General features: G+C 44.5%; 3 protein-coding genes across 3 annotated transcripts; all 3 read right to left on the bottom strand.

Annotated features, from left to right (window-relative positions):
• Window positions 1-4672: 4672 nt before the first annotated feature.
• On the bottom strand, window positions 4673-20907 carry DRGX (dorsal root ganglia homeobox; the record flags this gene model as incomplete). Its single annotated transcript, XM_084209891.1, has 6 exons — window positions 4673-4938; window positions 14662-14774; window positions 15085-15257; window positions 17760-17861; window positions 18126-18223; window positions 20874-20907. The coding sequence occupies 6 exons, from the start codon at window positions 20905-20907 to the stop codon at window positions 4673-4675; spliced, it is 786 nt and encodes a 261-aa protein (XP_084066017.1).
• Window positions 20908-30591: 9684 nt separating this feature from the next.
• On the bottom strand, window positions 30592-34991 carry LOC311156460 (bone morphogenetic protein 2-like; the record flags this gene model as incomplete). The annotated part of the gene is made up of 5 exons (XM_084210385.1): window positions 34691-34991; window positions 34450-34589; window positions 33605-33721; window positions 32657-32858; window positions 30592-31037 (listed from the first exon to the last, which is right to left on the bottom strand). The coding sequence occupies exons 1-5, from the start codon at window positions 34977-34979 to the stop codon at window positions 30592-30594; spliced, it is 1194 nt and encodes a 397-aa protein (XP_084066511.1). The 5' UTR covers window positions 34980-34991.
• Window positions 34992-39743: 4752 nt separating this feature from the next.
• ERCC6 (ERCC excision repair 6, chromatin remodeling factor) lies at window positions 39744-83125 on the bottom strand (the record flags this gene model as incomplete). Its single annotated transcript, XM_084210774.1, has 20 exons — window positions 39744-42129; window positions 42549-42627; window positions 42949-43150; window positions 43756-44454; window positions 44540-44685; window positions 46253-46347; window positions 47358-47477; window positions 47906-48016; window positions 48737-48955; window positions 50725-50820; window positions 52279-52395; window positions 53781-53957; window positions 54402-54572; window positions 61088-61216; window positions 65141-65303; window positions 68981-69106; window positions 76157-76883; window positions 78535-78643; window positions 80116-80236; window positions 82656-83125. 20 exons carry the CDS (start codon window positions 83123-83125, stop codon window positions 41701-41703), a joined length of 4506 nt encoding a protein of 1501 aa, XP_084066900.1. The 3' UTR covers window positions 39744-41700.
• Between the last annotated feature and the right edge of the window lie 61054 nt (window positions 83126-144179).

A 144179-nucleotide genomic window follows, 5' to 3' on the forward strand; every position in this document is an offset into this window, starting at 1 on the left:
GAGTTATGTGCTCAAGGCTCGGGTATCAATCCAGGGCATCTCACTTCCCCTGCTTCACACGCTGCTTCCACCGCACCGCCAGCCAAGCACAGCAGGATCTTTATCGAGCAGAGCTCTTCTAGAGGGAGAATGTGCCACAGCAGCACACCACAAGCATTTCATCTCCATCCCCTGTTCCCCTGTGGTCCACCCAGCAGCAAATGACTTCCTCCCACACTGCGCTGGCTCCTTTCTGCTGCAGGGAAGCAGAAAGCTTGAGTGCACAGCAGAAGTGCAGACTTCGAGACATAGCCCTGCCAGCAGGCTTTTATCCCTGGCCATGACCTGGGATGGGGTTCTCCTCTGGGAAGTGGAGAGGTCATCCCAAATTCACCAAGGGCAACAGTCTGTGGGGAACAGAGAGGAGGGCACTGACTGCAAGAGAGAAGAGTTTAATGGTAAACCAAGATCTGCATGCACATGGCCTTCAGCATTGTTGTAAATAATATTCCTAATAAAGAGCCAATTAGACCAACAATCTCATTACTATCCAGCATGCAGTGCAGGAAGCCTAAAGCACAAGTGAAAACGCATCTCCACATTTCCTGTTGTAATGTACATAGGCACAAGGAGACTTAATTAGATGCATAAGAGGTAACAAGCCTGGAGAGCTGAGAATGGCAGGCAGCTCTAAAAGAAGCCCCACGGTGTGGCACTTTGCAGCAAGCCCCATGAACGACACCCAGCCCAGCGTGTTGTGGTCACCCCACACACGTCCTGAGCACGGGCTCCTGGATGGCCCTGCCAAAGCCTGCCCAGTGCCTGCACCTCCTGGAGCAGGAACTGCAGCGTGGTGATGGCACAAGTGGAGAGTCAGCACCAGGGCTGGAGGCAGGACCATGGGCTTTCCACAGAGCCATGAATGAGGATGCAAGGAAGGTAGGGGATGAGGGGGAGCCTGAGCATTGTGGGTGTTTGTGATTTCTTGAGAAAGGAGCTCAAAATGGGAGAACCTTTGCCAAACTCAAGGAAGAAACCTTGTCACAGTAACCATCCATGCTATGCATGGCTCATACTAGTACAGAAATTCAGAGAAAATTATTTCATAGGATCCAGTGACAATGCAATGAGCTGTCAAAGAAAACGTATTTATCTTACATCCATCCCTTAAACCTTGGGCTTCCAATTTTCCTTCACATAACCAAAAAAATACCATGCAGGCTAGCTTTGGAATAGCTCTCGTGTAAATCATCCCCTTGGGCTTGGGCCTCTCAAGCTGGGGTTCAGCCTGAGTGACTTTTTATAGCTGAGTTATAAACTTTTAAATGCCAGACTTAATCAGAGCTACTGAAATAGCCATTAGAGTGGTTTAAGTGGCATAGCCCTGATATATGACAGCAGAGAAAGTAGGCAGGTGGCTCAGCTGCAGTGGGCAGTCCATCTGGAAGGGAGCAGGGTCTGGTGGGCAGTCCATCTGGAAGAGAGCAGGCTAGAAACAAGCATGACTGAGACACAGGTCTCTGGAGTTTTGCTCTTGCCCTTGTGCTATTGCTGAGTGTCTTCAAGCAAACTCTCTTGGGATGCACTGCCCTCAGCAGCCAGGTCTCAGATCAAAGGCTTAGAGGAAGAGGTGGCTCACCATGCCCTGGTTGCTCCAATATGCTGAGAAGAACATGAATATTCATCTGCCTCCCCTGGCAAACTGCAAGAATTGTAAGAGAATTGGCCTAGGGTTTTACAAGGCATTGTGTACACTCAAAATGCACAAATCAGCCTCATTTTTGGCTAACTTAGAGCAATCACCCACAAAATCTTACTGAATAATTATAATCACAGACACATCAGACTCTGAAGAGCTCAGGCTTAAGGGGGTCTAATGCTGCTTTGCTCCTTACCAGGAGGCTTTGTAAAGCTTTGAGGTCCCTAATTTTGCAAGTTTTGAGACACACAGCAGGTTCCAGCTGTGCATGGGAGAGCCTCCCTCACTCTGCACCATTACTGTGGTCTGAGCAGAACTGGGCAGTCATCAGTGTGAAAGGTGCTTTCACAGAGAAATTGATCCAAATGAAAACAGTACAGGAGCTTTTCAGGGTCTTCTTTCTAAATTTATTCAAGTATTAAACAAACAGAAACTACAGCATGCATCAGATACTTTCCTTTATTGTACAACAAAACTGTGGACTTGTTTGTATTTGCAGCATTTCCAGCAACATCAGGCAGACTTGTCGATGTTATCCAGTTTTGCACAGTCACTAGAGTGTCGCATCATGAATTATTAAATCAGTGCTTCGTGGTAATACATAATTTCTTATCAATTATTCATGCTAATGTGCGTGTAGTTTACTTAATTGTGTTATTGACGATCAAAAGTAATTTCCTGAAAATCCTCAAGGACAGAAAATTTAATCAGCGTAACTACTTTTCAGATGCAATGCTGTTAAGTATTCTTAATTTGCTCAACAATTCACTTATTTATGTACCTTTCTGGAGGAAATACGAGTTTAATCAAACAATTAGATTGAAGAGTTAGTGTACAGAAGGGCTGAAGTTCAACTGAATGCAAGGTAATTATGTTGAAATAAAGTTGGGCCTGCCTCTTTGGACTGGAATATTTTTTTTAGTCTTTTTTTAGGAAGGAGAGAAAAAAAAATTATGATTGGGAATATCACTACGAAACCAGTGATTCTCTCTCCTCCAACCACACCCCACAACAAAGCACAGAGTGATCTCTTTTATTTTGGTGGAAGCACTGTTGCTGTTGTGAAACTAAGCCATAACTTGCAGCCAGAGAAGCCAGCTCCACCCGCAGTTCAGCAGAGCAGCTCCTGGAGATGAAGTACAAAGGCTGCTGTATGTTCCCCTCCCTGCATTAGGACAGTTAAGAATCCCCAGAATAAACACACCGTGTGGCAGAAGTAAAATAAAATTACTCCATTTGATGCATGTGGGCCCTGCCTGACTTTTTGTTGTTCTCTGACAGAAGGACAGACCCAGCAATGCCCTCTCTGCTGGTTCGTGCCCAGAAGACACAAACTCCCTGGTACCCTTGGCTCCTCCACAGTGGTGGTGCTGGGTGCTGCCGAGCGACCCCACGAACCCCAGGGCTCCCACCCTTTGAGTGGGTGCTGACATCAAGCCATGCCTCATGGAAATGAAGGTGTGCACCAGGCAGTATGAAAGGGTCCTGTGAGCCCCACAGAGATCCCAGGTTCTGTGAAATTCATGGGCTGAAATCACTTACATGGAGGAGACAAAATTCTGCTGCCAACCTGACTCAGGAATGCACATCCCCAAACCTGGACCCTGTGAACAGCCAAACAAACCCTGTGCTCAGCACATTTCTGGAGGTCCGCAGGACAATGTGCAGGATCAGAGGTGAAAGGAATCCTTCCACTAGCCTCCATGTTACTTGATCAAAATCTCAGAAAAGTGGTTTCAGCCTGTTCTCCAGGGAGACACCTGTGGACAAGCCTAAGGAATCTGCAAATGGCACCTGGAAAATTCAAGTCCATGTCACTAAGTTTAAATCCTCACTTACAGTTCCCATGGAAAAAACAGTGAGATTAAAACAACTGCTCTTCAGATCTATGTCTGCTTTGCTTTGGGGCGGTTTGGGTGAGAGATGAGACTAAATTTACTAAGGCATCAATTTCTCCTTTGCACTGTTCCCAATCTATAATAATTAGTATCTTTTCATATCTAGATTCATTACAACAAGCTTTCAGTAAATGGAATAGTGTAAATTTGGATGGCATAAAGGAATATCCTTCCAAGCTTTATTTCCTCCTTACTAAAAATAATACATGGAAAAACATATTTGCCGTCTTGCAATGAGGGATTATTTTTGTTTTCCAGTCTCTTTTTCCAAGACAGTGATGTCAAAATACCCCAAGCTTTGTGCAGATCTAGAGACAATTCACTTTCCATTAAATACCAGCATTACTGTTTGAAGCTGTGAATGCCACTCTGAAGTCATGTGTTTTTCATATCTAATGCAGCGAATGGCAAGAGTAATTCATTAATGTTCACACTGAGGCTAGTGCAAGAATTTTAGTCACAAGTAAACTCATTTCAGCAATTTTCCAGTAATCTATGCATGAGAAGTTTCGCTTTCAGAGAAAAGAAAAAAAGAAGAAAAAATTATGAAGATTTTTGTTCTATTTTCTGCTTCTCTTACACCTGGATTGCCTGGGATAGGGTTGGTTGAAGTCAAATGCTTTCAGAAAATAGCAGGCCAAACTGGGATATACCTGGATATTCCTTGCCCTCTGTTGTGAGCGGTGGAGTAAGTGGGTGTGCCTGGGTACATCTCTTTCCCCCAGAACTCACATCTGGAAGTGATATGCTGCTTCCAACCATCCATTTCACACAGGATGGGAAGTTGAGATGCGCAGGAGCAAGCCAGGATCTTTTCGGTGTCCCTGGGATGTATGGGGCAAGGGGGGAATGAAAACAGTTTCACCAAAGTTTCCAAACACAGATAGTGCTGATAAATCAGGGAAATGAACCTACAGTGACACAAGAAAAGCAAGGGTGCATGAAATGCAGCCAAAGAGGCCACTCAGCCGTGCGGGTCCCTGGTGGCCCCATGACGTCCCACTGGGCACGGCCACGCTGCAGTTCACCCCGTGGCAGGGCAGGGCAGGGCGCCGGCGGCAGGGCACTGAGCCGAGGGGCCAGCACCACCCCGCTCTCATACGCTCTTCTCGCCTTCCATGTGCTCCTTGGCGGCAGGGGGCTGCTTGTCCTGGCTGGCCTCGGGGCCGGGCTTGGCGGGAGGCGTGGGGCTGCTGCTGGCGGCGGGCAGCAGGTTGGCAGACTGCAGCACGGCCTCCGAGTGCTCGCGCGCCTTCATGCGCAGCGCGGCCACGCTGGCCGTGCGGTTGCTTTGGCAGCCGTAGGTGGGCAGGAAGGAGAGGCCCATGGGGTCTGGGACGCAGCACGAGCACAGCGGGCTCCCTGGGGAGGAAGGAGAGAAGGCACCGTCACTGCTGGGGAAGGTCACGGAACACATCTGTTCCCTCCATGGTCAGTCTGAAGAGGACAGAGATGGGGTTGATCTTTAGCGGGTACATTGACCTTTAGTGAGTGCACAGGTGTCCTCTGGATCACCAGGGCCAGAAAACCAATTTCCTGTTCTGCTGATCTTTCTGTGAGAAGGATCTTACACTGTGAGTCATCCAGGGTGACTGAGTGCAAGAGGGAAGTAGAGACAGAAGTGAGCAGCAGATCAGATCACACAGTGAAGTTCAGATCACGCATGAGATTTCCTCATAAGCAAGGCTCAGCTCGGTCCCTCCTCTCATATCGAGCTGCTGTTCTGTGGCTGCCATCAGCCCCATGCTGGAGGTGTCCCCTGCCCTCCACCTGCACACTGAGCCTGATCAATGTAGGTGAGTGAGTGTAGGGGTTCTGTCACTGATCTTTGCCTGAAAGATTACAGCAGAGAGAAAGGTGAAAATATTCCACTCGTTATGATGACCTTCTCCTATCGCAATGCAAAATGAGATACTTTCCCTTGGCCAGGCCCCTGCCAACTACTGGCACCATGTCTACCTCCAAGAGTCCATTCTAGCTTTACCCATTCAGTGTCTGTGCTGCTTCAGAGTGACACCTCAAAGAGAACGGCCTCAGAAGTGAGCCAAAGCTACCTGAAGTTGCTGCTGTGATACAGCTTTGGAGTCCCAACAGGAGAGATGGGCCAGAGCATCTCTACCCTATCATTTGAGACATGTGAGGGCTCCAAGCAGGCAGGGGAACACTGCAACACAGATGAAGTGATTACTCTCTCTTGAAGCCAAAACCTTCCCTGCAACCCACTGACAGAGGCAGTCCTCACTCTACCAGCTGCTTTCCAGAGGTTCCTCCTCTGGTTTCTCTTTGATAATGCTCTTGAATTTACTCTTTGGTTAAAAAACCAGACACCATTAATCAGCGTGTTTCCAGGAGGCTACACCAACTCCACATCCTCATGTACACCCCTGCCAAAAGCCCTGTCTTTTGCTGATATGCTACCTTTCAACAAGAAACAGCCCAGCCAACTACTGGCACCCACACATCCTGACACGATGCAGTATCTTCCCCTGATCTTTCCAAGCCAAGGACTTGCTTTAATTTCTGCAGTTAATATTTGAGTTAAATGGCTCATGACTAAGTGATGGAACTAATAACCTACAGAGTTTTACACTTCTGTTCTTGGTAGCAATGGGTCAGCCCCAATCTGCTAGGAATGAAGGCAGACAGTTGTTTGTTTTTAAGATGTTGGCAAGACTTCTCCATAGCAATTGTCAGAGGTTTGTGGTTGCCAGCAACATTCATGAAAAAGTATTCCTTGCATTTCAAAAAAAGGCGTCTACAAAGGACAGCTTATTAATATAAATGGAAAGAACCCTTTTCTCTGGTAATACTTCTGTGATAAAGCATATGATCAGCAGACCAACATTTTCATAGGTCCAGGCATTTAAGCACAAGCAAGCTTCAGCACTTGACTAAAATCCTCTGCTTCTTTTGCTTTTAGCTCTAGGAAGCTCAGTCTTGAATTCTGTGGCTGTTTTGAGCAGGTCAGAAGGAGGGTTTATAATAGAATCTACTCAGTAACACAACTTACTGTTTTTGCCACCAACAGCCACACCCATAAAGTAATTTTTTACCCTGTTGAATCACAGCCACTGCTTTAACAAGAGGGAGGAGAAGCCCTTCAGAGTCCCTGTAGTGTGCAGCGGGTCTTTTGCACCATGTCCCACTATCTTCAGAGGGAAGCTGGGAGGCTGCAGGAGCATCAGCTGCCTTTGCACTGCTGCTTTCTATCACAAACTGAATGAGGCTTTCAAACAGAGCTGTTCAGCTCCCAGGCTGAGGGGAGGGCTGGCCTGCAGAGCCTAATGCAGGACTGGGCACAGGCATTGCTTAGTGAGAGGTGGGGAGAAGTGGAAAGCAGTCTTCCCCTTTTCAAAAAAGCAGGAATCGGCTCCATTCCCTAAGAATAATTTTCATTCCATTGTTAGAGGAATAAAATATTTATCAGTATTCAGTACCAGCCTAAGATCTTTACTTAATAATTTGCCCTGATATTACCTAGTGGCTCTGCAACCTGGGGGTGCAGTTACCTGTGGTGGAAACAAAGCTATCTCTAGCAATAATTCACCCATAAACCATTCCTTTCATTTCCACTGATGTTAAAATACTTGCAAACAGCTCACACATGAAAAAAAGTAAAGTAAAAAACATCATTTGCTCCAGGGTCCAGCTAGAATAGAGGAGAAAAGGATTTAGCCCTGTTCCTTTTTAATGCATGTTGTAAAGAAGATTGACTCTACCTTACAATCATCTGAATCTGCAGATAATAAGTCCAGTGAAATGTACTGGACTTTGTCAGCACAAAGCCAAGGCAAACAATGGGACACTCAGGAGTCCAAGGTCTCCACCTTCCCATCAGTCAGCCCACAATCTCCAGAAAAGTGACAATGACCAAGACACAGGCATCCATATATAGCAGGCAGCAGTAGTTTTTAATATCCTATTTGAGTAGCCCTGAGCCCACAGAAAGGAAGGAACGTTTCCTACTTATTTCAAATCTTCAGAGGACGTCAGGCATCCAGCTCCTACCAAAATAAGTGAGGGTTCAGCCATCAGCCCTAGATCTTGATGCAACCCCCACCAACATCTATGGCAATCTGAGATTAGTTTGTCAGGATTTGTATCAAGATGCTGCAATACAGACAGGGTACTGTTTGCTTTCTTTCAGAAACTTACTGCCTTCTGTACACAAAATTAAAATACACAATTAGATTTCCATTAACTTACAGCAAATTCTGCTGGATTGATCTGAACCTCCTTCTATTCCTATATGAGATCATACTTTAAATGCCCAGCCTGAACATAAATACTTAATGTAATAAATACAGTCTGAAATATTTGATCCACTTGGCAGTTTAATTGATCTACTACAGAGACTGACAGGAAAAATTAAATTAGTTTTGTCTTGTCTCTGCCAACATCACATTTAAATTGTAACAATATTTGATCTACACTTTTCGTTGTGGACTCTTTTGTGCAGTTCTGTGGTTCAGTTTAAGGTGGGAAGAGAGGGATAGGAGTGGAGCACATGCTGATACATAAACATCAATATAAATTTTTAAATATGCATTTTGTGTTTCAAGTCAAGGGCTTAAAGAATTTAATAGGTAGTCTTTCCAAAAGGCAAACTCCACATTCCTTTCCTCTTTCATTATTTTTGCATATCAGCATTTGATATGGACAGATGAATTACAATCTGACATGGAGGGAAGGAGAGAAAAAAATTCCATTTAAAACCCTCATATATCAATGCATGATATATAATTTTCAGAGAAAATATTATGTTTGATTTAATTATTGTTATCTTCTCATGATAGTCACATTGGTTTTCTTCAGCTCTAATCCCTTTCATGAGGATTGGAAAGTCAACAACAATCTCAAGCTCGTAGTGTTGATTACCAGTGGGAGCTCATTTAGTGGGACCTCCCTCTTGCACTTCACAGATGACACCAACATTCTGTCAATTAAAGCCTAAGCCAAAAGTAGGAAACATAGAAGTGGCTTTATCCAAATCTTCTGGAGCTCTGAATCAGGAAGTTCAGAACAAGAAAAGCATGAATTCAATCCTGAAATGGAGAAGCATCACATGGTTCCAGTTAAATTTGGGGTAGCCTCAAGGCTGCTGGAATTATACTAGATGGTTTCTCCTTCTGTTGAGAATCTGGTTAAATGTGGAATGTGCCCTGCGCTGCCCAGAGGCTGGAAGAACACTTCAGAGGTCACAGCAGAATCCAAATATTATAATTTCACATCTCCTTGGCTGTGACCCCTCTATGCCCACTGGAAACAACAAAGAGCTGATGATCTGGCTCAGATGTTCCATCATCAGGAGCCTTTTTGTTGAAATAACTCAACACTGGAACTGGAGGATTCCATCCTCCTTTATTTGTGCCAATAGTATTCAACAACAACAACAACAAAAAATTCAGAAGCCAGGACTTGCCTGTTAGGGCAGGAAGGCTGGCAGCAAAGCCCACAAAAAAGCTGGGAGAACAGAACCTGTCCTTTGAATACCGTCAGCTTGGCAACCTCATCAATGGGAACCCCTGCCCAGCCAAGGTCCACTTACCTAATCAAGATTTGTCCTGGAGGAACAAGACTGCATCTATTTCCTACCCCCATGCTCTTAGGGCTCCAAGTACCTGTGTATTTCCTAGTGAAAAAGCCCAAAAATCTCTACCTGTGAGGTAGGGCAGTGCCAGAGCTGGGGACCTGTGATATGGGAATCAAAATAATTTTCTCAATGTGCATGCATCTGCAGCAAACTAAAGAAATGTTTTAGATTCTCTGAAGTCAAGAGTGGCAGATAAACTAAGAAAAATGCCAATCAAACCCACTTTATATATTGGCTGTGTTACATCAGAAAAGTCAGTAAATCCATAATCAAGAATGACACTGAAAATAAAAGACCCTAAGAGTTTTATTCCCATTCCCCAGTCTTACAGGAAACAGTGGAGCTTCAGTTCAGTAAACAACCAGTTCAAGGGTGAATCAGGTCCTTGAACACTTCTTTCATAGCCTTGGCAATGGGAATTGCCCAACGGAACTGAACAAATTCCCTCCATCTTTCCATAACAGAAATTGAAATGTAATGGACGGGCAGTTCTAGTTATGTTTTAGGGGTTTTTTTTCCTGGATACTGCAATTAAGCCTCCCTAATATGAACAGCAACCACAGCAGCAGCAAACCATAAAAGAGCCTAATCAACAGTGGCCTGCAATACCCATTTGGATGTGCATAATACAATCGTGCTTCTCTCTCAGCGGTGCGGGGGTGCCGTGAAAACCAACTGAGCTATAACTTGCACAGAGAAGAGCTGTGGGTGAATTATGAAAGTAATTCCCTGGCAAGTGTAATTATTTCTCTCCTCATACACTTCACTCATCACGGGTCTGGGGAAATTTCAGCGGAACGCAGCAGACACACTCTTGGCCTCAGCCACCAGAATGGTAGAACACATCCGCTGAAAAACGGAGATTCTTGTTTACACCCATTAATAACATCTTCTGCATTAATGAATTGCATTCATGCTGTCATCCATTAAGAAGGTACTTTGAGGTCTCTCTCTGCACAGAACACTAGCTTCTCCAGATGACTCTATAGTTACACAGCCCATAAATAAAACAAGTATTTTCCCTTCATCTTTGAGGTCTGCAATTAAATCTACTAAATGGACTGCAGATGCCTGGCTTACAGTAAGTGTTTCATCTTAGAAGATCATGGAACTGTCGAAGTCACCACAATGAAGTAGCATAGTTGTCAAATCAGGGCAATTTCAGAGAGTAATGAACATCAGAAATTTCATCTCTGTGAGTCAACCTTTTTCCTCATTATGGCTAGTGGTGAAGTACTAAACCCCTGAAGTAGGAAACAGTGTATACCCTAGAAATCATGACATTGTGCTAATTTTTCAAATGAGGAATTGTATTTCCTGACAGAATAGTACATAGGGAGATGATACAGTAGCTAACAGATGTTTGCTATTGAGTACAGCCTCCAATGTGCTAAACTTCAGAGAGACAGGAGAAGGAAAAGGTCTGTTGTATAATTGAACAGAGAATATTCAATAGAAACAGAAAAACTGTCCAGTGATAATATACTCTTCTCTGGAAAAGTCTATATTCTGAATAACAGTTTTCTTTGCATAGTATAGCCATCCCATTTTATTAAGAGAACATCCTGTGGTGCCAATATCCTCACCTTGATGGAAAAAAAAAATCTCAGTTTCAGAGACAGCAGAGTTCATGGGACATAGTGCTTAGGGAAAATAGCTTTCTTCTCATTCATCAGAGCACCTGGTCTCACACTCCAACAATATCCCCATATCCTAGAAATGGCACATGGGGGGTCCAGAGCCACAAGAGGCAAGCCTAGCAAGCACTTCACATTCTATCCAAAAGCAAAATTGCAGTCTTAGTCCCTGCCCCAGACTAAACTGTCTTAAGATTTCCTATATCTTGTAGACCAGCTTCACCCTCAGCTATTACATCCTTATACTACAAATTAGATCCCAGAACCTTGTGGCTTAAGCACTTTATGTAGCTTTGGAGACCTGGGTCTGGAGCCAAGCAGTCAGAGAAAGAGAAAGAGAGGTATTGGGGTTTTTTACTGAAGATGAAGAACTCTCAGATGACAGAATGAAAATGGTCCCTGAGAGCATAAAATAATTATTAATTACTTACATCACCATCATCACTTGTTTTTCACTGTATTGATTTTGTCTCCTTCTAAAGCATCAGTCAAATATTATTCACCAACAGCAGCAAAGTGTTGTCCCACAAGTCCAAACAAACACATCTTGTCTCCTCAAAAGAATAAGAAAACAACCTACACTTCCTAGTAGAACCTGATGTGCTGAGAGCGCTCATTTTTTTGCAGGCAGTTCTTATGGCTGTACTGAAGAGTGTGATTCCCTTTACTGGCCAGGATTGTTCTCCCAATGGTGGGAATATTTATCTGTTTACAAGATCCCCATAGAGGAGCTGAATTTGGTTTGACACTTGCATAGAAGAAAGCAGGGCCGTGCATCCTCTCATAGTGAAATAATGCTTTGATTCTGGAGCAACTATTTTGCTTTCAAAAGCACAGAGAATTCCTGGTAATTTCAAAGCATGGCTGGCACAAGAAAATACTGGGAAGACCCCTCAGTCATTTCACTCTTCAATAAAACTTGCAAAATTTTGGAAAACCTTTCTACTTGCTGGGTTTTCCCTTATCCAAACAATCCAAAAAATAAGCAGCTCATCACTTTATGCCCTGAGCTGAGTTTTATGGGATTTGTGTGACATAAAGTCCTATGTCTCCAGACCAACTGTGGCAGGGTTCTGGCATAATTTCTGCAGCAAAATGCAACTGGATTTTCAAGGGAGGGGCTTAAGTTCCTTAATCAAGATGTGTAAGGACATATACTATTGCTCACATGCACACAGCTCCTGTCTCAAACGGAAATGAAAAGAGAGTCAAACAAACTGAACCGAGCATGTGACAGTCACATTAAGGTTTTGTGAACACTGTGTCTCTCCCTGTCCTTTCCTTCCTTCTCACAACCATTATCTTTTCCTCCAGACTGACACAAGTTTGGTTGTGCTCTCAAATACACTGGTTTAGATGAAACATCATTTACCTGGGGTTTCCTTACCAAAGAAAAGCAAACTATGCATTAGGCCTGTGATATCTTTGGTCCACTCAGAAGATCTAGAGATTGCCCTGGTCACCAGTTAACAGGACCAAACCCAGTGACTGCTCTGCACAGCCCTACCCCAGCCCAAGTGAATTACTCTGAAGAAATGGGGAAAGAGAAACTTGTGGAGATGAGCCAAGGAAGGAGGACACAATACTCCATATATCAATGCCACAAGAGAGATGGTACAATTAATCTCTTCTTGTATATATCAGATTTGGTCCCTCATATAATGAATGATAAGTTCTTCCCCCTCAACTCCAAAGCCAGAATTTGACATTACTAAGACCTAGCAGCAGAGCTGGCAGCAGGAGAAGAGCTCTCCTCAAAGCAGCAGCTCAGACTACCAGTCCCTTGCCAGGAGAACAATACCCTGACAGGCACACACAGCTCCTGGTAGGTGCATACACAGATGCACAAATCTGTAACTGCATTTCATAAAATCAAAATATACTACTTTATCCCAGTTCCCTTGCATGACCTAGAGATTTCTAGTGCCAGGCAAGAAATATAAAGCAGACATTTCAGGAATGAACTGCATGTCTAACTGACAACATTCACCAAGGCAGTATGCAGGCATCTGATACATGACTATTCCTATACAAATTGTATAAATAAAAAAATCTCTATTTACATTTGGGCCAGTTTTTCAGGGACACTGTCTCTTAGTCTGGGCAACTGACTATTTAATATCTATGAAAAATTCAGGAATAGAACTTTATCTGCCCCTAGGCTGTAAATCTTCAATCAAGCAAAAAAAGAGCAGATTATTCATTTCTCAATTTATTGGCTAAGCTGTAAAATCAAAGAAAAAAGTAACAGGAAGTTTTCTAAATAAATAAAACTAAAAGCAAACAAACACCACCACCACCAACAACAACAACAAAAATCCAACCCCAAACAAAAAAAACCCAACCAGCTAAAAATACCAACCCCTCACAGCAATATTTTAATTTTTTTTTTATTTCATTTTGCTTGTCTTTGTTTATTTAGGTAATTTTTTCTTAAAAATTTAACTACATTTAAACATTAAAATAGTGAGAACACATATTGATGCATTTAATTTAAAAATGTTTGAACATTAACTTTAAGGATAAAGCTCCCTTTACTGTCATCAAAATTATTCACTGAACACAACCCTATTTCCACACTTTTCAACCTGTCTGGGATTACAGTTATTAATGAACAATTTTTTGCCTGAAAAACTTCAGCTTATCTACTCCAGAGAGGCTTCCCAATGGAAAAAGTCAAAAATTGCTACCCCAAGACTTCAGTAGCAGAGATCAAGAGGACTCAGGCACTCTAAACAGCTGCTGCCCACCTACAGGTGACAATAAGCCTTTAAGTTTTAGGGTTCAAGTCACACCCATGTGTCCTTTCTTGATTCAGAATTCCAGGTCCCACACCTACCAAAAGAGCAGAAACTTTGTGGTGTGTCTGGCTTCAGCTTTTTTTGAAATACAGGAGGGAAGGGGGTGCAGGGGGCAGGACACTGGACTTAACTCGGGAGTTCCAGACGTTTGCTCCAGGAATATCCCTTGGCAATGCTGATTTAACTGGGAATGCAGGGAGCAGGAGGTATGCTAGAGAATACACTGAGATGTTTTAGAGACATTTTTCTTTATAGTGAGGGGTCTTTAACTGAGAAACTTTCCTCACAAGTTCTTGCAGCACATTGGGACACAGTAAATGTATGTGCCTCTTTGTGCTTGGCACTGCTATGAGGCTTTGCATCCTATAAATCTATAAATTGAATTCATCCTGCTTACACTCTTAGTCTTATAAATTGTTAGACTAAGAACAGCTAATGGATGAGTAGGTGATTTATTTTTAAAAGTTGCATACTGCTGCTGGAAACTGAAAGTATATAGACACGGGATGTACCCTTCCTGAAGCCGGGGTCCCAGGTAATGAGGAATTACTTTGTATCCTCCCCTGTCCCCAGGAACATGCTTTATTCAAGTTCTCAAAGGGGACCTACTGTCCAAGAAGAGAAAGGTCTGGATTGTGCAGAGTTGCACTGCAAAGGAAACCACATGCAAAGAGCGGATGAGGCATCAGTAATGGTGCCAGGTACTACATAATGCAAAAGGATGTATATAACTAATTTAGTAGAATAAATTTTAAAAAAAGCATATGCAACAAAAACTCTAAAGGAGCAAACTCTACCTGTCTTACTCCTTCAGAGAAAACCTGACCTCACAAACGTAGCTGTCAGAGTAAAATGAAGGAGTTTTGCCACAAATGATGCTGCTACAGGAGACTCACTTCGGTATGTGCAGCACCGGTCAGTGCAAATACTGCCAATCTACACAGACACAGGGATCTGCCATTTCCCAAAGGTTTCCTCACAGAGGGCAGTGGGACCATGCCACTTAGCTTGAAAGGGATGCTCTTTGAGCTTGCTCCCAAGTAAAGTCATTTACCTTTTAGAGAGGCGACATGGGATAAAGCTTGTGCATAGGTGGCTGTGTTGAGAAGAGTCCCCGGCAGGCAGGAAGGGAAGAAAGGTCCTGTAGGACCCACTGCTCGGCTCAGGCTGATGGAGAAAAGTAGACAAATTCCTTACAAAACCAGAACCAGCTGATTCCATTTGTGCATGCACTCAAACACATTGGTGTCTCAGCACACAACTAGATGTGACTGAGGCTGGACAACATCAGTCTCCCACAGCCACCAGCTCCTCAGCTTCTCCACAGGGAACAGTGGATTGCACAGAAAACACCTCATTTTCTAAAGATGATGCCTCTAGGTCAAGGCATAGCAGCAAGTCTGTATGCACATACACACATATGAGGCATTCTGGCCCCACAGACAGGCAGGCAAATGATATCATGCATTACTCTTACCTCTGCTGGATCTCCAGACCCTCTTTTTTATTCCTGGTTTGATCTGTTGGAGAAGGGGAATTTAAATTCCTCGCAGGAGGTGCCACCTCAGCTATGGTTTCCTTAGAGCCCTCTTGGTCAGAAGCACCCCTCTCTGTTTTTCTCCATTTAGCCCTTCGATTCTGGAACCAGACCTGGAGCGGGAGAGCAATCCTAGGTGAAAACCATGTTTAGCCAAATGTGAAGCAAGGAGATTTCACTGTTACTCCAGTGAAATCTGTCATTTAGTAGCTTGGCTGAATCTTCCTCTTATTTTATATCCCCATTGCTATTCTAGTTGAGTCATAGGATGGAATTTGTATCTGTAATATTTCTCCATCTGGTAAATAAGCCACAAATGTCTAAAGACAATCAAAAGGCACATCACAACAAAAATTTAGGGTTAAATACATATCTAAGCACACTGATGAAAACATATATAAGTCTTTAAATCAGCTTCTGCTAGAATCAGAGAGGTCAGAAGTGAAAAAGTGTGGATCTAGCCATCTTATCTAGCCCATTTTCTGGAGAGGGCTGATACTGGCTGTTCTTCCTCTCATAGCCAGTCTGCTTTCAGAGGACTCAAAAGCAGATAGGTACTAATTTTGGAACATCATTCTGCAGTTTAATAATGCTGTCATGCAACTGCCCCACCTCAGGCCACATTATGAATTCAGAATAGAACACCAATTTCCAAACCATTTTTTTTCCTCCCCATATGCAAAACAAATATTCATATTCTTGATTTTTTCAGATGGCTATTAGTCTAAAAACTTTTTTTTCCTATTAACCTTGGAGCTGATATGCTGAAAGGAGGATGTTTAGGGTGGGAAATTCCAAGCCTCTCTTGAGGTCAGGAAATCCACATTTTAATACTGAATTCAAGTATAGGCGAGATTGTTGTTATTATTATTCTTCTCCTTCTCCAATTCCATTTTAGTTAGCTGCCTTTTAATTGCATGTATCAGCAAACATTGAATAATGATTTTATCTATATTCTAAATTTAGAGCAGTTAAATGCAAAGCAAAATGCAGACACTTTCTTGTGTCTTAATTGAATGAAGGTCACAGCTATAACAATATTTAATTGAGCTATTTTTCATTATCATATTTTAATGACTTTGCACTGACAGTTCGCCTGCTTCTGAGGAAAGAGCATGATGAAGTCGTTTATTTCCCTATTTAGTTATTGTTTGACAACATCATCTTCGATTAAGACTCTGCTTTATAGCACATTAATCATATTTGAATGAGCAAGGGGTATAATGTAAACATATCTCCCATCCTCTGTGTTTCCCCATGTCCCTGCATGAAAGCAGGCTAAACAAATGCTTGCATCTATTGTCTGTTTGCATAATAGCCAACAACAAGGCTAAACACCAGTCCTCAGCAATCTAATTGTCACCACCCCTATCTCACCCTTGCACCTTTCAGGAAGAAGTTATGATCTTCCACTTCTGAATGCTCAATAATTGTCCCATTTATCTCAATTTGCAGTTCAGTCTTTAGGCACCAATAGCCAAAATGGCATTTTTTATTATTTTTTTAAGCCAGTACCTACAATGCAGTGGTAAAAGGAGATTTTCATTTCCAAATAATAATCAGTTTAATTTGCCCGCATATGACCAATGATTCATGTTCAGATTTAATAATCAGGATCACATAATCTGATTATAGGAGAAATAATTTGTTTACAATCCCCAATTTACTGTGGTGAATTCCATTATCTCTCTTCAGCCATTGGGTTTTAAGAGATACTAACATGACCCTAGGGAACAAAAGGCAAGCTATTATATTTCCTACAATTAGATCTTTGCATAGTCTTAACCCCAAGCACCTAAATTAAAAAAAAATAGAAGAACACCGTGCAGAAAAAGCCCCGTAAATAAAAATGAATGCATAATTATGTTCAAAAAATGGTTTGCAACTCTGTTGTGGATGCCTGAAGAGTTACAGGGATCCATCCCTGATGACTACAGGACTGCTTCTCTTAGCAGAGCATGTACACATACATATACACTGGATATGGAAAAACAAACATATGGAAAAAGAAAAGAAAAAAAAAAAACAAGGAAAAAGGTGAAGAGAGGAAGGGCTAGAAAAGTGTGGCTGTGGAAAGAGTAATCATGGCCAATGGTATTTATTGGATCATATTAAAGATGTGGGAATTGCTCTGCAGGCTCTTTATCTGCCTAAATTAAGTGTTTAGAAAGAAGGCAAAAGGGAGAAAAGTTGAAGGGGTGCAGAAGCTTTCTTCCTGGCAGCTGGGCTCCCTGCAGTTGACTAACCCCACTGCTCAACAGTGGTCATAGTTGCTTTGGAGAATCACGTCTCAGCTCTTTTCTCTGCACCACGCCCCCCCTCCAAAAGCAAGGAAATGGATGTGCATTGATGTAATTTAGTACCTTGGAGACGCGGACAAATTAGTGTAGAACATTATCACTAGTTAATTATGAATGACCGATTAATCAACCTAATCTAATATTCCACATTATGTTGATGTTATTAAAGTGCATCATGAAAATGACAGATCGTCTTCATTTGCGTTCTTTGGCCAAATGTGCACTCTGCAGTCATGATGTCAAATAAAAAAAAAAAAATTAAAAAAAGTTTGCCAGTTTGAATATCCGAGTTAAGTAATTCCCCAGGATGTTTACCTGCACCCTGGCCTCCGTGAGGTTGATTTTCAGAGCCAGCTCTTCCCGAGTGAACACATCGGGGTAGTGGGTTTGAGCAAAAACAGCTTCCAGGGCCTCGAGCTGATGGAGGGAAGGAGAGCAGAGATCTGTGAGAGACCCGTGAGGATCCGGCCACCCCACGGGGTGTCTGCCAGGCACGGATGAGGAAAACGGGGCCACTGAGGCAGCGGGGCAGGCGGGATGGGCTGGCACGGCACAGGGCGAGCAGGAAGGAGGCTGGGAGCTGGCAGGGAGCAGGCATGGGGGAGGCAGGGAGCAAGTGTGGTGCAGGCAAGCAGGGGGAGTGGGTGCCGAGGCCAGGGACAGAGAGAAGCAGGCTCCTACCTGCTGCAAGGTGAAGGTGGTGCGGTTGCGGCGCTGCTTCCTTCGCAGGAACCCGTCGTCGAAGTCGCCGGCGGAGTGACCTCCGAAGGGGGCAGCGCCTGCGGGGAGAGCCGCGTTAGGGGCCGCTGTGCCCCGGGGACACCGGGCCGAGCACGGAGCCGCTCGGGCGGGCAGCGCTGCCCCTGCTCCGCGGGCCGGGGGCTGCTGCGGGCGCCGGGGGATTCTGCCGCCCGGAGCTCACCCCGGCCCGGGAAAGAGCATTTTTCGGGCCATTTGTGTTTTAAAAGAACGAAGAGACGAAGCTTTGGCATAGGCGTGTGGACAGCAGCCGGCAAAGGCCCTGTCCGTCTGCCGGGGGAGCCCAAGGAAGCCCCTGCCCGGCCGAGGGGGTAGCGCGGCCGCTGGCAGGCTCCTCTGCACGCACCCGCGGGAGCGGCCGAACCGGCCCCGTCCGCTCGCCCTGGCTTCTGGAGGAGAACTTGGGCACGGCGCTCGGTGCAGCCCAGCACCGGCGGCTCGGCCACGGCTGAACCGCCGGGAGTCGGTAGCAGGGCTGGGGGAGGCCGCCCTGCCCTTCCGCGACCGGCGTTCGAGGGCCCGACTGGAGCACCGGGGGTTTGTCCCCAGACGGAGGTCGGGAGAGGGCAGATGGGCCACCGGGATGCGAACCACGTCCCATGGAGCGGACCCCGGCCTTGCGGCTCCCCCCACCATCCATGCGAGCCCGCGTTGAAATGGGTCACTCCCTTTCTGTTGGCTGACAAAACAGGCTAAAAAAACACAAACAAAACAAAACAGACCAAAAAACCACTCAAAGCTTAAACCAAAGCAAAAAATAAGGCCAAAGAAATCAACCCCAAACAAAAAAAAAAAAAAAAAAAAAAAAAGAAAACAAAAAGAACTCCAAACCAAAACCCACAAACTAGCAAACAAAACCTAACCAAAATAAACCCTCACAGAAAAGAAAAATACCTGAAACCCCAGAAGTGTTTCTGAGTGTCCCCGTGACCCCACTCGCAGACCTGCCCCTGGAGCACCCTGAGGTACGTGGGCTGGAGGTCACCGTTCATCTTGCAGCATCATTTGGAAGATAAACACGGCCCCGAGCCCTCTCCTCGCACAGACCTCACACCGTGTGGGCCTGGGAGAAGCTCATCAGAGAACAAAATCCCCCCAGAAAGCAGCCTCTTCCCTGCGGCACCGGCCCCCCCCGGCTGCCCAGAGCTTTTCTGTTCCCCCTTCTTTGGTTTGGTGGTGGGTGGGTGGGGGGGTTTGGACGGAGTTACATCTTTTTTTTTTTTACTTGTGATGCCCAACGCTGTTTGCACCCTTTGGCAGGACAGATCGCCCCTTCCCTCCTCCCCGCTGCTGCCCCAGCCGGGAGAGCGAGGGGCCGGCCCGGACAGCGCCGGGAGAGGCTGCAGCCTGCGGGGCCGCTCCCCGTCTCGGGCGGCCAAACACAGGCACCGGCCCCACGCTGCCCGTGGAGAAACAAACGTAAAGCAAACAAATAAACAAACAAACAAGCAAACAAAAACAAGAGCAGGTTTCCAAAGCCGTCTGCCAAAACCAAACAAACAAAGCCGCCCCAGAGTTCGGTAACACTGGCAGAGGGACCCTCTCACTGTTCTGCCCAGTCCAGCTCCCCTGTCCCGCCCGGAGAAAACTTTGGGGAGTGAATATTCCAGCCGAGATGCACAGACCGGCTTGGGTTCGCCGACCCTGGGAAGCCGTGCTAAAAGAGGGGCTGACCCTCTCCGAAGTGGGATGAAACCGCTGGACCACTTGTCCCGCCAGCGCCGCCGCAGGGAAAGCCCCTTCCCGCCGGGTGATGCCCGTGCAAGGAGCGGGGTGGCCGGGCCAGGGGATTTTACGGGGCCAGGTCTCTTTCCCCGCTGTGCAGCCGCGGGGCACCGGCAGCGCTCGGACACGGCGGGACAGCCCGCCGGGGGCCGGTGCTGCGCGGCCGCGGCTCCGGGGATGCTCCGCGCACTACGAGCAGCAGCCGGAGAGAGCGGGGCAGAGGGCCCTGGGCATCTGCGAGGGTGACACGGGGAAATCCTGAAGGCTGCCAAATTTTAGAAAGGAGATCAACTACAACAACAACAATAATAATAAAAAGTCTAACCAATAATACAAAGAAAAATCATCCTCCCAAATATTTATTTTCCCCCGTTGTTTTTTTTTTTTCTTCTGTTGTACCTCATTTTTCCCCATCCTCCCACAGAATGTTTGCAAAATAGCATTAAAGATTTATGTGGTCCCTTTGGCTGGAGGGAGGAGGCGTGACCACGTCCTGAAAGTGTCCCGATTACAGCCATGACACCAACATCTGTGCTGGGAGGGGAGAAAAGCATCTCTCTCTTAGCCTGAGGCTCAACTGCGGGATCGCTATCCACAGAGGGGAGGCAGGTGGCAAAATGACGGGGGTGGGGGGGTAAAACCAAGCCCTTTCCAGCAGAAATCAAATTAAAAAAAAAAAAAGTCATGCAATCCTTCTTTCCTTCCTGTGACAAGAGGGGAAAGCTAGGAGGGGGGAGGGGGATAGGGTTGTGTTTTCTTAAGGAAAAGGATGCTATTTACTTGTCTCTCTATAAATTTGCATCTTATCCCAGCGCGCATTTGTACGCGACAGTCGCGGCGCAAGTTCGGTCACAGTTTCTCCTTCCGTCCCCAGCGCGCCCCCCGCCCACAGACACCTCGAAGTTCAGCGTTTGTACTTGGGCATCTCTGTGCGACAACACTCACCCTCTAGCTGCGGGGGGCAGTGAAAGTAGAACATGGCCCTGCGGCTGGGTGGGCGCCCGCTGCTCACAGCTGCGAGCCCGACGGCGGCCGGCACCGGGGCCAGCCCGCGGGGCGCGGGGCTCCCGCGCACCCCCCGCACCGACGGACCCGCACCAGCTCCCGAGTCGGGCACCGCGACGCACCGCCGAGGTGCCTCCTGCAGATCTGAAGACACAGAGGGAAAGAACAGAATAGGTGAAGAGCCAGAAGAAAACACCTGAAGAAACCCATTGATAACCCTAAAGCCCACCCCAGAGGAAGAAAATAAAGTAGTGTCTGACCCTGTGCAACGAATTAAAAAGCCAAAGGCAGAAAACTCCGTAATAGGCGTACAGTAATCAGAATCAGCAAAACTTTGTTGTGGGTTTTTTTCCCCCTGCCCAGAATAGCAGATTGTGTCTCTCTTGTTTTTCTGTTTATCTATCCATGCATCTCTATATCTATCCATCCATCCACCTCTATATCTGTATATCTATCTATCTATCTATCTATCTATCTATCTATCCTTATCAAATATTCCTTTATGGAGCAAATAGTTACATAAAGAAAAAAATATGTTCATAGGTAAGATTGAACTGGTTAAAAAAAAAATCTAAATTATTCTGCCTAAATGAAACAGCAATAAAGCCTAAAAGCTGCCTTCTTTTTAAAGCATCCAACACACTGGGAGCCAATGTCCTCAGCAAGAAAAAAAGCCCCAAACAATAATTCAAATTTATATGCAGTCATACTAAAAACAAACAAACAAACAAGCAAAAAATCCAGAAGGTAATATAGTAATCCATACCTAAACGAAACAGAAGTAAAAATCACCGGTAAGGTTTGGGGGTGTTTTGCTTTAGAATAAGGCGCTGTGAGTTGTTGGCTGCAGAGACAGAAGGGCTCTGTGGAGTTCTGGAAGTGGCCAGATGTCTTTATATCTGTCTACAGCATGCTCTGCCTCTCAGCACTTGCCTTTATAATCTCACGCATAATTGGCCTTAATCTGATTATTTCCAGCGCTGTCTACAGTGAGTAACTTGGATAGGTCTATTGGGCCCTACAAATGGCCCACGTGGTGTGCAGAGCAGGGGGGGTGGAGAGGATGAAAAGAAAAAACCGTAATTTCTCAGCAAACGCCAGGAATGTGAACGGCAGCAACACAATCCCATTATTTTCTGAGCGCTGGCGCTCCGGGGCTCGCAGCCCCCTGCGTGTCCCCCCCGCCCCGGGGTGCCCCGGGGTGCGGGCCGGGGGGGGCCCCGCCGCACCGAGCGCTGCCGGAGCGCCGGGTAATTGCTGCCGGATGGGTTTTGGGGGGCCGCTCTGCACACGCCTCGCCTTTCCAAGCGATCGTACCACGGCAAAGTTTGATTTTGTTCGCAGCGAGGGGTCTCTGGATTTATGCTCGCTTCCCGTCTGCAAATGATATGCGGCGGGACCCTTCGCAATTACTTTTAAAATGCATCCGAGACATAGGCTCAGCGGAGAGAGATGGCCCTTGCCTCAGCCCGGGTGAAAATTAGACTTTAAAGTACCCAGATGAAATTTTCAAGTCAGGGACGCGGGATTGGATCAAATCACATAAACTGCAAAAAAAGCAAGTATAATGGCGCATAATTGGTTCTGTAATAGCATTACACAAGGATAATAGCCTGTTATGGCCCCCTGCACATTAAGTGCTTCCCTGGCGTAAAGCCTTTATGATATTAAAGGGGGAATATAATGATATTTTGGTTATTAAATGCGTGTAATTAATTTATGCACCACTGAAAATAAAGTTGGTATTATGACCCACTCAAGATGCATCAGAAGATGTAAGTCAGACAACTGTTGATAAGTTCTGGTGTCTATGTTTCGTCTAGACTGCTGATTTTATTTTGGAACAATTGCTTCTCCGGCAGACTACACAAATTTAATATTTTATAAAGATTGTAATGTTCTGTGCAGGAAGGGCGAGCAAATCTACACAGGCTCTCTTAGATCTGATGGGAGTTTAAAGACAGCACATTCATACCAGAGCAAAAGAGATGGATACAGGCAATACAGGTGCAGAAATAGTGATATTGAAGAGATGATGTCTTTGGAAAGTTGATTCTGTACATACGATCTCATTAAATAAACACTAATAAGCCTTAGAAATATCACCTGCTCTGTCTTTTACATTAGGCATAGATGTGGAAATTCCCCTAATGTATATTCAAGTTGGAGTTATGCTTCCATCCTGTGAAGCATTATTTCAGCAAAGCAAGGCAAAAATTAATTTTACTTGAGATACAAATTGATTTGATCTGATCCTATCTAATCCATTCACTTATAATTTTAGCATAGTAGTAACACATGTAGAAGGTTGTCTTCAGGTGTTTTATATATGTTTACATGTCTACACACACTTTTAGGAATATCTTTGTTTGACAACAGACATTCGCTTATCATCCAGCAAGTCTCTGAGCAGTAAAGTATTCTACAAATTGAGATGGTTTTTACAGCCTCATGCAAGATCAAAGACCAATGCTCTGAATCTGACTGCACTCGATAAACTAGCAGCACAAGCTTTAGGTCAAGTAACTTTAAAAAGAAGGCCATAACCTAGAGGTGCTGCCTGTATCTCTCCTGACAGTCTCCCCCTCCTGAGCTTTAAAATCCACACAGGGCCTGTACTGTAGGATCCCTTTGCACAGAGGCAGATGTGCCTTTTCCTTTTTCTCTGATGTTGGGAAGAGATGAGTGAGATAGTGTTTTATCATAAGAACCCCTAATAAAATAATAATAACTTCATTATGGTGCTCTCAGGCCTTGCTCTAGTCAGGGGGCTGCATTGCTGTTTTGGCTCCAAGACTCACTTTCCCCAGCAGTTTGAAGCCTGCAAGTTCAGCGTATTACAGGAGGGGGAGAAGGCGGGATGGAGCACGGGGAAATGCTCCAGGTCGCTGCTTTTTAAATAGAAGCAAAAGAACCCTGAGCCGGTCGAGACTCAACTTTCTCCCAAGGACCAGCAGCTGCAAAATAAGGAGATAACTAAGCAATATATAATCCCCCACCCCTCGCCAGCTCGGCGTCTGTTTAATTTTAATGCTCGAAACGCGGGGCTGACATAATTAAAAGTTAGCGCTGGGGAGTCCTGGGTGCTGTTCTCGGGCGGACGGAGCCCCGGAGCGGCGGCGCTTCAGCACCACGGAGAGCGCCCGCAGCTCCGGCCCCGGCCCCGGCCCCGGCCCGCCCGCCCCTCCCCGGGGAACGGCTGCCGGCAGAGCTGCTCCTGCGTCCCTCCGTGTCCCCCTGCTGCAGACGCTTTCCTGCCAGTCTGGGACTACAGTGGAAAAAATATGCAGTAAATTGTTTGGGATTATGACTAGCATTTCTCGGATAGTTCCTGTAATCTAGCTACCAAGGGCAAGCACTAAAAACAAGAATGAAATGACGTACAGAGCTACAATATTTCAGGAAAAAAAAAAACCTTCTAATGTAAAGTTCTTAAAGTCTCCTTCATAAACCTAATTTTCATTACTATTATTATTATTACTGCTGTTATTACTGTGACTTTTGTGATATCAATATTAATTACTAGGTCTGCCAGAAAAAGTCCAAATAAGTATTATTTAGGGTAGACACTTAGCTGATCGTGGCTGTCTTAGAGCAGAACTGTTCCAGTGCTGCACACAAACAACTTCTTCTTATATTTCACCCATGAAAGCAAAACCTAGGGCTGAACTGCTGAGCAAAATCTCTGAATGGATGTTTTCCTTGGAAACACTGAGCTTTGAGGGGATCATCCGTAAAACTCAAGGAATAGCTCAGTTTGATGAAATGGCTCTCTTGCCTCTCCATGTCCAAGTGCTTTCTTTCCCGTGATTCTCAATACCTGACCACAGAAAAAGGCTAGCAGCTAAAAGGTTATTTTACCCTAATTCATGTGCAGTAAAATGTATTTTCCAATTAACCAAATTTGCCGATTTGTCCCGCTTGGACACTCTTATAATTTATAATGTAAAAGTGTTCTTTCTTTATCTAAAGACCAAGGTGACTGCTTTTAATTTTCTGTAACCTCTTTACACTTGATGTTCACCAGACTCATAATGTTAATTGGCTTCATATACGGATCATCAGTTTAATGAAGGAATAAATCCTATGTTGCTTTATGTCCCTCTGTTTTAACAATGATTGCTTTAATGAAGAATGTGACGTGTTTGAAATCAAAGCTGCAGGAGACATTAGAGGTTTTTTTTTTTTAATGATGACTGAATTGCTTATTTAAAGCTAAAACCATGAGGTTTTCATATTTCAAAAGCTTTTCTTTAAATAATTTTCCATGGAAGATACTGACACATTCCTCATCAGAGAACTCTTTCTTTGCAATTACAGGCAGGGACTGAGAATAGCACAGTCCTGTAATATAAACACCCCAATTAGGTTATGAAATTATCTCTAAGCTTTTATATCACTGCAGTTTTCATTCAGAGTTTAAGTAAAACTCCCAGTGAGTTATAAGTAGTTATGCCAGCCTAAATCAGGAGTATTTGGGGGTAACTAATAAACCTCTTTGCGACCAACTGTATTTCCACTGTTCATGGGTAGATGAAGAAACTTACAGGGCAGAAAGGATTGTCAGTTCATACACAAAAGCTCTAGATTGCTATAGTCTATTTTTCCCCATGAGAATTTTAGGATTTCAGGAGCAAGGGTAAAATGTAATGAAACATGGACTCATAGAGGTAAGGTGACTGCAAATCAGAGCACCAATTAGGTCAAGCTGGAAAGCAGCAATTAGACCCAACTGCATGTACTAGTTACAGTAGCTACAACAGGTTTAACATGCACAAAGAAAATGAATTCTGGTAATTGAACTTCTATATTCCTAGTCCCATTTATAGTAAGCCTTCCTTCTCTCTCTTCCTTCTGCCTTTAATGGAGACTTCATATACTGGTATGCACAAACTGGTGTATATTTTCTTCTCATTTGAGAGCTGTTGTTAACAGAAATTACATGACCATTAGATAAAGGAACATGCAACATCAGAGAGGAAAGTCTCTAATCAGAACCTAGACAAGGACTAAGCAATCAATTGAATTGGATAGAAATTTCATGACAGGGCAGAGGAAGTGCATGAGACAGAAAGGGATATTAGCTTAAATTACATACCAGTGAGAAGTCATTCAGTATGCCAGGCCTGATCCCATGATTTCTTGTCTTGTTTATGTCCTGGCAAGTGTTATACTCATTCAATCCAGGTTGCAAAAAGCTTCATGTAGGTACACACAGACCTTCACCGCTGCCCTCCATATAGTTCTCTTAGCGTTGTATGTTTCCCTTCTGAGCTGGCCAGGACCCTATGAACGGCCCATAATTCACTCTTCTCTTCCCTCTCAATGGAAAACAAGAAGGTACTTCCTAGCACCTCTAGTGGCACACAAGATTAGTCTGCCAGGAGCCTTCCTCAGTATCTGCCACTCTCTGCCTGGAGCTGTGCCTTTACCAAACCTATGCTTAGCACAGGCAGGGTCTGTGCCAGCATGAGGCAAAACAACACAGGTTTTCAGGGGGATTATCTGGGTTTTTAGTGAAGATATCACGCAAAGGTGCTTCTTCTGGAATAAAATAAGTGTTCTAACAAAGAGCTATGAATAAAGACTTCCAAGGGAAGGTCTTTCATTTTATGGCTTTTGAGGACACAGTTGCTTGGCCACAAACACTGGCTCAGCACATTTAGGAGAAAATATGATGCAGATGAAGAGTTGATTATAATGTGGATCACAGTAGAGAGTCTACACAGATTTTTAAATACACACACCAGTTTTGTGCTACCTGACAATATCATATAACCTGATGGTTAATCAAGAAAGATTTCTTTGAGCAGATCTGAAACGGCATACTGGGGTTTATGCCAGAATGCTACTTTGTGTCACAAGGCCTGAATTTACAGCATCACAGAATCGTGGTTTCAGTTAAAGTTTAGTCATCTTCTCAGGGAAAATCTGCAGCTTTTGTTTTCCACGATAAGGCAGGCCATGATCTAGCTCTGAGTAAGGCCAGTTAGTATATGCAAGAATCTAAAGCTGCACAGATTCTGTGACAACAGAAAACTAGCAGTTCCCCCTTATTCTGTGAACGGCTTCTAGCAGTAAACCCAATAGGAAGAAATAAAACATTTTACTAGCTGCTTTAATGCACAGTTGTCTCATTCACTAAAGGTAAGGCAAATTCACACCTACTAACTACTCTCCTTGGAGGTGAGCTGCCCTCCAGGCCAGCAGAGAAGCGGCCTAGGTGTGACATACTTTTGCACAAAGCCATTGAAATGCACCCTCTGGATGTGGTAATGCTCTCACATTAGCGCAAGCACTCCATCTCAGTTCTGGGTAAGTTGCACCATCCTTGGGGCTGAACCAGGAGTGAGGCTGCCTCTGAACATGTGCACGTGGGCGTTCATAAGAATGAACCCACATGCATACACGCATTTGCATGTGCAATCTGAAGGGGACTGGTGATATTACAGAGGGTTTGGTATCTGGAGGGTTTGGTATCTGCGGGAAAGCCCCGGAATTTACCATAGACACTCAGTCACTCCTCTTTCCCGGAGACAAGCTCCAGGACTATGAATAAATACTATCCTCCATAGCTCTTTCAAATAATTGCCCCATTTCCTACACGAAGAACAGGAACCATGTAATTACCCTTGGCAGTCTGGAAGAAACACTGAGCATTCCTAGAAGATTGCCTCATACCAAACAGCATTTTCAAGCCTGCACAGTGGATAGAAGAGAGCTTACAGCACTGTGCTCCAGCTTCCTCAGGGCAGGCACATAGAAGTTTTCTCCTCCTCCCCAGCTCACCCCATCCCCGCACCCACCCCCCCCAAAAAAAAAAGAAACCATCTCAGATCAATTCCCCAAGCCCATCCTTTCTGCCTTACCTGTTCCAGGACACCCCCAGCAGATCCTCTCCCCTGCTTCAGTGCCAAGGAGCACCTGCCCATCATCTATACCTTGTGAAAGGAGCACCACAAAAATCCCTTAAAACAAACATTTCTACAATCAGGAGACCACTCTCGTGGGTTTGTGCTCTTTACAGTTGGCTCTCCCCCACAAGACACTGTGACCCCACTGCCACGTTGGCTTAGTGCTCTCCCCACCTTAAGGAGCAATGTGACTGCACATACCTCACATGCCTGGACCACTTTAGTTCCAAACCTGGACCAAATGCTTTGTCATGGGGCTTCATCTCTACCACGAGTAGGATTTTCTTCTTATTTTGGAATTTATACATGTTTCAGTTAATGAATGAGAAGAAAATTCACCTTTATTTTAAAGCAAAACAAACAAAAAAAGGCAACAAAAAGAGCCTACTTGTACTTAATTGTTATTCTAATTACAAGTTGTGGTGTAGTGTAAATTTTTTCCCTTGGCATTATTATGAACCTCATTTCCTTATAAAGTCCAGGATAAACAATTCCAATATATTTTGTTTTAATTATCAGAGTTTAATGGGGCATAATAAGACTAAGTTGAGTGGTGCAGAAAAAAAATAATTTAATGTGTGCAAAACTACCTAGTGCACCTAGCTTGCCTGTACATATTTCACCTATTGTATGGCAGCACTATGTTAGCTAATATTCAGTGTGCCCATCATTTATTTATTAATCATACTTGCTTTTCAGTAGAATTTTTTTTTTCCTGGCATCTGAAACAAGAAGAAACACATTACAATATCCAAGAAAAATAATGGGCAGTTCTCTGGGTTGAGCAGTGAAGGATGAAGCTGATATACAGCTAATGGTGCTGGAAGCATTTGTCATGCATGGACAGAAGAGGCAATGTTGGACAGATCCTGCCTCTGCCAATCCACTCTAAATGCCAGTAAAAACTTCTGGCTTCAGTTCTTAGGGCCTCTACCACAAGAAGCACAAGAAGCAAAGATAAAACATCAGCTGAAGTCACCATTCAGAAACAACCTGATCCAGACTCCCACTGTAGATGCATTTGCCACTCCCAAGGTGTGGTTCCTACAGTTATAACACTGCAGGTACTTCTGCAGTGAAAAGGAAAAAGTGTGTTAAGAGCAGCCTGGGAAATAAAACATTTCAAGGGAGATCTGTTATGGCTCTCTATGATTCCCAAGGTCCCTTTGGCAATGCCACTGAATCCCATGGCTGGGAGTGGCTGATGCAGCAGTTAGAACCACCCTGCTACCAGATCTACATTCCACTTTACCAGGGCAACCATACACCAAGACCAAAACACTTTCACTTGAGGAATAACTACTGGATCCTCCCTGAAGTGAAACATGTGTATCCTCCTTATCTGTTATACTCCTTGGCACAGAGGACTTGATACAGTACCCACTGAATCCACTGGGAATGTCCTCTCTTCTGGAAAATTATTTGATTCATGACTCTAGGGAAGGTTGAAATACAACATACAAACCATACCAATGTTACATTTATTTTAAAATTAGCATTTTATATTACAGATTAATTTAATATACCCCAAGTTTTTGGGGTTTAAATTAAATAAATTTATTATACACATCAGTATTTACAAAAATAAAAACATTACTTTTTCTTTTTTTTTTTGAAGTCTCATTGGAGTAAAAAAATTCTCCATGAAGATTCTGGGAGACACCACATTCAGTGAGAAGTCAGCCTCCTTCAAGGGTTAATGGAAACAAGAAACCAACTAGGCTTAAGATACACCTCAATGAATTGACTGAGGAATGGCAATGGGCTGGTTACCTGCATGAAATTGTAGCAAGACAAAGATCTCAAGGGGCCCCACCCAAGCCTGTGTCCTCCTATTCTTCAAAGAAGGGGAGGGAATCAGCTGGTAAATTGTACATTCTACCAAAACTGGCCTCAGACACTGGACCAGGCCAGTATCTAGCATCCTCATGGACCTCCAAAGCTCCATGGTTTTCTTTATTCTTGCTAAACCACAAGGATTCTGACCCAAGCTCAGGATCCCACAGTACAGCAAATACACAAAGGCAATCTCTGCCACACACGCTGACACCCATTACAGGGACAGGCACTGCCTCACCATACAGAGTAGCAGTCCTGAGTTAGAAGCCAAGTATGCTGATTCCCAGACAAATACTGACCTATGGGCTCCTTCAGACTGGCTAGCAAGTCCCATGGGGACTTATGAGGAGTTCTCTGCATTTGGTAGAGCTGCATAAAAGTTCAGGGGAAGAAGTCCATTTCCTGGTAATACATGATCTGCAAGTGGTAGAAACCTCTGAAATTAGCTCTGAGCAAAAACCCTGAAAGCTCAAAGTAGGACTGCACATGCCCATTTGGTCATGCATCCAAAACTGATTAGGGCTGTGCTACTGACACCTGCATCTCATCCTGGATTGAGGCAGGATGCCATGCCTGTTAAATCACTAGAAATTCTGAGCCTTGGTATACAGAACAAGACCTTAATTTGAACAGTCAACTAAATGTGTTTCAACTCCTTCACATAGCAAGTTCCTGATTTTAATACTTTCCTTGGCGAACAGGCACTGAAACAGCTCTATATGGAGGTCTTGAAGTCTGCAGCTCTTCACAAGCCAGCCACACTTCCACAGCCATAGTGAGAGGAGAAGGACGACTTGAAGCCAGTTTCTGTCTCTCCTGCCCTGTAAACTGAAATGCCATCTCCTTCGGTATCTTCAGTGGCAAATGGGGAACTGAATCCAGGCGCACACAAAAAAGAAGTCTTGCTAATGACAACCACACCTTGTTGCCACCATGTCTTTATAATTTTTAAGGACAACATTCTGCTTGTCATCAAAGTAGAGAAGATTGAGGGACTTCAATTCATCTGGCACACAGCAGGGCATGCTGACGTCTTGAGACAATTTCAGTGTATAAACAATTGACTGAACTGTAGCATGGTTTGTTGCATTTAGACTTTCCCCCAAAGGGAAGATGCAGGATCCTCTGCAATAAAATGCATTGTATCCACTTGGGTGAATAATCCATCCTGACCAGCCAATAGCATGGAAGTCTACATAGAGCTCCCTTCGGTGGCACGCTGCTAACGGGCTCCTGGCAGCAGTGGCTGCGGCAGCTCGGGGTCTCCTGCTCATGCTGGCACCGCTGCTTTCCATGACAGCAGTGTCGTGAGAAACACCTGAAGATTTGGCAGGGTGGTTTGCTTCTGATTCTGAAAGGAAGCTGTATGTTAATATTTCACAAACAAAGTTCATTTACAAAGTCCAGTATTCTGTGTGAAAGTCTATTAAGACTTCTACATTGAAGTCTTCAGAGCAGATTTTAAAACTGCACCTAACCTGTGAATGTACCAGAAGGGGTGTGTATTCAATTGCCATTTAAGCCATACTTCCAAATCTGTCAAATCTTGTATCCTGGAAAAGCCCCAGTTCAGCAGAAATAGGAAAAAAACCCACAATGATCTACCAAATATTCTGAACTCCACAGTTCCTGGCTGTGTTGCAGGGCTGAATGTAGTCAGAATGGTATTAACTGTCTTCATACAGCTGCTCCTACAACACACATTATTCTGGGCAGTGCTAACAGAGGGTGGAGATCACAGCCTTTTTCTCTCCAGTATTCTCCCAGGAACTATACCCAAACACTTGTAAAGCAGAATGTGCAGAAACCTGGTAATGTGCAAAGTAACATTGTAAAAAATATATTTTTCAAATTTTTGATGCTAAAAAAACCCACCACCAGGTTTAAACAACACTGCTAAGGAATGAAGTGTACTGACTATAGGATGCATTCTTAAAGTCTCTTCTGAGAAGCCCTGGCATCCATGGAGATCCATGTACACAAGCTGGAACTCACTGATATGTAGAACAATCTGTGTGGTCACTGACCACTAACAACGGGCAGAGAGTTTCTAACAGCTAGAGAGTTCCTTCGATAAAAAATTTCTCAATCCTGACACAGTATCACGTGCAGAGCTTGATGCTCAATAAACTAGATCTAGGATTTCACTATTAATTTTTATTTGGAAAACAAAAATAAACAGACCAGCCTAATTTTTAATTTTTAAATTTTATTTCTAATCAATTTCACCACCTACTTCTTAATATTGTCCTACCTAGCTTCTAAGATGCAAGTACAACCGTTTACCGGAAAAGCCTGGAAAGCCAGAACAGCATGATTTTTGCCCCTCCTTCAAGCTCTTTGCATTTATCAGGCCCTAAAATCCAGCCTTAGCTGATTTTACACTAAGGCCAGTGGGAGAAGCAAGACACTGTTTTGTATTTTAAGGCACGAGGGCGTTGTCTTTGATGAAAGCAGCCTTTAGTCACAATGCTAATTAGTCATTGAAGTTAAAAAGGTGCTTAAAAACCAAGGAGAGAGAAGTTCAAATTGCTTGTTTAACAACATCTTTCACTCTTAAAATCACACTTAATGACTCTACTTTACCAGAATTTTGACAAAGCATTCCAGGTCCTTGAGTTTTTTTCAGTATAAACCTAACATACAATTTTCATGCAAATTTCACCACCACAAAAATAATTAAAGCAGTACTTAAAAAAAAGAACTCCCAACCCATTACAAACTAAATAAACCCGATTCTCCTTAGGATTAATGAATATTTCTGGCACACACAGTTTTTGTGAGGGGAGTGGCAGTTTAGGATGTTGGTGACCTACTAGAAAGGACTATCAAATCTAATTTCGATCACTGACAAAGCAAAACATCAAACCTGTTCAATACTGCAAGTACATAACTGAGTTCAGGTCTACGTGAGGTAGCAGGAGGCGACAGAAGATGAACAGGCAATCCATATTCTAAAAGTGCACTTACTTGTAGCAGAGGGTATGAAGCTGTGAGACCTCCGTTTGTGACTGTTGGTGAAGAGGACAAGGAGAGCATTTCTGCTCTCCTGCAAAGTGCTCTGGCTCTTGGCAAATGTAACCACGTCTTGTTCCATTCCACTGTTGGAAACGTGTGTCGCAGTTATCCAAAAGCCATGGTTGGAGCTGCTGTTTCCAACCCACTTGGAAACCTAGTGAAGATAGGGAAAAGAAAAAATATTGTTTCAATATTCTAATTACCGCATTATAATTAGGCAATGTTTATATTAGGAAAAGAGAATAGGCAACAAGCTATGAGAGCATAAGGACATATATTATAACAGAAGTGAGATAACTGTATAGCTGAGACTCCATTGACTTGAATATTTAAACAAGTAATTCAACACTTAAAAATACAAAATAGCATATACAGTCCCCAAAGCTACATTTACATAAAGATAATTAATTTCAGAGAATTTACCAATGAACACTTGAGTGTACACTCAACACTGTTTAATATTAAAATAAGCTCTCTCTGGCTTTCAGCAGAAATTTATTTTTCATAGCAATCTGAACACAGTAATATGAACTCTCCAGACTTTTCATGCCGTTAACACTTATGTAAATCTAAAAAACATGGCATTTGAAGAAATTCACAATCAAGCAAATTTACTTATCTAATTGTTATAATTGCACACTGATCGATTAATCGATCCCTTAATCGACTAGGTTTGGGTTACTCAGTTCTCACTATCCTTGCACTCCTAGCAGCTCATAAACACTTCTTTATTTCAGGTAGCACCAGGTGTACTTTTAAGGGCAGAGAGAAAGCTTCTCCCCCTGCTGCTGTCCTTCTATTTGAATTGACCTCAAAACCCAGCTTAATGGCAATGCTGGAGTTGTAAGGTGTCATCTCAAAAGTTTCAGAAAAAAGATTAAGTCAGACTTCTCTGCTTACTGTCTGTGTGACGTTGAAGACTTCCCAGCCTTCCGTGTAGAGGGACAGTAATCTTGATGCAATGAGATGTTTTTTCTGTGGCTTATTTTCACTCTCCAAGAGCTCATACACTTCTACCTAAATAACAGCAATATACAAGAAAAACAAGAAGAAATTAATTTGATTGTTCTTACAGCAAAGCAGGAGGATGAAGATTATGCAGGTTTCTCCTACATCACAGCTGTAAAACTGTGCCGTCATTCTAAAAGAGGTAAAAGGTAAATTTGGGACAGTTTAACAGAAAAACGGTTATCACTACATACATCTACTTCTAGATGTGTTTAGAGGCAGGATACCTGATACAGATACTATAAAAAATTATCCTAACCATCCCTATCCTCTTTTGAACACCTGATATCGTCAAAGTCTTCAGTTCCTCCACATAGTTGTCTTCAGGTTTGCAAAAAGTCCAATCCTGCCCTTTGCCAGAGGAATATATACACTCAATTTCCTTACCCGCCTTGTTTTTCCATGAATCCCTGGCTGCTATCACTATTTTTCGGAGCAACTCCAGCAGATAAATTTCAATTCGAATATCGAAATATCCCAAATCCCAGAGAAGTACATTTGGGATCGGTCTGACATTGGTATCTTTAGGGAAGGCCCACTGCCATAGCACACAGGTCAGTGTAACGCCAAAGTCAAAACTTTAGATTACTTCTGCATGGTGGAGGCAAAGAAAAAGTAAAGATGACAAAACAAAAAATACAACAACGCAGGTTTGTGTGACACGTAGCTGCACTCCTTATTTTCAGTATTATTAACAAAGATAGCAGAATTAAGTGTTTAACTATTTCCCCACTTACTTTGCAGAAGTGTTGCGTCTCGGACCTTCTGAACCGATGTGCCCTCTTAAGCTTGAAGACCCTGAACTCGGCTTTCAGCATCTGCTCGCTCTTCTCCATCGCGCTGATGTCGAAGTAGAAGTGGTGGTGGTCCACGTGAACTGGAAAAGACCCTTTTTTAGGAACACGGCCAGACCCCGCAGGGCCTGCCCCCGCCCGCCGCGGGGATTCACCGGGGCTCGGCCCCGCCGCCCGGGCCCACCTCGGTCCTCGAAGCTGCGCACCACGTCGCCCTGCAGCAGCCCCGGGGCGCGGGTGATGCCGTTGGCGTCGGCAACCTTGTTGAAGAGATCCACCATGAACTGGGGCGGCTTCTTGCGGGGCAGCACGTCGGGCGGCAGCTCCTCGATGTCGAAGACCTCCCGCAGGCGCTGCAAGGCCGCCGCCAGCACGGCGTCCCGCGGGTCGGGGCGCAGGGGCAGGGCGCCGGCCGCCCGCAGGCTCAGCAGCCCGGCCAGGCACAGCCACAGGCACGGCGGGCGGGTCGCCATGGACGGCGGCGCGGGCTCGGCCGGGCCGCCTCGGGCGCCCCGCGGCCGTGACCGCGCTGCGGGAAGGGGCAGCGGCCCTTCGGCTGGGCGCGGCCAGGCCGGAGAGCCGAGCGCCGGTCAGGGCGCGCAGCCCCGAGGGCCAAAGGCCCGGGGCAGGGGCGGCCGCGGCGCGCCCGGGCCATCAGCGGCGCTTAAGGACTCAGTGGGGCATGGCCGGGCGCTCGATGGCATCGCAGCGGCCGCAGGGCCGCCTCGGGGGTCGGGCTGCCGAGGAAACGGCCAGGTGTCCGCGAAGAGCACCGCGCTTGCGAAACCCCTATCCTTTCAATCGACCGTCTCTTTTTTTAGCCTAAAAAGGCAAGGATTAGGAGATTGTTGAGCCCAGGTAATGTTTCCTGTCGTTGCCGTAGTAATAAAAAGTATAGCGGGACCTGGGCGTGAGCTTCTGTACTTCCCTGCCTGCGGAATGCCCGGGATCCCTGATACCTTCCCGTCCCTGCGGGATCGCCGCTGCTGCGGCCCCGGTGCCGGGGGCTTGGCCGGGCTGCAGGACGGAGTCAACTAGCTTTCAGTAATTTGCCTTTTTTCCCACCCCTTGCTTGATGAAAGGGATTCCACACCCCCAAAGAAATACTAAAACGGAAAACCAACCCAAACGAACCAACCCCAGCCCTAAGGATCCTGCATAGTCGTCCTTTTCAAGGCAGTCTGGCAACTTACAGAGGAGCAAATAGTCCTTCCCGATGGTTCGTGCAGCTGTGCCTGTTCTTCTTGTGCCACATTGCACTGTGTTCTCTTTCCAGGCAGGAGAATATTGGGAGGTATTTTGTAGGGCAGATCAAAATGTCTCCTGGCTCCTCTGCTTAGCCACAGGATGTTAGACAGGAGTATTTGCATTGAGCAACCAGATGGACCTATAGGATAATAAGGTGGGGACAAAGAGGCCACAGGTCCACACAGTCCTGAATTTTTGCCCCATGAAGTGCAAAAGACGAGTGGAGGTAAATGAGAAGCAGTGATGGGTTAATCAGACCAGTGCTAAGAGCACTGTTGCTGCACATAAAGCTTCAGCCAACTTTGATCCTCGAAATTCTCAGGTTGTCTTGAAAGGGCTGCAGGTATCTCAGCTCATAGCTAACAACAGTGCTGGATAAAATACTGCCCATTCAGCTACCTGCCTGAGAGCTTGGACAAAGACTAGTAAGACAGGAGAAATCATCACTACACTGTTTTTCAGTCAACCTAAAAAGCTGTGCTTCCACTCCACTGCTTTTTCACATTCTTATCCTCACAAACCTTACCCTACACTTGGGTCTCTTCATTTACTCCCAGTATCCTCTCTAGGCATATACCTTCATTTTTACTCTCATGGTGCTGCTTCGAGACATTAATGTCTGGGAACACATAGCTAGGGTTCCCAAAGAACCTTAACTCTGCCCCAGAGGCAAAGATTTATGAAAAAAATCCTCTCTGTTTAATATAAGCTGGGACTACAAACAACGAAATGCCTCTATCGTAGTGCAACTGCAGAAATTTCAGCCTACAGTTAGCCAAACGTAACCCACTGAGTGCTGTGTTCTTTTATTTTCATATTTCTGATTAGGCAAACAACATAATGAAAGCCTCTCTCTCTATTCTTCCGTAAGACTGCATGACTCACCACTTATGTAAGCCTTATGCAGGAGTTGGTCATAGCTCCTCTGATGATTCTAAGTCCTGGTTTGCAATTAGTGCAAAGCTTCTACCTCCCTGTTCTGCACAATAAAAATAGGTTCTCTCAACTTAGGTGTTGTGAGCAGTGTGGCTTTGGGAGCCCAGGAAAAGCTGTGAATCTGTAGGGAGCTATGATAGGTAGTTAACTTAAAATTTTAGGTGGATTCTCTAGAGTTTGGCACTGGCATTGCTTTCCCTGTTGTGTCTGGAGACTTCACAATCATCTGGCTCTCAGGAATAGTGCATGGGTAAGAATGGGGGTATTTATTGTATGGCCTGCCACATTCTTTGATGCCATTGTGGTGAATATAGCATAGCAATACTGAAAAAACATGGTTATTGCATGGGTAGAGCAGGCTTAACACAGCTGCATGACACTCCCTATGTTTTCTGTGCTGGTTCTGTAGTTCCTAATTTAATGACTCACAACAGGTCTATTCTTTCTGGGGAAAAGAAGATTACTTTTCTGCTCTGTGAATGAAACAATGATCCTCTGCAGTCTCCGCCGTGTTTTCCAGGCAGGGAGCAAGAACATGAGGTGTTTCACTCAGTTCCATAGCAGCTTAGGCCCATTTAAAAAAAGAAAAAAGGAATGGCTCTTGCATGAAAGATGTCAGGCTCCTCTTTACTTTTAGTGGTAGGAGGGGTAGCAAAACCACACCCACCAAAACAAGTTAAGAATTACTAAGGAAAGCTTCATCTACTAAGTTTCATTTGAAGGCACAGGACTGTACCACATCAGCAATACTGTGTGAAGTAGGAGAGGTGACATCACCCCAGAGCCTAGAATAGCAATCCCATGAGGGCTGGGTAGATGGAGAGCCACTGAGTTAGTGAGCATTTAGTATATTCAGCATTTAGTCTCAATGTTGGAACATGGACATTATAAATGGCCCTAAGTAGCAGAGTGTTTTTACCATGTATCTAATAGATAAATAAGTATCTCTCTCAGAGGAGATAAACTCCCAAGTGCAGACTTGCCAGCACATCCTGACTCCTAGACATGTGCCCTATGCAAGCCCTTCAAAAACTGCACTCTCAGCAATTTTCTATGATAGTTTTGTGTAACTTAGAGCTGCTGGATTAATGATCCAGACAATAAAATACCATATTACCTGTTTTTCCAACCAGGACTTCTTTGTACTTCTTGAAGCATTTTTGAAGGACCTGAAAGATGTATTGTTTCCCTCTAAAGACAGCATCCATCAGAGGGAGAAACCAATGCAGGAATTAGAGTACCTGGAGGTTTATAGCAGAAATTCCAGACATTCCTGTTCCTAAAAAGACCAAGCAGGTAGATTGCTCCACATTTTAAATCAATCTCAGTGACTATGTTACCAAATATAAAACGTGAGGAAAAGTTAGGAAGAAATGTAGTAATTTCTTAGCCCACACATTGGAAATATGCCAAATTTGGATAAAATTGCTGTAGGGTCTCTTAATATGTAAATTTTTCACCATCTTTATATATCTTTTGAGAAGGCACAGCCACCAGCAGCACAAGAGGCATTGCATCATTTTTCCTTGCTGAATCACCGAACTACAGCTATTCCACTGTTCCTTAACACCTCCTCCCTTCATGAGAGAAAACTGCCTAAACTGTGATGACTGGATTTTACATATGAATCACAGCAGTATGAAAAAGGAATTCAAGTTAGATATTATCCCACCAGTCTAATTATTTATGTACCCCGCTCCTTATTTTAAACATCAAATTATTTTAGGAGAAAAGAAAATAAAAATTAAGTTTGTCCCTTCGGTTATAGCCTATTGAAAAGCAGAGAATTGAAGCAGAAGACAGCAACATTTAGCCAAGCTTAGCAATCTTGGAATCAAAAGCAAAGTTGACCTTATGACTTGAGTACAACTGTCTATAGGTGATTCACCTGAAGCCAAAATTTGCAGATGTAAAACCCCAATTTTTAAAAGCTTTATTTGGGAGGATGACATTTATTATCCGCAACAGCCTCAATTCTTCACACGGTGCAGCCCTTTGAGAATAGGCTGAGCCACAGACAGAAGTTAGGCATTTAAAAGTACCATTTTAAATCACCACTTCTAATCAATTTGTCCATTCAGCAACTTAGATTTTTTTGTGGTGGGTCATTATAGTCCAGAGAAGTCAAAGGCCTGCAACCTTTAGCTAAATCTTTTCTCTCTATATCAAAATTTAGTTCTAGATCAGAGATGTGTTGGTTGGCTATACATCTTCAGCAAAAGGGTGAAAGAGTAAGCACTTGGAATAATGTAAAAGGAGCATGGGATAGGAGGACAAGGGAAAACATCTTGATGAGCAAGAAGGTTTTTTTACCTCCCCCTTTACAAGTATGGCTTGAAACCAGAAGGAACAATTATGATGTTTTAACTTCTGCTGTTAAAGTATCAATTCAGCATGTTTTACCTAAGCAGTGTACACAGCTCCCACAACTGCTTACTGAGAAATCAAAGTTTCAGCTATTTAGCTTCATAGATTTTTATTCAACATCTGTATTTTGATTTTTCTTTATCCCCTTTTTTTACTGAGGTAAGAAAACAAAATATAAGAACACACACATTCCACATGAATGATTTTTGGAATCATGCACAAATGAAGTAGCAACTACCAACTACAGCACTGAGTACTTGGAAACTGAGACAGCTAAAATACAAGATCTGTTTGACTATGCAACACTGTAAGTGAGGAACTGCTTCAGATATTCTGTGAAGATGTGAAAGGAATTCACTTTACACAGGTAAAGCTAAACAAACAAAAATAGGATATTTTATAGACTGAAAGTAGAATTTTTCTGAAATAACTCTACTACATTAAAATGTATAGTAGCTATATTATATTCTAGGAAAACTTTTACCTATAAATCAGTAAATCTTTAATCACATATGCTTTTGAGATCAACTACTTACAAATATTTTTTTAGTGTTATGTTATTACTACTTCAGTCCTTAAAGATTTTCAACAAATGCAAGTACTGCAAAAAAGCTAGTTAGGAGGCATAATTTGAAATTGTATGGATAATGGAAATGGGCTGGGAGGCATCTTCTCCCTGCCCACTCTTCCCAGTGCCCAATAACTTCTAGAACACACTTTTGTTTTTCCTTTTTTAATAAGTCAATAAAAGCCAAGAATTTATAAAAAGTACATGCAAGTCTATTTACATTAACAGATCAAGAAGCTGCAAACTCTCCTTAGTATACAGGAATGATGTCTTTAAAACTGGGAGTTTATATGAAACAGGACACCAAAGCTAACAGTTTACAACAGCAGTTTTGCTGACTGTTGAATTCCTGGTCTGCTCCTGGGATAAGTAGAGATGGGGACATGACACCCAAACCAATTCACAGTCTGTATAGATTTGAAGAAAACAGAAAATTGCTTTGTTTTTACTCTTCTTCTGATCCATTTCAAGTCATATCAACAGCAGTTGCAGCCCAAGTTTCTTGTTTCACCTTTTTTTGAAAGAGGGAATGTAAGTGAATATAAATGGGATCAGATAAAGAGATGTTAGGAGAAGTCCCATCTTCAAATGCTATTAGGAAAATAGACATTCTTGAATTGTCTGCCCTGCCTAATTCCGGCCTCTGAAAAGCCAAGAAGTACCACTTCTTGGAAATCTCTACTGACCCTTTATCACTGAGCAAAAACAGAAGGAAAAGCCATTGGAAGTTTCTCTAAAAGGTTTTTTTTTACAAAAAGGAAGTTTGTATTCTTGCTTTACCATTCATCTTTAAATACTTGTACTTCCAATTAAAGTAAACAAGATAATTTAATAGTAAACAAAGAAGCTAAAACTAGCTCAGCTTTCCATAGCTTAGGAACAGGAAGGACATGAGGCATATGTAGACATATGTAACTATTCCTAGTTTAAGCCATACAGTAGTTCAGTGTTGCTGCAACAATGTGGTTTTCTTCTCAAAATCTGTCCACATTTTCCACCTAAAAATTTCCTTGTACAGCACACAAGAACCTTGAAGACAGACCCAATGTTGTACTTGGATTTGCTACAAATAACTGCATTAAACCAACTGTCAAGAAACTTTAAGTTTTCCCTACCCATAGAAGATGAATGACATGTAACTTCTATATATGCTCCAACTATGCCCCAAAATGATTATGGTGAGTAAAATACAGTGACACCCTTCCCCTTCTGACCAGCTAATACCCCAGTCTATATCAAGGTATAAAATTTTAAGTGGTAGGAGGTAACTGGCCATAAATCACAGTGAAACATATGAACATTTAGTAAGATTTCAACTGTAAGTCCACAACCTGTGACAAACATAACAGTTACTGTCACCTCAGTGACAAGAGCAAGCACTTGCTAGTGGTGTATGGGACTGTAACTGGATTGCTGATTGTGGTGTTAATGGGTGCCATGGAATTTAGTAATTTCCATAATTGTCAATTGTCAGTTAACTCAATATTCAGCTACACTTTCCATTTTTTGTGATTAAACCTTCATGGCATTAGAATTATTTCCCAAGTTAGTTAAACATCACAACAAAATTCTCACTACTGATGCAAGTTACAGAAAATTATTCTGATGCACTTGTCAGTACAAGTGAATCTCTCATGCTAACTACAATCATCTCCCCTCTGCCCTTTTTTTTTTTTTTGATGGCACACTGTGTGCCCTATGACCATTCAAGTAATAAACAGGAAATCAAGGAAGTAGTTTTCCAGAATTTCACAGAAATCAAAGTCTTACAATCCATGGCAACATCCATGGATCTTATTGTAATAAAAGGTCAGTATATGTTCTTCACCCCATTTGTATTAAGATTTCTTTTGAAGAAAAGGTGCTGATAGTTTGTATTATTTCATCTATGAGGTAGATGGCACTTTTATATAAATAGTATAAATCAGAAATTAAGTTAGCTTTAAGCCTGCAACAAGTCCTGCACCATTGACTGCATTCAGGAATATAAAATACTTCAAAATTTTCAAAGTCACACAGTGTTCCTCCTTTGAGAGGAGAATGGTGGTCACAGAGGTGCCTTCACTGATCAAGGGTCATCGGAATTCTGGCTTAAGCCTCCAGACCCCTTCCCCATTTGGGCTCCTATGGAAGGTGCAGATATTGCGGAGCAGTTCTCTAAAGACACAGGAGTGCTCTGCAGGCAGTTTGGACTCAAACTCCTGCAGCAGCTCCCGAGTGCTCGCCTCGCCGTCCACGCGGGCCTGGAAGGCCAAGAAGTTCCGCAGATCCACAAGCAGCTCATCGTATTCTGTTGAGCCCTGGACTGGAGCAGGTGCTGGCTGATGATTCTCATCACCCTCATCCCTTGTCTGCTGTGGTAAAACAAGGTGGTTTCTTGCCCTCATACGAGCTAATAGAGATGAAGAGTCCAGAGCACTGGATGATGATTCTCCAGATTTTCCATTGAAGTGCTCGCTGGAACTACACTTCCTTATATTTTGTTTCTTTATTGTATCTCCATCCTGCAAATAAAGACACAGACTATGGGGAAAATTGCATTTTGCGACCCACAGAATTTATTAAACAAAATCTGCCTGTTGTTCAGACTTAAATAACAAACACCACCACTCAGAACTTGGTCATCTGAAATATACCATAAAGAGGTAATGTATTCAGGTCTCAACTTTAGAACTTAAGAAGCAAAAGAAGAGTTTTGCTGGTTTTGAGACACATAAGCAAACCATGGTGCAATTTGTGACTGCTGTATCTAACTGGACTTCATCAAAACAAAAAATCAAAGTTACAGGTAACTAAAAATTCTAGAATTCTACATAATCATACACAAATGTGTATGACACATCTAAGTCGGGTTTATCGCATACATCGTAACAATTCACATACATCAGCTATTAAAACAGAAATGTTAGCTTGTGCTTCTTACCTTGTGCTTCTTTGCAGGTGATGCACAAGTGGAATGAGAAGAAAGCAGCATGGAGTTTCTTTTTTGGCCAAACCGACTCCTAGAAAGCCATGAAAGAATTAACTCCATGAAACATCCTTCTCAAAATGACTATGATAGCTTTTCAAAGACAGACTGGGTTTTTGTTTTAGGGTTTTCAAGAGCCCTTAAGCTCTCTCTTCTACTATGCAACAAAAATGCTTGCTTTGTACTTCAGAATGGACTACCTATGCTTATAATATGCTTTCATGTCTATATTAAATATAAAATATGCACACGACTGATACATGTTCCTGCAAATAATAAGACAAAAAAATGTATCTCTTTAACATCCTAAGCAACTCGTCTGTTTTTGGGAAAGCAGAGTGAGAACGGAACTCACTTTATTGCTGATGGTGCACCTGAAAGACCACTTGTGCCTGTCCAGGTCGGCACACCAGAAGCAGCTCCTAAACATTGCTGACGAGAGAGTCTTAGGGCTCTCAAGGCGTCCTGGGCCACTCTGCTTGCTTCTGCTTCCTCCAGCACATGATCTGCACTGGAAGCATCCATAATGGCATCATGCTTCATAACACTGTGTACCCCTAAAACCAGAGGATAAAAAAGGTGAAGGAGGACATCTCTTAATTTATGTGAAAATCAAATATTCACTTTTCAAGTGAATGCCACAATTTTTCCTTCTTCAGGGTGATTATATTAAGCACATCAGTACAGTAATTTCTAATGAGAGAACCCCCTTCTTTATCAGTTAAGTAATCAATCTGACAGCAAATCACTTCTGGTGTGCTGATGAGGTCATTAGTCACAACAGACCTGGCAATTATGTGGGCAAATTGATCATTTCCATTGTTATGGACAGGACAGACAGAAATGAAACCCTTGTGTAAATGAAGGTTGATTACATCCTGGAAATATCCAGGAGAAACACTGCATATACTTCTATATCCAGAAATGTGGATCTCTCTGAACAGTTTGTGCCAAGGTAATTAGCACATTTGTAACTGGAATTAAAGTCAACTGGCATTAAATTTGAATTAAATTTAAACAATGAACATTTTAAGTTTCACTAAAGTAACAGAATGAACGTGTTCTTTATTGTAGCTCTAACCATCAGAGTAACAGATCTGCTTTTCCCCTCATTTGCATAGGTATTATATACCTGTTTAGTCAGCAGCCAAACAACTGTTACCTGATTTTTTGAAAAGTTTCTGCAAGACATAGTCATCATTTTTCTTTGAGTCTTGCTCTTCACTGTTCTCCCTTCTGTATTGCTTTTGTTTCACTAGATGAGGAATGCGCTTTCCTTCAAATTTGGCATCTTTGTGATGTTTCTTCTTAGACTTATCTCTGTGGCTCTCATGTGACAGTATATCCACCTTGTGCTTTGTTTTTGAGATACACTTAAAATGATTATTATCAAATTGTCCGTCTTCAGTTTTAGCATCCTGCTTTTCCCAAGAGCCGGCTGCATCACAAGTGAGGCTAAAATCTGTCCTGGCATCTGCATTAGCTGCACCACATCCCTCACCAGCCACCAAGGCAGTCAGACCTTCTGCATTCTCTGCAGACCCTGCACTGCATGGCACTGACTGGGACATGCATTTGTCAGCACTTTCCAAGCATTCCTCCTTGCTTTTATTTAATGAATTTGTATCAGTAGCACTTGGTGCATTATCTTTTGTGTAGCTGTTGTGGTCACAGGTTTCCAAAGTTCCCTTGGTTTCCTCACTTGTCTCTATTGCTTTAGAAGAAGAATCTTTCATGTGTGTGGTGGAATGGGAATTGGAGGACTTCTTCTTCTTGTGTGAGCTGCTTTCTGCAAGATGGACATCACATTTAGAAGTGCCATTAGCAGGTGGCTTTGGGACTTGAACATCTGAACCAGTACCTGAGGGAAGAATAAAATTAGTCTCCATTTAACAAACAATTAAGACATTTTTTCTTCCAAACAAACAGAAAAAAACCCCATGTACCTGCAAAAATTGCACTTGTTTCTGTCCCCTGAGACACATCTGGGCTGTTCAGAGTAAATAGTTCATAAAGGTCATTGGATTTGAAGAAGCGATTCTGCTTAGGGTCTTTCAGCACTCTGTTTGTTAAAAATTGTTTGAAGATTTGTCTGTAAAAGAAAACAAATATTTGGTGCATGAAACAATGTCTAGCTATGTTTAAGTACTGAGTACAGTACTTAAACAGAAAACTATAAGCACAAACATTACCCTGCAGAACAATTAAGCAGTGGGAAGACAATGTTAGCTTCCAAAAGACCATCTTGAGTTAGTAACTTTCAAACAACCAAGTAAATTGTTAAACACAGGGATTTATTATTTTGCAACAACCCCATAACACAACAGGTAACCACTATCCTGAGATGTCCTATGAGGCATGCCTTAACTAAGCAATAAATAACTTCACAGCTAGAACTTTTTGTCCATTAAAATTGAAAAGCTTGCATATGTAACAATAAAACAAACAGAAAGCTCCTGAAAGAAAAAAATACAGCTTGTTAAAATGACAACATTTTATGGGTTCAATTGATTGGAGGAATCAAAAGCAGCAGAGTAGCTCCGTCTGATGGTGATGACTGGATGACAGACACTGAAAAGGGGAATCAGACTTGTGGCTGAGAAGAACTCGCCTACAGCAGACCAAAAGGAACAAGTCTGTACAAAGCTGCAAGAAATCTTCTAGTATTAGTAAAACTGCTTCTATGCCATGTCTGTAGTACATGGTGCCTAGAGCAAAAGCTGTTTTATTCTGTACAAAAAGTACATCCCTAGATGGAACTGGAAATAGTTCTCTCGAACAGTTTTATCACACTTTTGGTTCTGCTGAGATTAAGCTGAGAAACTATTTTTAAATTCAGTGGTCAAAAAACTAAGTTTTCATTTCCAGGCAAGAAAACACAGGAAAATAGTAAGCATGGGCATTTCATTATTTAGAGCTTTTTGTTCTTCTGAATTTTCCAAAAGGATATTTCAGTTCTGAAGAATGAAGTCGAGACACAGGATTCCCATGTACATTCATCTGGAATTCATGTGAGTGAAGCTAACTACTGAGAAAGCTGAATGGGAAAGCAAACCAAAAACTTTCATTGATTTTGAAATACAAGCACTTCAAAGGCTTTAGCTACACTTTGGAATAAATAACATGAATATGACTGGTAGTTATTGGGATTTAATTCTTTCACTTTGGAATGAATTGGGAATAAAATCAAATTGGGTTTGCACAGTAGTAAATAGATCTGTGTACCACATACATCTTGATACATCCCAAGGAGAATATAAAGAACTTGATGATTTGAATTCACATTTCAGACTAGTTGAGTCTCATGTTTTGAATAAGGTGCTCCCTGTTTTCTTTCTATGCCTCATACTATGTTTTACAGTGAATTCTGGATGTGCTGGACACAGCTGCTGGAACAGACTGATAAGGTACATTTAGCACATGGGTCTTGCTGCTAGGGATAGAGGAGTACAGCTGGGAGTCCAGTACGAGGAAAAGGTTCTCCATTTCTCAGTAGAAACTTTTAAAAAAGTTTTCCATGATGTGCCCACCATGACCAAGGTGGGGGATTAGAAACAATGTGTGGACATGCACAGTTATGTCCCTGTTACACCACCTTGGATTTGCTAGAAGCGTTTTCCTGAGCATGCAGCTGTATCCAAGAAATCATTCTGACTGACCTGTGGTATATCTTCTCCTCAATAGTCCCTGCTGTGAGCAGCCTATACACAGTCACCTCTTTCTTCTGGCCTATTCTCCAAGCACGTTCCCGAGCCTGGAACACAAAAGGTTTGGTTACCATATATGAGTCTCTCCAATGTGTCTGACAGCTAAAGATAACACTCTTTCAAACTTAGTTTGGACATTTAACAAATACTTCAAGAAGTGGTATTTCTAGAGCATAGGATAATTAACTCAGCAGGAGAGGAAAAAGATCTCCAAATGTACCAAGAAATATATGCAAAAATTATCAATACATAGTTTATGTTAAAATCAGAACTTTTACTTAGAATATGTACTTTACATAGACTTATTCAGAAGGAAATTTCCCAATAGAGTGTTAATACACACCTTTCCTTTGAACTTTTCTTTAACTTAACTGAAATCTTTCCTACAAACATCTTGAACCAACCACTAATACAGAGCACTCTAAGTCAGACACTTGCAGATCTCAGAGCTATATAGAATTTCTATAAAAAAAAGCATTTTCCTCTCAAACTTGTAAGCACCATATAACTGCTACGTGATTTGATAAATCAGAGTCTTACCACACTCTGTGAGATAAGATGAGATAATGAACAACTTCTAAAAGCTTAAAGTAGCTCTCTAAGGTCACAGCTACATATCAGTATCTAGTGAGAAAGCCAGTTTGAGCAGCATCTGCTCTCCTCTTCTCACCCTGCATTATGACCACCAACAGTTCTGCTTGTTCAAGAGCTTGCACAGCTGTACTTTCCCTTCAGAAATATCTGGTTTATTTATTTTAAAAACACAGGCCATTTGAACTGTTTGTTTGACAGCACTGTAACTGACTACATGAATCAACAATACTGAAGAGTCGCAAGGTATAACAGCATATAGGGGATGTGGTGAGAACCACTTAAATTGGCTTTGCCACAAGAGTAATCATAATGTGGAGCTGCACCCTAAGTGACCATTGCTGGGAACCTCAACTTAGGAAAGAGCAACATAGTGCTTTAACAGTATTTGAGGAGATAAATGTAATTTCGTCTTCAGTTTTATTTCAACTCAGCTGGTAAATGGAATGTAATAAATCAAACTCACCTGTGTGTCTACACTGGGATTCCAGTCAGGATCATAAATAATAACCCGGTCAGCACCAACCAAGTTAACACCAATGCCACCAACACGAGTTGTTAGAAGAAAAAGAAATATGGATTTGTCCTGTGACACAAGAGAGAATTTACTAAAGCAAGAATTAGCAAAATGTAACATTAAAAAAAAATTTTTCCTGGATTATTTTATCAGCATTATATGCAAAGATGCAAAGGAAGACAAGAGAAGAAACACATTTCCTTGCTCGTCTAGTATTTCTTTTGACAAATAAAAGTGGTCTGATCTAAATTTAATTTACTGTTATCCAATAAAATTGCTTTTTCCCCTTCTCAAATGTGTTTCTTTCCTTAGCAGAAAACCCACCTTGTGTATGAAATAAGAGATTACTTTTTTCCCCTCTCTCACAAAGACAGGGGTTTCATTTCAGTTTTGTGTCTCCAACCTGAAGTAGCATATTTAAAAACAGAACAGAAAGGAATGGAAGAACTCAATCATACTCATTAATATGTATTCATGTGTGGGATGGAACATCTCACCTCATTGTATTTTGTTACAAGAGGCTGTCTGGAAGCTACTGCTGTGGTGCCATCCATCCTGAGGTAGGAATAGTTCCTGTATCTCACAAAGACTTCAAGTATCTGCATCATCTGTGGTGATGGAAAAGATTTAATGAAATCAGATGTGAAGACTGAGCATCTGTATCATGAACCTGTGAGAATTTCTAGCACTAACTGCACAGTCACTCAAACAAACAATGACAATTAAAAACTTGAAACACTTTCTTAAATGACACAAAAACAACTTATGTAAATGGGGAAAAAAATTTCACAGCTGAATGCAGTGGAAAATTTGAGTTTGGTTTGGAAGTCCTGGGCCATAGCTTCAAGACAATTAAACAGGCTGGTGTGCAGCATCCCAAGGAAATCCATAGAAGGAAGACAAAACTGTGAGTACACAGGGAAAACAAAGGTCACTGCCAGTGCCACTGTCCCAAAGGGAGTGATTCTGAGGATCAGAGGTGCACAGGCGCTACACAGAGCATGCAAAGTGACACCAACTGTGTCCTGGAACTACACAGCAGGGACAGCCTGGTACCACGTGGGCAAAACTGATAAAGCTTTGACCTAGTATATTGAAACCAACCCACTGCCACATGGCTGTGTCATTTCAGTAAAGTGTACTGAGTTTGTGAACTGGTCTCTGATTATTCCAAAGACATCAGTCATTTCAGTAACATTTTCAGTAACATATTGATTTTATGAGAAAGACACTACAAAAGGTGGTTCTACTTACAGGTTTTTTGGAACTCTCACACATGTTTTAAGTAACAGTAATAGCAAAAACTAAAAACAATTAGCTCATCTTACCTGTCTCGACTGAGTAAAAAACAGCACTCTGTGACCCTGCTTGTGCCATATTTTCAGCAAGGATTCTACCACTATCATTTTTCCAGAACGTTTCCAATATCCAAATTGATTTGGATCCTCTACTTCAGCATCTGGTACACTCTTCAAAATTCTAGGACTATCAGCAACAAAGTCAGGGTGATTGCAAATCTTTCTCAAAGTTGACAGTCCTAAGAGAATCTAAAGAATACAAGAGAAAAATATTTCTATTTTAATGACGAATACTTGTCTATATGGCTTGTGGAAAAAAAATAAACAGCAATAGATTAATCCAATCACCATCAATGTTTCTTTTTAATAATGTTTTCATGCTAATACTTCCTTAAGGAAAAGTTTCAGGAAAAATCAGTACAAAAGAAAGTGACTGAAATTTTATGTACATGTGAGCCTATTCTGGTGGTAATGTTAAGGGAATTCTGAAACAATATCTTCACTAGTAAAACCAGTCCCTCCCTAGTGGTAAGGCCATGTTTTTCTCACTCAAAAGGAAAAATGCCACCAATTTGTTTCTTGAAATCATGAAATTATCATGTCTTTCCTTCCAACTTCTATCACATTAGCAGGTAACTTAAGACAGACCTTGAGGATAGTCAGTGTGCCTACCAGAATGCATGATAACAAAGAATAAATGAATTAACATATTTGAACCCACATACAAAACTGAAATTACCACTTTTGATGCTATGTTATGCTATTCAGTTATTCATTCAATAATATTACAAGTGTTATTTATACTTGTGAATATTCTGAAAAATGAACTAGCTTGAAACAGGGAATCCCTCAATGTTTTAGCACTACAAGCAGGATGAGCCTGACCATAACTTACGGTTTGGTTTATACAACGCTGTATTTCAGCTGGGATTTGCTGTTGTCATCACAGAATGTCTAATAAAAGCATTGACATTTACTGTTCAAAATTTTCAGATCCCTAGTAAATATGATAGCCCATTTTGTAACATCTTTGGTAAATTTCTGCAGATAGTCTTGTACAAGCCATCTCTAAAAGAACAAGGTCCTTAAAGAAATTTTCACTGGGATAACTAAAATGGCTATGCACTTGAAAAAATGTGCCCACTACACCTTTTTTGAGATGTGGAAAATTAAAAAAAGTCAAAACAGTAATAAGGTCAATGGGACTGCAATATATATGGCCATGCTGACCATAACCACTGACTGGAGTCACTGGGTATGCAGCAAGAATGGATTTCACAACTCACAAGACAAGAAAATATGGTGAATTACACATTATAGCCAACACATAATACCTCCTACAAACAAGGGCTAAAATGGAAGGGAGACACATCCATTGCATGCATAAACATGTCAAACAAACCAGATGTGTGCAACGTAAGATTCACAGGGAATAGCAGATTCTACACAGGCAGCAGCAGCCAGCAACTGAAAATGTACCCCAATTATGCCTTTCACTTGGTGACAGCAATTTCAACACTTACATTGTGAGGATGGAGGCAGAAGATGTTGAGAAGTGACTAGTAAGACAGTAACAAGGATGTTTGCTTATTTGCTCTGCTTTCTGTTAATACTGTGACATCATCAACTATTGCATAACGAAGTTATCACACCTGAATTGTACTCTCAGGAGTAACTATGCTTTTCCACTGCTTCGCTTGGGCAATTAGTTAAAAGCATGAATACAGCTACCTATAACAGGTCATCCAAAAAGCCAGAATGTGTTCTCAAGATCACAAACATACTGCAAAGCTCATTCCATTCCTACTTTTATGTGGTCACGTCATTACATATGGATCACTAACTCAAATATATTTCATCTAACATTTCTGAGAAAAAAATTTGACAACTAGAAAAACCAAATAGAGATCAGTGTGTTTGCTTCCCTTACTGCTCAGAATTTAGCTAGAAGAGTGCAAGGCACAGTCCATGATTTTATCCATCAAACCCTACCCATCACTATCCTTATTAATGCCCACCTGCATATCTCCATTGAGAATCTGGTAAACTTCTTTAGAGTTGATGTAATTTTGATAGATTTGACGCTGCTCCTCTGTCAAACGGCAAAAGAGGACCTACAAAACAAACCAACCACTCAAGCCCAACCTGTGGGAACTTTAGAATTTCACCATGCGCTACAATGAAAGCTCAGAGATGTGTGACATACAGAAATACTAAGTCAAAATATACTGCATAGAAATCACTAGAAATAAAATAAAAAAAAATAAAATTAGAGAATGAACATGATCATCAAGATGAGTTTCATGAGGTTTTATGTGCTCTTTCCCAGTAGTTAGATCTTCCCCTCAAATCGCTTTAGTTTTGGAAGTGCTGCCATTTTCTAGTTTTAATGAGGTAACTTTGAGAGAACTTTGTTCTCTCAAAGCTGTTTATAGTAAACTCTTTCCACTGTGCATCTGTCACCTCCCTTACAACTTGCAAATTCTTAGAAGTTTAGTAGGCATGGTCTGTCCTGTATTTAGACCTTAAGCTAAGGAGCTTAAGGTCCTGTATTTAGACCTTAAGGTCTAAATAAGATTTCTCAGATGCTCTGATGGGCTAAAATGGAACAAAATCACTTCCTTGCATCCTGCAAGGTACCCAATATTATGCTCTAAATCAAACTGATGTAGTGCCCTGTGACTGTGAACAGCACAAATCAAATTTGTTTAAACTGTCTATGATCACATTCTTTAGATTAAGGAGCCCAGACTCGTTAATATCTAGACATTAAAAAATTGGTTAAAATAGCATAGAGAAATTAAAAAATTGGTTAAAAAAGATCATTAGGCTGCATATACACAGTATGGCCTATTTATTTATTTATTTATTATACCTTTCAGCACCATCTTACAAAGACTAACACATCTACTTCTCTTTTAAAGTGAGCAGACAGGAAAGGAGTCAGGAAAGAACATAAATGCCTGAAGCCCTGAAACCTGAAGAAGAAGCTAATAATTACAAGTGAGTATTTGTAGGAATTTCAGTTAATCAATACTTTCAACATCCTCTACTTTGAATGAAAATGTTTCCTAAAAAACATGCCACCGTGTAGTGAAGCAAACAAGTTTCCCACCACAAGGCTAGTATTTTGAAAATTTATTAAAATGTATAGGCCAGCTAGCTTGCAATATGAACAACTGCCAGCAAGTATTTCTGTATTATTTGCTGCCCAAATTAATCTTTCTAGGACAGGAAGCAATGCTGAATTGTTTCCTGCTGTACAAAAGGAAACAGACAGGCAACTCATTTCAATGCACTTGAGACCCAAGGGGACAGCATTAAGTAGCCCTGACTACACTTCATCTATCCTGTACTTTTTAGATAAGTGAACTCATACAGACCCTGCAAGACAGCAGTAATTTAATACTCAGTACAATGGTGAAAGAATATGAATCTTGAAAGCTCTACACCTTATCTTTAGTTAAACCACCATTTTATCTGCTACTAGCACAAATTATTTCCAAATTTTCATGAAAGACTGAGTTTTGGGGAGGGAAAGGACTCAGATCTAGTAGTGAAAACAGGCAAACCTGTTCATTTTTGTCTGGGAGTGAAAGGCTCATTTTTACATCAGCCTTCATTCTTCGCAGCAAGTAGGGGTTTATGGTGTCCCGTAATACACAGGCACATTTATATGCAGTTTTTACCTGAAAAAAGGAAGAAAAGGCACAAGTTGTATTTTGGTTCTTGATATTAATTCTAGCAACTAGCAAAATTATATAATCAGCAATAGGAAAATCCGAATAAAATTAGATTATAAAAATTTTTAAAATTTAAAAATAAATTAAAATAAAATAAAAAAAGAAAATAAATAAAATCTATAGGTACAGGTTCAACACAACATGAATTGCAATAAAATTCATGTTAGCAACAATAAAACTGAATAAGTAAGACTTCTTCAGATACATCAGATTTCTCTTTAAAAGAGATCAAAAGTAAGATATTTAATTTAGAAACCAAAGAAAGAAGTGAGTATAAATCTGTACAAAACCAAGATCCTCATGAAAAAGTGCTAATGCATATACTAAAGATCAAAAAAGAAGCCTGCAGCAATGATGGTTACCAGACAATAAGTGAAGATTAGTGCACACTTGAGACCTTTAAAAAAATTGGTACAAGAAAATCTCCATGATCACAGAAACTAAAGGTCACTCTGGCCCTAAATGGAGTATATAGTTCTATAAGGGGTAGTGGATGTGTGAGATAGGTATTAACTGTAATAATGGCTAAAAATACCTTAATCTGTCTTAAAACAACACAAACAATATAATAAATTATTGATATACAAAAACAATTGAAAGGCCAACTTAGGAAATTACTAATACTTATACAAGAGAAGTACTTAAACTTGAAAAGAAAATAAAACTTCAACGATGCATGCATGGAAAAACATTACAATCAGCAGTTAAAAGGATACAAACTTAATAGCATTTATATGAAACTTAGTCTGCAGATTATGATGCACACAATTTTTTCGCTATCTAGTTAAAAACAGAAAAATATTTAAGCTCTCATCAATACTGAGAACCACAACTACAAAGATTAATAGCCACTTATTCAAAATAGTTTCTCAGTTAATTTTTTGCTTTCAAAATTAGTTTATCTACTTCTAGACTTCCAACACCTACTTGAGCTTTTTAAAATAAAAACTGTTTCTGGACTGGATTTAAGGATTCCACTTACTGCATAATTTGCCAAAGCTTGATAGCAAACAGGAAAGTTCTATTTAAATACATTAAAATGTGGGATCAGTCACCTTCCATTCCAATCTGTTTATCTTCGTATCAAAGAATACTTTTAACGACCTAAACTTTAGGACCTTTGACAAGAAAACCTTGTATATAAAGTGCACTCCTGCATAAATGAAACTATCTCAGTAGAATGATTTTTTTACACAAGCAGCAGTAAAGCATACACACAGCTTTTTTTCTGGTTAATGTCTAGAACATACAGCATTAAGTACATTTAAAAGTACAACAGTAACAGCTGGAACAGTTTCTTTAAAGCAAAATGATATTTTGGATGCATTTACCTGGACAGGAGAGGCATTGCAATATCCTCCCATGGTTATTGGGACAGAAAACTGCTCCATGAACACAGGGAGGGTTCCCAATTTTCCTGGGAATATGAAGTCAAAGAGGGACCAGAGCTCCTTTAGGTTATTTTGCATAGGGGAGCCAGACAAGATGATTCGATGGGGTGTGCGGAACTATTAATAAAAACCACAAAACCAAAAGAAACTTATTTTCATGGTTCCTGGTGTATCCTGCCTCCTACCTCAGAGGATATTCAACTTCACTATCAATAAATTCTCATGTCAAAATATATGGCCTCACACTCATGAAAAAAACAGATTTCTGCAATACACTGTTCATAAACTGTTAGCAGAAAATTCACACCAGCAATCTGACATTTATCAGTATTGGTAAATTACTATGCAACTTAAAATTTCTAATTTTTTTCCTCTAGAATACTTGTGTAAATTTACCCATGTAAATTCATTAAAAATGTTAAGTAAGTAAAATAATCAAATACAGACCATTGTGATGTATGCTTTTATTCTTTATTAATGATCAAACATATATTTTTATGATAGGCTACTAGACATTGGAACCTCCCTGCAGAGCACTTAAATTTATTTTTTATTAAGTACCTGCTTGCATGCAAGTGTGACTGCAGCATTTGGATTTCGGATTTTGTGACCCTCATCCAGAATGACATAATGCCAATCATACGTGTGGATGTTGTCCTGCATCAGACGAATGTACGAGTAGGATGTAATTAAAATCCCATGGCATGAAGCAATTTCATGAATTAGTTTCACCTAAAAACAAAAGGTGAACGTTGTCAGTGAGACAGAATCTTCAGACCTACACACAGAGATTTGCTATCCAAGATATGTATAAAAAGTATTATAAAAGTAGATCTATAATTTACTTTGCAAAGAAAATAAGTATATGCAAGATTTTGATTATGTTATTCTTAGCTCATCTGTGAAAGAATGAAGCACTTGAATACTGTGTTATAATAAATCAGAATTTACCAAACGCCTGGTCAGAAGGAAAAAGTGATTATTATTTTCAATTTTTTAAAGGCAATGTCTGAAAAAAACCCCATTTGATTTGATTAAGATAATGGTTTCTTCAAGTTCTCCTATCTTCTCTTCACAAACCCAGCTTTGTGTACTCCAAGCAAGAATGTTAGAGGAAAATTAAACAAGTGAAATACTGAAAAACAAATACAAAAATCTATTTGTTTAATCCTAAATTCTGTCTAACCTTTCCCATTATAAGATTAACATAGTTGCCACCAATCTTCAAATTCTGTGCTTCTCTTGTAAGCTTTAACCTTTCCCCAGGTTTTTACTAGCCTTTATAACTGCAAGTTATGTAGGGCAGGGACAGTCTATATCATTTTTGACAGTGTTCAGGACTCATCTTTATTGCAGTTATCGTCCATGTATAAATCTAGAAGACTTAAACAGCAGATGATGAGAAGGGAAAAACAGAAAGTACAACCACCACTAAATTTGCTAAAGTAAAGACAAACCCCTTATTACTAGAAGTGCCTTTTAATTAAAACACAACCCACAAAATACAAATAAAAACCAAACAAAAGGGAAAAACCCATGTCGAAAACTCAGATTATGTCAATATCCTTTTACTGTAAAATTACTTACCCACACACACCCCAAGATTCAAAAAAGTCTTTTAACTGTTCAAGAATATCTGCTTTCTGATTATCATCTCCTGATAAAACCACAACACATTATTTAATGTTGGTATCACGAGTTTCAAGAGAATATGTAATCTTTAGAGTAATTTGTATTACAGAGTAGGATTTCTCTGCAGGTGTGGATATCCAAAGCTCAATTCTACCTGGTACATTATCCATAGTCTGCAACTTTTCTCAGGTCTCAGCAATGGTCTGTCATAGAATATTGTAGACATCACTACACAAACACTTAAGACAAATCATCTCGGGTGATTTAAAATTAAAAGCTTGTAAAATATGTAACCTCTCCTAATTTTTGCAATTAATAGGGTATGTCTGCAATTAGCCTGACTTACAGAATGCTACACTCTTGTCATTAAAAGATGTTTTGTGAAAGTGCTGCTGTTATTATGGAGGCTCAAGAGACCAATCCCTCCTAGAGGGCAAACAGTGGACTCGTAGAAAACAACAGCCATAAATCACGCTGTCAGGTAGCAGAGAGAACAGAAGTGAAACACAGGCACATGAAGGCCATTCATTGTAAACACACCAAGGCAGAATCCTAGTCAGGATTTACTGAACCTGTAATTAATTAAAGTTTCCTTCAAGCTAAATTTTTAATAAACAAGGATTTGTGCTGACAATGAAGAAAGAGAACAACACAAATTTATCAACTCACACTACAACACTTACTAAGTCTCATTTTACTGCATTGGGTACCTTTTCAAGGTTGCCTTCACTTAAAGTGCAGTTCTTGGAATAATTCTAGATATTTTGAAACATGCTAATGGATCGAATATTGGATACAAACCCTTGAGAGTGTGGTATTTTATAATTTAGCTATTTTACAGTATTTTGTATATAAAATATATTAAAATATAGAATACCTATATTATATATATTTTTAATCTATCTATAATTTATTTATATATTTTTTATTTCTTTAATCCACAGTTTTCTTGTCTAGTTAGATTAAGGCATGTCTAAATTTTGTTTTTTCTCTGGAAATACACTTCAATTAAATATTTCAGGCCATAAAGTGTTACACTAAGTTTAAAGAAGTGTGCTTGAAAGAGACAAATCCTACTAATGCCAGATTACACAGCAGTTACCTAATTTTGAAATTCTGCACTCTGGCCTTTATCTGATGCTAATTAATAGAGGAACATGAGAGTACATTGAGCAATTATGAGCATTTTTGCTCAGCACAGTAATTCAGGCCTTTACAGTTCAGGGACAGTATTTTCTCCCAGACTGGGTGGTAAGTTGATGGTGTAGCCTTGTCTTCACTGGAGCACATGAGATGGACAAAGACTGGATGAATTTCGGCAAGCACCATTTTTTACGGCTAAAAGGTTCATGACTTATTTTAAGGACATATCTCTAAGCAAATGCTTTTTTTCCTGTTGGTACCTCAATGTACCTACAAATTTGTTTCTGAAGGTAAAAAAAACAGGACAATTTTTTGGACAGATGTTTACAGAAGTAAGTTTTTTTCCTTTTTTTGATAGTATTTTAAAAATATTTAAGAGGACCTGAAATCGGAACTCTTATGTATTGTTATTAAAACCAGTAATTTTCTTAGACCAAAATGCATATGTTAAAACTGAACCTAAAGACACAGATTATTAATAACTACAACATTCACTAAACATTCAGATATCTTTGAGGCAAGCATGAAGTTAGAGATAGTATCTAGTCACTTATCCAACCATATATCATTTGTGAAACAAAAGTGCATACTTCCGTAGGCTTATCACCATCCCATAACCAACCATCAGGCCTGGGGATCCATAAATTCAACATATAAAACCTCTTTATTATTTCCCTGCCCCAACAAAAAAACCTAAATGGCACCATGAAGAGGCTTCAAAAGAACACATTATAATGTTTAATGATGTAAAAGTTGCAATAAAAAGAGCTAAAACACTTATTACATATTTAACAAGAATGCTACTTCTTGGAGCATGATACTAATTTTATCTGAGTTTGGTCCTTAAGTCAGAAATAGAGCCTTTGGCTAAAACGCAGGTTCCATATGCCATCATGCTAGTAACTGTAACCTCTGAAATTGACTTTTTTACATGTAGATTATGTACTCTACTGTGAGGCTAGAAGGTCTAAAATTTTCCATGTGTAAAGCCATCTTCAAGTAGATGATTTCACAGCTGCAAGCATCATGAACTTGACAATTACTTTATAGGGCTGCATTGTGTGTCCTGCATTTGACCGGAATAAGGGAAAGCAAGGTAACACATTTACAAACAGTATGTGACTAACATCAGAAGGAATTGTTAACCTCGGTGATACCTCTTCTAAAGATTAGGAAATTTAAAGTTCAGTCTTGAACTTAAAAAATACAGCCTCCTTCCATATGTGATATGTTAAAGATGATAACCAAAGTTCATGTTGCCTCTTACATTCTATGATTTACAAATGCTCACGTGCCAACAGAAGTTTTAAAACAACAGGACAAACCACAGTAGGAGCTTAATAGCATAAGATAGCACTTCAGGACATTTAGCCACAAATGCTATACCTTGTTCAAACTGAAAGCTGACTTCACAGGGGAAGACTATTATTACTTAAATCTGGTTCCACCTACTGCTCCAACTTAAGACCATTTATCATCTTAAAAGAGCTAAATAATCTTCTGCAATCACAAATAATAATAATTTTTAAAAAGAGCAAGTTTTACATTTCATCTGAATTCCTTAAGCTCAAAAGTCTTGCAAACCCCTCCAACTTGCTGCTGTGTCTTCCTTCCCTCATCTAAAACACCAATTTGCCTTCCTTTATAGATAGCTGAAGACCTTTAGTCATAGTCCAAGGGGTGAAATGGGAATATACTTCCCTCCTTTACTGTCAAAATTTTCTACCATTGTTATTTTAGAAAAAGAATAACGAGTGTTTCTTTTGAAGCTTTGCATATGTTAAAAACTCCACAAATATAGCAGTGAGATGTCTCAATGACTGAGCTGAAACAGGCTGACAAGATTTGCAGCCAACATGGTCCTCACAATTCAGGCTGTTATTTCATACTATCATTCTGAAAATCCTATAACTGCTTGCAAAGAAAACCAAAACAGACTGGTAAAAAGGTAAAAATCAGAGAGCCTTTCACTTACCACGTTGCTCAAAGTCCATTTCTAACACTAAAGAAGTGTCACTAACTGAACAGCTGTGGGAAGTATTGCCTAGAATCAATTTATGATGAAACAATCAGAACAGATGTCTTCCCTACTCTTCAGTGTCAAGTGAAATACTTCAGTGGGCAACTTTGAAGAGCTGGGAGACAGGCTCTTGCATCAATGCTTGTGCATCTTAGAAGGTACACCAGAAAATGCCTATTCAAAAAACCGTATGATTTCACCAATATTGAAAGATTTAGTATTTGCTAAGATTTCAGGATGCCTGAAAATATTATGTGAAAAATTAAATATATCCATCTCACCTAAAACATCAACTTAAATTTTATCAAATGAAACTTCAGCCGTTGTGTGTTTCTGCTATGAAATACTGTCTTGCCTTATGGGACATCTGTCACTATTTGACCCTTTCTCTCCAAAATTCTCATCCAACAGTTTTACATTGATCTTTGTCCTTAGAAATCACCTATGCCTCTTTCATATACTTGTAGAGAACAAGCTGCAATACTAGGTTTTACCACAACCTGCTGGCCAACCACTACAGGATAAGGTAGTCCTCAAAATCCATTAAGATCTTCACTATTTGATGTCCATTTAGTCTGGAGGACAATAATGTTCCTCCACTGCTTCAGAAAATTGTAGCCTCCTCAGAGGCTGAAATGACCTTTCTCACTCCAAGCTGATAACAAAGTTCAGTTCCCCAGTCCTCTCCTGGAACTGTCCAACATTAAACTCCCCTCATTTACTTTATGATAAACTAGGATACACAATTAGAACAGGTGAATCCTGGAACTGTCTGTTAATTCTAAACAAGCCTGTGCCACACTCAGACTACAGGTGAACAGGGCTTTTAGCTAAGTAAAATTAATCTCAAAGACCTTACGCAGTTTAACCACTCTTTTAATATTTATTTTACTTATTCTTTTATGTCTTATGCCAGAATGGTCCCTGGATGAGTATTACAAAGTTAAGATATGCAAAAGTGTTCTTCTGCAATGCCATAGATTATCAGCAGATGGAATTGCTGTAAGATCAGAACTAAAGTATTCATAATGTATTTTGAAAAGAAATCCTAGGCAGGTGTAAATCATCTGTCATGTATTTTATGTGATAAATTTTCAGTGTACAAGTGTTATTTATGCTAATTTAATAGTAGCAAACTTTTCATTGCAGTTATAAGGGGAAGTAAAACAGGAAAGTTGGTTTTTTCCCTTACTTTAGCTTGCTCTTCTCTGATTAAGAGGCCTCTAGGAAAAAAATGTGCATATGGCTAAGACCTTATCAGTGACACCTGTTTAAAGCACTGTTACAGCTCTTAGAAGATGAGGCATTAGGTTCAGTTCTCTAAATCTGCTCCAAAGTGCTTACATCTTTAATTTTAAGTTGTTGAATATGCATTTGAAGGATGACAGTGGGAAGGTGAAATCTTGAAAACCTTACTAGCCCTGCAGAAGGAAAAATTTGAGTCAGTCTGTCAAGTCCATTAATTAAGAAACAGCCCAAAATAAGCAACCATGATTTAATCTACAAAGACATGTGACCGTGTTATTGAGGTCAACAGACTTTTAGGGCTTGAAAACACACCAAGTTAATTGAACAACAGGAAGCTATTAGCACATTAGAGTGTGCTACTCCTTTTTTTGCTAGGTACTGTAACTGCATCAATTACTTCAGAATACGTTTAATCAAGTGCAATTAAGTACCACATAATCTTAATGTTATTACAAGAAATTCAATAAAATATTTAAAGAGAAATTTAAAAATGCTTTGCTGAATCCTGAAAACTCAATTAGACATCTGAAATATGATGGGGGAAAATAAAAATCTAAGTTTTCTTTGTTTTGTTCCTGCAAGGTACCAAAGTTTCAGACTTCATACAAGTCAGGCTTTCCAACTTAAGAAACAGACTAAGAACATGCATATGAAGAGACCATCAAAGAAAACTGAAAGGCAGAAAGGGCAATGCTTGAAACAATGTAAACTAACAAAGTTACTGTGCCATTAAAGAAAATGAGACTGACACCAACTGACAGCAACCAACTGAAGAGAAATTGTCCATGCATGCAAAACACATTAGATATCAGATCAATGACCAGTGATGCAAAGAAATGCAAGAAGAGAATTCACAAGTGCTACAAGCATTTACCTGGTGTACAAGCAGTCTAGTCAAACTCCTAGCATGGACTACAGCACAAGGAAACCTCAAGCAAGAAACCTGTTACTATGTTTAATTTGTTCAGGCAATACAAGTCTTCATCATAATAAACATGTATTCTATGTCAAAGCCCTTTTAGTCCAGTTTACTATGAAATCTATACAAGACAATGAACTTTCTGTTCTTTTAATACATTCAGAAAAAGCCTTTTCCTACACAGAAGCATTAAGCAATTAAGCAACAGGGGATTTTTTTTTTTGCTAGTGACAAAAAAAAAAAAAAAAAGGCCTCAAGAATTACGAAATGAATGTCAATCATTACCTTACTCTTTGTATAAGAACCAGTTTCATGGAGCACAGCAACTCTAAATGGAGGCCACCAAGTGTGGAATTCTTTTACCCACTGATGCAACACAGTAGCTGGACAGACAATCACTGTTGGACCCAATCCCTGGTACCTAAAACAGAGTATTCAAGGAAAAAAAAACCCTTGATATGAAATAAATAATCTGTATGAAGTGGCTCATTAAAATACACACATATTAAAATGACATACTTTACGTGGAATATGAGAGCTATGGAAATTAATTGGCAATTTGTTTTCCTGGAAGTCTGTTTTTTAAAGGAAGATGAAGAGGGTACTGCTAAAAGAATCCACTCATTGAACAGTTAATGGATGCATCTATCAAGCTAAACAGGAATAGAAAAGCTCCAAACAATAAGGCATAAGGGAACTTCCTCCTGTGATATTACAAATCAGGTTTTAGCGACTGCTGTTTCTATAAGCAAAAAGAAATCATTAACAAGCAATTATTTTATTACTTCTATTATACAGAATGTGTAGCTAGAGTCTCACAAATGAACTTACACACAGGTGTTCTGCTTCATGTTGGTAATATACTGTACTCTCATCACCAAAGTTTATTGATAAGACAAGGACTCTAAAGTGGCAGACCATACCATCCATGGATGTTGAGATGTGAACTTGGCTCAAACTGTCTCATAAGTTTCTTATTCATAACTATATTACTGTTTCTGAGAATTACTAAAGAGGTCTGAAACAAAGTCATTCCGTATATGAAGTTCAGAACTGCTCTTAAAGTTAAGAAGGGAAAAATCCCTTGCCCACCAGCCAAATAAAAAATACTACTCCCACAAATAAATACCAAGAATGCTGTAAGAAATATATTAAGTAGTGGTAACTAGCAGTTATTTTTCAAATATATTTGCTCTTTACAAAATGGAAAAAAATGACTCTGCAAACAAAGGCAATAGCTTCAGTTATCATACACTGATCTGTGTCTATGTACTATCCAAGTGACACTAAAAAAACAATGCAAAAGATCACAGTATACATTCAAGATCACACACTGCTAGCAATAAAGGATTTCTCAGACACCAGCAACACCCTGCTTAAAAAAATCCCAAACTCCTTAACGTCCTCAGAAACTGCTAACATGAAGAAATAATATTCTTTATTAAAAGCTTATACATATGCAGAAAAACAACTTGGACGTTGTTTATTATGAAAAATATGATAACACAACCTTACATGTTCGAATGAAAAAACTCCCTGCAATCCAAAGGCAAGTAAGAACTTGGAGACTTAAAAATAACTTCAACTGTGCTCCGAATCCAAATAATCACTGCTATTGCTCTTAAAAATACCTACAGCAAAAAAGCCAACTTTCCCAGAACATACTAGTTTCTTACTTTTCATGGGTAGTAACAAAATACATCTGTTTATTCCCCTGGTCTATATTCACACAAGCTCACATAAGGTTTATCCAGATTTTCCCCCCTCAGCTTACACAGAGAGTTCACACCTCCTTGGATCAATTTTCAGAAACTCCACTCCCTCTCTGCTTGGCTGTGTGAAAACTCTTCTATGTCTAGTCTGACTCTACCCACTTTCCACTAGCCAACATTTTATTATTCTCCTGAGAGCTTTTATTTATTTATATAAAAGAGTCATCTAGCTTCTTCCAGTCTGAGCTGTTCCACAAAACAAAACAAATCATATACTTTGCTTGCTACACTTAGGAGGCATCCTTCATTCTCCTAATCACTGCAACACTGTAAGATCTGCTCTGCTGCCTATCCAATTTATATTTGTTTTCTGTGAACAAAGGTGACACTTAAAACATTCAAAACCAAAGTCTTACTAGTGCCTTGTACCAAGATAATCATACTGCCCTGTTCTTACTCCAAATATATTGCCATATTGTATTCTGTCCCTTTTTCACAGCTGCATTGTACTAATAGCTTATGGTCAATGTCATATTTGGTCAATATATCCAAATCTCTTTCTTCTTCTGTTGCTTCTGGTTTGTAAAGCCAAAATTCACAAGAATCCTTTACTTATTGTTATTTAATTGGATGCAATTGGAATTGCATGTAAGTTCCAATTCCTGTAACTTACTACCAAGAAAAAGCAAACTGTACTCACGCTATATTTATAATCTTTAAACACTCAAAAAGTTAGCACAAGAAAACACGTTTCATTATAACCAAATGTTGCCAAGGACTGGCAAATCATGTTTTCAAGCTGAAACAATAACTAAACCCTAGTGAAAATAAGAGAACAGGGCAGCAAGAGCACCACACTTTTTCTGGGGCAATGGATTTTTTATTTACCTAAGCACCATGGAAATTAATCTCTGCCACTCAAAGTAGAGATTGAGCTGTTTATGTCTCAGTATCCTGAAGAGCACAGATGGGTAAATAATCACGGTATACACTTTCTGTCAGTTTCTCATCTGATGTTTCAAATAAATGAAGGCAAGTCTGTAGCAAAAGGTTTTTGTTACACACAAAGGTAAGGAAACCCAAGCTAGGCTGGAACACACTGACAGTGCTGATCACACAGCTGTGTCCCCTCTTAGTGCTGGCCTTGCAGAGAGGCTGCCCAGGAAGTCTCCTGCCTATCAGACTACACTCTTTCAAGTAGAAACAAGTTAACCAGTACTACTGGTAACTAGTATTACTGCCTTCTCAGCCCAGGGGAGCTAAACACTTGACTATGAAAGATGAAGTTGTTTAGACTGTCTGCCTTACAGCATCACACACATAAAATCACTGCAAGCTTCACCAACATATTAAGCCTTGTTTCCTCCCATGGAATTCCTGTCATGATTACTCAATGACATGCACCAGCCAAAACTTAAACTCAACACATTATCTTATCTTACATGCAGAAAGAGCACTGCAGCTTAGGTGGGCAAATAGATTTCGGCCTTTTCGAACATTTATTGTAGTTTTGCACTATTTAAGAGTGTCAAGAGATGTCCCTGAAGGATTTCCATCAACTCAGTGGTCTCTCAAGTGGGGTAGGGAATATAAAATAATCTGTCCAATAGCACCCTTAGCCAGGCAGCCATATTAAAGTAACTCAGCTGACCTGAGTGAAGGACCTATGGAGTTTATTTTTATATTAAGACCAGAGGAGGAAGCAACTAAAGAGAATATATGAATATTTTCTCTTTAAAGCATTATTTTACAATTCATGTACAAGCTAAACATAATTTAAACATACCTCAATATAAAGGTAATTATTTGTTTAGTGCAGTACTATGATAGTTGCTAAATTTCATGTAGCTATTTACATCAGATAAACAGGCCAACAGAAGTAGAAAAATCAAGTACTATTCATGTGTGCGTTTGCAAATCTGAGGACACAAGCAAGTATCTTGCCAGTAATTCCACCTATGAATAAGAAATTTTAAAGCATTGTTCAGTAAGAAAAAAAAAGAAATACCTTGTAAGAAAGGCCAGTCATACTAGCATATGTTTTGAAAAGCAGCAACAACAAAAAAGCAAAAGCAGATGAAAATTCCCCTGCATAAGTTACTGGTTTTACTCTTACTACTAATTTTTGGCATGGATAATTCCCTGCCCATCAGAAACTCTAACTTTCATTGCAAATCAGCTTGCTACTTCCTGTAAAACATTTACCTGGTGGCTTGCCAGAACAAATATTTTAATGTAAAATTTAATAAATGGAACTAAAGGTATTACATCTAATTTAAAATTCCATATTGTGTAAACTATTGATATTAATGTAATTGAGTTTGTAAACAATCCATTTGTGGAAGGTAACCTTAGACACTATATTGACCCAAAATATCTAGTGTGGCTCATCTGCAAAATGAAGCATCAATGCCTGGAATTCATTAAAAGTGTTACATGTTTAATTTTTCCTGCCCTACAGCTCCATTGTCTCGTAAAATTTTTCCTTTGATGTCCCCCACTAAAAGAATTAAAGGAATATTGTAATTGAAATGTCATTAATAATTCACAGGACCCTCCTCCACCAGTAATACATCTGATGAAATATTAATTGAGCTCCACAGACTGACAGTCTGCAGAGAAGCACTTGCCTGTAATTTGAACCACGAGTCCTCATATTGCTGTAGCTCAGACCTGCCAAGAAGGCAATTATCTGAATGGTCTTGCCCAATCCCATCTCATCTCCCAGAATTCCTCCTGCCTGCTGGCAGTGCAATTCCCAAAGCCACCTAACACCTGTCTGCTGGTACCTAAAACAAGGAAAAAGAAGATGGCAAATGTTTGATAATACAGATCATAACAGAAAGTACTCATGAATTAATCATTTGGCAAGGTTCTCATACCAGTTACTGTAACATGCTGGATGTGTGTTTTACATGAGTGCTGTATTTACTAGGTCATACATTTTTGATGCACTCAGACATTACATGTGACTTTCGTTCTTTATGCAACACTAAAACATTTCTAATTAAACTGACAGTCATTGTAATTAGAGGGTATTTTATTTCATATATATTTAAAGTGCTAAAAGCAACTTTAAAAGTTACTCTTATGAAGCATTATCTTTTCAGAAAAGACAAGATGAAAGGGTCTAGTAAATGATATTATTTGGAACATACTCCTTGAACTGAAGAAAAAGGTTGAATTTAAGGGGTACAGATTTCATACTCTACTACAAAAACTGATCACATCTGCCAAACCATGCTTTTTTTAAACATAAATTTATTTAATAATATTTAGTCTCTTTTAATGAAGAAAAAACCCAAGACTAAGCAATAGAAACTTAGTCTATGTGTAGGGGATAGAGCAGAGCATTATGTGAGAGCATCAGGGCAGTTTCTACTCCCAGTCCCTTCATTGGAACTAGTAAAAGCAACAATGTAAAATACATTCCACTTAAAAGAAGCAGACTAAAAAGCAAGATTTATGACAGCAAGCTAAAAAAGTGAAGATAAGATGCTGGGCTGAGAATCACTTTAGGACATACCTTTTTATAACAACATGAAATAGTGAGACCAGTAGGAATAACATACCATGTGTGGGGGTTAAATTGAAAGCAAAAGAAATAAATGAAAAACCATACCTTTAAATCACATTAAAAAAAATCAAACATGTTTCAGCACCTCAGTGCCTTGTAACTTACAGGAAAAAAAGGTTACTGATAATTTTCTTGATGGCATGCATTTCTGGAGTGCAGAGCACAGCAAAGAACAAAACACTTTTTTAAAATAGGGGTCATTCATTTGAGGTGATTTCTTACGTGCATTTCAAAATCCTGTTTCCATCCTTGAACAAATAATATTTAGGACTACTGACAGCTAATGACACTAGCGTCTACAAAGTACTATTAAAAATCAATTTGTGATGAGTTTGGTATGGATTTAGAGAATGCTAAATGGAGACAAACAAATGGCTTGAGTAGTTAAAAAAAGATGATCAAAGAACACATCTAATGGTTCAGACATCACACTATCTGCTGGTGTCTCAAAAGCATTATGCCATGAAGCCCTTAAGAAACCCTTTTATTAGAAATTAATTCACCTTAAAATGCAGCAATCTATAAAACAACTATGAAATGGCTTGCAGGATTAGCTATAATTGGATTAAGATGCTATCATTACTACATTTTATGAAGACAAAACATCTTCTGAAAAACATTAAAGTATTGAAAATAACCCTAATTCCAGTCAGAAGGTGCTCCCCCAGACAAATGTTCAGCATGTCTCTTCCGAAGGCAACCATTCAATAACTTCCTAATATAAACTTGTATTATTTTTAGGATTACATACAGAGCTTTAAAAGTAGATGAATTTATAAACATATTTCTCCCTCTCCTTCCTTCTCCTGAGAAAGCTTCACAGTAGATAATTAAGCTTGTGAAAAATTCTACTTCATGGTTAGATAAAAACATGAAAGATGCAGGTGCTGTCTTTGTATGATCATATAAACAAGCAATGTAACTATTCAAAAGTTAAAAGAACACACCTTCCTCCATTTTTGTGGTTATATGGAAAGACAATTAATTCTTTTCAACCTTACACTTTTATAACTTTTATTGCACGAATTTTTTTTTTTAATTCCAAAAATATTCTGGAAGTAAATAAAAGTGCTGCTAGGCTACCAAAATAGTTACATTGTATTGTATTTCACATAAGCAATCATGCCGTGATGCATCCTTCAAAACTCACCACAGCAGATACCAGAGTTCAGCTGCATTGTTGCAGAGACAAAATTATATTTCAGATTTATCAGGGAAATCACACACTGGAAGCAAACAGTGATGAAGGCTAGTTTTTTTTTTCTCATAGAGAAAGCATTCTTGCAGACTTATGCAGATGGGAAAAGGCAATGTTTGCAAGTCTGCTAAGTTTTGTTCCACAGCACCATCCATGTTATTCCTGATCAATATTTAGCAAAGCAGACAAGTGTGCATGGAAGAAACAGACTGTCCACTTTAACAGGCTTACCAAAGAACAAACCTGAGGGTCTCCTATTCCCAGCATGAGCTAACTTTGGAATTTAACTATGCAGGAAGATCACTTAAAGTACATATTATACATGTCCTTGGGCCAATATACTTCCCTGTTTTGTACTAAACTTGCTCAGAACTCCACAGTTTAATGTCTATTGACTATGGGCTTTCCTACGCTGGAGATTTCAGCATTTAAGTTACAAGTCAGACAAATCATTCATTGCAATTGATCTTTCTAACCACTTAAGAAGTTTTGCCAACTGACTCATGATTGCAGGGATACCCTTCATTAGTGAGGCTTACATCTTCAAGATTAATTTTTAGTGACTGCTCTATTTCATTTCCCTTCGGGTTGCTCAGACCACACATCCGTCCTCAAGATGAACACTTGTGCAGTACCTTCACATAAACAACTGGAGACCACAGATTGGCTCTGTATGGTCCCAGCAGCCAAGGCATTAATTCAATCCCATTTCAGAGCTAGTGCTTTCCTTCTGAGGACTACAGGACAACAGTAATAATTTCTCTGAGGTCACAACTAAGTGGTTCTCTTGGAAGGGATACCACACACACCCATTATAAACCAGGGCTTTCTACTACAATAAGATTTCAAGAGAGTTTGCTTTCAAGAGAAGAGAAGATTTTCCTGCTGAGTGAAATGTTGCCAACAGAACTGAATTCAAGCCCATTATGCGTGAAATTTAAGGGAGAGATTATGGATAAAATTAACTGGTTAGCTGCTAACTTGTAGTTTTTGTTTGTTTTTTGAGATGAACTTGAAAGCATCACTGGGCACTATGTTTTAAAAAACTGAAACAGTTTTTTATGTTGAAATCTGTAATTAAGTATTAAATAAATAAAGAATGAGTTGCACAGTGTTTTCCATCCACCAGAGAATGTTCAAGATTATTTTATAATACGAATTACAAACAGTTACTTTGAAAAGACTTTCAGTAGTTACTTAAAGAAAAAGTTCTCCATATTTTCTACTGGCAGAAAATTTCACTCCACTCAATCAGAGAAACACCATATTTCTTGTTTTCTTTTATTACATCTTATCATCATCTTATGTTTCAAAGTAAAATTATTCTGCCACTCCACACCTGAACTAGGAGGAAGCATATATCAATAAAAGAATGCATTTATACAAATAGGCAAGGAGAGCTTCTCAATTCATAGTTTAGCTAATACACATTTACAATATTCACATCAGCTAGTTATGACCTTCACATAATTGCATTTTGTGCTCACAATAAGTTTATTTCTTCAAAGTTTGATCCTGAACTCTTTTTTAAAGAAAGAATCATACTGAAACAATTGAAACAAAAGTTGAGTCATCATTCACTAAAGCAAAAGTGACAGCAAAGGTGATCTGGAACTTACTATGACTATTACTACTAATATTAATAACAGCATACAGTAACATCATATTGAAATAAAGTACACAATACATACTTAAAAAGCTTTTTGAAGAGAAATCCTGGTACTTTGAAACCCTCTTCAAATTCAACGTCACTTTCTTCAGAAAGTTCCTCAGCTGTTTGATGTTCTTTATCCTTCAAACGTTCTTTTTGCCACTTCCTGGAGTAACAAAAGGAATCAACATTCAAGTACAACATGTAAAAGATTCTGCATGAAAATGACACTGAATTTTGATCAAGTAAAAAACCCCAAAAAAACCACATGCTCTGATGTGATGATTTAAAATAGCAATCCTTCAGAGGAGAGAATTATGCAAGTAAATGCTTGAAATGTCTGATATATTAAGGAATATTAGAAAAGGTACATGTTTTATAGCTAGTTAAAATGTTCTGATTTTCTATAGGCAAAAATACTAATATATAATGGAATCAACAGCTAATAGCACCAAAAAGCCTGGCAACTTTAAACTCCTATATCTCCCTTCCCTTAACCCCCCCCTGCCAAAATATTGACAAAGTTTAGGTGTTCCAAAGCTATTTTATTAATTTAATCAAACACTTAAATTTATCTTCCTTCCTGTAGAGAAAAGTGAAGCAGTGTATAATCTTACACAGAAGACTCAGTTGAAAACATCACCATCTTCAGGGTGACATGCTCTAAACCTGTAACACAGTCATTATTAAGAGAATGAGTTTTATGAGGTTTTGGAATTGCAGTGTGATTTGTGGTTTGCAGCCTCAACTTATTTGGACTCCAGGCAGCTTAGAGAATTACCTTCCTGTCCCATCATTCCCCCACTGCTGAGAAAGTACCAAAGGATCTTCAACATTCTGACAAAATGATGAACTTGCGTTTCAGCGACCTAAACCCATCTGCCTCTAAAGGTAAAGTGTACTCTAGCTGGCTATGTACTCAACCAACAGTACTTCACTGACGATTTGGCATTTGCTGGAATTCTCTCCTGGAAGTGCCATTTAATGCAGGCACACTGAATGTGGCTGATAAACTGACAAAATCCCTACAGAAACTGGCAAGGCACACAACAGATTAAAAACACCCATAAGCTACTGTTCTGAATGCGGTGCAAAAGCAAACTTCCACTTAATGGTGTCTGCATATCTGGCAAATTTAAGAATGCTTGTGTTAGGAACAAGAGAGCAGGGAAGAAGTTCAACACTTCACATCCAAGCAATACAATCATAGACTCTTTCTCCTGAAAGAAAGCTGATTGTGTGAGGTTTCTAGATGCACTTTTCAGCAGTACCTTTTGAGAAAATACTTCAAGTCTGTCTTTATGGAACTACTCATGAACTTGATATTGTTCTATTAACTCAAAATAAACCCCACCTTCTCCAAATACACATAAGCTCCAATCACTGCTAAGAATTAAAGCACTGAAAAACTGACAACACAATGCTGGTCAGGTTTAGAGAGCCAGTTTCACTGAAGCATATTTTGATCTCTTAGGTCAAGATGTCTTCAGAAGCAAAAATAATGATGAGGGGAAAAAAGAGCATATCCAGGGAAAAAACCAGATGTACAAAGACAGCCATCAGTTGTTTAAAACTGATGATTTGCTAATGTTTATAAAGGAGTCTTCTTATTTCATTACATGAAATCATGAATCCAGCTAAGTAGTCAAAAATAACTTACTAAAAACACATGAAGTGTCAGTGTTTTCCTCTCTTATAAACCTATCCTAACAGGAATGGAAATCTCTACCTTAGACTAGCAGTCTGCTAAATTGCAAAATTACACTCATGGTCTGCAGTCTAGCATCTATATGATACATTCTAGAGACATAGCATAAGAATGCATTTATGTTTCTTTCAGCACTACAATGTTATGCTATCAGTCACAGAGGGTCTTACTTTTCTGAGTTCCAGAAAAAGAAATTCAAATCGAGAAATGCTGATAGTCATTGCTTCAGACTGCATCACTACTGGAACTGAGACATGCCACAACTTGATTATTTAATCTGACTGGGTTATGACAGGACTCAAACCAAGGAAGGAAACTCCTACTTACCACACTAAAATCAAAACAACTACAGATTACAAAGCTTATAAAGAGACATGTAGGTAAACAATTCATGCTAAACCCAAACAGGGCAATAATTTGCACAAGAATTTGCAATTAATTTTGTACTCCAACACGAATCACCACCAGCCAGCACAGGAGCAGTAGCCTCCCCTGGGAAGGAGCAGATTGCCCTCTAGTGTGCATTGGGAAAAATGATCCAGGAACAACCAAGAGTTAACTCAGAGCTGTCCAGGAATTTAGGCACTTCATCTCCATACAGCTAGTACATTTTCTTCAAGAAGTGCGACTGACATCGGGATTTCTCCTAAAATTATACATGGAAAATATATAGAATTTGAACTAATAAACCCTGTACTTAATTTTCCTAAAAAACATTTCCTTTTTCTATGCTCTGTTACTTCACTGAAGTACTACATCTCTTCCAAATATCTAGAGGTTTTTAGCCATCAATTACCAGTTTAAAGAAATAACAGCAACTTGTTATCACAAATAACTTTCAAAGTTTGAAGAAGCTATTCAGTTTCTGAAAGACTGTGAGCTTAATGTAACACACACCATTAAGGTATACTACAGTGAAATATCATTATTTTATGTAGAAAAGTGTAAATAGCCAAATGGCTGAAGCCAAGGGAGGACAAACACTATTTCCAAGACCAGGTCAGTCTGTTGGCTAATCTGGTCTTGTACCTTTCCCTGGAAGTCAGACTTTGGAGGGAGAAATAGTGGTCATCATCTTTGATTTAAATACATAGTAACTTATTGCTCATTTGGTCAACAAATTCTTTACACATCAGTTAAACATCATTAGTATGCCTAAACAATCAGAAAATACAGGTTTTACTATATTATCCAAGTCTCTTTAAAAAACAGAAGCATGACCTTTGAGAAATCTTATATTGTCCATTGTCATTAACATAAATGTAATTTTATCCCTGAAAGTGAAGTATGAAAGCCATACAATTACATATCATACAATTACATTTCTTCGTAATATGAGAATGTATTCAGATACTAAGCCCATTTCACATTTACTGCAATACCCCAGAAAGAAATTCTGCACCCAAAACAGTAATGAGCACAATTTAACTTTTTTTTTTTTTTTTTTTTAATGCAGTCAGGAACCAAGCTGAGTATTTAATATAGTTTGCATTTGTGAAGCACAATATGTTTTATATTTTATACAGTTAAGAATCCCTTACAGATTATTCTAATTTGCTAAATTGACGCATTCAGTATTGCTTTTTTGATCTAACTTTTTATGGTCTATATGGGTGAATTTAATTGGTATGTCCTAACAGATGAAATACATGCATTTAGTACCACAAGCCTCCATAAGTAAATTAAGACTGATGTGGACAATTACACACTTGAGTTTAGAATGAAAGGTGTACTCAGTGAGTGAGAGAAAATATATCTTCATTTGTGTCCTGGCTTTGTCACTTTAAAGAGCAGTAAGAATGCTTTAAGAAAGTATCTTTCAGGAAAGGTAGTATTTAATCCTTTTTTAACTTAGCACTTTGAAACACAGAGAGTTTTGGGAACTCAGATACATCAAAGAAAGCTAGCACATGAAAACCAATTTAATTTAACACAATTTTTTTCTTTATGAATCAACTGCTTTGTGTACTGACAAGTCAAAACTTCCCGATACTCAACTGCCTCAATATCACTTGAGAGACAAGAAAAGAAGCAGCTTTCCCAGCCTTTCCTCTGTGCACTTGACAGCAATAGAAGTCAAACAACTACTTAACAAACTATACAGAATACACAAGAAAACACTGATCTCCCATAGTATGACTTGGAATTCCTTCCTTGAAGCAGCAGGCAGATACATACTGACAACTGGCATGGGAAGAATGTACTTTGGACTGCTAAGGTTCATTGTAACTCCAAGCTATTACCTTATATTGACACCATCCTGATGTCAATAATGTAACGTATTAACTACATATAAGCAGAAAAAATTACTTTATACTTATGCTTGGCATTTTAATATATGTAAAGGAAAACTTTAATTAATATAAAAAAATTCTTGATACTTTGTCATTTCCATATCCGCAAAGCTTGAGAATAATACCAAAAAAAAGTAGCAGTTTTCTTGTTGAGAAAAAAAACAAAACCGTTTTATTTCCTGAACATTTAACAGACATTCAAGGTTACTATTGTTTTATGTTTCTTGGTAAAAGAAGTTGAAAAACAGGTTCATTTTCATCTTTTCCATAGTCTTCAAATAAACTGATTATGCCATGACCTGATGTGCTGGTTTTGGATAAATTAAGTTAATTTTCTTCACAGTGGCTGGTGCGGGGCTGTGTTTTGGATTTGTGCTGGACAGGGCTGATAACAGAGATGTTGTTGTCATTGCTGAGCAGGGCTCATGCAAAAACAAGGCCTTTTTGTGCTGCCACGCTGGCCAGGAGGCTGGGGGGAGACACAGCCAGGACAGGTGACCCCAACTGACCAAAGGACTGTTCCAGACCAGATGGCATCATGCTCAGTTCATAAAGTGGGGGAACAAGGAGGAAGGGGGGAACATTTGTAGTGATGGAGTTTTGTCTTCCCAAGTTAGTTAGCTGAGATGGTGCCCTGCTCTCCTGGGGATGGCTGAACACCTGCCAGCCCATGGGAAGTAGTGAAATAATTCCTTGGTTTGCTTTGCCTGCACGTGTGGCTTTTGCCTTCCCTATTAAACTGCCTTTCTCTCAGCCCAGGAGTTTTCCAGCTTTTACCCTTCTGATTCTCCCCTGGTGGGGGAGTGAGTGAGTGGCTGTATGGGGCCTGGCTGCTGGCTGGGGTTAAACCATGACATCTGAGCATTCCACTGGGCAGGAGGGAGCAGGTTTTGATCTCACCAGCTCCAATTTTGAACATTTCTAGATGAAGATGGTCACTATTGAGTATGACATAGGCACTAGTAATATACCTGTTGATGGGGATCAAGTCTCTGAGACATTCCAGTACCATCCTAGGGACTGACTACCTAAGCTTCTGGCTTCAGCTGGCAATAGCCAGTATGGATAGCTGGGAATGACAATACACTAATTTTCAGTGAATATCTGAATTACCTATAGGCGCATGACAATATCCTATTAACCTTATTTTCCATAAACCTGATCCTGTACTGTTCACTATTCTAGCAAGCTATGAATTCACCTTAGGCACTGACCTTTCATAACAGAAGATTTTGCTCATCTGCAGGTCTACACAGCAACATGGCTACAGTAACAGTAACTGGAAAAAGGCAAGACCCACCCAAGGGAAAAAATCTGAAATTCCTGATAGCCTAAGCTGATTCTGCATAGCTAAATTTTACTTTTTCATGTTCCATTGCTCACACCTTGCTTTGAGTGACTAGGCAAAGCGCTGGAAGCAGCCTTTAGAAGGACAGGCTGCTCTCCTGCCTGACATTTCCTACAGAAAAGAGCTCATATTCTGACAACAATCTCTTGTTCTAGAGATACTCTACAGTCATGCAGTTAGCTAATTATCCTGTTTTAACAACATCAATGTAGTTTCCCCTTGACACAGACCAATCTCTTGGAAGTCCCATCTCTGAAAAGTTTTAATGTTAAGGAAACTCATTTTCAGTCTCTAAGAGTGTAGGACTGAATTCATTGCCAAGCACAAGACTAGATGTTCAGAAGAATAAAGTAATCCTGAAGGACTTTCCTCTGCCTCTCTCACGGGTAAAATATACCATAATCTCACCCATTCGTTTGCATTCAAAAGTAAAACTGACATGAAACAAGATATAAATGTAAGCAAATGACAGCATTTCTATAGCATTCTTAATATGTTTCTTAATTCACTACATTTTATTTTCTCATGGCATTTCCCATAATGAAGATTACCTGGGGGTGTCAGCATAAAAACATCAATGTGGACAGCTGCAGCTTAACAGCCACAATAACTGTAGCTATGAAATTTTTAAGAGATGTAGTGTTTTGGTAGCAATTACAGTTATTGATATTTCTAAAATTCATTTAGGCTTTTATTGTAACTTCAGTAACCAAAAGAAATGTAGTCTATGACTTTGCTAAGGATAAATTGTCACAATCTTAACGTTATTAAAAAACGTTTTTGAATGAATTTAAACTGTGAGTCATATTAAAACTTTCAATCAAAATAAATTACTCTTGATGAAAACACTGAATTAAAAATGATTTAATATTGGTCTACTTTAAATGTGAAGAATACAGTTTTATTCAAAAAACCAGTAAATATTTAACCGATTAAGAACAATTACATTTGTTAATGCATACCATAGAAAAAATATTGTTTTGACCCTTTGGACATTGTTCAGATTAGCCTCTTGACAAAATTTTTATTCAAGAGCAATAAACTATGCCTTACTTTTGAAAAGCAACATCCTGGGTTTGCCTTACATCAGTTCCCAGTTCCTAAGCTGCCTTTGTAACCTGGCATGTGAAAGTGAAGTTGGGCTCTTCCTACATGAGATTTTCTCCAACTGAGAGCACTTTTGCTACCAGAAGATACCTCTTCGTCCACAGCAACCCAGGCTCTCACCACAGGAGAGATGGTGTTTATACCTCTACTTCTTGATATTCTCTGACACAGCACCATTTAAATCCATAAGATTTTATACTTCCAGAGAAGTGTAAAATTCAAGCTTCCCAAGCATTTTAATCAAGTTCGTATGCTAAGCTTTATCACTACATCAATCACCCTTCACTGACTGTCCTAATACATGTTCCTCCTCTCACTCTAAAGAAGCTGATTTCAAGTTCCATGATTTTCTAGAGGACTATGTAACTACCTGAAGGATGTTCAATAAAGGTACCTAATTAAAAGTACACATGCCATCAACAAGCTGAAGTTAATTATATGAAGCTCAACCCTTATACTAGAAAAGAGACAACATGCCTGTGATCACCAACAAATAGGTTATACAAGTTTCATAAATCACATATTAGCACAGGTGATCCACAAATAAGGACCTATAACAACAAGAAAAGTTCAACAGCAAAGTTGTTGTAATTAAGCTCCATGTTTGAATCCTTCTGGAAGGCTATCTATGATCCTTCTGACTATCTTATTTCCCTTACTTCAACACACTCCCTAGCAGTCTATTATAGCTATTGTCCTTTGCATGTTCAACATACTAATTTATTATTATTATTATTAACAAAAATGTCTAGGACTAACCTTAGTCTCTGTTTATAATAATCCACGTCTCCATCATCTCTCCATCGTCTCACTTTGTGCTTCCCTGGTGTATGCTCCTCTTCCTCAGAGCTTGGAACATAGTCAGCATCATTTTCAGCTTCTTTAAAACCCTTCTTCACCAAATGTTTTCTTTTTCTTGATAAACTCTTAAGTTCATAATCAGAATCATCCTCAGCAAGAGAAGATGCCTGCTCTTCTTCCTCTTCTGCTGCTTCTGGATCAAAGAGCTCCTCATCAGGTACATACTCAGACTCACCACTATCATCCTCTTGCTCATGCCTGCACTTCTTGGCCTCAAGATATTTCTGTTCCTTTGGAATCCTGGCCTTTGAATGAATATGAAGGGCATGCTTCTGAAGCTCTCTCAAGTGTTTTTTTAAACGCTTATCTGTTTTTGAGAGGGCTTTACCACTTTTCTCCTTTGTGGCAGCGGCAGGAGCCACACACTGAACATTTTTAGCTTGTGCTTTCTTCTTTGCTCCTTTGTGACGGGATAACTTCTTTCTTTCAGATGACAATTTAGCCTGGTCTGCTAAGTACTTCTCAAAATCAGATGCTTCATTTAGCCTTAACTGTCGTGCCTTCCTCTCTGGCTTCTGAGGTATTTTAGTTCCAAATGGAGTCATCTGACCGGTTCGGATGAGCTCTGCCCACTCTGTTTCCTGAGCAGGCATAAGCATACTGCCAAGGGATGATGGACCGGGTTCTGCAACAAAAGTCAGAACAAACAGCATGGCTTTAATACCTTCTGTGTAGCTAAAACACAGGAACAAGGGTGTTACACACACTATCAAAATGCAAATACTTCTGAAACAACACACAGCAGCAAGAACTACCATAAAATTACAATTCCCAAAGATACATGAACTCTAATGTACCACCCATGTTGTCAGTTGTAAAGATGTCACCATGTTCAGAATGGGAAACCACTGTGTTCCCATCTGCAGCAACACTGCCCATTTCAATTTTATTATTGATTTTTCAGTCCTACTCAAAAGCTTGAAATTTGACACTTTGATTACCACACCACAACAGACAAAAATCTCACAAAACACAGATTGTCCTACCATATGCTTCAAAAAACCCAACGAGAAAACAACAAACAATAAAACGAAACACAAAAACTCAAAACCTGTCTTCCTAGCCGATAATACTAATATGAAAATAATGACTTTTAAAGTCAGATTGGCTGCACAGCACTCTGCCATAAAAGAGCATTTCTGGGTGCACTTACTATACACAAACTGTAACTGCTGTTTGAAACCAAAGAAAAAGCAAAGCTCTCGAATTCAGGAAGCTGAAGGGGAATTCTGCCCTGAGATCCACTACTAGGACCCAGAATTTCAAAGTAAGTCTATGAGGATTGCCAGCACAGCTTTAAATGTCCCATTTTAAAGCACTATATCTACCATATGTTTAATGAGTAATGACAGTGCACCAGGCATGAAAACCCCTCCATCTCCACCCCTTCCAACTGGAACTGCTCCATTTCTTCTGTTGGGCTCCACTCACTTCTTAGTTACATTTCAATTCACTGGGTGCCTGAGTTTTGCTGCATGAGCCCTCCAAAGAAAATAGGATTTAAGATGGTTTTCTACTGAGAAAAGTTAACTGAGGCTTTGACTCCTTTAAGTGTTGTTGAATCAGGAGAGAAGCATGAGCTGTACAAGATGGAAATCTACTCCAGCCACATGTGCAAGGGTCAAACAGCACAAAGAGTTTTTCCACCTCTGCAAATAACAATATAATCCACAGGTGATGTGCAGACACCAATGGGACCCAAACTTGCCCTGCTAAATACTGCAGGTTATTGACTGTGGCCAAGCTTAGTTTCAGAGAGCAGAGAGAAAGAACACCTAGCAAAACACTGAGGCAACATATATTCTGGAAGAAAACTTACTTTTAATTTTAAAAATAACACTGCAGCCTGAAAAGAAGAGCACTTCCTTCTTCCATTTCTAGTGATACTTCCCAACAGAAAGAAAAACCAATTTTGTTAATGCTGATTGATTGCATCCAGCATATAAAATGTAATTCAATCATGATGTTAGTCATCTTTATCAAATTAGCTGTGAAAAAAAAAGTTAGGATTTCCAATTTATTAAGCCCAATACTCTAATGTGTCTCAGCCATCCCTACACAGCTGAACACAGATTAACATCCCTTTTTTAAAACTTCCCACATGAATATGCCAAGATATGCAAATCTGCAGGTGTACAGAATAAGTGTTCTTAACTCTCTTTGAAAGCCAACCACTTAAATTTATTTCCTTACTGGCAAAAATTTTACAAAGTACGTTCAAACAAAAAAAAAGGCATTACAAAGTAGAAGGAATTTTCAGCCTTTTCCACACATACCTTCATCTTCCTCATATAGAATCTCATTTGCTTCATCAGTAAAGTCCGTTAAACCAAGTATTCCTTGAAGACGTTTTTGTTTTGCTTTTATCTTCTTCAGCTGTTGCTCCTTCAACAAGATTTATGTAAGTACTTTAATTTTTAGTCTGCTTTATAAATTTGCTAACCTTTTAAACAACACTTAAATCAATATCTTTACAGTATTTTCAAGCAGAATCTCATTCAAATATTTACAGTATCACATGTGAGAAAAAAAAGTGCAGAAAAAGCATCACCATAATACTGTAGGGCTCCAACCCACAGGAGACACAATTTTGGGTGTATGAGCATCTTGCCATATGTGTATAGTAAGATTGGGCTGTTTAACACACAGAATTCATGTGCACACTGCTAACTTTCCTTTGTGAAACAAACCATTCCAACCAGTAAAACAAAGACACAGGACACATAACCTTCACATTTGCATGTGAAGGTTACATTCCTCCATGCTTTGGAAGTATTCCCTCACCTAGAAAGGCACATACTTCAGTAAAAATCAAATTCATTGCAAAATTTACGTTATTAGGACAACTTTTATGGCTTAGGATTTTCAAAAGATTTTTTTCTTTTACTTCAAAGATGGCTAACAACAAATTTCCAAGGAGGTCTGAACTTCCCCTGCAATTAACACGTGTACAAATCTCTTCAAGCAGTATGAAAACAGGCAGAATAGTGATCCTTCTTTAACGATAAGTCTGGTTTAATGCATTTCTTCCTACTATTTCCAGCTACTTTTTTCTAGTCCTTTGCCACTGCTCTGTTCTGGCCCATCACTTCCTTAACTGGCTACATTACAAGCACTGTATTATCAGGGTTTCTGACTGCAAGTGAATGAGTCCGTGGCAAATGACCTAAGACTGGCCTTCTGAGGGCAAAGGACAGTAAGTTTCACAGTCAGGTTTATCATTAGAGAAAGTATTAGGGTGAACTTCCAGCAGACAATGAGCTGATCAAGGTGCTACATTCCTAAGTAGCAGAAATTTCTTTCCTATTCACAGCTATAAAGGTCTATTGCCAACATTATCCTGATGCCAGCTGGATTGCTTTACAACTCCCTTAACTCTCTGCTCTGCCAGAAAAAAGCTGCAGCAGTTTCTGACAAAGCAATGAGTTAAAGGGGCTCACAGAGAGAAACTATGTGTACTGACAAGATATAGATAATGAAAGAGGGTTAAGGAAAACAACACAAGGAAGGAATAACCATGAGACCTGATATTAAGTTAAACTACTGAATCATGCCCTAACAAGGCTTGGTCAATTCTCCAAATACTCCTATGAGGGTTTTAATTAAATTAATGCAAATCAATCTTCTGAAGTGGAAGACTGGAACTTCAGTTTTATATCTTGTTCCAAAATTCAGATTGAAAAAAAATTCAGCACTTTAAATTCTTTACATTAGTATGAAACCATCTCAAAGGAAAGGAACAGCAATTCTAGACTGACTCTGAACTTATATAATTAAGAATTATATAACAAAAGCCAAACCTTGAGACAAAGTACAAACTCAGTATTGTTAACAGAAAATTACTGTAATCCAATTACCTTGTTATATTTTTGCCGTTTTACAGAATCTAGTTTTCTGTTAATATTTTTGTTGTCAGCAGCCTGAGGTGAAAGTTCCTCAATAATTTTATTTATATGTCTCAGAGATGTTGTACATGATCTGAAAAAAATAATAAGACTGCAATGAATTGGTAAATTCTAGAAAGAAAAAAAGCACACTCTCGATTCTGACAATTTAAGAATTTAAAGAGATTTAATGTAAGACTTAAAAAGGTCTAAAGGCAAGGTTCTGAATAAGCATAATATATTTAAACAACACTAGAAAGATTAACACTTAAAGTTGTACATCATAAAATATTTTTAAACTAAATTTTGGTAATAGTAAAACTGCAGAAGAATGTGAACTGACAACCACTGTAGTATTTATAACTCAAAAGTTACAAGTTTGATGATGACAAGCAAAGTGGTTGTTTTCATTATTCAAGGTAAACAAAACAACCCAAGAATTGAAACAGTTTTAACGGTTTGATGCCATTTTTTTATATAAGGAAACATGTATTTTTAACCTTTTATGCAAAAAGTAGATTACAAGACAAAAATGCAATTTTATGAGACAGACTAGTTCAAAGAATTAAGAGCACATCAACATTAAACTTCTACCCACGCACTATCACTTTTCATGTTTCCATATAAAATATGAAATTCAAGTAGAACTACATGCTACAACCTAATGTTTCTGCTGTTGAATTCATTTGCAAGGAAGAAGGAAGCATCCCACCATCAAAAGCAAGAAGCCTAGGTTTGTTAATTCATACATCAGAATACTTCATAAGGATACACAAATGAGAATCTCAAGGCATTATGAAAAAAGTCAAAGACAACTGTTCACAAGACCTGCAAAGGTCTTCTGGACATCCCCTGTATGCAAAGAAAAGAAGTAAGGAAGCTTCCTCCATTGCCAGGGAGGAAATTTTTGGGCCCAGTTTACTTCCAGCTCTAATCTGAACTCTACCACTGTTATCCTTCCTAGGAGATATATTCTGCCAGATCCCCAGCAATTACTGCCATCCTCACTTCTCCATTCTCTTTTAACATTTTTGAACCATCCCCTTTCTTTCTCACTCTCCAGTTGCGCTGCTTGCAGTACACTATCCTCCTGCACATCTCCTAATTTTGGCTCTTGCTTCCTTGGCCCTGGAGTCTCTTGACACTCTCTTCTTCCACAAAACTTTAATTAACAGGACTTTGTAATTTACACAGGATTTAACTTCAAACGTTTTTATTCTCCTTTTTCTGCTTAAATCTGTGTGTATATCATGAATAATGCAGCTTCTACCATGAACTCTGTGCCAACTACTCAAAAACCACTTTTTTCCTGATTTTTTCTCTAGTCATGCATTCCTTGTACTACAGGATTTTAAGCAATTATATTACCCTTTACTCATGTCAGTTAGTCCCTCTGCTCAAAGTGAGCTACACCTGTTAATTTTATCAAAATTTAACTTTCAGATTCTCAAATTACATTTTATGCAGACAAGATTCTGCAAATCTGCATAAACCATTTGCATTCCCTCATATAAATCTTGTTTTACGACTTGGAGGGAAAGGTGAAAATAGAGGGATAAGAAAAATCATAGGATGCTTCCGAAAGAAGAATGGGAAAACACAAAGTAATTAACAGTGCTGTGCATCACTCTTTCAATAACCACATGCTCTAATTGTAATGGTTATGCTGCTCCATACTCTCTCTCTCAGTGACACCTTACTCATTATGTTCATCTGCTCTACAACACCTGAAATTAGATTTCAGTGCTGCAAACTTATTTAACTTCACATCTCCACACCCAAGCTGGAAAAGTAATGAAGTACATATAATTGAGACTTAAAGCACTCTGGAGCACTAAAAAAACCACTATTAATGCAATACAGTGAAACATACACAGGTAGAATAATTTACCTGCAATAGTTCACACAGTAACTCTACAATGAGACTGAAACAGAAAGGGAGATGAAAATTTGAAAGATTACTGGCTCCTATTCCTCAAAGTCTTCTACTATCAATAGTATCAGTGTTACTCAAGCATTTGATTCCTTTGAGGTATCATTAAGCACTTCTTACAAACACTTGTGCTAAGGCAGTTTTGGCTCTAGGACATTCATGAGATGGAGTCAGCCAAGTTACAGAGGGAACATAACTCAAAGCAGATGACCCCCACAAAACATACAGAATTGAGGAACTGACACTTTTTCTGACTGTAGCTTTGAATAACAGAGTATAAGGCCATTCTCCACTGCCCAGAAAACAGACGCATCTTGGTGAGGTACGAGACAAAGCAGAAAAAGGAGGTGCACTCCACACTGCTGCCTTGATGCATGACTAGATTAGTCAAATAAGGGCAATGAAGCATTGTCTAACGTGAAAAATATTTTCTTCATTTTTAAAAGGTGACTCCAGAGCGTATGTGTGATCAAGCACTTCCAAAACATCTTTTCCTCTTTAAGATTTTAAAAACAGGAGACACCAAGTCTCATTAGATTGTCAGTAGCAGAAAAAAACAGTAAGAAAAACCACAATTTACCTCAAATCCTCCAGTACTGACTCATACTCTTTTGATGCATTAGCTATTTTTGCTGCTTTAGTCGCTTCATTAATTGCATTATCTACTTGCTGAAGAACTCCTTGCTCCAACACATCCTGGTCATAGACATCAACTCCTAAATCTTTGAGCTCAGCAGCATGTGCACTACATGAGACAGACTGAATCTGCTGCCTATTAATCTGTAAAAGGGGATGTCCTCTTCTGGGCACCTCCAAAGGAACAGCCATGGAAGTGGAAGCCTGGCAGTCAGAGTTGGGAACTCCCATACTATTTTCCACACCACTGTCACAAATGCCATTTTCCTGTTCAGTTCCCAAGTCCTCATCATTATGTAGGCAATCACTGCTTGAAGTAGTGGCAGACTCTGGTTCTTGGATACCGTCTGGGGGGTGACTCTTGTGCGTTGGCATCCTCTGCTCAAAGGCAACAAAGAAGAAGCACATTATCATAAGACTCCTCATAAAGACTGTGCCCCCCCCTGCCCAGTAAGCAAACCATAGCATGTTTATAATATATTCTTGTTTAAAAACACCTGGTTGACTACTTCTCCATCAGTCCTCCCTGCAGAGGCATCTCCACACCAACTTTCCCCATCAAAAGAGTGACCAAAACCTCTCAGAGACAACTATGTTTAACCCTCCTGGAAGACACTGATATGAAGACAAATAAGACAACGTGTAAAAATGACTCTCCTTGCCAGACAGTGAACTCAATCTTGTGTGCAAACGGTGATGCTCCAGAAGACTGTGACGTAACAAACACATATACAACTTAATATACCCCAACCCCAAAAATGCAACTTTTGGAAACAGGTTAAGACTTGCCATTGAAAGCACCAGTGAGAGTAGTAGGCCGTAAGCTTTAGTTTGACAATTCAGCTTTAAAGTGGAGCATAAAGCACCTCATTTCTCAGGAAATCAATGCTGGACTGACTTACTAAGGCAAGGCCGGAGCTGATACGGTTCAGCAACCTCTCCTAGCACGGCAGCCCATGGATCTCAGTCCCACCTCACGGTTTCCTCCCACCCGCTCGGAACACGCTCGCACAGGGCCTGCTCCTGCATTCAGGCAGCAGGTACCGCACCACGCCCGGCCCGCGGAGCCCCGGGGCCTCTGCTCCGCCCGCACCGAGCGGGGCTGGGGCAGCCGCGGTGTTTCACCCACCTCTGTGTGCGAGCGAGCGCTGGACAAAGCGCGCCTGGGACGGGCAGGCGCGGGGCTCCGGCTGCCGCCGGGCTGTGCCCGAGCCGCGCCCCGCAGCGCAGCGGGAGCGGCACCGCCGGGCCGGGCCGGGCCGGGCCGGACGCGCTGCTCCCACCGGCACGGATCCGGCACCGCGCCTGCGCCTGCGCGGCACCGCGCCGCGCGTCACTTCCGCAGCGGCGGGGACGGCCGGTCCCGGTCCCGGTCCCGTCAGGGCCTCCGTGGGGCTGAGCTGGTGACGGCGGCAGAAATGAAATCTGTCCCGCGGGTCCTGCCGCTTCCTCTGCCTGCTTACCCCTTCAGCCTTCTGCCGCCCCATTCAGCGTCCTGAAACTCCCGCATCCAGCTCCCTCCTTCGGGCAGCGGAACTGAGTTTACTTGCTGGCAGCCTTGGTCTAACTGTGAGAGGATAAATGTATAGCAGAACGCATATATATTAATAAATAATTCCTAAAAATGTTGATGGCTTTTCCCCGGCTTTATTCTGAACTACAGTTTCAGGTCCTTGACGTTCCTTCTTGTCCATTGATTTATTACTGCCTTGTAATGTCTGTGAGTGTCGGGAAAACACAGAATGGGTTTTCTAATACCTTTAAGACCTGGACCTGAAAGGTCATCATGCAAATAAAGCAGTGCTACATTGATAAACTCTTCTTTGTTTCCTTTGCTCTAAAATACACTGTTACTGCAAATACCCTGTAGTATGTGGTGACAACAATGAGGAAACTTCTAAGTCTTCATTGGCATGCTCTAAGTAGAAGGGATGATGCTCTGTAACTGCTGAAACAATTTAAAATGTCAAGTGCAAAGCCTTTCAGCAGGTTGAGAAAGGCAGCAACCAGGGACATTTAAGGACAGAGCAATGTCAAGCTGCTGCCAAAACTAAACTATGGCACGAAGGGGTAGACTCAGTTTTCCAGAAACTGATTACTGAAGGTCAAAAGATAAGTTGTCCTGGAAGCAGAAGAAAGGGCTTTGTATATTATTAGCTAGGAGAGAAGTTTTCAAATGACAGGCTGCTTTTTCCCTAAAAGAGGAAATGGAAGGTTTTTCTACATGTTAGCAGATTTCTGTGGGTTAAGAGATCACTAATGTCAGAGATGGTCACTACTAAGATTGGAAGAAGGGCTATAACCCAACATTAAATATTATTGCATCAAAGCAGGTACTTGCAAAGCAAAACACTTGCGCCGTATCCTGACTGTGACTCCAAGGATCCCAGGCAGAGCTTGCTGATAACAATCTGTACTGTGCTCTGAATATAAGGGCATACATGGGACTGAAAATGGTCTTCTTGGGGGTGTTCTGAAACCATGATGTAAAAATGTGGGAGTCCCTTTCGGCAGCTCATCAATGACATCTGTCCGTGAAGCACCACAGGGAATGACGTGTCAGTAAAAAGCAAATTGTACGAGTCTGGGCAGACTGGGTCAGGCCCACAGGCCGTGTGCATGGAGGCTGTTTGACTGGGGTCTGCTGAACCAGACCCTCCAGCAGCTGAAAATCTCTGTGGCTCCATTAAAGTCAGAGCAGGGAGAGATCCTGTAGGCCTGTGGTGGTCCGTGTCGTCCATCCTTGGTGCATTTGCAACGCTATGCCTTTCTTTAACTAGTCAACCTCAACACAGTTTTACCCAAGCTGGGGAGATCTGTCCTTTCCCTCTGTTTTCAGCCTCACCTGTTGCCTGGAACGGTCTGTTATAGGGCTCTAAAAGTACAAAATCTAGATTATATACAGAATGTCTTTGAAGTTATATTTTCAGTGCAATCATTTTCACATAGAAAATTAATTTCTAATGAACCAAAAGTTCGGTTCTGGTTTTGGCTACATACACATATGGCTTCTGATATTTTCACATAGCATGTGTGCATGCATGTTTATCTTTTGCTGAAGTATTTAATTGCATTTATGTTCATTTCGTTCTCCTTTTTTTTATTTTTCTATGTGTAGATGACTGCTTGCTGCAGTGCAGCTACTCTGCTAAACCATTGGCAGTGCGGTTTCATGGGCAGGACAAGTTCTGCTTGTTTGATTAGTTTGTTTTAATGTTGTGACACAGACACAGTCTTCACACCCCCCACCCCGTATGCAAGCATTAGTGATGACAACTGTTGCTGGAGCTGATTTTGGCAAGTTTTGATAGCAGACATTAGGCTCTATTACTTGAACTAGTGAGACTGGGAAGTTAAACTGTGTCTTCCCTTACTATCAGCCTCGTGGGGTTTCTGGGAAGGATCCTGGCACATCATGTGAAACAGCAGCTCAGAGCTCAGCTGTTGGATCTAGAGGGATGTGAAAAAACTCAGACAGACCCCAAGGAAGATCAAGTAGAATAACAACTTGGAAAGGAAGCAATTTGTTTCTGTGACTCTGAATTTGGTAATGAAAAATAAAGTTCTGTAAATTATGGTCAGTGATTAGAGGGGAAGGGGCAGTGATTTGATTTTTAGTCTGTGATTTTTTCAGTTTCGTGCTCTGAAGTTATCCCTATAACTATGATAAACACATCCCAGGGACCCAGTATAACCAGTAGCAACCTACCATGTCTAAGTGCTGGTTCTAAGCAGGAGATGATACTCTCAAGCCCTTTGTGCTGGACAGCCTGGTTGTGCTGTTAAGGGTGTGACCTGCTGGCAGTTGGCCAAATCCTCATTCTTGCTTTTCAAATAGGCCTTTCCTCCACAGATTTTGGTATGTATTTTGCCATACTGGAGGCTAGGAAGGACTTTGTGATAGAATATATTTATGGGTTTTGTTCTGAGGAAATGCTGTATGTGGACTATGACTGATCACAGCGGAGTAAGCACACAGAAAGGCTTGGACTGACTGTCTAAGAAAAAACGAATCCAAATCAGTACATTTTCAGAGTTAAGTGGCCGTGGAATTTGAGCGTCTTTGAGCTCTCATCACACCAGTACTTACATGCATTAAGGTGACCTGAGATGGCTGAGCCTCAGGCATATGACTGCCACTTTTCTTTGTGGAGCAGTCCCAGTGGATGCAGTCTTTGCTAAATATTTAAAGATGTTCCCTTGTCCCAAAGTGCTTAGGCTGAAGATTTTCATTTATTCATAGAGCTTAAGCCCAGACAGGACCATTAGATCATTCTTCTGTCCTCCTGTGTGGCACTCAAAAATACTCAGTAACTTCTACATCAGGCCTGAGTCTTGGAGGCAAGGTGGCACGGATGGCTTGCCAGGATATCACATTTTGATTTAAATTCACTGAACAGTAGAAAACCCACTACATGACTTGGTAGATTGTCCCAGGGGCTGATCCTTCTAGCTATCTTTCATGTAGCCTGAAACACGCTAACTTTAAAAAAAAAAAAAGTCATGTGCTTGAAAGAGAGGCTGATCTGTTAAACACAGAGGAAGGAAAGACTTCAATGCAATTTTAGAATAAGCCACAACTTTGTAAAATCCTGAGGTTGAATTCCAGAAGAATAAACTTTCCCTTACCTGCTTAGACTTCTGAAATGGCATGGACACAAGAGGTTTCACCTTAAACTTCCCTAAGCAGTTATGTGCTTCCCTGTGCTATAGCTGTTCCTACAAATACTGCTTTTGTGGCTGAGCTGATCAGCTGGCTACACTTGTCCTGCCTGAGGCCAGCTTAGAAGCCAAAAATCTCAACACTATTTTGGAGGGGTCAGTTAGTCAGGTATGGAGTGTCCTAGTGCCCACAGGCAGCCGTGTTCTGCTGAAAAAAACAGATGGCAGAACCAGATTTTAATGCATATCAGTTTAGCTTCTCTATTTTTCATCTTTTCCTGATGAAGCATCAACCGTGGGTCTGAGCCAACACCCTAGGAGATTTCTGTGCTGGTGGTGAAAATGCTATTCACTGAGGCACACTGATACTTTTAAAACAAAATGCCAAAACTGTGAAGTTGTGATGAAAATAGATAATAAATGATTTAAAGGCTGCATTACTTCTCAGGAGGGCACAGAATTGCCGGCAGCATTGGCAGAAATGGGAATTCCATCCACAATAATAAAGCATCTGTATCTCTTTGTACCAACGAGTTGAGTGGCAAGTATCTCTCAGAGCCGTGGCAGTCTAATAAAGCTAATATATCAACCTAAGAGAGATGCTAAGCTCTTTGAAAATAATTGTGTAGTTGGCAAGCAATAACTGCTACTCTTTATATTGCAGAGAAATAAAATTGGTTTTTTTTCCCTCCCTCACTCTCCCCGCTGTGGTGCATTTAAGAAATTAAATGCAGAAATCTACTCCTAATGCACTACTAGGTTGGAAAACTAATGATTGCAAATGGGAACAAATTCCAAAAGTGAAGGTTTCTCCCACTGCTTTTCTCTGGTTAGATTGCTCACCTTTTTTATTTCCAACAAATATTGCTAGACAAAAGCTCACATATAAGGAAGTTCTTGATAATACCACTCTTTTAGGAAAGCTTTGTGTTTGTGGTTATTTGGGCTGTATTTTTCTCCAAAGGAATTAAAAAGTGACTTTCTAGGTGAAGGCCTTTTTCTGAGCTTGCAGCCAGATCATTGCTTCTCGTGTGTCTTTGCTACATATCTTTCATAGGAGTGTGAGCAAAATGTTTTTTAAGGCCCTGTATAAAAACGTGGAATAAATTATAGGAGTTTTAAGAACTGAGTAAGCATGTAAGAGTCTGTTGGCATCAATCTTCTGCAGGCAAAGAGGGAAGACAAACCTGGGTGTTTATTGGCCTTTCAAGCCAGCCTTTCACATATTGCATACTGTGTCGTTGTTCACTGAAAAGCTTAGGACAAGGCTCTGGCTCTTGCACCCCAGAGCCAGGATCTTCTACTGCTGTCTTACCCAGTCAGCCAAAGGCTGCTGCTTTCCACCTGCTGTCCACTTGTCTAGGTCTCCTTGCTATGACTACAAGCACCTGTGATGCTCCCCAAAGCTCGCTGGCAGTCCTGCTCAGCCCGTGTTTGAACTGTCGATGGTACCAGGAAGAGAAGCATAATAAATATTTGAGTGCTTGAAAATCTTGCACCTCCTCAAAAACTGGGCTGTTGGAGACCCAGTGGTGGCCACCTGCTGGCTTTAACACTAGAGGGAGGCATCGCCTAAAAGAAATCACAAATGCTTCCAAAATAGCACAATTTAGAATGATTTATATGTCTTGGAAGGGAACAAAACACTGATTTCTTTTTAAAGCCTCTGTTTTTATTGGAATACATTATGGGAGGCCTCATTTGTTGCTGAGAACGCTCTTGGCCAGGGTGAAATCCAACCCTCCTGATGAGGTAGGCAGATTCAGCCTGTGCTGCTGTGCTTTGTCTTAGCTGGGGTCTCCTGGGACAGCACTTTGCTCCAGGCCTGGAGGTAGTGCAGCCTCTATAAATAGCCCATCGCTGAATTGTTGTGTGAGCAGATTTCAAAGAGTAAAGAATTGTACCAAAGGATAAAGAATTGCATTGTTTTACTTCAGGCTGACACACTCAAACTGATTTTGCTGTCTGGCCTCAGTTTGTACTCAGGGCAGAGGTCAGGGAGATGAAATGTTGGTGCTTCACTCTGTATTAATTTCTCCCTAATTTCAAGCCTATAAGCAAAGTAATAGGGATTGACTTAATGGGGGTGGCTATGTAGGAATGGTTTCTGTCCCTGAAGAGGTTTTTCCTCTCTCTCTTTACTCTATTACCTCGTCCTCTTGCAGCATGGATCCTGTGCCATAAAAATGGGAGGTAGGGCACAGCTTCCTCATTCATGATAGACTTCAGTGCCTGTAAACTGCATTTTTGTACGTTGCACAAAAAGACCACAGGAGAATGGGAATAGTTACTTGTGGGCTCCACAGCAGTTGACAGCAACTCAGAGTTGTATAAAGCATATATTATACTGAGCAGAGAGCTAAAAAGAAAAGTAGGGTAAAAGAAAGGGCTCAGGAGCTCTGTGTATGCTCCCCAAATCTTTCAATGAGTCCTGTTCAGTGGAGATGCTTATTTATTCTCCTAGAATTTTATCTGCCTTGACTCAGTTGGTGAGCATAGCTACACCTAACAGGCAAAGGTGGATAAAGTGGTCTGAGGTAGTCTTTCCCAACAGGTAGGAGGGAATGAAACACCGCTGAAGGAGCAAGAGAGGCAGAGCTGAGATGTACAGGTGGGGACAGAAACAAATGTAAAAAGGAGATGTGTAGATGGGGACCAGAGAGGAAGCAACAGATGTGAAGAGCGAGGGAAGGCCTGTTTTGAAATCTGGGGACCGGAATTAATTGCTGAGCAGGAGACTGCACTGAGATATGTAGGTGGCTGCTTTGAGTGAACTTAAATCTTTGCATTTTGAGGTCTGCCACTCCACTGCTGAGGAGTTCAGATGCTCCAAGATCACTGAGATGGAGGTCTTGAGAGATAGGTCTATTGTCAGAAGGTGCTCAGAAGACACTTCAAATGGATAACAGGAATTTAAAAGAATAATAAAATGTGTAAATTACAGCCATAAAGACTCTGTTTAGAGTTACTTAAGCTGTTCCATGAATTTGTCCTTTAACAAGTTCCAGGCAGTGCCTCTTGTCCTTTTTGACAACACTTAGAGTGCCCTGAGTCTCTGTTGGAGTAGGACTTGGTACTTTGTCCTATTGCATCATGCTGCTCCATCTCAGCCCTAGACTGCTTCTAATAAAGGAACTTTCACAGTGTCTGTCTGCAGTTTCATTCTGTTGAATCCCTTGGATACCTCATCATCTGTGTTCCTCGCCAAAGGCCTTGAGATATGGTTTGTTAAACAGCTAAAAGAAAATTGCATTGTGAAAGCTGCTGATGTAGTTCCTTTTGCCTTTCAGAACATAATCCAGCAGATTTGTTCTTATTATAGCAGATCCCTGTTTAGATCGAGGAAGATTTCTCAAGGTGCTGTTTAAAACTTCCTGGTTTGTGCTGCAAATTGTTAATCAGTCCATGACAGCATAAATAAAATTAGAGGGTTTAATTAAAACTAATGAATGAGTGAATGGAGAATACACAGCATGTTTCACTTGTAGTGCACTGGTGCTGTGAATAATTAAAATGTCACAGAGTAGATGTCTTAGTAAAATTGTTAGAGCTGCAAAAATAGAGGCACCCCCACTTTGGTAGTTTGGGAAGGTTTTGCTCTTTAAATTGTTGAAATACATTTATATAATGTTAGGGGAATAAGTTAGGGGAAAATAAAAAGATATATACAGCTGTGGTTTTTATTAGGATGGAGTCAAAGTTGGAAGCTTGGTGCCAAACAAACCCTACTGCATTTTGGATAGGTTTGCATGTCTCCAAAGATCTAACTATGCTCATACCATATTAATCCTACAACCATATCACCCAGGGGATTAGTTTCCTCTTTTGACTCATCTGTGACTCTATTCTTGCAAAGTAAACTTATTATTATAGGCTATTATATTGTTGTTACTTGTTAATGTTCCATCGACTCAAATCACAGACATTCTTTTGATTTAAACCCAAGCCTGAACCACAGGCTGAGCAGGATTTGCCTCTTGCTCAGATTTGGTTTATATGACGTGGTCAGATACCAGGCCAAGAAAATAATTTTAACTGGACTGTTTTAAATAGATCCAGGGGGCACGAGGTGAGAATTAGAAAGGTTGAATCAGAAGAAGCTGATCAGACTGTCATAAAGCTTGGGATCACATACTAGACCCTGATATAAATTCTCAGAATAGGATGAAAACATCTTTCATCTCTCTGCTTTACAGTGGCTTGCTGTTGCCTGTGGTACGATGTGCTTTACCACCCCTCTGTGACTTATTCTGAGGTTGGTGCTCTCCTTCACATCTCTGGACTTTTCCCCAGATCTATTCTGCTGACCCTGTGACATCTTCTGAGGCAAGGAGCCTGTTGGAACATGAAATAAGATCTGGATAAATGTTCTGGCTGCTGACATTGCTGATGAAATAGTAATGCCCCCACAGCCTGCTTTCTGTGTCAGAATGACCCAAGGTGAGCATCAGTGAGGGACCTTACTCAGTGTAAGGCTTCACTGTGTGTGTTGGGAGGTTTAAAAAGTACCATGCTTCCATCAAATGCCTCTAGAGGCTGTGATCTAATAATGGTAGGCAGTACTAGATGCGAGTTAGACTGGTGTGCAAGGATAAAATCATCCTTGAGGTATCTATGCTGTTGTATAATCCTAGCTCTGCATAATGAAATTTCTTATGATGGCTGAATAAATATTGAGAATTTCCATCAATTAAGCCTGGTAGGTCAAGATGATAAGAGCAGTGCAAGCTTCCAAGTGGCACTATGGAAGTGTCTTCCATGTCTGGACTGGGTATGCAAAGCCTCACTACTAACAATATACACAATATTTTCCTTCTCAGTGCTTGGCTGCCTGTTTAGCAGAAGATCAGACCAGATTATGACAATGGTCCCCCTGAGCCCTTAAAATTTATAAAGGAAGAAGTAGACTTTGCCAGGAACTCAAATTATTTCCTAGTGTTATGTGAAGTATCATTTAAAAGTATGGCATGACTCTAACCTGTTCACCATTGCCTTAATGCTTTGGCATTAAGAGTCATATGGAAAAAGGATTCTCAAAATTCAGAAGAAAAGATTTTGAAGAATATGGTGGATTTTTTACTTAATAGATTTTTTTTCCCATATATGTTTTTGGGCTATTTTGGTCCAAAATTCAAATATTTTGGAAGCAGAGCATTGAGTGTCTAAGAAAGGACATTATTCTCCCTGCATATCACTTTGTGTTTGAGTTGAGGGAAATTGCACTAAAGAAAATGTGGGCCTTTCAATAATGCTCTAAATCCCAAATATCTGTACATTGTCAAAACAGACTAGATTTTATTTTATGGCTCTGGCTATAGCATTAAGAGCCTTGGTTACTTGGTTTAAAAAAATAAAAATTAATAACCAACAATTTGAGTTAATTAGGTAGGCTCAATTCCTCTCATAAATTATACTGATTCATGTGAGTTCTTCAACTTTAATGGCTACATTAATAACTCACTTTAAATTAACAATAATCACAAGTGCAATTGAGAAAATATCTTCCCACTGGTTACTTTAAGATTCAGTTTCAATTAAAGTGTTTGGTACTCTTTTTCAATCAACCAGGGCTTGGATCCTGCTCCTAGTGACATCACTGTAAATCTGGGGTGAGGTTTTTATAAAGTTAATGGCATTACTCCAGATTTACATAGGTCTTGCCAAAAGCAAAATGGAGTCCATCAACTAAAGCATTCCCTTATCTTCAAAGGGAATTGGTTTCATCTGTAATAAAATATCTCAGGGCAGCCTAGGCTAAGCCTTGCTATTTGGCTTCACTGAGCTGCTTTGTGTGAATGAACTTTTTTATATTTGAGTCTAAAAGGTTGAAATCCATAAGCAACCTTCCCTAGACTACACCAGAGCAGATCCAGGCTCTATAGAGCCTCTACTAAGATGCTTTTCATTATGACAATACGAAGTTGAGTTTGCAAAAGTTTGTTGGGCTTTTCAGAGGAACGCATGTAAAAACTTGTATTTCCTAAATTCCAGAGGCTGACAAATATGATCAGAATGTAGCTAGAAACAGGCAGACATGAGTTGTTTGGAACTCTGTCCATGCTGGTTTTTTTTACAAGGGATGGTTCTACTTAGCTATATTCTCTTGCTGGTTATATCAAACATTTTTTTTTTCCAAATATAGATCAATCAGTTAGCTTATTGGTTTATTTTCTTAGTTTTCAAGTGCTGAAAAGGCAGAACTTCAGATCAAGATTCCTCAATGAATAGTACTCTGTTTTTAGGTTTGTTGAGTTTAATGCTTGCTATGGTGTAGGGTGTACAGTGTATGCTTTTGGAATGTAGGAGCTCTGGCTTTATTTTTCCACATGGCTGGGCAGCAGTACCCTTGTTTAAGTATCTACAAAAGGTGTTGTTATGCTTTCCTTCAGGACACAGTAGGAACTGTGAGCCAATAAGTCCTGCCTTAAAATATATGTCCTTGCTCAAACTATTCAGTATGTTGGCACACTTCTTCCCCATTCCCATATCTTGCTGCAAGAATAAGACAAAAGTATATAAAGAATTGGTTCACAGACTCCAAATTTTTTTTCTAGTGGAAGCTTTTCCTGCTTTCCATGTATGGGAATGTTGGCAGGGTGCAGCTTTTCCCTCACGGTCAGGTAGGATGTGTGATACTCCTGGAAATGTCTGTCTTGCTGTGCGTCAGTGTCAGTGTCAGTGTAGGGAACATTGGTCCTCCAGAACTGCTGGGTGAGGGTAGATGGCTGCACCATGCAGTGCACTGTCAGGCTGGAGAAAAGATGCTGGGGGTAGGCTGCTGACATAGTACAACCTTTTCAGTGTTCAGTATGCTTTCCAGATGAGCAGAGTCAGCGAGCAGATCTAGGAACTCATAGCTCCTGCATCAGAAGGAAGCTTGCAATAATTTTTTCAACATATACATGAACAACCATGGAAAGAACAGGAGAGAATTCCTTTGGTTGTATGGGACCCACCTATCACTGTTAGGGAAACCTTGTTCTCTGAATATTTTGGTTAAAGATGTGCTGGTTTACAGTCCTTCTCTCTGTAAAGCTGCTGGGACCAACATTCATTTATAACTGGAAGTATTATGACAATGTCAAACCCCAACATTTAGACTAAATATCAAAGACCTTAATGACAGCTAAATTTATTACAGTTACGTCAGCCTAAAGAAACATCAGAAGGCCTATAGCATGGCTTACATACAACCATGATTACCCAAACCTGAGAGAACAACATGTGAGGAATAATCTTTCTGAAAGATAAAGAAAAAAAACAGTAAGGAAAGTAAAACACTGGGGCATAGGTCCATAGGAGTTCAGATATCTCCATCTTTAGTATGTAATTGGAATTGCTCCTGTTGCACCTTGTGTGTTGCTGCTCATAGTATTAATCTGATTTTAGACTGTTTATGCCAGCAGGCCGTGGAGCCATGCAGCTGTGAATCAACTCTAATAACTAGAGTAGGATCAATACCTAATTCTATAAAAAAAAAGGGCACGAGACCAAAGTTGGAATTAATAGAGTCTTCCAGTGTATACCTCCAGTTGCACATGAGAGAGTTGTCAGTATCCCTGATACAATTTACACTGCCTCAAAAACACAAACCTCAGCAAGTACAGAAAGTGAAAGCACTTTTGGAATGATCTGTGTAGAATGATTCCCTCCACAATAGGCCTAAGCTAACCCAAACTGATGCTTTTATACAAATGATTATAAATAGAAGCCAAAATTTTGTAAGACCAATAGTGCAAACTTAACATATTGGCCCCTTGGTGTCATTTGAAGAAAATTAATGCAGGGGGCCAAAGAGACAGAGTCTGCAATATGTAATGCTCCAGAGACATAGCTGAGATTTTGTTCCTAGTGTAGCAGAAATAAATGCTCTTGGCAAGTCATAGGGGAGGAATAAGACATGCATAAGTAAGATTAATCAGTAAAGCCAGCATCTATCTCATGAGTCATATCTGACATCAAAAGGGCCAAGGCTGTTGCATGTAAATTTGTGCTACTACAGGAAAGGAAAATAACAAAGAATCTCTTGTGCAGATTGTGCTGTAGATTTGGATAACTGCGAAGCACTAGAGAGAATGGGGACAGGGGAAGGAGTGGGGGCTTCTCTTTCCTCTTTCAGTAGAAAACTAAGTGTGAAATCATGGCCAAGTAAAATCACTGACAGTGCTGCTGTGGCTTTTACAGAGTCAGGTCCTGCACATGGTTTGTATGTACTGGCTTACAGTGGAAGGGCAGGATTTCTCAGCCTTTTCTTAGGTAAACTCTCAGAAGTAATGATAACAGGCCAAAGAACCTCTGCTGAAAATCTGTTAAGTCACAGGCGAGAGAATTTTTCCTCAGTGAAGGTCAAATAGGCTTTTGTGAGCCACTATTGTGTGACTGAATAATGAGGGGCTGGGGAGAAAGGAACAGAGTGTGCCTGAGTGTGCAGTTGTGGCCCCCAGGCTGCAGATTCCCAGCTCACCACCCCTTCCCCTAGTATGTGCAGAATGACTTGATGCAGAAGTGCCTCTTTTTGTGTGCTGTGTGAGCAGTTTGTGCTGCTTTGCCTCCCCTTGCAGCAAACCACTCTGCTAGCTGTCTGCCCTTTCTGCAAGGACAGGGAGGTGCCAGGGACAGAAAAGGGGATTCTGAAGCATTGTTCTCTGTTTCACTCCTAGATTTCCTGGCACAGTCAAACTTTGTGATGGACTAGACATGTTTGTGTTCTGTATCAAGGACAACTCTCAACCAGGTCCAGAAGAAAGCACAAGGCATTGTGCTTTCCAGCAGAACCAAAAGGCATTCTTTCAGCACATGAGACAGAGATGTCTACTCTTGCTTTTTTAAAAGATTATGTTGAATGGGACAGATACACGGTCTTCATCAGTTTACTGCTTTTTTTCCCAGTGGTTCCTTCCCCTTCAGTTTACTGGGTCTTACTTTCAGAGCTTAGGGAAATTGTCAGGCACAAGCCATCCTCACTGGTAATAGGAAAGGGGGCAATGCTTTCAGCATAGAAGAGATGACTGTCAGTCAGTGGAAGCACTGCACTTCCTCCTGGAGAATCACTTTTCGAGCTTCTGCCCAGATCATGCAGCTCTGTGGTGCTCCCACATGCTCCAGGCCTTCAAGGCACAATCTGGCTCTATTGGTTTTGTGGCAGTGGCTGTCTAGGCAGATTCCCCCAGGACTGAAATGAGAGACCTCCTGTGCTGAAAACACGTGGGTCTGTCCAGATTGAGCTAAAGTGGGCTCTGCCATTAAGGTTTGTAATGGCTTATATCCTTGGGGAAACGATTGCAGGGTTCAGGACAGTTGAAGTGGCCACATGGGCATTGTGTTGGGAATGCTGGGCACCAGGGCAGCCGGGTGGGTGGATAGGGGTCCCCATTTCATTTATAAGATATGTAAAGCACTTTGGAAGAACATTTGTTGCTGCAGTATGAAAAACAAGCTGTTAAGATGGACTTTTGTCTCAGTTATAATACCGATCCGTTCCTCTCTGGCAGAGGGGAGTCTTAACACTTCAGAACATTTTCCCTTTTTGTTCAAACACATTTTTCACTTGCCAGTTTCCCCAGAACAGGAAAACAAAGTGGAACCTTAATACAGTTTAGAGATCGACGACTGCACAGGCAAAATAGTATTCAGTGGAATAAAATCAGAAGAGGAAAGCATACCACCACAAACTTGCACCACAAACTCATCATGTGAAGCATTTCCAAAGGGTTTTGGATACTGATGCCAATAAGGAAGAAACCATCACCCACATGGCCCTACAAGATGGGGAAGAGCTGGAAGGTGCAGCAGGGCTGGCAGATGAGGCAGTGGTAGTGCCAGCAGGCTGAGCAGCCCCAGCCAGCTGGCCAGCCTGAGCCTGGGAGCCTGCTCATGTTTTGGCTGTGGCAGAGTGCCAGGCTTGCTCCCTGCATGTGCATTTACAAGGAACCAGTGCCCAGTTTACTTGGATACAAGGGGATGCTTTGTGAACACTGCGCCCAAACTGGCATGAGATAGAGAGCTTTATAAAAGCAGCAAGCCTTAAGAAGAGCTCTTGTGTGTGTGGGAGCTGTTGGTGTAGGAATGTGCTAGCTGTCTGCTGCTCACTCATTCATATTAAGTATTTTAAATAGAAAATGCAGACAAGAGGGCCTGGCTGCCAAATGCATTGCTAGATAAAAGATGTAAAGATGGAGTTAAGGTGAGGTTGTGTATCAGTCATTTAAAGGTTAAAATCATGCTGTAATTGGCTATGCAGCTCCAGGAACTTCTGAATACACGTTATATTGGCAAGACAACCTGTCATGCTAAGAACATGCAGTTAAAGCTTTTTTGTCTTCTAGTAATGAGGATGAAAACATGATATATACGGTAGGTCTGGATTGAAAAATCACCATGGTCCAGCTCTGCCCTGCCAAGTTGTGAAAAGAAAGTCCCACTCATATGGTTAACACATGGATTCGTGCAGTGAAGGGACCTGTTAGATACCCTGAAGTTTATTTATTAGTCTTTGTAGACCCACTCTGTGATGCATGGAGGAACAAATGGATGAGTTAGTGCTGATAAACTTTCCTGCTCCTGGAGTCCCTGCACAGTGCAAGTGCCTTGGATGGAGTACTTGCCCTGGGTTAGAAAGTTCGGTGACTTTTGCCTCCCTGTTTTCTGGTCTAGCTTTGTGCTGTCTCATAGCAGAGACATCCTCTGCTCTGCAGCTGTCATAACACTTGCAAACCACCCACTCTTCACAGGAGCAATTACATGTAACCCAACCCCTTGCTGTGTGTGCAAGCTGATCTCTCCCACTGCCCCAGCTCCAGAATCCCTTTGTTTTGCAGCTCTGTCACCTCTGTAGCAATCACAGCGGACCAGCTTCATTATTTTCCAATTTGTGCTCTGAGCTCTGAGACCTCAGACCTGCTGGCCTTCTCCTAGTGGAATTCCACTTAGGCAGCTTAGACAGGGTGCCTTTTGCTGCGCATTCCCTTGCCTGCCTCTTTTGGAGTAGCTTACAGGCTGATTTATCTTTCTCCTAATTGCGTCAAGTTATTTGCAGCCATAACTTTTGCTTTTGATTTGTCTCCTCTCTACCCCATAGCAGAAATTTGCCATAGAGTTTACCTTATTTGTGCTGATTTATTTTACCACTTGTTGCAATTTACCATGGTTTGTTTTTCCGTTCCTGCTGTACCACATCCCCTACTGTGCTCTGTGCCAGTTTCAATGGGTATTGTAGGAAGAGCCCTGACAAAAGAGGACCTCTCTCTCCTATGAAATCCAGTTTTGTATTGTTTCCTGTGCTTTTAAATTAGGAAATTTGCTAGGGTGGGCAGGTCTTTGGGGCTGCAGTTGTTGCCACTGTCAGATTTACTTTCTCATCCAGTGTTTGATTTGAGCTGAGATGTTCAGATTGGTTGGTTTTTGGTTGTTCTAAAGTTTGACATTTGTACCCACTCCAAAATTAGCACCCCTCCTGAAAAAAAAAAATTAAAAAACTCCAAACACAGCTATTAACAGATTTCTTTCTAGAAAAAAAATAAATACTAAATATTTATGTTTGACCAAAACAGCTTTTCTGTTTCTCTGGAAAATTCCATTTCAGCTCAAACCAAAACACAGTCTGTACTGGTTATTTAATTCCTTGATATCACAGATCATTAATTAACAATTATGGCTGATAAGTTACATTTTTTCAACTTTGTACAGCTTCTGCACAAAGTCTTTGGAAAACTACTGGAGCTGGAAATGCTCCAGGGACCACATGTGATAGAAGTGGTTCTCCTGTGACTCACAGGAGGAGCTGCTCAGGCAGTTCAGAGCCTTTCTCATGTCCTGTCAGGACCTGACTCACTGGCTTTGCTCTGGGAAACAGATCTTGGTTACCTGCAGCAGTGTCTTTGCTGTGGGGCTGTGTGCCTGTGATGTTTTTACCACAGCCAGGTCCCTCTGTCTTTGCTGGAGGTGGACACTGAGCGAGACCTTTCAACCTATTTGACTTCTAATGAGCTTTTCCAGGAGAGTGCCAGTGCCATGGAGTTTGGTGGTGGCCTGGGTCAGCCTCCCTGGGCAAAAGGACAGCATTAATTTAATTTTTATGAGTTCATGGTGTTTCTAATAAACACAACTGGTCATTAGACAAAAGGTAGTGAAAAGGTACTTACGATTTCTTTCCTGTTTGTGTGGCCAAAAATGCTAGCCAGCTGTAATGAAAGTGCTCCCCAGGGAGATGTGTTTTGCAGTTAAAAGTAGGATTCATAGGCCAGTCCTTGAAATCTAAACAGAGATAGCCTAAAGATAAGACTAGCTTGGAGTAGAAATCTTCAGAAACATAATTCTGCAGTCAAAAATACTTTCTGGATAAACCAGTCATCTATGGGGCTGCTGACAGTGTCACAGAAATAAGGCACAGATGTAAGCCAACCCTCTCCTGCCTGTGCAGTGACACCCAGGACAATGCTGCTGTGTGCATGGGGAGAAAGAGGCTGAAGGGCTGATGAATTTACTCTGTGCCGTGCACAGACAACCACCAGGTGCCAGTTCAACACTGGTTTCACCAGTGTGGATGCTGCTCATTTGTGGGATGGACCTTTGGGTGGGGGGGTCAGTGGTTGTCTAAAGCCAGAATCAGAAAACACTGGTACCTTAGCTGTGCCACGAAATCACCACATCAAGAGGTCACTGGTGGCGGGGAAAATGGCATTGAAATAAAGAACTGGGACTGTTGCACTGGCCTCCCCTCAGCAGTTGGTCCTTGGGTCGCATTAGTTCAAGCTAGAATTTCTGTCGGGCACGTGGAAGAGCTGTCCCCGGGCGGGTCTCTGGGTGTGCCATGGTTGGAGAGTCCCTCTCCCTGCCGGGCTGCGGTGCAGAGCCGGGGCTGCCTTCGGTTTGAGTCTAAAAAGCGAAGGTTGGCAATCCAGCCGTTCTTCTGGGCAATAGATGGTGCTCTCGAGCTGATTTTCTGTCTTGAGCTGGAGTTTGGCAACAGCTTCAAGCAAGTCCTTTCTTATTGTTAACTCCGGTAAATCTTTCCTGGGCTGGGTTGAACTTCCCAATTGTGAAACTCAGAGCAGGCTTTTGGAAACTCTTCAGAACAGGCCTGATTGACTAGGCAGATTTTTTTCCATTTGCAATTAAGATTTATATAAACTTAAACAATGGTGAAACAAAATAAAACGCATCGTGCTGCATGTACAGTGTGCTGCTGGCAGCCTGACAGCTTGTGACTCCTGAATTATACAGTGATGACCCAGAGCCAAATAGGAACAGAGCATGTTCATAAACATGCTATCAACTAGGAACGCAGCATGCTTTGAAACCCTCTGAAGCCTTGAATAATCACATTGTGACAAACTAAGACAACCAGGTGGTGGGTAGATCAGAGCAGGATAGCTCTCTCCTGGCACTTGGGTCCCTTGCATTGGAGACAGAGTTTCACAGCTGAATGAAGCTACCTGGCAGTTGCCCTGTGGGTGAACAGGGTGCTGTTGTGCACCCCTCTGCCGCTGAGTGAGTGTTTGTAGTTGTTATGCAACTGCTTCTCAGTTTTAGCTTATTTTTTAAAGTTTTCTTTGACAGTATTTTGTTTAACACGCTTTTGTTGAGAACTGTTTGTCTCTTGCTCTTGATCCTGGTTGTGTCATCCTCTCTTGTTACTTCTGCTAACTCTGCTGTTTGTTGGGTCCAACTGTGTCCTGATTCAGTTCACTAATGTTGGTTAAAATTATCAGTGGAGGGTGTCAGCAGCATCCTTTCACTCTTTCAGCAACAATGAGCCTGGGAATCAGTTTAGTTTGCTGAGGGAACTGCTGTCAGAACCTTCAGGAATGATGTTCACTCTGAGGTTGACAGCAGAATTCCACCTGACATGGAGGCCATAGGAGCAGTCCCTGGATTCCAGTTTTGCACATGGTTGTGTAACACAGCCCAGGTGTAGGTTTTGTGCCTCCTTGGTGTTAAGCATACCAATGTGTGCTTCGAACAGCTAACTGTTGTCTGTGTGTGTCGTCCTTAGGAAAGGAATATTTTAAAGGACTCACAGCTGCTTATGGGAGGGCAGTATATCACAAGGGAGTGATGCATTGCTTCAAAGACAATGCTCTGCAAATGCTACATCTGAGATTAACTTCCCAGCTGTCTCTTGATTTACTTATAATCAAGGGCATGTGAGCTGCAACTTCCTTCCTTTGCTCTTCCTTGTCAGAAGGACCCGTTTAATGCAAAGCTAGGAAGTATGACAGGACATTTCTTTATGCATTGCTGGTGGTTTACGTGGACAGCACTCACTTGAGTCACCCAGTTGGAGGTGTGGAGCATATCCTCCTGTGGCAGCTCAAGAGAAAGTATCCAATGTGTTCGATCTGGCAGGAGTTTCGTATTAACTCCCCTTCCCCCAAAAGTGTTATCACAACCATCTAATGCGATTTTATGGATATAAAATCTTCCTCTGATTACTGAACTGAAGGGAACATGACAGCAATTTGTTCCAGTTAATAACCAGGAGGCTTAACTTGGAATAAGTTGGAATGAAAACAAGATTAAACCAGATGCAGAGAGAACAGAGTTGCAAATATTGAAGAAGTGCTTGAGGTTTCTTGTGCAGATTTTTCTTAAAAACTAATGTATGTTGAGAGTGCTCTTCAAATCCATGGTGCTTTCTTCTTCCACTGTGAAAGCACAGTTATGTACTGCTGAGAACAGGGAAAAGCCTTGCTTTGAACAGCATGTGTGGGAGCGCATGGAGATGGTTGGATTGCACCACTATATTTCTAGAATGAGCTTTTCAGTGGCTGTTATAAACCAGATAAACACACACTGCTGCTTTCTGCCCCCCTCCCCAGCTCAAGAGTCAATAAGGAAATAGTCAATAAGGAATAGCAATCTTGGGTTTTGCAAGACTGTTTCTGGTTCTTGTAGCCTCTGTTAAATTATGAACTCGGGTGGAGCACGTAGATTTATACCTCAGTTTCCATATGTTTGCTAAAGTAATAGATTACAAGCAAGTCCAGTAGTTATTCTTGATTTTTTTTTCCTCCAGGATGTTGTCTCCTTGTTTTCATGGCCAGAATGTTTGCATCCACCTGATTACTTGGTGATGTCCTAGAAGTAATTTGAATTATTCAAGGACCAAGAATATGAGTTTATTGAGATGAAGAGGGAAAATTTTCAACACTGTCAAGTCTTGTTTGTGTTATGGTTTCCATGTTAGGGAGCATCAGTAACACATCCTGGAAGAATCTAAAACACGGATGCTGCTCTTGCTGCAATTGCACATTAGAGTTTCCATTAACTGCAGCTGTGCATTGGCCTGGGGCACGAGCCTGGTCACTACCTGGAATCAAGAGAATCTGGAGAGGCTCAGATCATCTGTTCAGAGGCAGATGTTAACAGCAGTGTGTAGGTCCAGAAGCCAGAGGGTGTTGACAGCTGCCTTGGGGTTGCATCTAACAGCAGAATTTTTCTAAAGTATTGGATTGATGCCAGAAAGGGAACCCCAGCTCTGGTTGTCCTAGCAGCACATGAGACCAGTGCTTAGCTCTGTGTATATTTGCTGTTACCTCACAAGTTCACTGGTGCTGCTGTTCTGTGTCAGAATGTTTAATACATCCCAGAGCACCCCATCAGTGTCTGGGTACTGGAGGCTGTGTGTCCACTTTGCAGTGTTTATTTCTGTGAAGCTGAGTGGGTGGTAGCCATAAGAAAGAGGATTCATTGAAATCAGGGTGGTTTTATGTTTTTCTGACACACTTCTTTCTCATGTCTAAAAGCTCCTCTCGCTGGAATATGGTTTGGGAGGCATGGGGGCACATCCATCTTCTCATGAACCTTGATCTTGACAGAAATTCACATGATGGCTGACACAGACTGGCCAAGAAGGCTACAGAACGCTGCCTTCCAGAAAGCTGTGCATAAGCAACAGCAATAAATAAGCAATTTTATTTTCTGCCACTGCATCTCCATTGAGGGTAATGTAGCTGCTTGTTTTGCCAGCCCAACCACAATTTGTCCTGGTGGGACCTAGCCAGCATAGAGCATTCCTGGTCTCCATGGATTCTGCTAGCTCAGATCCTGTGTCAGCTCACAAGGTTTTATCACTATCAACAGATTCAGACATTTTGTTTAATCATCAATTTTTTTGCTTGACAGGTAGGAATGGCCAGGATTACTTGGCTGCTATGATCTTCCATTTGCCAATTATTTGGATGAATTATAGATATTAGTAGGCCTGGAAAAACAATTTCTTTCTTCCAGCTCATTAAACCATTTAGCATTGCATTACTCTCCAGTTCACATCCTATATATAATAATATGACCATCTCTATTTGTCAAGAGTAAAACTTTTACTGAAACACAAACCAACTAAGGCTCATTCACCATTAGCAATACAAGCTATTGTATTTATTTAACAGGAGGAACATAAATCTGGGTGGAAAAGCTTTAGGAATGCTGTGGGAAATGAACTTTTACAGTAAGGCCACCTTCTACTGTACATTTGTAGTGGTAGCTCAAGAAATAGGTATCAAACAAAAGGAATTCACTGTCTCTCAGATCATTAGAAGTCCCAGCTGCTCCAGGCAAGGCCATGAGTAGAAGTGTGATCTTTTCAGTCATGTAGTGTCTGTTTCTGCTGCTCCCTGTGCAGCATGGAGTGGAGGCAAAGACAGGGAGGTGGAAAGTGAAAGAGACATGACTTTTATCTGTGGGCATTTTGTATGGGGGAGATGTTTTCTGCAGTGTGTGTGTAATGGCTATTGAGTGATGCATGCTGTGAAAGTGGTTTTCAGAAAGCTTAATGGATTACAGATTCTGCAGTAGTCCTGAAGATTTGTTTCCTGAAATTATATTTTCCCCACTTTGTCCATCCACTCTTTGGGAAAGAAACCAAAAGATTTTTAATATTGCTAAGAATCTGTCCATGCACATAGGGAATTATATTTGTTAGTGGGATTTGCCTGTTGTGATAAGAATGGCCTCATTCAAAGAGGTATGGTAATTCTGTGGCTCATTTGATGAAATTGTTATCTCTTTTCCTTTGGTCTGCCTCAGCTGGGGCACTCTGAGCATCAAAAAACCCAAGCACATTCACTTGGTAGCCTTTGCTGCAGTTGTAGTTCAAAGTTGTTTGGAAATCATTTTGCATGAGAGCTTGTATTTAAGGTAGAGTTGAGAGCAGAAATAAAATGTGAGTGACCTGCAGCTGAGAGCAGACTGAGATGAGAGCTGTGTCCAGGGAAAGGTCTCTGATATGAACATCTGTGACACAAGCAGAGACTGTCCTGAACTGTTCAGGGAGTCTGTGCTCTCCTTCAGTACAGTGACTCAGGTTAGTGCTGGATACAGAAACCATCAGGGAAGTATAAAGAAATGGTCAGTCATATATCCTAGCTATGCTTTAGAGAGGGCATTTAGATAGGGAAGGATGAGGGAAGGTGCAGCTCAGAGTGCCTCTAGCTCAAGACAATGAAGAGACAGCTGGGAGGTTAGTGTGGTCTGTTGGAGAAAAGGGGAGTGTGAGGAACCGAGTAGATGCAGGGAATGTTTTGAAGTGTAATGCTTCTTCTTGATTCCCTCCATGCTTCCCTCCTCTTCCCCAGGGTTAAGTCTACTGGCACTGTTTTCCAACAGAAAATCTAAAGTTCAAGAAAATGACATTTTCCAACAGTTGGATACTGATTAGGTGCCACAGTGGCCCATCTGCCTCTGCAACTTGACCCAAAAACCAGAGTCAGAGTTTCCAGCATCACTGTAAATTTTTTGGCTCAAAATCAACTTTTCTCTTCCTTTTCTAAAAGGGGAAGAGGCCGTTGTTCAAGAGGCAGCAACTAAGTCACCAGCCTTGTCTTTTTAGATTCAGTCCAGCATCCATGGGAAGCATTGCCTGACCCAGCTCCATGGTGGCTGAAAAAATACAGAGGCTTTTTTAAACAGAGAATGTGGTGTCTCATATATTTCAAGCTGCAGTTTTTCTGGTACAACAGAAATACTCCGTGGGGACAAGTAAGCTGTGTAATTTTTAAGTAAGATTAATCAACGTCCTTTGCTCACTGAGCCATTCTTCACCTTCAGAAACACCATGCAGTCGCAATCTGCTCCTCAATCCATCCTGTGGCTGGTTCATGACAAGTCTCCAAACCTGCAGTACATCACTAGCTCTGGCAGTGTGCGGGTAAACATCCTCTGAGAAACTAAAGCATGGGGCTGAAGGAAATGCCCTGAGTTTTTGTTGCTGGGGGAACCAGAGAGCTGTTTAATCTTCCATTTCCTACATGGAGAAGTGGTCAGCTGTGACCCAATGTTACTGTCATCTGGAAGATTTGAGACTGTTTGCTAAGTCTGGTGTCTGAACTGGAAGTTCAGAAAGGGATACTATGCAAACTGGATCTCTGGATCTTTGGCTTTAGCAAGAGCAGAATTAGGACAGCTGAACTGTAGCTCCTAGATCAGAGGATGCCAGATGGGAATGTAGCTCTTCTCTACAGCTGCCTTCGTGGTATCTACAGCCTGACCTCTGGGTAAGGACCTAGACTAGTATGTACAAGGTGTCTGTGAATTCCAAAGATTATCAGAAAGTCCAGGCAGGCCTGGCTGAAGTGTTGCCAGTGTTGGTAGTAGGGTGGCTTCTGTCTCAATCACTCGGAGAGGTGTCCTGCATGGTTTAACTTCACAATGTGATGTTCAGAAAACGAGTTTTAAGTGAGGGGGCTAGACATGCTTTAGAGCTAGGTTTATGAGATCAGTAGTTGTTTCTATTGCACCATGTTTGCACCTGCCTGGCAGGTGGAGTGACCACTCAAGACTTGCTAGAGGTTGCAGAGGCCAGAAGCTGCTGGGAAGGCTCTGAGCTGCCCTGGGTGGTGCTGTGAGAGCCAGGCATGCATGTGCTCACGCACACATGCTGGCCAGCATGCAGCAGAGGTTCCCCAAGGGCTGAGCAAAAAATAACCTGAAAAAGGAAACGGTGTTGTTGAGAATATTTTCAGAGTAAACTCTGATCCAAGAAAAGGTATTGCTTTGGAAGGAAGCCAGAAAGCAAATACAGCCATGACCTGCAATGACCACAGCTTCTCTCTTCTGATCCTGCCTGCCTTCTGGCCTTCTCAGGGAGTGCAGTACTGGTTAAACAGAAGCCCGGACTGTTCTCTTCTTATTTATCCCTAGAATGAGAAGATCAGATGGTCAGGATACTGGGGCTGAGCAGTGTCTTGGCTTGGTGAATAAAAAGCCTGGCAAAAAAATCCCATCCTGCACTTACAAGCTTCCTCTTGTGGGGAGGGAGAAGGAATGCTGTAGAAAAATGTGCTCACTGGACAAGAGCAAAGTATGTAAGATCTGTCACTTCTCCAAGTGCAAATTCACTGTACTCATTCAGGGATATGCTTATTTTAGTAAGAAAGAGCCATTTTTATTTAATGACAAAGAAAATTATCTTTAAGAAATTATCTTGAAGATTCGCAGAAAAGGGGAAATGTTACAGGATTCATTCAGGATTTTTTCCTTGGAGTAAACCAGTCTGTAAATATTATGTAAACAACTTCAATCTGCTCATGCTGCTGCACTCAAAGCAATGATGTGTTCTTGTAAACAGACTGATGCACCATTCTTTGTGGTCAATGGGATTCTTCCTCTTGATTGAACGAGGCTTAGACAATATCTTAGCTCTTTTAATTAGGAGTGAAGGGGAAAAAAGGCATGATAAAAAACACCTCATCGGAAGCAATTAACTTGGTGGAAAACTACAACACTGTAGTAGCACTTCTCAGCCCCTTGAATTGCCTGAAGAGACTCAATCTGAAGTCATAAGCAGTGCTCTTTCTGAAGCAGCAGTATTGCAGGTTCTGTCTGTTCTGTCTGTCTGAGCCACTCCTCTACTGCTCTTCTGAAGAGTGGCCTTCCCTGGAGAACATCCAACTTCCACAAAAGTTAACACTCCTTGGCCTTCAGTTGTGCCCTGTACCGGGTGCTCCATTTTCCAAAGCTTTTGGAGTTGTCTTTCCAGTGCTCCATCACTGGAAGAATGGGAGGTGACTTTTCAGAAAGCCTGGACTTAGGCTTGCATATTTCAGCTTTGACTGGCCTTTGCACCTCCAGACATATCTCAGGAGCAGGACAGGGCTGTACCTAGTGGTCAGAGAGAGACTTGTAGTTAGGAAGGGTGGTGGAAGTATTGCTAGTGAGTATAAGAAACAATTGTTTTGATAAGACACCTTTAAAAAGATAATCTCAACATGAGCAGTTTTGTCTTGATGACAGCCCAGTGGTCAGGCAGAGTGTTTTGTTATCTGTGTTCTGGGAGTTAATGGAGTTAATGACTTCAGAGCCCTGACAAACAGCATACGCCCAATTTTATTGGAACTAATTAGCCACCAATGCAGCAGTGTGTTCAAAATTATGTATTCCTCTCACTCAAAGAGCTGCCCTTGTTTCACATCTGTGTCTGATTATGCCTCTTGAACTCTAAGGCAGCTGTCTTACAGGTTCATTTTCTGTAGGAACTCAGGAAATTACTCAGGAAAGCCACTGACACTACCTACCACTTACTGCCAGATCCCTTTCACTCCTCATGTGAAGGAGCCTATTACTGGGAACTGCTGGCACGCAGCATGGTCCATGGCAGCCTAGCAATTAGAGTGGAATTTGGAAAGAGTGATTGTGAGAGCCTCTAAATGTTACCAATTGATGTGTATTCTTTTGGCTTATGGAGAAGTCCCCAAAGACTCTGGCCCTTCCCTCCTACTGACAAATAACAAGGGATTCTACAAATCACATTGAGATCACAATGGGATTGATTAGGTGTAAGGGAGATAATATATGAAGGAGCATGTAAAGTGATACTTGCTTGCAGATCATTAGTATAGGGAGGGGCTTGATAGCTGTAATATTGACTCAAAATGTTGGCATTGGTTTTTCTGCATGAAGCAGCCTTTGAAATGCTGCAAAAATGACTGCTTCTCTTTTAATTCCATTTTAATATAGGAAAAGATAAGTGACTTGGAACAACTGAAACCTGAAACTCATTCATTGTCTGGTTATTTTCCTGATAAAAATGAACTGAAGGACCAAAAGTGATTTCTAAAGTGCTTTGCAAGAAATATACAGTAATTTCTTCCAAAGGGCATGTAGCCCACCAGAGTTGACTTGAATGAGAATTTAGGGCTTCTGGTGGTGTTGGTTAACTCATCCCTTTAATTCTCAGTATAATGCTTTGGCTATGATTTCATCTCATTTCAATGCTAAGCAAGAGTCAATCATGCCAAAACTTGTAGAGCAAGCAGACAAGAACAGGTGTTTCTTGAAATGGTGTTGGTTTATTCAGATATTTCATTAATTAAATCAGCGTCCCAGCAAAGTTCTACAGTCACTGTGCTACTGAAGTTGCTTGGTGGTGGTTTAAACACCAAAGTCTTGTTTTTCTGGTTAAAGGAAACAATTTTTTTTTAAAGCATATCATTGTTTGTTTGTACATCTTTAGTGCAATACAGTGCTTGCCAAATAAGCTTTGTTAACTTTTCTCATGTGTTTTCTTCTTGATTTTGGCACACTGTAGCTATGACAATGCTCTGTGATTCAGAAGAGGAACAGCACTCTGGCAGTGTAACCCTCCAGGCTGAGAAGGTGTCTGGAGACATGTAATTTCTTACTGCAGTGTGTGATATTTAGCTGCAGAGTATTATATGTGTGTCAGAATAGAATCTGCTTTTCTGGCTCCTTCTACCTCTTTGACTTCCATTCCCTTTTGGCACATTGCAGTACATTTGTCTGTGTTAAAATTGCTACAGTCTCAGGCTGGAAAGAGGTGAGTTAGAGCTGTACCCTCAGGGGCAGCAGAGGAAAGCTGATGTTTGCATGGCTGGCTTTGCAGATTGTCCTTAGCATGACCAGAACTGGGGAGAGATGTCAGGGCATGGGACAATGGCACATACACACACCTCTGCAGAGGGGGACGTGAAGGTTTCAGGCTATGGAAGCCAGGCAAGAAAAGAAAGAGATGTGTCATTGGAAGTGTCTGATCAGAGGCTGTGTAGACCAGAGGAAGGCGAGCCCAAGTGCCCAAAGAAGAGGTCCAGAAGAAAACAGTTGACCTGTGTGTAACAGATTCTAAAAGTAATAATGGCTCTACTGTTTGGGTTGAAAATATGTGTTCAAACCCTTCCTTACTTCTTTAGTGGTGCAGGGGCTCTCCCAGGAATAGCTCCTGCTGCCCTACCTGTGTGGAGTCCTGTTTACCACCCCTTGGCTGTGCGTGTGGTTATGGTCATTTTCTACAGAGACAGGGGACTCCTGCCTCCCTGTCTGATGTGCTGAGCCCTACTGGGGTCAGGTAAAGGGGGAAACATAGCAAAAAAGATTTTGTGGATCCAGTAACAGTTATCTGGCTTTTAAAGCTTTCCAAGATTTCCTGGAAGCTAGAGAGCTGTAATCAACCAAGTCTGAGCACTGGACAAATGCACTGCAGTGTTTGGGTTGGTTTCTTTTTTCTCCCTCTCATTTAATTTAAAAATTATTTGTTGGAGGAACAGACTAAATTAAATCAAATTGCCAAAAGACCACAGGGGAGCTCTACAAGGTCTTTCTTAAACTGAGTACATAAACTTTAGCTCTCATTGGTTGGGCAGCTTTGGAGTCTTTAATCTTTGTTGCTGTTTATTTTCCATAGCTGTCACTCTCTGTAATTCTAATTATTGGTTTTGTTAGTGGAGTCATGAAGTGTCCTGCTGGCTCAGAGGCTGATGCATGGGAACCTTAAATTGACTGACTGAATCGTGACAAGTGCATATCACTCCAGTCTCCACAAACTCCTCTGCAGGAATTGAAACAGCCTTAACAATTATTTGGCCAGCTGAAAAGGAGACAGTACCAAAATTAATAAAATGTGTTTCTGTAAAGCAATTTCCTTTGCCTTTCCCTGTCCTACTTCCCTACTTTGTTTCACCTTTTGTCCCCTCAGAAGTTAATTTTAAAATTAAAGAATGCGTGCTACATGATACAACTTTGGGTTTTTAAGTGAGCCTAGAGCCGAAATCAGAGAGGCAGTGGGAATTCAGTTTGACCTCAGCACTTGCAAAGCACTGAGCAAGAACACAGACACTGTACAGTCACCCAGGTGAGCTGAAGAGGTAGAGTGACATTGCAGGTGGCCAAAGGTTGCTGGGTGGACCTGGATCAACCAGCTCAGTGATATGTGATGTGCCCTCCCCTGCAGGCTGTGCACCTTGCAGTGCACACCAGGAGTGTCCAGAGGGTGCCACTTTTCTGGTAGTTTTTTAAGCTCCATGTAAATAAAAATATTTCAGACTCATTTCAGAGTTCCCTTTAGAGAACTGATCTTGCCTGAAACAGTCTTTTACATTTCCTTGCAGACTTGCAAGGGGAGGTTGAAGACTAAGTGTGGTGCAAGGAGAGTGGGAGTTACATGGCATCTTCTTGGGCTGACAGCCTTTATTGCTGACCAAATACCCAGTAGAGAGGATGAAGACAGGATGGTGTTGACTTCACGTGTGAGGGTTCAGCAAAACTGCATTGGATGATGGTGACAAAGGGTAAGGGGGTTTGTAACTCAGAGGATCACTGAATCATAGCTTCACAGTGACCTTGGCATTGGTCCCAGCATTCAGTCTGGACATGCTGTTGACTTAGGAGCCCAGCCTGTGCTCTCAGGTGTGGCAGGGGTTGGTACCTGCCTGCATGTTGACTTTTGCGAATGCTGACAAATCCCATGGTCTTACAGTGTGCTGCTTGTGCTGATGGTGTGCTGCTAAATTTAGGATGCTCCTACTAGTCCAGTAGTGATGTGACAGATATGAATCTAAATGAGTATATCATCGTGGGCAGTTATTTGCCTCATGTATCAGTGTGACACGTCAAATGCTTTTAAATTCTCAGTGTACTGATGTGTCTGGATGCAGATGAGTTCTTGCCTGTTTGTACCTCACCTCTTGGCCACAGCATGAAGACATTTGCTAGGCTCAGTCCATGATACTAAAATTGCCTGGGTTGTCCTGGCTGTGTCTCCAGGTACAGCTGTTCACCCCCATGTGAGTAACTGCAGCCTGCCATTTTTGCACTTCACCGCAAGCTTAGCCACTGGCTCCAACAAACTATCACCCATTCCTGGTACAGGACAGTTTAGCAAAGAGGACTTTACAGCAGCTAATGTCTGCATCCCACTCACAGTCCTGTGTCAGGACAAGCAAGATCCCACATTTACTCCTGCTCTAGTGGCTGTATGAAGAAGGCTTGTTAGTTATTTTTCTACACTACCAAAGCATTTAGGGATTCTCAAGGACTCTGAGGGTTAACCAACAGAATACTAGATGTCTGCAAACTTTTACCTGAGATTAGTTATTTTCCTTACTTATGTGTTGAACATGAATAGCCCTAGGCAAACTGTGATGAAGAGCAGGCTGGACAAACAACTAATGCTGCTAATATTGACCCAGAGCTCCATTTAGCTTTGCAACTCCCTTTAAAGGGAAGCAATCAAAAGGAATCACTGTGAGATCCTGAAGGCTGCTTGTTTGTTTTTTCACATGCTGCTCAGCTTGGGAGGTGAAAATACCCGTCAGTTTGATTTCCTCTTTCTCAGACATTTGTCAGAGAAGGCATGATTCTTGATGGCTTTGCATTTTCAGTGCTGGAAGAGCAATGTTGGAATACACCTCTAAGTGGTCATAAAAAACATTCTGGTTGAAGACACTTCATTCTGGTTGGGACATTTTTAAAATGTTGGGTTTTTTTTAATAACTGGGCAATTTCTACATGTGATTATCACTCATCACCTCTGGTGATGCACAGATTGTCTAGCAGGTAATTTTCCTGGAAAAAAAATCTGAAATTTACTAAGTGGACTTTGAAAAGCTTTTGCAGCACGGTGGTGTTTTCTAGGCAGTGGTATATAAATGCCATTTCCAAGTGTGACTGCTGTTATTATTCCCAGATGTTCCAGCCCTTTAGTTGCCTAAATATAGCTGTTGGTGAGGAGTTTAAGGCTTTCAGGGCAGAAGGTCAGCTTGAAAGGGACTCCGGGTTGTAAAGTAAGCAATTTCTGGATTTTCAGCCTTATCAGCTCTCACTTTGAGTGTGATGGGAAAGCCTTTAAGCTGCTTTTGTCAAGCTTGGGAGATAAAACTGGCATTTCTGGGGTCTATCTTATAGAAAAAAAAATGCTAAGGTGTGTGTCAGTTTGGGTCACAAGTTCCATTGGTGTAAATTTGTCCCATTGTATTGACATAGTAGAGCTAGTGTGATTTCCTCTGTATACTCCTGGCAGCATCAGTAGAAGAATTTTAACTTTAAATGGGAAATGTCAGAAATACAGTCACCTCCCCATCTTGCCATGTGAGGAAGGAGCAAGTGAAGAGATAATGCCTTCTTTGGAGCCGTAGTGTTGAAATCCTTCATTTGAAGAAACAAGCTTAGGCTGACATGGGGTCAGCAGCAGAACTTTGGATTTCAGTGAGTCTGAAGGAAAGCTACACTCAGCTGATGAGCTACAGCTTGGTCTTGTGTCACACTTCAATATTTATGTGCTGAAGGCTCTTTGTTTAATGGCAAATATTGTTCTGTTCCCATCATGACTGTCAGGTAGCCATCTGCGTTAGCTAGGCTTGCACCTTTTATGTGTCATTAAAAACGTGCATATTGTAGTTTGATATGCTGGAGCATAATAAAAAGGTATGTGCAGTGAACAAAACTGTAGGAAAAACAGGTTGTGATCTTGTCAGTAAAGGCAGTGGAAAAGGCCCCAGTCTTGGCCAAAGACCTCATTCTGACTCCTACATTAGAAGAGCACTGACTTTGTCCTTCTTATGTGCATTATTAAATCTCAACCTATGCTTTTATTTTACCCTTTCTTGTCTCATTGGCTTTTCAAGATTCTTTTTTCTTTCTCATTTAGTAGTCATTCTTTAGTTTATTTTAAAATCTCTTTTTGTAGAACCGTAACTGGGCACTTCCTACCTGACCCTACCTCTTCCTCTTGTATCTCCCTGTGAAACAAGGCAACTTTTCACATATAAACCAAGAAGAGTTAACCAGGAGCATCTGGCAGAATCCCATACTTTTCAGATAAAAGATTTTGACAAACTCTCTATTTTCCACAGAAAGTACACATTTTTCATATGGTCTAAAAACTTCACTTACTCAAGGACCTGACTTCTGTCCAGAAAAGAATTCTGACAAATTTTTTCAACCATCGCTAATTTTTCTTCATCAGGAATTTTCAACCAGTCCTTATTTTTCTTCATAAGGATTTTATTTTCTCCTCCACCATTTCTCTTTCTACAGCCTCTTGAGCAAAATAAAATCCCTATAAACATTTGAGCACTAGATGAACTTTCCAACCTATGGCATTTGAGTGGATTAAAAATAAGGTGAAATAAGTTTGCTGGTGCCCTATTTTTGACAACTCTGGCCTAGACACTTCCTTTATAGGTCAGTAAAAGCCTTGTTATATGTTTGTAGAGTCAGCAGAAAAAGCTGGCTTTCCTCATAGCCTGAACCAGTGCAATTGTGAAGCTTTCTGAAGTCACTGAGATAAAGACCAGGCCCTGAGAGAGAGCACGAAAAAGACACTAATATGCACAGCTCCAGCCCTTGGATACATCAAAATATTTTTAACAAAGTGGAAGAGAGAAAAAAGATAGAATCCCGCTCCTCCATCCGGCCCACACCAGGCAGCTCAGCATTGGTCTTGGCTGTAAATGCTGCTGCCAGGGATGAGTTCTGGTGTGTCCCCATCTCAGCAGAACATGCAGCACCCTGGTCTGAAGGCCAGGCAGTGAGGCCACCTGAGAAGTGTGCCAGGCTGGGGAGTGAGGAAAGGCTGTACAGCTCTTTCTCCACAACAGAGGGCAAGGTTCCTCCACTTCTTCTCTACCTGTGAGCAGTCAAAAGGTTCCTATACATGTGAATATTTTTAGGTCAGTAGCTTCCTTCTAGCTGGTATCTAAGAACCACAGGTTTGATCGTGGTGTGGGATATGCCTGTAATTTTTGTAGGGTATTGTGTAGTTCTCAGTCTGTCTCTCTTTATCTTGCTTGAACAGCTTAATCTGGTTTCACCACGTTTCTTTTTCCAGCCTGGGCTTTTTCTTGCTTGCAGGGTATTGTTGCTCAGGAGGGCTAGTAGGAGAATAAAACCCAAGCTGGAGAAATGTGTATAGTCTATTTTAAACAGACTTAGTCCCTGGGAGAAAATCAGTCCCTAGTCAGTTTCTAGCGTACATAAGATGAAAAGAATTTCTCTGTGAGAAGATTTCTGGTAATTTAATTACTACTAACTACCATCCAGTACTGCCAGCGGAAATGGTTGTAGTTTTCAACTGACTTGCTGTAAAGATTCAGTCAGGAATGATGGTAAATTTAATATATTCTGCCTTAGTGATTAGCATTTGTGTTCAACTTTGCAGCCTTTAATGGGAGCTCTGTGGCTGTGTGTGCTCTGGTAGCACTGGTTTCCATGACAGCTTCTGTGTCAACTATTTTTCACACATGCTTTATGAGTCATTGTACAGCACGAGTTGTTTAGTTTCAAGGCCTGTGCTACAGTTTTCAGGAAACCTATAACTCTTTAACATCTACAGCGCAAGAAGCAATTGCCAGCCATGAGGAGTAAGAGAACAATGAGCAATCCGTATAGGAAAGGTGGGGAAAGCACACTGGTATGTTAAAAATTTGGATTTGTCACACCAGAATACAGCTGGCAAAAGTGACAGGCTCAGGAGCATGTGTGAGGCCTTGGACTGGAAGGAGCTGATTGTTAGTGATGGTTTGTTGTTGCTTTGCAAAGTCTCCAGTGTGAGATTTTGAATTTCTGTCACATTCTCTGAACCCCTTGTCTAGCACTGCCTGAGGCTCTCTCTTGTGCCTGCCTTCTTTGTTCCCATGCCCTGTGTGTCCTCTGTGAAAGGCTTCTCACTCGTGCCAGAGGGACATTTCTAAAATTATCAAGGAGGAATTGTGCCAGGCGGGTACTTTCATGCATGCATGTGAGCCTTGCTGGGCGAGTCTTGCTGGGTGAGTCTTGCTACCCCAGATGAGTTCTCACCATGTCCATGCTGGGAAATCTCTCCTGGGAGTAGGAAGGTGCCCTGCCATGTTCCTATTCCCTGCAGCACACTGGCAACTTGGGAAGGACAGTGGCTGCAGCTTTTTCTGGGGGGTTTCCCTGCTGAGAGCCTCCCCCTGAGCCCATGGCAGGTGGGCTGGTAGGGACATGTGGCTGCATCTCTGGCAGAGGCTGCCTTGGACACTGTCAGGGGCTGAACAGGGCACAGGCTGCACTGTGCCATCACAGCTGAGCACATCGCCTGCTCTCCAAGGACGATGTACCAGAAGGTGGAGGTCAAGGAAAATTTGCCTCAACAGAATCTGAGGGAAGTAAAAAGGCAAGCCTGCAATGAGGCAGTGAGCCCGGGCTGGGTGTACGTGCTCTGCCTGAAATAGAGCAACCAGAATTGGAAACTGTCCTTTGGCCAAGTCCCTTAGAAAGGAGCTCTTCAGAGCAGTGTGATGTGCTGTGGCCCTTGCTGGGTTGGAAGAGAAAGCCTGCCTCTGACTGCTGCCTCCCTCAAGCAGAGCCCAACAATTAATTCTGCAGCAGGAAATAGGTGGGAGATTAACAAAGGGTTTGTTGCTGAGCGGATTGTGTGGCCCCATCAAAAGGAGCTGCAATTCCCACCCAGCCTGATTATTTTTTGCCATGGACTAGCCCTGTTACTTGCTTCCCCTTTCGAGTAAGGTTAACACCTTCAAAAATTCGGAACTTGCTAGAGACTTGGAGTCTGCTGGAAGGAGTGGTTTCCGCCTCTCCTGGGGATTTCTGCACAGTGTTAGGAGTTGGCAGGGTTCAAAGTTGGAAGGGATCCTGGTCTTTAGACTGAGAGGGGGACAAAGACAACTGACAAAGAGCAGCATTCCAGCCAGGGATGGGCTCATTTGTCATCTGCCAGGTTCCTATTAGATCTTGCAGTCCCTGGGAGAAAATTTGTTAAAAAATGAAAAACTTTCTGGTGTCTGAAGATCAGTGGAGCCTGGTGCAGGAGATTTTGCCTGACCAACTTCAAATAACTTAAAAATGTGGAAGTTGCAACATAAATCACTTAAAACCCAAGAGCCCGTCAGGACTGTTTTGCAACCAAAACTGTGTCCTATTCCCTGGCAGCCACAAAGCCTCAGTTTTGTGTTCCCCAACTCCCATGCTTCCAGACTTGTAGCTCTCCACCAGAGGTGAGGTAAAAATTCTGTGACAACTGTTTGTAGTTAAACATAGTCATTGAGATGTCCTGGGTGTTCCAGTGAGCCTGCAGCCTGTGCTGTCTTTGGCTCCATAAGAAATCCATGGTCTGCTTTTGTCCCAGGTTTGGTGAGCTTGAGGGTAAAATGAGTCCCATAGGCACTGGAATGCACATACCTTGTGCCAAATCCTCTTAAAACGTGGGAGAGCCCTTCTCCTTGTGCTTCCCTTCACTGTGTCTTATCCACTAGGCAGTTGGCTTTCCAGTCACAAATTGTATGTGGCAGACCCTCCTGGACGGCTGGACCAGGGAAAATATTCACCATTCCTGCACTCAGGTTAGGAGCACAAAATCATGTATGGGTGCAGTTCCACCCAGACAGAGCTGTTTATTTTTGAAGCAGCTGGGAGACGCTGTGAGAGAGGCGGCTAAAATTCAGCTGGGATTATTTTTAATACCCTGTGTCTATGGGGAAATTCAGAGTTCCGTTTGACTAGAGCTGCTTTTTTAATTCCAAATGTGTTTGCTTATATTGCATGAACTCCTGACATTTTCTATACCCTCCCATCCACTTCCACTCTCCTCTTTTGGCTTCCCCTCAAAATGCTCAGTTTGGGGCCAGGACCTTGTGGCAGGTGATGCAATGTGTGTGCTCAGCAGGAGGACCGGGCCCTGATCTGTTCGATACCCCTGTGATCTATCTTTATGTCTTGTTCCCCATCAGCTGTGCAGGATGAAATCTGCCTTCTAGCAGCCAATTCATCATTGCACTTGGTGACAACACAAAGCTCCCCTGTTAAGGCATCTGAGTATGTCCCCTACCTGAGACACCAATTTAGGAAAATATGGGGGAGTTAAGCTGTGTCACAGTATTGATACAGGGAAGTAGATTTGCACTGAAGACTGCCAGACTCCAGAGACAGTAAGTGTGGAGTCAGAAAGCAGGCTGGGCTGAGTAGGGCCAGTCTCCACGGCTTTTCCTTGCGAGCAGCCCTAGGCCAGGCCTGCTTTTCCTGCCTAGGGTTAGGGTTAGGGTTAGGGTTAGGGTTACGCCTAGGGTTAGCATCTCGGAAACCACAAAGCCCCCAGCTCCAGGCACACTGCGGCTGCGAAAGGCATCCCGAGGGGAGCGCAAAACTGCCGCAAGATGCCTGCCTCCACGGCTTTTTCCTTGGGAGCAGCCCTAGGCCAGGCCTGCTTTTCCTGCCTAGGGTTAGGGTTAGGGTTAGGGTTAGGGTTAGGGTTACGCCTAGGGTTAGCATCTCGGAAACCACAAAGCCCCCAGCTCCAGGCACACTGCGGCTGCGAAAGGCATCCCGAGGGGAGCGCAAAACTGCCACAAGATGCCTGCCTCCACGGCTTTTTCCTTGGGAGCAGCCCTAGGCCAGGCCTGCTTTTCCTGCCTAGGGTTAGGGTTAGGGTTAGGGTTAGGGTTACGCCTAGGGTTAGCATCTCGGAAACCACAAAGCCCCCAGCTCCAGGCACACTGCGGCTGCGAAAGGCATCCCGAGGGGAGCGCAAAACTGCCACAAGATGCCTGCCTCCACGGCTTTTTCCTTGGGAGCAGCCCTAGGCCAGGCCTGCTTTTCCTGCCTAGGGTTAGGGTTAGGGTTAGGGTTAGGGTTACGCCTAGGGTTAGCATCTCGGAAACCACAAAGCCCCCAGCTCCAGGCACACTGCGGCTGCGAAAGGCATCCCGAGGGGAGCGCAAAACTGCCACAAGATGCCTGCCTCCACGGCTTTTTCCTTGGGAGCAGCCCTAGGCCAGGCCTGCTTTTCCTGCCTAGGGTTAGGGTTAGGGTTAGGGTTAGGGTTACGCCTAGGGTTAGCATCTCGGAAACCACAAAGCCCCCAGCTCCAGGCACACTGCGGCTGCGAAAGGCATCCCGAGGGGAGCGCAAAACTGCCACAAGATGCCTGCCTCCACGGCTTTTTCCTTGGGAGCAGCCCTAGGCCAGGCCTGCTTTTCCTGCCTAGGGTTAGGGTTAGGGTTAGGGTTAGGGTTACGCCTAGGGTTAGCATCTCGGAAACCACAAAGCCCCCAGCTCCAGGCACACTGCGGCTGCGAAAGGCATCCCGAGGGGAGCGCAAAACTGCCACAAGATGCCTGCCTCCACGGCTTTTTCCTTGGGAGCAGCCCTAGGCCAGGCCTGCTTTTCCTGCCTAGGGTTAGGGTTAGGGTTAGGGTTAGGGTTACGCCTAGGGTTAGCATCTCGGAAACCACAAAGCCCCCAGCTCCAGGCACACTGCGGCTGCGAAAGGCATCCCGAGGGGAGCGCAAAACTGCCACAAGATGCCTGCCTCCACGGCTTTTTCCTTGGGAGCCAAGCCTGCTTTTCCTGCCTAGGGTTAGGGTTAGGGTTACGCCTAGGGTTAGCATCTCGGAAACCACAAAGCCCCCAGCTCCAGGCACACTGCGGCTGCGAAAGGCATCCCGAGGGGAGCGCAAAACTGCCACAAGATGCCTGCCTCCACGGCTTTTTCCTTGGGAGCAGCCCTAGGCCAGGCCTGCTTTTCCTGCCTAGGGTTAGGGTTAGGGTTAGGGTTAGGGTTACGCCTAGGGTTAGCATCTCGGAAACCACAAAGCCCCCAGCTCCAGGCACACTGCGGCTGCGAAAGGCATCCCGAGGGGAGCGCAAAACTGCCACAAGATGCCTGCCTCCACGGCTTTTTCCTTGGGAGCAGCCCTAGGCCAGGCCTGCTTTTCCTGCCTAGGGTTAGGGTTAGGGTTAGGGTTAGGGTTACGCCTAGGGTTAGCATCTCGGAAACCACAAAGCCCCCAGCTCCAGGCACACTGCGGCGGCGAAAGGCATCCCGAGGGGAGCGCAAAACTGCCGCAAGATGCCTGCCTCCACGGCTTTTTCCTTGGGAGCAGCCCTAGGCCAGGCCTGCTTTTCCTGCCTAGGGTTAGGGTTAGGGTTAGGGTTAGGGTTACGCCTAGGGTTAGCATCTCGGAAACCACAAAGCCCCCAGCTCCAGGCACACTGCGGCTGCGAAAGGCATCCCAAGGGGAGCGCAAAACTGCCACAAGATGCCTGCCTCCACGGCTTTTTCCTTGGGAGCAGCCCTAGGCCAGGCCTGCTTTTCCTGCCTAGGGTTAGGGTTAGGGTTAGGGTTAGGGTTACGCCTAGGGTTAGCATCTCGGAAACCACAAAGCCCCCAGCTCCAGGCACACTGCGGCTGCGAAAGGCATCCCGAGGGGAGCGCAAAACTGCCACAAGATGCCTGCCTCCACGGCTTTTTCCTTGGGAGCAGCCCTAGGCCAGGCCTGCTTTTCCTGCCTAGGGTTAGGGTTAGGGTTAGGGTTAGGGTTAGGGTTAGGGTTACGCCTAGGGTTAGCATCTCGGAAACCACAAAGCCCCCAGCTCCAGGCACACTGCGGCTGCGAAAGGCATCCCGAGGGGAGCGCAAAACTGCCGCAAGATGCCTGCCTCCACGGCTTTTTCCTTGGGAGCAGCCCTAGGCCAGGCCTGCTTTTCCTGCCTAGGGTTAGGGTTAGGGTTAGGGTTAGGGTTACGCCTAGGGTTAGCATCTCGGAAACCACAAAGCCCCCAGCTCCAGGCACACTGCGGCTGCGAAAGGCATCCCGAGGGGAGCGCAAAACTGCCACAAGATGCCTGCCTCCACGGCTTTTTCCTTGGGAGCAGCCCTAGGCCAGGCCTGCTTTTCCTGCCTAGGGTTAGGGTTAGGGTTAGGGTTAGGGTTACGCCTAGGGTTAGCATCTCGGAAACCACAAAGCCCCCAGCTCCAGGCACACTGCGGCTGCGAAAGGCATCCCGAGGGGAGCGCAAAACTGCCGCAAGATGCCTGCCTCCACGGCTTTTTCCTTGGGAGCAGCCCTAGGCCAGGCCTGCTTTTCCTGCCTAGGGTTAGGGTTAGGGTTAGGGTTAGGGTTACGCCTAGGGTTAGCATCTCGGAAACCACAAAGCCCCCAGCTCCAGGCACACTGCGGCTGCGAAAGGCATCCCGAGGGGAGCGCAAAACTGCCACAAGATGCCTGCCTCCACGGCTTTTTCCTTGGGAGCAGCCCTAGGCCAGGCCTGCTTTTCCTGCCTAGGGTTAGGGTTAGGGTTAGGGTTAGGGTTAGGGTTAGGGTTACGCCTAGGGTTAGCATCTCGGAAACCACAAAGCCCCCAGCTCCAGGCACACTGCGGCTGCGAAAGGCATCCCGAGGGGAGCGCAAAACTGCCGCAAGATGCCTGCCTCCACGGCTTTTTCCTTGGGAGCAGCCCTAGGCCAGGCCTGCTTTTCCTGCCTAGGGTTAGGGTTAGGGTTAGGGTTAGGGTTAGGGTTACGCCTAGGGTTAGCATCTCGGAAACCACAAAGCCCCCAGCTCCAGGCACACTGCGGCTGCGAAAGGCATCCCGAGGGGAGCGCAAAACTGCCACAAGATGCCTGCCTCCACGGCTTTTTCCTTGGGAGCAGCCCTAGGCCAGGCCTGCTTTTCCTGCCTAGGGTTAGGGTTAGGGTTAGGGTTAGGGTTACGCCTAGGGTTAGCATCTCGGAAACCACAAAGCCCCCAGCTCCAGGCACACTGCGGCTGCGAAAGGCATCCCGAGGGGAGCGCAAAACTGCCGCAAGATGCCTGCCTCCACGGCTTTTTCCTTGGGAGCAGCCCTAGGCCAGGCCTGCTTTTCCTGCCTAGGGTTAGGGTTAGGGTTAGGGTTAGGGTTACGCCTAGGGTTAGCATCTCGGAAACCACAAAGCCCCCAGCTCCAGGCACACTGCGGCTGCGAAAGGCATCCCGAGGGGAGCGCAAAACTGCCACAAGATGCCTGCCTCCACGGCTTTTTCCTTGGGAGCAGCCCTAGGCCAGGCCTGCTTTTCCTGCCTAGGGTTAGGGTTAGGGTTAGGGTTAGGGTTAGGGTTAGGGTTAGGGTTACGCCTAGGGTTAGCATCTCGGAAACCACAAAGCCCCCAGCTCCAGGCACACTGCGGCTGCGAAAGGCATCCCGAGGGGAGCGCAAAACTGCCGCAAGATGCCTGCCTCCACGGCTTTTTCCTTGGGAGCAGCCCTAGGCCAGGCCTGCTTTTCCTGCCTAGGGTTAGGGTTAGGGTTAGGGTTAGGGTTAGGGTTACGCCTAGGGTTAGCATCTCGGAAACCACAAAGCCCCCAGCTCCAGGCACACTGCGGCTGCGAAAGGCATCCCGAGGGGAGCGCAAAACTGCCACAAGATGCCTGCCTCCACGGCTTTTTCCTTGGGAGCAGCCCTAGGCCAGGCCTGCTTTTCCTGCCTAGGGTTAGGGTTAGGGTTAGGGTTAGGGTTACGCCTAGGGTTAGCATCTCGGAAACCACAAAGCCCCCAGCTCCAGGCACACTGCGGCTGCGAAAGGCATCCCGAGGGGAGCGCAAAACTGCCGCAAGATGCCTGCCTCCACGGCTTTTTCCTTGGGAGCAGCCCTAGGCCAGGCCTGCTTTTCCTGCCTAGGGTTAGGGTTAGGGTTAGGGTTAGGGTTACGCCTAGGGTTAGCATCTCGGAAACCACAAAGCCCCCAGCTCCAGGCACACTGCGGCTGCGAAAGGCATCCCGAGGGGAGCGCAAAACTGCCACAAGATGCCTGCCTCCACGGCTTTTTCCTTGGGAGCAGCCCTAGGCCAGGCCTGCTTTTCCTGCCTAGGGTTAGGGTTAGGGTTAGGGTTAGGGTTACGCCTAGGGTTAGCATCTCGGAAACCACAAAGCCCCCAGCTCCAGGCACACTGCGGCTGCGAAAGGCATCCCGAGGGGAGCGCAAAAGTGCCGCAAGATGCCTGCCTCCACGGCTTTTTCCTTGGGAGCAGCCCTAGGCCAGGCCTGCTTTTCCTGCCTAGGGTTAGGGTTAGGGTTAGGGTTAGGGTTACGCCTAGGGTTAGCATCTCGGAAACCACAAAGCCCCCAGCTCCAGGCACACTGCGGCTGCGAAAGGCATCCCGAGGGGAGCGCAAAACTGCCACAAGATGCCTGCCTCCACGGCTTTTTCCTTGGGAGCAGCCCTAGGCCAGGCCTGCTTTTCCTGCCTAGGGTTAGGGTTAGGGTTAGGGTTAGGGTTACGCCTAGGGTTAGCATCTCGGAAACCACAAAGCCCCCAGCTCCAGGCACACTGCGGCTGCGAAAGGCATCCCGAGGGGAGCGCAAAAGTGCCGCAAGATGCCTGCCTCCACGGCTTTTTCCTTGGGAGCAGCCCTAGGCCAGGCCTGCTTTTCCTGCCTAGGGTTAGGGTTAGGGTTAGGGTTAGGGTTAGGGTTACGCCTAGGGTTAGCATCTCGGAAACCACAAAGCCCCCAGCTCCAGGCACACTGCGGCTGCGAAAGGCATCCCGAGGGGAGCGCAAAACTGCCACAAGATGCCTGCCTCCACGGCTTTTTCCTTGGGAGCCAAGCCTGCTTTTCCTGCCTAGGGTTAGGGTTAGGGTTACACCTAGGGTTAGCATCTCGGAAACCACAAAGCCCCCAGCTCCAGGCACACTGCGGCTGCGAAAGGCATCCCGAGGGGAGCGCAAAACTGCCACAAGATGCCTGCCTCCACGGCTTTTTCCTTGGGAGCAGCCCTAGGCCAGGCCTGCTTTTCCTGCCTAGGGTTAGGGTTAGGGTTAGGGTTAGGGTTACGCCTAGGGTTAGCATCTCGGAAACCACAAAGCCCCCAGCTCCAGGCACACTGCGGCTGCGAAAGGCATCCCGAGGGGAGCGCAAAACTGCCACAAGATGCCTGCCTCCACGGCTTTTTCCTTGGGAGCAGCCCTAGGCCAGGCCTGCTTTTCCTGCCTAGGGTTAGGGTTAGGGTTAGGGTTAGGGTTACGCCTAGGGTTAGCATCTCGGAAACCACAAAGCCCCCAGCTCCAGGCACACTGCGGCTGCGAAAGGCATCCCGAGGGGAGCGCAAAACTGCCACAAGATGCCTGCCTCCACGGCTTTTTCCTTGGGAGCAGCCCTAGGCCAGGCCTGCTTTTCCTGCCTAGGGTTAGGGTTAGGGTTAGGGTTAGGGTTACGCCTAGGGTTAGCATCTCGGAAACCACAAAGCCCCCAGCTCCAGGCACACTGCGGCTGCGAAAGGCATCCCGAGGGGAGCGCAAAACTGCCACAAGATGCCTGCCTCCACGGCTTTTTCCTTGGGAGCCAAGCCTGCTTTTCCTGCCTAGGGTTAGGGTTAGGGTTACGCCTAGGGTTAGCATCTCGGAAACCACAAAGCCCCCAGCTCCAGGCACACTGCGGCTGCGAAAGGCATCCCGAGGGGAGCGCAAAACTGCCACAAGATGCCTGCCTCCACGGCTTTTTCCTTGGGAGCAGCCCTAGGCCAGGCCTGCTTTTCCTGCCTAGGGTTAGGGTTAGGGTTAGGGTTAGGGTTACGCCTAGGGTTAGCATCTCGGAAACCACAAAGCCCCCAGCTCCAGGCACACTGCGGCTGCGAAAGGCATCCCGAGGGGAGCGCAAAACTGCCACAAGATGCCTGCCTCCACGGCTTTTTCCTTGGGAGCAGCCCTAGGCCAGGCCTGCTTTTCCTGCCTAGGGTTAGGGTTAGGGTTAGGGTTAGGGTTACGCCTAGGGTTAGCATCTCGGAAACCACAAAGCCCCCAGCTCCAGGCACACTGCGGCGGCGAAAGGCATCCCGAGGGGAGCGCAAAACTGCCGCAAGATGCCTGCCTCCACGGCTTTTTCCTTGGGAGCAGCCCTAGGCCAGGCCTGCTTTTCCTGCCTAGGGTTAGGGTTAGGGTTAGGGTTAGGGTTACGCCTAGGGTTAGCATCTCGGAAACCACAAAGCCCCCAGCTCCAGGCACACTGCGGCTGCGAAAGGCATCCCAAGGGGAGCGCAAAACTGCCACAAGATGCCTGCCTCCACGGCTTTTTCCTTGGGAGCAGCCCTAGGCCAGGCCTGCTTTTCCTGCCTAGGGTTAGGGTTAGGGTTAGGGTTAGGGTTACGCCTAGGGTTAGCATCTCGGAAACCACAAAGCCCCCAGCTCCAGGCACACTGCGGCTGCGAAAGGCATCCCGAGGGGAGCGCAAAACTGCCACAAGATGCCTGCCTCCACGGCTTTTTCCTTGGGAGCAGCCCTAGGCCAGGCCTGCTTTTCCTGCCTAGGGTTAGGGTTAGGGTTAGGGTTAGGGTTAGGGTTAGGGTTACGCCTAGGGTTAGCATCTCGGAAACCACAAAGCCCCCAGCTCCAGGCACACTGCGGCTGCGAAAGGCATCCCGAGGGGAGCGCAAAACTGCCGCAAGATGCCTGCCTCCACGGCTTTTTCCTTGGGAGCAGCCCTAGGCCAGGCCTGCTTTTCCTGCCTAGGGTTAGGGTTAGGGTTAGGGTTAGGGTTACGCCTAGGGTTAGCATCTCGGAAACCACAAAGCCCCCAGCTCCAGGCACACTGCGGCTGCGAAAGGCATCCCGAGGGGAGCGCAAAACTGCCACAAGATGCCTGCCTCCACGGCTTTTTCCTTGGGAGCAGCCCTAGGCCAGGCCTGCTTTTCCTGCCTAGGGTTAGGGTTAGGGTTAGGGTTAGGGTTACGCCTAGGGTTAGCATCTCGGAAACCACAAAGCCCCCAGCTCCAGGCACACTGCGGCTGCGAAAGGCATCCCGAGGGGAGCGCAAAACTGCCGCAAGATGCCTGCCTCCACGGCTTTTTCCTTGGGAGCAGCCCTAGGCCAGGCCTGCTTTTCCTGCCTAGGGTTAGGGTTAGGGTTAGGGTTAGGGTTACGCCTAGGGTTAGCATCTCGGAAACCACAAAGCCCCCAGCTCCAGGCACACTGCGGCTGCGAAAGGCATCCCGAGGGGAGCGCAAAACTGCCACAAGATGCCTGCCTCCACGGCTTTTTCCTTGGGAGCAGCCCTAGGCCAGGCCTGCTTTTCCTGCCTAGGGTTAGGGTTAGGGTTAGGGTTAGGGTTAGGGTTAGGGTTACGCCTAGGGTTAGCATCTCGGAAACCACAAAGCCCCCAGCTCCAGGCACACTGCGGCTGCGAAAGGCATCCCGAGGGGAGCGCAAAACTGCCGCAAGATGCCTGCCTCCACGGCTTTTTCCTTGGGAGCAGCCCTAGGCCAGGCCTGCTTTTCCTGCCTAGGGTTAGGGTTAGGGTTAGGGTTAGGGTTAGGGTTACGCCTAGGGTTAGCATCTCGGAAACCACAAAGCCCCCAGCTCCAGGCACACTGCGGCTGCGAAAGGCATCCCGAGGGGAGCGCAAAACTGCCACAAGATGCCTGCCTCCACGGCTTTTTCCTTGGGAGCAGCCCTAGGCCAGGCCTGCTTTTCCTGCCTAGGGTTAGGGTTAGGGTTAGGGTTAGGGTTACGCCTAGGGTTAGCATCTCGGAAACCACAAAGCCCCCAGCTCCAGGCACACTGCGGCTGCGAAAGGCATCCCGAGGGGAGCGCAAAACTGCCGCAAGATGCCTGCCTCCACGGCTTTTTCCTTGGGAGCAGCCCTAGGCCAGGCCTGCTTTTCCTGCCTAGGGTTAGGGTTAGGGTTAGGGTTAGGGTTACGCCTAGGGTTAGCATCTCGGAAACCACAAAGCCCCCAGCTCCAGGCACACTGCGGCTGCGAAAGGCATCCCGAGGGGAGCGCAAAACTGCCACAAGATGCCTGCCTCCACGGCTTTTTCCTTGGGAGCAGCCCTAGGCCAGGCCTGCTTTTCCTGCCTAGGGTTAGGGTTAGGGTTAGGGTTAGGGTTAGGGTTAGGGTTAGGGTTACGCCTAGGGTTAGCATCTCGGAAACCACAAAGCCCCCAGCTCCAGGCACACTGCGGCTGCGAAAGGCATCCCGAGGGGAGCGCAAAACTGCCGCAAGATGCCTGCCTCCACGGCTTTTTCCTTGGGAGCAGCCCTAGGCCAGGCCTGCTTTTCCTGCCTAGGGTTAGGGTTAGGGTTAGGGTTAGGGTTAGGGTTACGCCTAGGGTTAGCATCTCGGAAACCACAAAGCCCCCAGCTCCAGGCACACTGCGGCTGCGAAAGGCATCCCGAGGGGAGCGCAAAACTGCCACAAGATGCCTGCCTCCACGGCTTTTTCCTTGGGAGCAGCCCTAGGCCAGGCCTGCTTTTCCTGCCTAGGGTTAGGGTTAGGGTTAGGGTTAGGGTTACGCCTAGGGTTAGCATCTCGGAAACCACAAAGCCCCCAGCTCCAGGCACACTGCGGCTGCGAAAGGCATCCCGAGGGGAGCGCAAAACTGCCGCAAGATGCCTGCCTCCACGGCTTTTTCCTTGGGAGCAGCCCTAGGCCAGGCCTGCTTTTCCTGCCTAGGGTTAGGGTTAGGGTTAGGGTTAGGGTTACGCCTAGGGTTAGCATCTCGGAAACCACAAAGCCCCCAGCTCCAGGCACACTGCGGCTGCGAAAGGCATCCCGAGGGGAGCGCAAAACTGCCACAAGATGCCTGCCTCCACGGCTTTTTCCTTGGGAGCAGCCCTAGGCCAGGCCTGCTTTTCCTGCCTAGGGTTAGGGTTAGGGTTAGGGTTAGGGTTACGCCTAGGGTTAGCATCTCGGAAACCACAAAGCCCCCAGCTCCAGGCACACTGCGGCTGCGAAAGGCATCCCGAGGGGAGCGCAAAAGTGCCGCAAGATGCCTGCCTCCACGGCTTTTTCCTTGGGAGCAGCCCTAGGCCAGGCCTGCTTTTCCTGCCTAGGGTTAGGGTTAGGGTTAGGGTTAGGGTTACGCCTAGGGTTAGCATCTCGGAAACCACAAAGCCCCCAGCTCCAGGCACACTGCGGCTGCGAAAGGCATCCCGAGGGGAGCGCAAAACTGCCACAAGATGCCTGCCTCCACGGCTTTTTCCTTGGGAGCAGCCCTAGGCCAGGCCTGCTTTTCCTGCCTAGGGTTAGGGTTAGGGTTAGGGTTAGGGTTACGCCTAGGGTTAGCATCTCGGAAACCACAAAGCCCCCAGCTCCAGGCACACTGCGGCTGCGAAAGGCATCCCGAGGGGAGCGCAAAAGTGCCGCAAGATGCCTGCCTCCACGGCTTTTTCCTTGGGAGCAGCCCTAGGCCAGGCCTGCTTTTCCTGCCTAGGGTTAGGGTTAGGGTTAGGGTTAGGGTTAGGGTTACGCCTAGGGTTAGCATCTCGGAAACCACAAAGCCCCCAGCTCCAGGCACACTGCGGCTGCGAAAGGCATCCCGAGGGGAGCGCAAAACTGCCACAAGATGCCTGCCTCCACGGCTTTTTCCTTGGGAGCCCAAGCCTGCTTTTCCTGCCTAGGGTTAGGGTTAGGGTTACACCTAGGGTTAGCATCTCGGAAACCACAAAGCCCCCAGCTCCAGGCACACTGCGGCTGCGAAAGGCATCCCGAGGGGAGCGCAAAACTGCCACAAGATGCCTGCCTCCACGGCTTTTTCCTTGGGAGCAGCCCTAGGCCAGGCCTGCTTTTCCTGCCTAGGGTTAGGGTTAGGGTTAGGGTTAGGGTTACGCCTAGGGTTAGCATCTCGGAAACCACAAAGCCCCCAGCTCCAGGCACACTGCGGCTGCGAAAGGCATCCCGAGGGGAGCGCAAAACTGCCACAAGATGCCTGCCTCCACGGCTTTTTCCTTGGGAGCAGCCCTAGGCCAGGCCTGCTTTTCCTGCCTAGGGTTAGGGTTAGGGTTAGGGTTAGGGTTACGCCTAGGGTTAGCATCTCGGAAACCACAAAGCCCCCAGCTCCAGGCACACTGCGGCTGCGAAAGGCATCCCGAGGGGAGCGCAAAACTGCCACAAGATGCCTGCCTCCACGGCTTTTTCCTTGGGAGCAGCCCTAGGCCAGGCCTGCTTTTCCTGCCTAGGGTTAGGGTTAGGGTTAGGGTTAGGGTTACGCCTAGGGTTAGCATCTCGGAAACCACAAAGCCCCCAGCTCCAGGCACACTGCGGCTGCGAAAGGCATCCCGAGGGGAGCGCAAAAGTGCCGCAAGATGCCTGCCTCCACGGCTTTTTCCTTGGGAGCAGCCCTAGGCCAGGCCTGCTTTTCCTGCCTAGGGTTAGGGTTAGGGTTAGGGTTAGGGTTACGCCTAGGGTTAGCATCTCGGAAACCACAAAGCCCCCAGCTCCAGGCACACTGCGGCTGCGAAAGGCATCCCGAGGGGAGCGCAAAACTGCCACAAGATGCCTGCCTCCACGGCTTTTTCCTTGGGAGCAGCCCTAGGCCAGGCCTGCTTTTCCTGCCTAGGGTTAGGGTTAGGGTTAGGGTTAGGGTTACGCCTAGGGTTAGCATCTCGGAAACCACAAAGCCCCCAGCTCCAGGCACACTGCAGCTGCGAAAGGCATCCCGAGGGGAGCGCAAAACTGCCACAAGATGCCTGCCTCCACGGCTTTTTCCTTGGGAGCAGCCCTAGGCCAGGCCTGCTTTTCCTGCCTAGGGTTAGGGTTAGGGTTAGGGTTAGGGTTACGCCTAGGGTTAGCATCTCGGAAACCACAAAGCCCCCAGCTCCAGGCACACTGCGGCTGCGAAAGGCATCCCGAGGGGAGCGCAAAACTGCCACAAGATGCCTGCCTCCACGGCTTTTTCCTTGGGAGCAGCCCTAGGCCAGGCCTGCTTTTCCTGCCTAGGGTTAGGGTTAGGGTTAGGGTTAGGGTTACGCCTAGGGTTAGCATCTCGGAAACCACAAAGCCCCCAGCTCCAGGCACACTGCGGCTGCGAAAGGCATCCCGAGGGGAGCGCAAAAGTGCCGCAAGATGCCTGCCTCCACGGCTTTTTCCTTGGGAGCAGCCCTAGGCCAGGCCTGCTTTTCCTGCCTAGGGTTAGGGTTAGGGTTAGGGTTAGGGTTACGCCTAGGGTTAGCATCTCGGAAACCACAAAGCCCCCAGCTCCAGGCACACTGCGGCTGCGAAAGGCATCCCGAGGGGAGCGCAAAACTGCCACAAGATGCCTGCCTCCACGGCTTTTTCCTTGGGAGCAGCCCTAGGCCAGGCCTGCTTTTCCTGCCTAGGGTTAGGGTTAGGGTTAGGGTTAGGGTTACGCCTAGGGTTAGCATCTCGGAAACCACAAAGCCCCCAGCTCCAGGCACACTGCGGCTGCGAAAGGCATCCCGAGGGGAGCGCAAAACTGCCACAAGATGCCTGCCTCCACGGCTTTTTCCTTGGGAGCAGCCCTAGGCCAGGCCTGCTTTTCCTGCCTAGGGTAGGGTTAGGGTTAGGGTTAGGGTTAGGGTTACGCCTAGGGTTAGCATCTCGGAAACCACAAAGCCCCCAGCTCCAGGCACACTGCGGCTGCGAAAGGCATCCCGAGGGGAGCGCAAAACTGCCACAAGATGCCTGCCTCCACGGCTTTTTCCTTGGGAGCAGCCCTAGGCCAGGCCTGCTTTTCCTGCCTAGGGTTAGGGTTAGGGTTAGGGTTAGGGTTACGCCTAGGGTTAGCATCTCGGAAACCACAAAGCCCCCAGCTCCAGGCACACTGCGGCTGCGAAAGGCATCCCGAGGGGAGCGCAAAACTGCCACAAGATGCCTGCCTCCACGGCTTTTTCCTTGGGAGCAGCCCTAGGCCAGGCCTGCTTTTCCTGCCTAGGGTTAGGGTTAGGGTTAGGGTTAGGGTTACGCCTAGGGTTAGCATCTCGGAAACCACAAAGCCCCCAGCTCCAGGCACACTGCGGCTGCGAAAGGCATCCCGAGGGGAGCGCAAAAGTGCCGCAAGATGCCTGCCTCCACGGCTTTTTCCTTGGGAGCAGCCCTAGGCCAGGCCTGCTTTTCCTGCCTAGGGTTAGGGTTAGGGTTAGGGTTAGGGTTAGGGTTACGCTAGGGTTAGCATCTCGGAAACCACAAAGCCCCCAGCTCCAGGCACACTGCGGCTGCGAAAGGCATCCCGAGGGGAGCGCACAAAACTGCCACAAGATGCCTGCCTCCACGGCTTTTTCCTTGGGAGCCAAGCCTGCTTTTCCTGCCTAGGGTTAGGGTTAGGGTTACACCTAGGGTTAGCATCTCGGAAACCACAAAGCCCCCAGCTCCAGGCACACTGCGGCTGCGAAAGGCATCCCGAGGGGAGCGCAAAACTGCCACAAGATGCCTGCCTCCACGGCTTTTTCCTTGGGAGCAGCCCTAGGCCAGGCCTGCTTTTCCTGCCTAGGGTTAGGGTTAGGGTTAGGGTTAGGGTTACGCCTAGGGTTAGCATCTCGGAAACCACAAAGCCCCCAGCTCCAGGCACACTGCGGCTGCGAAAGGCATCCCGAGGGGAGCGCAAAACTGCCACAAGATGCCTGCCTCCACGGCTTTTTCCTTGGGAGCAGCCCTAGGCCAGGCCTGCTTTTCCTGCCTAGGGTTAGGGTTAGGGTTAGGGTTAGGGTTACGCCTAGGGTTAGCATCTCGGAAACCACAAAGCCCCCAGCTCCAGGCACACTGCGGCTGCGAAAGGCATCCCGAGGGGAGCGCAAAAGTGCCGCAAGATGCCTGCCTCCACGGCTTTTTCCTTGGGAGCAGCCCTAGGCCAGGCCTGCTTTTCCTGCCTAGGGTTAGGGTTAGGGTTAGGGTTAGGGTTACGCCTAGGGTTAGCATCTCGGAAACCACAAAGCCCCCAGCTCCAGGCACACTGCGGCTGCGAAAGGCATCCCGAGGGGAGCGCAAAACTGCCACAAGATGCCTGCCTCCACGGCTTTTTCCTTGGGAGCAGCCCTAGGCCAGGCCTGCTTTTCCTGCCTAGGGTTAGGGTTAGGGTTAGGGTTAGGGTTACGCCTAGGGTTAGCATCTCGGAAACCACAAAGCCCCCAGCTCCAGGCACACTGCAGCTGCGAAAGGCATCCCGAGGGGAGCGCAAAACTGCCACAAGATGCCTGCCTCCACGGCTTTTTCCTTGGGAGCAGCCCTAGGCCAGGCCTGCTTTTCCTGCCTAGGGTTAGGGTTAGGGTTAGGGTTAGGGTTACGCCTAGGGTTAGCATCTCGGAAACCACAAAGCCCCCAGCTCCAGGCACACTGCGGCTGCGAAAGGCATCCCGAGGGGAGCGCAAAACTGCCACAAGATGCCTGCCTCCACGGCTTTTTCCTTGGGAGCAGCCCTAGGCCAGGCCTGCTTTTCCTGCCTAGGGTTAGGGTTAGGGTTAGGGTTAGGGTTACGCCTAGGGTTAGCATCTCGGAAACCACAAAGCCCCCAGCTCCAGGCACACTGCGGCTGCGAAAGGCATCCCGAGGGGAGCGCAAAACTGCCGCAAGATGCCTGCCTCCACGGCTTTTTCCTTGGGAGCAGCCCTAGGCCAGGCCTGCTTTTCCTGCCTAGGGTTAGGGTTAGGGTTAGGGTTAGGGTTACGCCTAGGGTTAGCATCTCGGAAACCACAAAGCCCCCAGCTCCAGGCACACTGCGGCTGCGAAAGGCATCCCGAGGGGAGCGCAAAACTGCCACAAGATGCCTGCCTCCACGGCTTTTTCCTTGGGAGCAGCCCTAGGCCAGGCCTGCTTTTCCTGCCTAGGGTTAGGGTTAGGGTTAGGGTTAGGGTTACGCCTAGGGTTAGCATCTCGGAAACCACAAAGCCCCCAGCTCCAGGCACACTGCGGCTGCGAAAGGCATCCCGAGGGGAGCGCAAAACTGCCACAAGATGCCTGCCTCCACGGCTTTTTCCTTGGGAGCAGCCCTAGGCCAGGCCTGCTTTTCCTGCCTAGGGTTAGGGTTAGGGTTAGGGTTAGGGTTAGGGTTACGCCTAGGGTTAGCATCTCGGAAACCACAAAGCCCCCAGCTCCAGGCACACTGCGGCTGCGAAAGGCATCCCGAGGGGAGCGCAAAACTGCCACAAGATGCCTGCCTCCACGGCTTTTTCCTTGGGAGCAGCCCTAGGCCAGGCCTGCTTTTCCTGCCTAGGGTTAGGGTTAGGGTTAGGGTTAGGGTTACGCCTAGGGTTAGCATCTCGGAAACCACAAAGCCCCCAGCTCCAGGCACACTGCGGCTGCGAAAGGCATCCCGAGGGGAGCGCAAAACTGCCACAAGATGCCTGCCTCCACGGCTTTTTCCTTGGGAGCAGCCCTAGGCCAGGCCTGCTTTTCCTGCCTAGGGTTAGGGTTAGGGTTAGGGTTAGGGTTACGCCTAGGGTTAGCATCTCGGAAACCACAAAGCCCCCAGCTCCAGGCACACTGCGGCTGCGAAAGGCATCCCGAGGGGAGCGCAAAAGTGCCGCAAGATGCCTGCCTCCACGGCTTTTTCCTTGGGAGCAGCCCTAGGCCAGGCCTGCTTTTCCTGCCTAGGGTTAGGGTTAGGGTTAGGGTTAGGGTTACGCCTAGGGTTAGCATCTCGGAAACCACAAAGCCCCCAGCTCCAGGCACACTGCGGCTGCGAAAGGCATCCCGAGGGGAGCGCAAAACTGCCGCAAGATGCCTGCCTCCACGGCTTTTTCCTTGGGAGCAGCCCTAGGCCAGGCCTGCTTTTCCTGCCTAGGGTTAGGGTTAGGGTTAGGGTTAGGGTTAGGGTTACGCCTAGGGTTAGCATCTCGGAAACCACAAAGCCCCCAGCTCCAGGCACACTGCGGCTGCGAAAGGCATCCCGAGGGGAGCGCAAAACTGCCACAAGATGCCTGCCTCCACGGCTTTTTCCTTGGGAGCAGCCCTAGGCCAGGCCTGCTTTTCCTGCCTAGGGTTAGGGTTAGGGGTTACGCCTAGGGTTAGCATCTCGGAAACCACAAAGCCCCCAGCTCCAGGCACACTGCGGCTGCGAAAGGCATCCCGAGGGGAGCGCAAAACTGCCGCAAGATGCCTGCCTCCACGGCTTTTTCCTTGGGAGCAGCCCTAGGCCAGGCCTGCTTTTCCTGCCTAGGGTTAGGGTTAGGGTTAGGGTTAGGGTTAGGGTTACGCCTAGGGTTAGCATCTCGGAAACCACAAAGCCCCCAGCTCCAGGCACACTGCGGCTGCGAAAGGCATCCCGAGGGGAGCGCAAAACTGCCACAAGATGCCTGCCTCCACGGCTTTTTCCTTGGGAGCAGCCCTAGGCCAGGCCTGCTTTTCCTGCCTAGGGTTAGGGTTAGGGTTAGGGTTAGGGTTACGCCTAGGGTTAGCATCTCGGAAACCACAAAGCCCCCAGCTCCAGGCACACTGCGGCTGCGAAAGGCATCCCGAGGGGAGCGCAAAACTGCCACAAGATGCCTGCCTCCACGGCTTTTTCCTTGGGAGCAGCCCTAGGCCAGGCCTGCTTTTCCTGCCTAGGGTTAGGGTTAGGGTTAGGGTTAGGGTTACGCCTAGGGTTAGCATCTCGGAAACCACAAAGCCCCCAGCTCCAGGCACACTGCGGCTGCGAAAGGCATCCCGAGGGGAGCGCAAAACTGCCACAAGATGCCTGCCTCCACGGCTTTTTCCTTGGGAGCAGCCCTAGGCCAGGCCTGCTTTTCCTGCCTAGGGTTAGGGATAGGGTTAGGGTTACGCCTAGGGTTAGCATCTCGGAAACCACAAAGCCCCCAGCTCCAGGCACACTGCGGCGGCGAAAGGCATCCCGAGGGGAGCGCAAAACTGCCACAAGATGCCTGCCTCCACGGCTTTTTCCTTGGGAGCAGCCCTAGGCCAGGCCTGCTTTTCCTGCCTAGGGTTAGGGTTAGGGTTAGGGTTAGGGTTACGCCTAGGGTTAGCATCTCGGAAACCACAAAGCCCCCAGCTCCAGGCACACTGCGGCTGCGAAAGGCATCCCGAGGGGAGCGCAAAACTGCCACAAGATGCCTGCCTCCACGGCTTTTTCCTTGGGAGCAGCCCTAGGCCAGGCCTGCTTTTCCTGCCTAGGGTTAGGGTTAGGGTTACGCCTAGGGTTAGCATCTCGGAAACCACAAAGCCCCCAGCTCCAGGCACACTGCGGCTGCGAAAGGCATCCCGAGGGGAGCGCAAAACTGCCACAAGATGCCTGCCTCCACGGCTTTTTCCTTGGGAGCAGCCCTAGGCCAGGCCTGCTTTTCCTGCCTAGGGTTAGGGTTAGGGTTAGGGTTAGGGTTACGCCTAGGGTTAGCATCTCGGAAACCACAAAGCCCCCAGCTCCAGGCACACTGCGGCTGCGAAAGGCATCCCGAGGGGAGCGCAAAACTGCCACAAGATGCCTGCCTCCACGGCTTTTTCCTTGGGAGCAGCCCTAGGCCAGGCCTGCTTTTCCTGCCTAGGGTTAGGGTTAGGGTTAGGGTTAGGGTTACGCCTAGGGTTAGCATCTCGGAAACCACAAAGCCCCCAGCTCCAGGCACACTGCGGCTGCGAAAGGCATCCCGAGGGGAGCGCAAAACTGCCACAAGATGCCTGCCTCCACGGCTTTTTCCTTGGGAGCAGCCCTAGGCCAGGCCTGCTTTTCCTGCCTAGGGTTAGGGTTAGGGTTAGGGTTAGGGTTACGCCTAGGGTTAGCATCTCGGAAACCACAAAGCCCCCAGCTCCAGGCACACTGCGGCTGCGAAAGGCATCCCGAGGGGAGCGCAAAACTGCCACAAGATGCCTGCCTCCACGGCTTTTTCCTTGGGAGCAGCCCTAGGCCAGGCCTGCTTTTCCTGCCTAGGGTTAGGGTTAGGGTTAGGGTTAGGGTTAGGGTTACGCCTAGGGTTAGCATCTCGGAAACCACAAAGCCCCCAGCTCCAGGCACACTGCGGCTGCGAAAGGCATCCCGAGGGGAGCGCAAAACTGCCGCAAGATGCCTGCCTCCACGGCTTTTTCCTTGGGAGCAGCCCTAGGCCAGGCCTGCTTTTCCTGCCTAGGGTTAGGGTTAGGGTTAGGGTTAGGGTTACGCCTAGGGTTAGCATCTCGGAAACCACAAAGCCCCCAGCTCTAGGCACACTGCGGCTGCGAAAGGCATCCCGAGGGGAGCGCAAAACTGCCACAAGATGCCTGCCTCCACGGCTTTTTCCTTGGGAGCAGCCCTAGGCCAGGCCTGCTTTTCCTGCCTAGGGTTAGGGTTAGGGTTAGGGTTACGCCTAGGGTTAGCATCTCGGAAACCACAAAGCCCCCAGCTCCAGGCACACTGCGGCTGCGAAAGGCATCCCGAGGGGAGCGCAAAACTGCCACAAGATGCCTGCCTCCACGGCTTTTTCCTTGGGAGCCAAGCCTGCTTTTCCTGCTAGGGTTAGGGTTAGGGTTAGGGTTAGGGTTACGCCTAGGGTTAGCATCTCGGAAACCACAAAGCCCCCAGCTCCAGGCACACTGCGGCTGCGAAAGGCATCCCGAGGGGAGCGCAAAACTGCCACAAGATGCCTGCCTCCACGGCTTTTTCCTTGGGAGCAGCCCTAGGCCAGGCCTGCTTTTCCTGCCTAGGGTTAGGGTTAGGGTTAGGGTTAGGGTTACGCCTAGGGTTAGCATCTCGGAAACCACAAAGCCCCCAGCTCCAGGCACACTGCGGCTGCGAAAGGCATCCCGAGGGGAGCGCAAAACTGCCACAAGATGCCTGCCTCCACGGCTTTTTCCATGGGAGCCAAGCCTGCTTTTCCTGCCTAGGGTTAGGGTTAGGGTTACGCCTAGGGTTAGCATCTCGGAAACCACAAAGCCCCCAGCTCCAGGCACACTGCGGCTGCGAAAGGCATCCCGAGGGGAGCGCAAAACTGCCACAAGATGCCTGCCTCCACGGCTTTTTCCTTGGGAGCAGCCCTAGGCCAGGCCTGCTTTTCCTGCCTAGGGTTAGGGTTAGGGTTAGGGTTAGGGTTACGCCTAGGGTTAGCATCTCGGAAACCACAAAGCCCCCAGCTCCAGGCACACTGCGGCTGCGAAAGGCATCCCGAGGGGAGCGCAAAACTGCCGCAAGATGCCTGCCTCCACGGCTTTTTCCTTGGGAGCAGCCCTAGGCCAGGCCTGCTTTTCCTGCCTAGGGTTAGGGTTAGGGTTAGGGTTAGGGTTACGCCTAGGGTTAGCATCTCGGAAACCACAAAGCCCCCAGCTCCAGGCACACTGCGGCTGCGAAAGGCATCCCGAGGGGAGCGCAAAACTGCCACAAGATGCCTGCCTCCACGGCTTTTTCCTTGGGAGCAGCCCTAGGCCAGGCCTGCTTTTCCTGCCTAGGGTTAGGGTTAGGGTTAGGGTTAGGGTTACGCCTAGGGTTAGCATCTCGGAAACCACAAAGCCCCCAGCTCCAGGCACACTGCGGCTGCGAAAGGCATCCCGAGGGGAGCGCAAAACTGCCACAAGATGCCTGCCTCCACGGCTTTTTCCTTGGGAGCAGCCCTAGGCCAGGCCTGCTTTTCCTGCCTAGGGTTAGGGTTAGGGTTAGGGTTAGGGTTACGCCTAGGGTTAGCATCTCGGAAACCACAAAGCCCCCAGCTCCAGGCACACTGCGGCTGCGAAAGGCATCCCGAGGGGAGCGCAAAACTGCCACAAGATGCCTGCCTCCACGGCTTTTTCCTTGGGAGCAGCCCTAGGCCAGGCCTGCTTTTCCTGCCTAGGGTTAGGGTTAGGGTTAGGGTTAGGGTTACGCCTAGGGTTAGCATCTCGGAAACCACAAAGCCCCCAGCTCCAGGCACACTGCGGCTGCGAAAGGCATCCCGAGGGGAGCGCAAAACTGCCACAAGATGCCTGCCTCCACGGCTTTTTCCTTGGGAGCAGCCCTAGGCCAGGCCTGCTTTTCCTGCCTAGGGTTAGGGTTAGGGTTAGGGTTAGGGTTACGCCTAGGGTTAGCATCTCGGAAACCACAAAGCCCCCAGCTCCAGGCACACTGCGGCTGCGAAAGGCATCCCGAGGGGAGCGCAAAACTGCCACAAGATGCCTGCCTCCACGGCTTTTTCCTTGGGAGCAGCCCTAGGCCAGGCCTGCTTTTCCTGCCTAGGGTTAGGGTTAGGGTTAGGGTTAGGGTTACGCCTAGGGTTAGCATCTCGGAAACCACAAAGCCCCCAGCTCCAGGCACACTGCGGCTGCGAAAGGCATCCCGAGGGGAGCGCAAAACTGCCACAAGATGCCTGCCTCCACGACTTTTTCCTTGGGAGCCAAGCCTGCTTTTCCTGCCTAGGGTTAGGGTTAGGGTTACGCCTAGGGTTAGCATCTCGGAAACCACAAAGCCCCCAGCTCCAGGCACACTGCGGCTGCGAAAGGCATCCCGAGGGGAGCGCAAAACTGCCACAAGATGCCTGCCTCCACGGCTTTTTCCTTGGGAGCAGCCCTAGGCCAGGCCTGCTTTTCCTGCCTAGGGTTAGGGTTAGGGTTAGGGTTAGGGTTACGCCTAGGGTTAGCATCTCGGAAACCACAAAGCCCCCAGCTCCAGGCACACTGCGGCTGCGAAAGGCATCCCGAGGGGAGCGCAAAACTGCCACAAGATGCCTGCCTCCACGGCTTTTTCCTTGGGAGCAGCCCTAGGCCAGGCCTGCTTTTCCTGCCTAGGGTTAGGGTTAGGGTTAGGGTTAGGGTTACGCCTAGGGTTAGCATCTCGGAAACCACAAAGCCCCCAGCTCCAGGCACACTGCGGCTGCGAAAGGCATCCCGAGGGGAGCGCAAAACTGCCACAAGATGCCTGCCTCCACGGCTTTTTCCTTGGGAGCCAAGCCTGCTTTTCCTGCCTAGGGTTAGGGTTAGGGTTACGCCTAGGGTTAGCATCTCGGAAACCACAAAGCCCCCAGCTCCAGGCACACTGCAGCTGCGAAAGGCATCCCGAGGGGAGCGCAAAACTGCCACAAGATGCCTGCCTCCACGGCTTTTTCCTTGGGAGCAGCCCTAGGCCAGGCCTGCTTTTCCTGCCTAGGGTTAGGGTTAGGGTTAGGGTTAGGGTTACGCCTAGGGTTAGCATCTCGGAAACCACAAAGCCCCCAGCTCCAGGCACACTGCGGCTGCGAAAGGCATCCCGAGGGGAGCGCAAAACTGCCACAAGATGCCTGCCTCCACGGCTTTTTCCTTGGGAGCAGCCCTAGGCCAGGCCTGCTTTTCCTGCCTAGGGTTAGGGTTAGGGTTAGGGTTAGGGTTACGCCTAGGGTTAGCATCTCGGAAACCACAAAGCCCCCAGCTCCAGGCACACTGCGGCTGCGAAAGGCATCCCGAGGGGAGCGCAAAACTGCCACAAGATGCCTGCCTCCACGGCTTTTTCCTTGGGAGCAGCCCTAGGCCAGGCCTGCTTTTCCTGCCTAGGGTTAGGGTTAGGGTTAGGGTTAGGGTTACGCCTAGGGTTAGCATCTCGGAAACCACAAAGCCCCCAGCTCCAGGCACACTGCGGCTGCGAAAGGCATCCCGAGGGGAGCGCAAAACTGCCACAAGATGCCTGCCTCCACGGCTTTTTCCTTGGGAGCAGCCCTAGGCCAGGCCTGCTTTTCCTGCCTAGGGTTAGGGTTAGGGTTAGGGTTAGGGTTACGCCTAGGGTTAGCATCTCGGAAACCACAAAGCCCCCAGCTCCAGGCACACTGCGGCTGCGAAAGGCATCCCGAGGGGAGCGCAAAACTGCCGCAAGATGCCTGCCTCCACGGCTTTTTCCTTGGGAGCAGCCCTAGGCCAGGCCTGCTTTTCCTGCCTAGGGTTAGGGTTAGGGTTAGGGTTAGGGTTAGGGTTACGCCTAGGGTTAGCATCTCGGAAACCACAAAGCCCCCAGCTCCAGGCACACTGCGGCTGCGAAAGGCATCCCGAGGGGAGCGCAAAACTGCCGCAAGATGCCTGCCTCCACGGCTTTTTCCTTGGGAGCAGCCCTAGGCCAGGCCTGCTTTTCCTGCCTAGGGTTAGGGTTAGGGTTAGGGTTACGCCTAGGGTTAGCATCTCGGAAACCACAAAGCCCCCAGCTCCAGGCACACTGCGGCTGCGAAAGGCATCCCGAGGGGAGCGCAAAACTGCCACAAGATGCCTGCCTCCACGGCTTTTTCCTTTGGAGCCAAGCCTGCTTTTCCTGCCTAGGGTTAGGGTTAGGGTTAGGGTTAGGGTTACGCCTAGGGTTAGCATCTCGGAAACCACAAAGCCCCCAGCTCCAGGCACACTGCGGCTGCGAAAGGCATCCCGAGGGGAGCGCAAAACTGCCACAAGATGCCTGCCTCCACGGCTTTTTCCTTGGGAGCAGCCCTAGGCCAGGCCTGCTTTTCCTGCCTAGGGTTAGGGTTAGGGTTAGGGTTAGCATCTCGGAAACCACAAAGCCCCCAGCTCCAGGCACACTGCGGCTGCGAAAGGCATCCCGAGGGGAGCGCAAAACTGCCACAAGATGCCTGCCTCCACGGCTTTTTCCTTGGGAGCCAAGCCTGCTTTTCCTGCCTAGGGTTAGGGTTAGGGTTACGCCTAGGGTTAGCATCTCGGAAACCACAAAGCCCCCAGCTCCAGGCACACTGCAGCTGCGAAAGGCATCCCGAGGGGAGCGCAAAACTGCCACAAGATGCCTGCCTCCACGGCTTTTTCCTTGGGAGCAGCCCTAGGCCAGGCCTGCTTTTCCTGCCTAGGGTTAGGGTTAGGGTTAGGGTTAGGGTTACGCCTAGGGTTAGCATCTCGGAAACCACAAAGCCCCCAGCTCCAGGCACACTGCGGCTGCGAAAGGCATCCCGAGGGGAGCGCAAAACTGCCACAAGATGCCTGCCTCCACGGCTTTTTCCTTGGGAGCAGCCCTAGGCCAGGCCTGCTTTTCCTGCCTAGGGTTAGGGTTAGGGTTAGGGTTAGGGTTAGGGTTACGCCTAGGGTTAGCATCTCGGAAACCACAAAGCCCCCAGCTCCAGGCACACTGCGGCTGCGAAAGGCATCCCGAGGGGAGCGCAAAACTGCCACAAGATGCCTGCCTCCACGGCTTTTTCCTTGGGAGCAGCCCTAGGCCAGGCCTGCTTTTCCTGCCTAGGGTTAGGGTTAGGGTTAGGGTTAGGGTTACGCCTAGGGTTAGCATCTCGGAAACCACAAAGCCCCCAGCTCCAGGCACACTGCGGCTGCGAAAGGCATCCCGAGGGGAGCGCAAAACTGCCACAAGATGCCTGCCTCCACGGCTTTTTCCTTGGGAGCAGCCCTAGGCCAGGCCTGCTTTTCCTGCCTAGGGTTAGGGTTAGGGTTAGGGTTAGGGTTACGCCTAGGGTTAGCATCTCGGAAACCACAAAGCCCCCAGCTCCAGGCACACTGCGGCTGCGAAAGGCATCCCGAGGGGAGCGCAAAACTGCCACAAGATGCCTGCCTCCACGGCTTTTTCCTTGGGAGCCAAGCCTGCTTTTCCTGCCTAGGGTTAGGGTTAGGGTTACGCCTAGGGTTAGCATCTCGGAAACCACAAAGCCCCCAGCTCCAGGCACACTGCGGCTGCGAAAGGCATCCCGAGGGGAGCGCAAAACTGCCACAAGATGCCTGCCTCCACGGCTTTTTCCTTGGGAGCAGCCCTAGGCCAGGCCTGCTTTTCCTGCCTAGGGTTAGGGTTAGGGTTAGGGTTAGGGTTACGCCTAGGGTTAGCATCTCGGAAACCACAAAGCCCCCAGCTCCAGGCACACTGCGGCTGCGAAAGGCATCCCGAGGGGAGCGCAAAACTGCCACAAGATGCCTGCCTCCACGGCTTTTTCCTTGGGAGCAGCCCTAGGCCAGGCCTGCTTTTCCTGCCTAGGGTTAGGGTTAGGGTTAGGGTTAGGGTTAGGGTTACGCCTAGGGTTAGCATCTCGGAAACCACAAAGCCCCCAGCTCCAGGCACACTGCGGCTGCGAAAGGCATCCCGAGGGGAGCGCAAAACTGCCACAAGATGCCTGCCTCCACGGCTTTTTCCTTGGGAGCAGCCCTAGGCCAGGCCTGCTTTTCCTGCCTAGGGTTAGGGTTAGGGTTAGGGTGAGGGTTACGCCTAGGGTTAGCATCTCGGAAACCACAAAGCCCCCAGCTCCAGGCACACTGCGGCTGCGAAAGGCATCCCGAGGGGAGCGCAAAACTGCCGCAAGATGCCTGCCTCCACGGCTTTTTCCTTGGGAGCAGCCCTAGGCCAGGCCTGCTTTTCCTGCCTAGGGTTAGGGTTAGGGTTAGGGTTAGGGTTACGCCTAGGGTTAGCATCTCGGAAACCACAAAGCCCCCAGCTCCAGGCACACTGCGGCTGCGAAAGGCATCCCGAGGGGAGCGCAAAACTGCCGCAAGATGCCTGCCTCCACGGCTTTTTCCTTGGGAGCAGCCCTAGGCCAGGCCTGCTTTTCCTGCCTAGGGTTAGGGTTAGGGTTAGGGTTAGGGTTACGCCTAGGGTTAGCATCTCGGAAACCACAAAGCCCCCAGCTCCAGGCACACTGCGGCTGCGAAAGGCATGCCGAGGGGAGCGCAAAACTGCCACAAGATGCCTGCCTCCACGGCTTTTTCCTTGGGAGCCAAGCCTGCTTTTCCTGCCTAGGGTTAGGGTTAGGGTTAGGGTTAGGGTTACGCCTAGGGTTAGCATCTCGGAAACCACAAAGCCCCCAGCTCCAGGCACACTGCGGCTGCGAAAGGCATCCCGAGGGGAGCGCAAAACTGCCACAAGATGCCTGCCTCCACGGCTTTTTCCTTGGGAGCAGCCCTAGGCCAGGCCTGCTTTTCCTGCCTAGGGTTAGGGTTAGGGTTAGGGTTAGGGTTAGGGTTACGCCTAGGGTTAGCATCTCGGAAACCACAAAGCCCCCAGCTCCAGGCACACTGCGGCTGCGAAAGGCATCCCGAGGGGAGCGCAAAACTGCCACAAGATGCCTGCCTCCACGGCTTTTTCCTTGGGAGCAGCCCTAGGCCAGGCCTGCTTTTCCTGCCTAGGGTTAGGGTTAGGGTTAGGGTTAGGGTTACGCCTAGGGTTAGCATCTCGGAAACCACAAAGCCCCCAGCTCCAGGCACACTGCGGCTGCGAAAGGCATCCCGAGGGGAGCGCAAAACTGCTGCAAGATGCCTGCCTCCACGGCTTTTTCCTTGGGAGCAGCCCTAGGCCAGGCCTGCTTTTCCTGCCTAGGGTTAGGGTTAGGGTTAGGGTTAGGGTTACGCCTAGGGTTAGCATCTCGGAAACCACAAAGCCCCCAGCTCTAGGCACACTGCGGCTGCGAAAGGCATCCCGAGGGGAGCGCAAAACTGCCACAAGATGCCTGCCTCCACGGCTTTTTCCTTGGGAGCAGCCCTAGGCCAGGCCTGCTTTTCCTGCCTAGGGTTAGGGTTAGGGTTAGGGTTACGCCTAGGGTTAGCATCTCGGAAACCACAAAGCCCCCAGCTCCAGGCACACTGCGGCTGCGAAAGGCATCCCGAGGGGAGCGCAAAACTGCCACAAGATGCCTGCCTCCACGGCTTTTTCCTTGGGAGCCAAGCCTGCTTTTCCTGCCTAGGGTTAGGGTTAGGGTTAGGGTTAGGGTTACGCCTAGGGTTAGCATCTCGGAAACCACAAAGCCCCCAGCTCCAGGCACACTGCGGCTGCGAAAGGCATCCCGAGGGGAGCGCAAAACTGCCACAAGATGCCTGCCTCCACGGCTTTTTCCTTGGGAGCCAAGCCTGCTTTTCCTGCCTAGGGTTAGGGTTAGGGTTACGCCTAGGGTTAGCATCTCGGAAACCACAAAGCCCCCAGCTCCAGGCACACTGCAGCTGCGAAAGGCATCCCGAGGGGAGCGCAAAACTGCCACAAGATGCCTGCCTCCACGGCTTTTTCCTTGGGAGCAGCCCTAGGCCAGGCCTGCTTTTCCTGCCTAGGGTTAGGGTTAGGGTTAGGGTTAGGGTTACGCCTAGGGTTAGCATCTCGGAAACCACAAAGCCCCCAGCTCCAGGCACACTGCGGCTGCGAAAGGCATCCCGAGGGGAGCGCAAAACTGCCACAAGATGCCTGCCTCCACGGCTTTTTCCTTGGGAGCAGCCCTAGGCCAGGCCTGCTTTTCCTGCCTAGGGTTAGGGTTAGGGTTAGGGTTAGGGTTAGGGTTACGCCTAGGGTTAGCATCTCGGAAACCACAAAGCCCCCAGCTCCAGGCACACTGCGGCTGCGAAAGGCATCCCGAGGGGAGCGCAAAACTGCCACAAGATGCCTGCCTCCACGGCTTTTTCCTTGGGAGCAGCCCTAGGCCAGGCCTGCTTTTCCTGCCTAGGGTTAGGGTTAGGGTTAGGGTTAGGGTTACGCCTAGGGTTAGCATCTCGGAAACCACAAAGCCCCCAGCTCCAGGCACACTGCAGCTGCGAAAGGCATCCCGAGGGGAGCGCAAAACTGCCACAAGATGCCTGCCTCCACGGCTTTTTCCTTGGGAGCCAAGCCTGCTTTTCCTGCCTAGGGTTAGGGTTAGGGTTAGGGTTAGGGTTACGCCTAGGGTTAGCATCTCGGAAACCACAAAGCCCCCAGCTCCAGGCACACTGCGGCTGCGAAAGGCATCCCGAGGGGAGCGCAAAACTGCCACAAGATGCCTGCCTCCACGGCTTTTTCCTTGGGAGCAGCCCTAGGCCAGGCCTGCTTTTCCTGCCTAGGGTTAGGGTTAGGGTTAGGGTTAGGGTTACGCCTAGGGTTAGCATCTCGGAAACCACAAAGCCCCCAGCTCCAGGCACACTGCGGCTGCGAAAGGCATCCCGAGGGGAGCGCAAAACTGCCACAAGATTCCTGCCTCCACGGCTTTTTCCTTGGGAGCCAAGCCTGCTTTTCCTGCCTAGTGTTAGGGTTAGGGTTACGCCTAGGGTTAGCATCTCGGAAACCACAAAGCCCCCAGCTTCAGGCACACTGCGGCTGCGAAAGGCATCCCGAGGGGAGCGCAAAACTGCCACAAGATGCCTGCCTCCACGGCTTTTTCCTTGGGAGCAGCCCTAGGCCAGGCCTGCTTTTCCTGCCTAGGGTTAGGGTTAGGGTTAGGGTTAGGGTTACGCCTAGGGTTAGCATCTCGGAAACCACAAAGCCCCCAGCTCCAGGCACACTGCGGCTGCGAAAGGCATCCCGAAGGGAGCGCAAAACTGCCACAAGATGCCTGCCTCCACGGCTTTTTCCTTGGGTGCAG

Source organism: Fringilla coelebs (genome assembly GCF_963513975.1).
Source record: "Fringilla coelebs genome assembly, chromosome: 8".
NCBI lineage: Eukaryota > Metazoa > Chordata > Aves > Passeriformes > Fringillidae > Fringilla > Fringilla coelebs.